Genomic DNA, 102,332 nt, shown 5'->3' with positions numbered 1-102,332 from the left:
CTATTAAATATTTTGTAAATATCCTATAACAATTACTATTAAATCCGATAAGCATATAGCTATTTCAGTTGCTGGCATGAACATATTACAAAAAGATGACAAACTTCAACTACATAAAGTTGCAGCGGTGATTTTGTCTGAAAAGTTATTCAATTTATCAATAAATGTTCAAAAATATAGGTATTAATTTAGTTTATATTTATGAGGAAATTTTAGTATTTGCTATAGAAAAATAATTGACAAAAAAATAAATGGGCAAAACAAAGACCAAATATTGGATAAGGACGAATTTTAGAATTTTGGAAAAAGATGTCACATTCTGGATATACACTAGAAAGTTATAACAAAAATGAATGTAAATATGTAATACTAGATTTCATACTCATTACATAATCACAAAGTTTGGTAATTAGTAACATATATAGCTAGGATCCATTTGCATTATACATACGTGCGAGATCATAAGGTTAAACACTTGATAGGACAAACTATGTTCTCCGAAAAAAATTGCACGACTTACTAAGTCTTGAGTTACATGGATGTGAATTTGGTTAAGGCAACTATACTCAAAATGTTTGCTACATCAGGGATCCAACGATACGCTTTTATTACATGGCTAGGAATTCATAACTGGATCAGCATCATTATAGCGTGTCTTCTTTGTAGTGAAACGAATGAGATTCAAGATCACATACTCTTATTTTTTGCCTTTACTCCTACATAGTTTAGACGAATGTGATGTACTTCTCGACAATAGCATTAGCATCACACGACTGGTGGGACACTTTCCGCAGCCTAACAACTACAAATTTGGTACTCTTTCAAAGATTATTACCAAAGCATGGTCATTTACACCATTGATTGATTAGTTTTGTGTTTTAGTTTTCTTTTTTTGGTCTTCTTGAAAGTACCTAATTTGAAATAAAGAAAGGTAGCTGATCAACAATAATAGAATACTCTTAAGGTTGATGTTCCTTTACTTTTGGGGGAAAATAGCAAATTGATTGATTTGACGTTATTTTGAAGTAAGACCGAAAAATGTTACAAACTCATAAGACTAACTTTTGACTAATCTTACACCAACTTTGTTCACATTTTTTTGTTACTGTCCATTATTCATTCAGTTCCACATTGCTTTCTCTTTGTAATAGATACATTTAAAAATATATCTTAGACCCTTATTATTAGACTTTTTGTCTCTTTAATTGCGTCGTGCCGGTACTTTGTTGAAAGTTGCGGTTGTCTTGTGGTAGTAATTGCATTATATCCACACGAAATTGTAAAGTAGAAATGTCCATTTAGAAAGGAAAAGTGGAAAAAATAGTTAACGTTAATTTAGTTGTATAATTTGAGTGTTGACAAGAAAAAATATATATATCATGTACGAGCTAAGTTTCATCGTCTCTAACCATGTAAAGGATTTTGTTTTATCTTTTTCTTTTGTTTTTGTTTTACAAAAAAACGTAATGCAAAGCACATATACCATGTAAATTTTCTTATTATTTAATAGAGCAATATTAATGGATACCACAATTTTGGGTAACAATTAAGAAACTACCACATTGTCAGTAATTACCACTTTTCTTAGAAAAAACTTTACATGATTGTCCTTAACAGGTAAGAAATTTGCAAGGTTTGTATAGGTAGGGAACAAATCCAGAAATTTGTAAGGCTTGTATAGGTAGGGAACAAATCCATGAGTAGACATGATGGAGTCGTAATTTCATACAATAACATGTAAATTGCATTGCTTAAGATTTGACAAAATTGTAGAAAGAAATATTATGTTTCATTGGATGAAGTTTGTTATGAAAAATAACAGTTGGTGAATTGTAATATAGATGTGTTTTGGCAAAACATACGCTGTAAATGACAGCTTTATGTTAGTTGATATATGAAATAATAATCATTAGTTATATGGTTTTTAACCATACAACATGTTGTTTAGTAATAAAACATAGACAGGGTGATACCTATCTACTATACAGTAAAACCTCTATAAATTAATAATGTTGGGGCAATGAAATTTTATTAATTTATAGAGGTTTTAATTTCTCGATAAATTAATAACTATTAATTTATTAAGAGATTTTCCTAATTTGGTAAAAAAGGTTTAAAAATAAAATTTAATAGTTATAATTGATATTTTTATAAAATCAATTAAAATGAAAATAACAATTATCATGTTTTAAAAATAGTACTCAAAGTTTTTTATATAGTAAAAATATTAAAAGTGAACTCTAATAAAACTTAATATGTATATATATACATATATTTAGATAATTTTATATAATTATTCATTTATATTATTATTGGGACCATATATTTACAAAGAATTTTCAAAAAAATTATTATCTTATTATATTATCGAATTATGTCTAAAATTACACTAGTCCCAACTTGAGAGCAAATAAATTTATCAAGTATTAGAAGGGGGTATTAAACTTGTATTTTAGAAGATTTTAGAATATTCTGAAAATCACTTGTTATTCAATTGATGATTTTTAATAATCTTCTAAGAATCCTATGTTATTCAACTTGGAATATATGTAAAATCATTTAAAATATTTTACAATCTCTTGTTATTCAATTAATGATTTACAAAACTTATTTAAAATCTACAGTTATTCAAAATATCACAAATTTTTTTAAAAAATGTTCTTTTGAATGATTCTACAAGACTTTTGTTTGTTTTTTAGTTATAAAATATGAGTATAAATCATAGCTATAAGGTGGAATTGTTGAGGATTTTTTTTTAAACCAGTTATCACAACAAAACCAAAAACTGATGTATCGTCTCTTTCTCTCTCTCAAAACCGTAATCGATCGAATCATCGTAACTTCTCCTCCTGCAATCGATCGAATCTAATGGTCAATAGTTCCTTGAAGAATCATCAAGGTACGTTTTCCTGATGCTCCGTACAATCCTCCGATTCGTTAGATTTGTGGATTTTAAATGTGGTTGGATCACTTAGCTCAATGGTGGTTGGTGAGTTCGGTGTTAGGTGAATGAAGAAGCTCTGTTTCTTCCTCTTCTACTTCTAATTTGCACTTGAAGCAATCAAATTAGGGATAACTTTTTTTTTTAAACAAAGATTGGGGTTTGGGGATAACAATGTTGTCTTCTACTTCTTTCTCCTTCGAGCAACCTCGAGTAATAACCTGTAAAGGTAAACAAAAAAGGGTCTTTTGTTTTTGTCGTAATTTATGAAAGATTATATTTTTTGATTGGGTAGTTCTTGTAGCGGCGGTGGCATGGTGTCTTGGTGAGCCATTAGTTATGGAGGAAGTTGTAGTGAGTCCACCTTAACCTCTTGAGATCAGGATTAAGTGGTTTGTACATCTCTATGTCGTAGTGACCTCTCTGCTTGGGAGTCTCAGGTTTATGTTTCTTTGCTAATAACATCTTTTCAATTTGGCTTAAGAGTCTTTGATGAAGTCTTCATTTTTTGGTACAGTCTCTTTTGCCACGAATTTTTGGTCATGAAGCTGCAGGGTAAGTTGCTTTTGTTCATAATATCATTTTTAAAAAGATTATGTAAACATAGGAGCATTGGACATCTTTCTTTCCTACTTATTAAGCTGCATTGGACATCTTTGTTTCCTCCCATCTACGTTTCTGCATGTTAGTCAAACCCTACGAAGGTTCTGTTTGATATTTTATTGTCCATCTACTGTTTTATTTTTATGTCAAAAGTAGAAGTTAACTGCTACGATATGCTGTCGCAGAAACTAACGTTGATCAAAAAAATGATGAAGAAGAAGAACAGCTTCATGGTACTCACGAACAACAAAGAGTGCTCGCTAATACATGGAGAGCAAATATAGCTCCAAGCATGTGGACTGATGCTATGAATATGGGGTCATGATGCATTACTATGACTATGCTTTATTTTTAGATTGTTTCATTTCCTTTGTTGGGTAATTTTTTTTTTTTTCTCCTTTTTGGTTCTTGTCTAGAAACGTAAAAGTCTTGTTTTCTTTTCTTTGTTTTGAAAACGACTTGCAACCTAGTGGTTCAGTGTCTTTTTTTGTTCAATGAAACGTAAAATTACGAGAGGTCAACTATTAGAGCAATCTGAGAAAGAACAAGCTTCCAACAATGGGACAATTAACTACTACATGCGGTCTATTAGGAACAAGCGTTGCAACATACTCCTCCATGTTTTCAAGGTAATCTAAACTTTTGCGCAAACTAGTTTCAACGGTTATCATATATTTCTCCTCCAAGTTGTATTCGCATAGTTTTATTTCACTTTCACGTGTCCTCACCTTTATAAGCAACAATCCTGCCTGGTTTACCACAGCTCCTAGCCACATAGTAGATTCACGAGTACGCAACGACCAGAAGAAATTTTCACCCACCAGGATTCTTTCAGGGTTCACACGGCTCAAGCCAAAAAAATTCCTTCATGGGAAATCAATCACGTGGCCAACAAACCACCAATAGAAATAACGTACTTAGGGCAAATTCTGTGTTACGTAATAGTTATATTATGGTATAGAGTTTTTTTTTGGTGTTATTAAATATTTTTAAAATCATTCAAAGTTTACTAAAATCTCATAGAATCTAATAGAATATCATATAATCACATTTTATTTTCTTTTTTTAATAGAATAACTCTAAAACACAATCAAATTTCCTAAAATCTTTCAGAATTCTAAAATTTTAAAATCTTACCAAATTCTAAGAATATCAAATTTAATACCCTCTCTTAATTTATAGATATTCTACTGCTATATGATGTTAGTTTACCTAAAACCAATAATGTAATTGTAATATCTCTTGGGACAGCTACGATACCAAATGTGATATTTTCTTAATTATGTCTATTTTTATGGTAACTACATATTCTCTATTTAATAAAATAAGAATTTGTAAATAAATTCAAGGTTTGAAGCTCATTGAAATGTGTGCGGCGGATTTTAGTGGACAAAAATAAACAAGGGTAAGATACAACTTTCCGTGTTGCAAAGTAATGATAAGAAACTAAGAAAAAAAAAGTATATAGTTTACTGTTACTCTTTATTTGAGTAATAATAGGGTACGGAATGAGGAACAAATCAATATGAAAGTAAGTGGGGGCAGACAAATTGGTTAACACCACCATTAAAATGAAAAAGAGTTTGTGTTTTGGACCGACCCTATCCGAAGTTAGATTCATGTAATCTCATGATTGTAGGAAAAAGAATGTATCACTCCTCTTCTAAAATTAATTGTTTTTATTTAAAAGAATTTTCAGTTTTCATCAAAGGAATAGATGGGTAGAAAGTTTACATCATCAACACCTCCCGCCTTCAAAAATAACTAAGTTAAAAATCCATATTATCCAATACGAAAAAATGTTAAGTTCATAGTAACTATTAAGCCCTAAAACCTCTATGATCTCTTATATATTAATACAGAAGCACACTCTTCAAAAAAACAGATGTGCTACCAAATAGCTATGTGTACCTTTTAACAAAATATTCTTACATTTTCTACTTAATTACATTAACATGCTATTATATTTTTTTTTAAAACAATTAACTGAATAATTATTTCTGCACAAATTAAAATATCACATATTAAAACTGATTAAATAATTACATACTATTTTTCAGGCAAAATTTCACTAAAAATTATTTATCAATATAAGTAAAATATTCCAAAAAGACTATAAAAACATATCAATTAATATAAAATTAATAAAATAAAGAACATATAACTTATTAACATAATCATATAAACACAAAATGTTATTTTTTTATGTTCTTATTATTACCGTAGTAATTTAAATAATAAACTTTCAATAGTTATTATAATTGATAATAAAAAAAAGTATATTACTTTAGAATTATCTCCAACTCATTGAAAGAAACTTAATTCCTAATAAATGAGTTGGAGATAATTCAGGGGTAATATGGGATATCATGATGTGTGATTATTTATATATCTAAGTATGTAAACTAATTAATCTCAACATTTAGTGTGATTATTCATTTTAAAAATGGAAATATTGATAATTGAATAGGAATATACGTTCTAATTGTATATTCATGTATTATTAAAAAGGAATGGGACAATAACCCTTATCATTGTAAATAAACTTAGTATCCAAAAAATATTATAATATATTTAAAATGAGTGATTATTAGATTATGGAAAAAATTTATAGTTACTGGATGAACCATAAATATATATTTGATTTTTAAAACACACAAAATATATATGACCATAAATTGTAACATTTTATAAATATTTAATATATTTTTTTACCACGTTCACATATTTCACAGGTGAAATGTATTCTTACACAAATACGTTTATTTTGGAATTTCATTAATTTTTTCAAAAAAATTTTGGGTAATAATCCATCATTTATAGAAAATATTAACCTAACTCAAAAAAATTAAATAGCCTAATAAAAAATATTAAATCAATAAATTAGATTATCTTCAGAAAAATTAGTTTAGAATCCGATTGTTATTAACATATAATATAATTAAATAATTAAACTACCAAGTAATTTAGTATGTAACAAAATAAAACATAAGAAGATATGAATTTTATTTTTAAACCATACAAAAGACATGTTGCAATAAATAGTAACATTTTATCAATATTTTCTCTACCATCAAAATTCTTACACATTCAAAGATTTCAGGGTAAACGTATTTTTTACAGGAAAAACATAGTTTTGAATAAATAAATAAAAAACTTTAGTTATATATTATGTTTGACACAAACTGATATTGGTTTTAATGTTTTAGGACAATAATTTCACTTATAGTGATTTTATTTAAATTTGATTTATCCTACACATAGTGCAGATTGTTACCTACTATTGGTTATAGACACAGTCAAAACAAAGTTCGTAACCTCTTACGCTACATCTTAGGAGGATACCTCTAAATCTTCTCGCACTCTTTTAAAAAACGCTTTACAATAAACAAAACAACTCAAACAAGAATGCAGAAGCAGTGGCTCGAGATCTTACTCTTTCACACTCTCATTGATTCATCATCTTTATCACCACAAAGACTCAGAGTGATGAACATACTCATATCAAAGCAAAGATCAGACTTGATCCAACACAAACTCTCTCAACACACGTCCTTCTTCGGCATCAAGCTCTGGATCCTCATCACAGCTTCTGCCTCTATAGCCTTCTTCTTAGTTCTGATCATTTCTATCTTCCTCTGTTACATCTTTCACAGGAGAAAATGTAGACAAGAACCATTCAGACTAAGATCAAAGCTTTGCCTCCCTTTGTCACACATTCCCTTAAATAACAAACGTCAGATTCCATACAACCGTTGCGGCGACGATGTAGAGAGCCAGAGAATCTCTCAGGCTGGTTGGTCCTCTGCTCGTCTTTCCTACTACATCCACAGCTTCTCCTCTACCGGAAGCTTTGGAAGCTTCAATGTGTTTACGTTCATGGAGATCAAGAATGTGACAGATGGTTTTGCAGAATACAATCTGATTGCTAGAGGAGATTCTTCAACAGTGTATCGTGGAGTCTTGATGGGGACAGTCACTGTTGCTGTCAAACGTTTCTTCCCCATCCATCAAAGGTTTCTAGATTTTTTACTTGATCCCTTCATATATATTTATCTTAGAATCTTAATGTTTTGATCTGAGACAAAAGATGCAATCAGGTACGAAGATAAAGATTTCATAACAAGAGCTGAGATGATTGCAAATGTTAGACACAAGAATGTGGTGAGACTCCTTGGGTACTGCATTGAAGGAGATGAGAGGTATATATATATATTTATACTATATTACCTCACCTGTGTGACTTAATATGTGAGACTTTGTACTAAAGTCCGAATGAATTTTAGGGTTCTTGTTTACGAATACGCTGAGAAAGGTGATTTGCACCAATGGCTTCATGGATCTGCTGGGAGAAATCGGCCTCTTACCTGGAGAAAGAGAATGAAGATCATTCAAGGAGTAGCAAAAGGGTGTGTGATGATCTAATCTATATTTAAACTATATTAACCAAAAATATTATTTAGCATGAATGATCGTGATGGTTGATTATGTTTGTGTTCTGATGATCAGGCTCGCGTATGTTCACGAGGACATCGAACCAAAGATCACTCATCAAGACATAAGACCAAGCAAGATTCTTCTTGATTATCAATGGAACCCTAAGATACTTGATGTTGGATTCATCGGTCACAGTGAGATTCCAACTTTTGTTCCTTCACCTGGTAATCTTGATGAGAAAATCGATGTCCATTGCTTCGGGACTTTGATAATGGAGCTTGTCTCTGGGAGAGTCTCTGTAGACCAAAGCTTACCACATGTAAGAATTCATATACATAGAACATATTTTCTCATGCACAAACCCAATGTTAGCTTACCGGAAACATTGCTTTTTCTTGGCAGGTTTATCTAGTGGACTGGATCAAAGAGATGGTGGCAAATCATATGATAGTAGATGTTCTTGATCCTACCCTGCCTGAATTTCCTACAATGAAAGAACTCAAACGGATTGTGTTGATTGCCTTGCGTTGTGTTGATCCTGAGATAGAAGAAAGACCGAAAATGGGAGATGTGATTCACATGCTCCAACCACATGACTTGCTACTGAGTAACAATGTAATCGAACTTTTGACATTTTAGTTCCTTGTTCCTCAAGATATATCGATCGATTTGTTTGTTTCTTATCCTTACTTTCTTGTCTATGGTGCAGGCAATACAGACACCTCATAAGATCATCAGGTCACACGAGGTTTCCGCGATCAGTATCAGACAATGAATCAATAAAGTAAAAAACATGACGGCTACTTCAGGATCTTATGCTGTGCATTTTTTACAGACTGGTTTCTTTTAGTTTATCTCACAGCAGTCTCAGCTGTATTGATTTTTTATCTTTGCATCTGGTGTGAATGTGTTCCACAACATTCACTAAATGAAACAGTAGAACATAATAAGAAAAAAAAAAATGAGAGACAGCTTTAGATATGAGTAAGCCCCTAGACACTACCACAAGGTCCACAACTAATATTAGCTACAACATTTATGCTTTTCATAGTTTGAACTTTGAACTGTCAGATATTGACTCCAAAGCCTCTCCAGCAAGCTAATAGGGTAAGTTATGCTCAACTATATTTTGTAATCGCTATCAATAAAACCATAAACATCGATTTAACTAAATTGGGTCTATTATGCTCCCAGAGACCTTCTTCACATCTCTGTACCAGGATTTCATATTGCTCATATACTTGATACACAGTGAGGATATTTTTAGTGTTAAAAAGAGAACAAATCAAAAGATTTCGGTTGATACAAATGTTACATATACCAAACACAACATCTTCTCTTTGTGTATATATCCTAGATAGATAGCTTCAGGACTTTGTAATTATTGAAGTCAAAACCACTGGTTAGCTAAACGTATGTGTGTTTAAGTCATCTCTTAACCAAACAGAATAGGTTTCGTTAAATCTGATTGTGATTACTTACTGCATGAAAAAAAACCCCAGAAGATAGCCAAGTAAGAACTTTAATTTTGTATAAAGGCTAAAACAAGATATGGCCTACGCATCTGTACAAACACAGCTTAAGAAAACTACTCAAGACTAATATTGTAAGAGTATTCACACTCTGCACAAAGATAAGAAGAACATGAGTTACTCTTCAAGGTGTCAGATAAAACAGCTTCTGCACCACTTTCGCTTCATATTTGCTTTCATATTAACCAAGCCTGCTTACAAACAGTAGATGTAATAAAAGATACGTACTTCACCTGCAAGTTAATGAAAACCCTAATTAAGACCTTAACGCTCCAGAAAATGTCATATAATAATTAATAATATCATCATCAATAGTTCATGCACATCAAAGATTAAACATACCTTCAACTGCAAGGAACCATCCCACGAACCATCAAAACGTAGAGCGACAAAGATCAATGGAACCTAAGTCGACGGATTTAAGCACAAGCGATCTTGATACGACCTTCCCCTGAATCTCACCCCCTTCAAGTCTTTTTAAGACGATCTCTACGCACCAAACATCTTGACGACCTTGTCGGTCTTTAGTAGGGCCTATAACCATCAAATTCCCACAAATATTCGCCAATTTACACTCGTAATAGTTGAGGTTAGGCGAAAAAAATTCACCCACCACAGGTCTCCAACAAAATCATTGGGATCGCATGCCACTATCGGAGATTCAGAAAGACACAGTGGATCAATGCTATACAGCAAATCCTCAACCACACAACACCCATTGTGACACATCTGATGACATTCAAATTCCCGGACGTGGTGCAATATACCTTGTCTTTGTTCATAAGCGAAACAATCCATAAGATCCATGATGTAAATCCTCTCTTGCATCACAATATATGCCATAAATGCTCCATTCTGATTAAAGATCGGGAATGGACCAGGGAATGGACCAGGCACTGGGACACTACTCCAAGTCTGAGTCTCTGTATCGAACACCTCGACCCAATTATCATCTCTCTGCTCGCAACCTCCGATCACGTAAATCTTTCCGTCAATTACTCCGGCAGCTGCACTGTAGCGACTCCTCTGCATTCTCGGGAGCGAGCGACGTGTGTGGAATCTGCAATCGATGAGCAACACATCCGATGTGGATCGATATCGTCCGTTGTCTCCACCAATCACATACATCTCGTATCCGATTGTGACCACAGCAGATCCAAGATTCATAGGAGGAAGTGATCTGACTTCGGTCAATCGTAAAGAGATATTTCTTGGAACGTTACGGTTGAGAATGTACCAGCACGGTAACCTATTACGAGGGAATCGGAACCGGATCAAAGCGTAAAGAACCGGTTCGGTGAGGCCGAGTTGCGAGCGCCTTTGGTAGAGTTCCGGCGAAGAGATGACGTGATGAAAGGATCTTGAGAAGAGAGATAGCTTCGGGTAATTACATCTCTCGACGAGTAAGAGGATGCTTTCGACGAGTCCTTCTGGGATGTATAGAGTAACCGGAGCAAGCTTCTCTACTTCTTGATCTTCTTCTTTAGGATTCTCGTTTTGATTCTCTACTTCTTCTTGCGGGTTCTTCCTTGGATCGCCGCCGTTAGAGGCGTCGTCGGAAATTTCAGAGATTAAAGCCATCGCGCGCCAGAGTGTGAAGTCTTCAGCAGCAAGCCAGCAACGAATTTAACTGAAAGGGAGAAGACGAAGTAGACTTTTGAAAGAAGCTGTTACGTCCGTTGTGTATTTAACTATTTATAATGAAACCATAATGAGTAGTAACAGAAACTTCGTTTAGTGAAAGCGATTCTTTTGTATTATTTCATTTTTTTCATTTTAAGTTTTGGGTAAATATACATTATCATCTAATTTTTATTATGGGGTTTTTTTTTTTTTTTCCTTCAGTCTCAAAAACAAATCACCTTTTTTATAAACGTCTCTCAACGTGGCTGAAAAGCTACTCTGTTCTCTCTACTTAATAATAACTCTAGTTTGTGTTTCAAATGGCGTACTCAAATGTTGAATTCAAATGCTTTGTATTCTTAGGTAATTTAAATGGAGATCCTCTTAAACATATTTGTATTCGTCGTAAACTAGTATTATTTTTATGTGCCTTGTAGAAGAAGTTAAAAATAAAGGTAATTTTGTTTTTAATTACAAGGTAAAGAATGAGGGTAAAATTTTTATTCTAAGCTCAGACCTTTTAATTTTTTTCATTGTACAAAGTTGTAGTTACACCTAAAGACACTTATTAATTCACTTTTTTTTTTGCTTCATCTCTAAACCATAACTTCATAATATTGCTCATATAGTCATATGTATGATAGCAGAGTACTTACAGCAGAAGAATGTTAGTGCAACTGCACAAAAACGTAAAAAATATAGTTAAATTTGTATTAAGGATAAAACCAGTGGCCGACTCTACCCATTGTGCACAAAGATTAAAGATTAAGAAGGAAGGACGAGTCACTCTCTAATGTGTCAGATAACAGGTTCCTGAGTGACTGTTTCATACTTGCTCTCTTGTAAACAAGCTACTTCACCTGCAAGCTTATGAAAGCTAAATAAGACTTGAGGCTCAAGAAAGTAGAAGTTCATAATTTATCATCAATAATACGACATACTTAACAAAGATCAACATACTTGCAACTGTAAACGAATCATCAAACCGTAACAGTTCGAGAAATCTAATGGTGATTTTTGGTTATTACTTTTTAAGGTGGTTCGTTGTTTTTTCCTTTAAGACGGTGTGAGGGTAGAGACGGGAATCTAGCAAATGGTGCTATTGCAAATCTTGTTGGCGAAGTTGTACAAGTCGTACGCTTAACGCTGTGTGTTTTGGTGGACATGCCTATTGGATTCCTTTCTAAAGCTAAGCTCGGAGTAATAGTCTTTCAATCTTGTTCTGATTTGCTGAAAAGTCAGAGAGATGATTTTTAAATGGAGATGACTTCAATCTTGTTCTGACATAGAGATTGTTAGGTGAGAGAGGAGGTCATAAAAGAACAATCGTCGTAGTGAGAAACAAGATGACTGGAAAGATTATCGCAGAAGGTCGACATTCTGAACCAACTGAGGAAAAATACAGTAGAAACCATGGGAACAATTCAGGAGAAGCAATAGGTGAGACGTTATCCTTTTTCAAAGTTACAATATAATGCTCTGTATTTATTTAACCAAAAGTGTATAATTGGTCTTGTGCTTAACATTGAACATGAAACTATCAGGGATCTCAGAGATAATTGATGAATAGGTAAGCTAAGACTAAGCTTGAGATAATTGCCTTAGATGAAATCAAATTGTTATCTCTTGTTATAAGTGTTTAATTTATATACAGAAGTGAGCTGGATTTGATAATTGTATTTGAAGTTTTGTCCAGCAAAAACAAAAGCTAGAGCTCTTGCCTTTTTCCTTTAACTATTTTTTTTTTTTTTTTTTTTTCAGATTCTTTTGGTGATTATCTTGATGTGGTTTATTTTTGTATAATGGATCTCGCTTTTTTTTTTTCAGAGCTATGCAAGAGGTAAACTTGAATGTTATTTATGTGCTTCGATTGCTTTATGCTTGTGCTTTGTCATCGAATCAATTGTTTTATCCGGTAAACCAGTAATATGGTAACTTGAAATCATAGACCGACACCACTTTAACGGGTAGAAAGTAGAAGCCGTTAATCTTAAACCTTTCTAGATATGACTCTCTCTAACCCCGGTAACCGGTGATTAATAATTTGAAATCTAAAAGTTAAGGGTATTTTAGTAATTCAGATTTTAACGGGTATAATGTAGCCGCATTTTTGAAATTTCAGAAGGTTCACTTTTTTAATCATCTCTCTCTCTCTCTCTCTCGTACATGAGAAAGCTCTCATCTTCTTCACCGACTGAAACCAAACGTCTCAAATCTCTTCGCTCTCTGGGTACAAAAATCCTTCTTCTAATTCGTATCGATTCCTCCCGGATTCTTCAATTTCAACAGCGTAATACGGCTTTATCGGATTGGGGAATCAACAGAACAGGTAACCTCTCAAATCTCTTCTCTAGGTTAAAAAACCCTTTGTTTAAAATATTCTCATGAATTTATCCAATTTTAAATACGTGATTTGATTTGATCCGCTTCGAAATATTGAATCATATATGTAACAAGAGGTTTGAAACCGAAGAAGAACGTAAACAAATCCTTCTCTCTGTTATCTCTCGCTTTTTTTTTTTTTTTTTTTTTTTTTTTTTTTTTTTTTGAAAACCCTAAATCTCCTTTTCGCAAAATTTTCTGTAGAAATTGGCTACCGTAGATCAATGGGGGAGTTCTCTTAATTAGGCTAAGGCGATCAATTCTAAGGTCAGTTACTTAATTTATCCCAAATCGGTATGTTAATCTTCTTGATTTTATGATCCCATGGGTCGATCGAGTTTTGTTATTTCATCGATACCATCTCTATGATGGGTTTGCGATTTGTTTGACTTGGTTTGACAGGAATACCAAGGGGATTCTGATTCTTCATATATTCAAGGACAATAAATTCTCCATTGGATGATGATCGGGAAAGAGTTTGATGGCCGTGGTGGCGGCTGGTGATCGAAGATAAAATTAATGGTTTTCTGCTACTCTGTTTTCGGTTTAGATTTGTTCTGCATCAGCATCACTGTGTCTCCGGTTCGATTCTTGCTCTTGTTCTTACGGTTTTCCTTTTTCTGATGTTACGGTCTTCCTTGAAATACTGCTAATCAAGGAAGCGGCTCTTAGGTATGTTAATAAACACTAAGTACGCTGTCTCTCTACTCTGAGTGTTTATTTTTTTTCCAAATATTTGGTCTTTGAACAGTTTTCTGCTTGGCCTTTTCACTATGCTGATACATACATGCATTTATTCATACACATGCATTCATACATTCATACATCATACATTCATACATCATACATTCATACATGCATTCATTCATACATCATACATTCATACATTCATACATACATACATACATACATGTAAACATTGATACTTGTATACTTGCTTTCCTTGCACGTTCGTAATTGCTTCTCACTTGGGAAATCATGAGATGATGAGAAGGATCAGCTACGTGTGGAAAACCCCATGGTTTAAGTGGTAATTTTTCACTTTCCTTTTGTTTTTATCGACTGAGGCCCATCTCACATAAGCTCTTTTTTCTCTCAAGCATATTTCAGTTTGGTGCGCATTTTATTTTTGTCATATTGTGCAGCAACTTTGGCTTTGAAAGAAGGAACAGAACCATATAAGTTAGTGGAAATCTTGGACCGGTTATTGTGTGCAGTTTTTTGGTTGCAATGAGAAAATGGTGCAGGTATGCTTATTGTTCCATCTAAAATCTTCTTATATGTATATTTTTAGAATTATTTCCCCTATATAAGTACATGAGTATATTACTTGGAAATGCAGGTTCAGAAACAGGTCATGAATCATCACTCACATGTCTTGAGTGCGGAAAACTTCCTAAGAAATGTGGTATGGCGTCAGTTAATTCATTTTTACTTATAGAATTAGTTCTAGCTTATTTGCCTGAGTTTTTGCCTTAATTCGCTGGCACTAGTGAACGAGTTGAGAGCCTTCTTGTATACAGACTCGAGCCTCTGCTATGGAGTGCCATACTGCTTCTTGTGAAGCAGTGATTTATTTTTGAGCGGGTATGGTATGTGCTGGTTTGATAAGTTTACTTACACATTCATTTTAATCTGATCACAATGATGATTCATGGCTTTTGTTTGTAGCTGTGAAAAATCATGAAGGAGCACATGAATCCCAAGATTCTTAGCGAATGCTTTGAAAAAATACTGCAATGATGGTGACTTATCTAAAAATTTATACTGCCTCATCAGTTTTAACAGTTATTAGGTCTGTTTGTGACTATAGTTTTTTTAATGGATTTTTCCAGGTTCATATCAGCGGATGTTTGAAAAACAGGTGAAGGATTCATTTACGAGAGTGTACACACAAATTTTTTGATTTTGAATGTTAGTTTGCTCCATCCATTACGAGTTTTATGTTGTTGTGTGCAGTTTCTGGTTGGAATGAAAAAAGGGGCAGGTATGCTTGTTGTTCCATCTAAAACCTTCCTATATGTATTTTTAGAATTATTCCTCCATACAAGTACTTGAGCATATTACTTAGAAATGCAGGTTCAGAAACAAGTCACTGAAATCATCACTCACATGTCTTCGAGGGCGGAAAATTTCCTAAAAAATGTGGCGTACTTTGCATCACAGGTTAGTATTGTATGAATAAAAAGCTACCTTCAGTTGATGAATGCTGTATTATGACGTTAGTTCATTTTTCCTTGCAGAATTAGTTCTAGCGCTCATTTGCCTAAGTTTTTGCATTAATTCGCAGGCATTAGTGAACGATTTAAGAGCCTTCTTTGTATACAGACTCGAGCCTGTGCTATGGAGTGCCCTACTGCTTTCTGCGAAGTAATGATTTGTTTTCGAATTGGTTTGTGCTGGTTCGGTAAGTGTACTTTCACATTCATTTTAATCTGATCAAAATGATGATTCATGGCTGTTTTGGATGGTTTTAGCTGTTAATGACTTTGGTGCCTCACTTTTGAAACATAATTTTGTGGAAGATTTTTCGACTTAGATATTGGTGGCGGCTATAGATAGTTTTAAGCTGCTTATGCTTTTGTTTGTTGAAGAGTATTTATCAATAATTGTACCAAACTGTGTTTTTTATCTTTGCAGAATGCAGACATCAAAAGGGATTCTTAAGCCTGCACTTGACACAATATGAGACAAACCGTTTTGAGGTACTTATATTTGCGGATTGTCTTAATTTTTGGATTTCTTGTTTTTCTTTTTGTACTTATATTCTGTTCATCAAGGGATTGCGGCTCTAAAGAGAGTTGTTAATACCTAGAGAAGTAAGCTTTAGAGATAATACTGAGTCTTTTGTACTTTTGTAGATGCGTTTGGAGTCGATTGAGCTATAAATAAAATTCTGGAAGATTGCACCTTGGCTGCTCTCAATTCGTGGCTTGGTTTTGGTTTTGCCCATCTTGAGAAAATGGTTGGGTGATAATCTTCCTTAGGCATGTCTTTTTTATTTTATTAATGCAGATTCCTTATAAGTCCTAACACAGATGGGAAAATGGGAGCAGAAGGGCGTCATTGGATGACAAACAGCTTTCTGGATAAAGTGACTTTGTGGATGCTATACATTTAATGAACCCTGCAAGCAACCGCAATGATGGTGACTTATCTAAAAATCGATACTGCCTCATCAGTTTAAACTGTTATTGGGTATGGTTGTGACTTCAGTTTTCTTATGCTTTAATGATTTTTTCCAGGTTCAAATCAGCAGATATGCTAAAAACAGATGAAGGATTTATTTCCGAAAGCTTGAGAATCGGTGGGCAATAAACGGTATATATTCGTGGATAAGCTTTGTTCTATTTGTAGCTAGAGGCCTAGAAACCAGTATCTGAATGGTCGTATGTTTCGCAGGTTGAAAAGAATATCAAAAGATACCCAAGGGACAGCACTACTAGTTCTTATGCTTAAAAAGATAAGACTAGTATTTTTCTTCTCATGCATATGCATGCACATGAGTCAGGTGGTAATTCTCTTTGTCTCTCTTCTCAAAGTAAAAAATTTAATAAACATCAAACCCACAAACACACAAAAATAAAATCTCCACAAACACTCAACAACACAAAAACAACAAACTCAAGACAAAAGAAAAACACTAAAAACTCCACACTTAAACTAAAAGCTTGCATGACCACGAGACACACAACAAACTCACATGCCATGAAACACAACACAACAAAAACAACAAACTCAAGATAAAATAAAATCTCCACACACAAACTAAACTTGGCATTCCCACAAAACACAGCACAAACGAAAACGACAAAAATGTGAAGATACGATTATGGTTTTATACATGATGGTTTGGAGTTGCACAATGGGCCGATATGCATTGTTTTATGCCCAGTCCAAAGCAGCTTGTGTTTGGTATAAAAGAAAATTAGAGACGACACAAGAAGGGTTGAGTCGTCGTCTCCTTCATGCGGCTCCAACGAGAGAAAGATATAGAAAGAGAGAGCTTGGTGAGAGAGTTCTTCGTGGTGTTTGTTCTCTTCTCTTGTTTTTCCTTTAGTGTTAATGTATTTCTAGGGTTATGTTTATAATAGAGAGATGTGAGCATATTACCTTGTGAAAGAAACACTTGTAATCTAATCATAATGGATTGGCTGAGGGACCGTCTTCCCTCTCCTGAGACGTAGGCTTCTCATACCGAGGGCTGAACTCAGGGTGAACAAATTGCTTGTGTCTTCTTTCTTTATGCTTATTGTTTGATGCACGTTCTTGCTTCAATGTTCGGTTTAATGTGAAATCGAGATTTATAATATAAAAAAAAAAAGAAACACACAATCACCTGAGACAAGAGTTCTCATTATAGAGTTAATGCTGTCCATTTACAATGTCAATAACAACAACTCATAGACATCCCACCAAAAAAAAATAACAACTCATAGACAATTTTGGTTATGTTTTCCTGTTCAAGGTATTTCAATTTTCATCTCGTGTTCTAATATACAAAGTATCTTGTCACAATTCATTATTTTTTTCACCATTCTTAATTTCCCGCATTGTATCTTGTAAATGAGATTATTGTTTTCTTTCTCTCGATATGGTTCAGGGATTGTAACTATGTATATTTTTTACTTTTGTTCTTGGTTATTTAGTTTAAGTAACCTTCTTTATATAAGTAAAAATCAATTTTTTTGTTACTTGTTATTTTTGTTACTTGTTATTGTTGTAATGAGATTTTAATTAAACAACTAAAACTCTTTAAGACAAATTAAAAAGAGAACTTGCTGTTTTTTCTTACCAAGTAGCAGTCGAAAGCCAAACCGGGACGAACGAAAACACACTTTTAAGCTTAACCGGGACTAACATTATGTTAAACCAACCTAAACCATACTTTATTCCAATTCTCTAATCTGATAAGCGGCGGCTAGTGACGATTGATACTGGTTAAGTAAACCAATTTTAATTTAATTTGGTTTGGATACCAGTTTTGGTTAGATTCGGTTTAACTAAATAAACCACTATAGGAAGGACACGTAAGTTATTCACGAACCACATCTGTTCCCTTCAAAAAAAAAATCTTCCAAGTCCTTTTCACTCTTCTCCCCTCCTCTCTCTCTATCCTCCATATCTACAGAGCTCGAGACGAGATTCTCCTTGTTCAACAACTCTCATCTGTAATCGATACAGGTTCTTTATTCTACTTATTCTCTTTTGTTAGATTCTGTGTATAATCTCGGTCGTTTGCATGACTCTGACTAGGTTTTGTTCAACAAACTCTGATTACGTCGCTTTTGTGCTAGTTTAGTCCCTTGATTCCCTAATTCTAGAAAATTCAGTGAAGTAAGAACCCAGAAGTATGATAGATTTATGGGTTAGTCGTATATCTGAGGAATAGGTTCTTCTATTTCTAAGATTTTGAATTGCATGTTCAGTCTGATTTTGCTATAAATCTAATTACTTTTGTTTTCTCTGTGATGGGTTTCAGATGGCAGCTTCATCTACTTGTCTTGTGGGAAATGGATTGACACTGCACACAGCAACCAAACAGAGGCTAAGTAAAAACTTCTCCAGCAGACAGATTGGGCTTTCCTCATCGTATTCTTCAGTGATTAGGACGTCTAGGTTTAACGTTGTGAAGGCTTCTTTGGATTCGAAGAAACATGAAGGAAGGAGAGATTTTCTGAAAATCCTGTTAGGGAATGCTGGAGTTGGTTTGGTTGGAAGTGGCAAAGCAAATGCAGAAGAACAAGCGGTTTCCTCGTCTCGGATGTCTTATTCTAGGTTTCTTGAGTATTTGGATAAGGATAGGGTGAATAAAGTGGATTTGTATGAGAATGGGACAATAGCTATTGTGGAAGCTGTTTCTCCTGAGTTGGGTAACCGTGTTGAGCGTGTACGTGTTCAGCTACCGGGGTTAAGTCAGGAGCTTCTCCAGAAGCTTAGGGCCAAGAATATTGATTTTGCAGCTCATAATGCGCAGGAAGACCAAGGTTCCGTGTTGTTCAACTTGATCGGTAATCTTGCTTTCCCGTTGCTTTTGATTGGTGGGTTGTTCCTTCTTTCGAGACGTTCTGGTGGTGGAATGGGTGGACCTGGTGGTCCTGGTAACCCTCTTCAGTTTGGTCAGTCCAAAGCGAAGTTCCAAATGGAGCCAAACACTGGTGTGACTTTTGATGATGTTGCTGGAGTTGATGAAGCAAAGCAAGATTTCATGGAAGTGGTGGAGTTTCTGAAGAAACCCGAGAGGTTCACTGCGGTTGGTGCCAAGATCCCGAAAGGTGTTCTCCTTATTGGTCCTCCTGGTACCGGGAAAACCCTTTTGGCAAAAGCCATTGCTGGTGAAGCTGGTGTGCCTTTCTTCTCCATCTCTGGTTCTGAGTTTGTTGAGATGTTTGTCGGTGTTGGTGCCTCAAGAGTCCGTGATCTTTTCAAGAAAGCCAAGGAGAACGCTCCTTGCATTGTCTTTGTTGATGAAATAGATGCTGTCGGTAGGCAAAGAGGAACTGGAATTGGTGGAGGTAATGATGAAAGAGAACAGACCCTCAATCAGCTCCTAACTGAGATGGATGGTTTTGAAGGTAACACTGGTGTTATCGTTGTTGCTGCAACCAATAGAGCTGACATTCTTGATTCTGCTTTGTTGAGGCCAGGACGGTTTGATAGACAGGTACTATCTGATTAATACACATTGGTATTTTTTGTAATCCTATATTACTCCTTGGTGGTGCTTACTTATAAGTTTCTGATGCAGGTAAGTGTTGATGTTCCAGACGTTAAGGGAAGAACAGATATTCTCAAGGTTCATGCCGGTAATAAGAAGTTTGACAATGATGTCTCACTTGAAATAATAGCAATGAGAACACCCGGATTTAGTGGAGCAGATCTCGCTAACCTCTTGAATGAGGCTGCTATATTGGCGGGAAGGCGAGCGCGGACATCAATATCATCTAAAGAGATTGATGACTCCATTGATAGAATCGTTGCTGGCATGGAAGGAACAGTGATGACGGATGGGAAGAGCAAAAGCTTGGTTGCTTACCATGAAGTTGGTCATGCAGTGTGTGGGTAAGTGAGAATCAGATCAAAAGCCTGTCTATTACTATCAAGAACTTACTTTGAAGTTATAAACTTTGTCCTTTTGCAGAACATTGACTCCAGGACATGATGCGGTGCAAAAGGTAACGTTGATACCAAGAGGCCAAGCGAGAGGTCTGACATGGTTCATTCCATCAGATGACCCGACACTCATCTCCAAGCAACAACTCTTTGCAAGAATTGTTGGTGGACTCGGTGGTAGAGCAGCTGAAGAAGTCATCTTCGGTGATTCCGAGGTGACCACTGGCGCAGTTGGTGACTTGCAACAGATCACCGGTTTGGCTAGACAGGTACGCACAACCTTCACATCTCTCATTCACGGGGCTTTTAATAAGTTTGATATTTTACTAGTTGATGATATTGAGAGCTTGAGACTGTTGAACTTTGTAGATGGTTACAACATTTGGAATGTCTGATATTGGACCATGGTCGTTGATGGATTCATCTGCTCAAAGTGATGTTATCATGAGGATGATGGCAAGAAACTCCATGTCTGAGAAGCTTGCAGAAGACATTGACTCTGCGGTGAAGAAACTATCAGACAGTGCATATGAGATAGCTCTAAGCCACATAAAGAACAACCGTGAAGCAATGGATAAGCTTGTCGAAGTGCTTCTGGAGAAAGAAACCATTGGCGGTGACGAGTTCAGGGCAATCCTCTCTGAGTTTACCGAGATCCCACCGGAAAACAGGGTTCCCTCCTCAACAACAACAACTCCAACAACAACAACAACAACAGCGCCAACACCAGCTTCCGTCTGAGTAATGGATTTGTATACTTGTATTACTTAATTTTTCTGTAAATTTTATCTGCCAAACTTGAACTACAGACATGTGATACTATCTCAAAAACTTAGTAACAAGTAAATGGTATATCCACCAAAGGTGTGTCTGTGTGTGTTATTAATTAATGTGTTCTTGATTATTCAAATTTTAAGAAATTTCTTTAAAGAATTTGCTGTCAAGATTTTGCAATATTATAAGAGAGAATGAAAAAGTAATTTGAAGCTTTAATAACACCAAATCGGTCTGGTAATTCATACTTCTGTACATTTTGGATACAATTATTACCTCAAACTTTAAGAGCCCCTAAACGCTTTACAAAAGACATAAAATTTGTACACCATGAGCTCTCTCTGCTTGATCAACCAACAACATCAAAGAATATTACCAAATTGATACTGTCACGCTTTGTTCAACTTCCAGGAGCTAACCTGAAACCACAGAGTAAACCCACAAAAATCAATGCTCAAAAATTCCAAATTAGTAAATATATAAAAACACAAAAGAAGAAGCAACATTTAATCAAAACCTTGAAAGCAAACGTTACGCATTTAATGGCTTCAGGCCACTTGCAATTCCATCATCACTAGCTCTCTCTTTCTTCACCCATACCATTGTTGAAGCAGAAGCAGCTCCTATAGGCTTTTTAAAACGCTGATACGCCAAATCAATCCCTTGCTTTGCCCGATTACGGTTACTCGGTTTGGTTTGTGCCTTGAGAGTTTTGGTGGTTTCATCTCTTTTGATAGAGAGATCCTCAAATTGGGTTTCTACGGCCGTCGCTGCTTTTTCACTTTTCTTCCTGTAAACTCGAATCACATCTTTCGCCGGTGTAACATTCTCCGTCGCGATTGAACCACAACCACCAGAATCGACAACAACAACATCATCTACCAAAGCCACATCTTGATGTGTGTTCTTCTTCTTACTATTAGACCGTTTCCTCCTAAATCCCCTATCCTTCTTCGGTAACATCTCCGCCGTATATTCACCTCCACCGCTCCCAACCTCCGCCGTGACTTCCGGTATCTCCTTCTCGACAAATCTTGCTCCTCCGCCGCTCGTAGATTTCTTTTTTCTTCCTTGATTGCTTCGATCCAAACGCTTATCCTCCTCCTCTGCTTTCTTCAGATCTTCTTCCTCCAATTGTTGTTGTTTCCATCGTGTCTCTTCTTCTTCCTTACGCTTCTTCTCTTTCTCATTGATCCAACGCTCCTGTAGCTGTAGGATGCTGATGTAGTTAGCTGGAATCGAAGCAGTAGTCTTCTTCTTTTTGCCGTCAGTGTTATCCTCCGCCATTGAAATCTTCTTTCTCCACAAACCTCCCTCGGTTAAGCTGTGTGTAAATGGAGAAAAGCAAAAACAGCTGAAAGGGAAGATAATAACTCAAGTTGTTTACTGCGCATTAACTTTATACCGCACTAGGAAAAAAGTTAGAAACCCCTTGATCTTATAGGCCCATTTGGCTGGCCCGTAACCTTTCACTTTTTGTTGAAAACGTTAAATTAATATTATTCCGAGGTTTCAAGAGAGTGGATTTAATCAGTTGAATTAATACGATCGTTTATTTTATAACGGCTACAAACATACACCGATGCTCTAACTATTTTATCTCTTAATAGAAACAAATAAAATTTTTGCTTTACCAAATTTAAAGATGATATTTTAATATTTTATCAAAAGAATGTAAACAAATCAAGGATGAAAATCATAATTCTAAAATCTAAGTTTCTATTATTTTAAAATCAACTTTTTTCTTTACCTTTATATTTTTAGTTTTTTGTTGGTGAATACTGAATAGTGAATAGTAAAGAATGTTTATATATTGTCCAATCATTTAATATATTGTTGTTAAATGTTAATTAAAAAAAAAGTCAAAAATATACATATACTGATTTACCATAACATGTTAGATTCTAAAATAAATACAATTAGATGGTGTTGTTTTGTAGATTTTCAGGTGTCGGAAAGATTGAAAAAAGAGCAAACCAATCTGACATAGGAATAAAGAAGACACATAGAGCCAAGCAAACATTTATTACCTTTTTATTTTATTTTGATTAAAATATTTATTACCTTTTCAATTATTTATTTTATTACCCTTTAAATTTATTAATAAATAAAAACCTTATCTCTCACACAACAACACACAGTCCAAGACTATTTTCTAAGCAACTTGCATCGCTCATTTGTCTCATCTCCCAAACTTCGAACGAGTCGCTGCTTCTCCTACGCTCTCTCTCTCTCTCTCTCTATATATATATATATAAAACCCGTCGACGATTCTTTTCTCTGTGTCTGACGTTAGAAGATAGGGGAGACAAAGAGTTATGGCTATGGCGATGATGATCCGAAACGCAGCAGCTTCACGTCGAGCAATGACTCCGATCTCAGGCGATTTCGGTGGTGGTTTGAGATCTATGTCGTCATGGTGGAAGAGCGTTGAGCCTGCTCCTAAAGATCCGATCCTCGGAGTTACCGAAGCTTTTCTCGCTGATCCTAGTCCTGACAAAGTTAATGTTGGTGTGGTGAGTCTCTCTGTTCTGTTTTCCCCTGTTACTTACGGATTTTGTTTCTTCTTTTTTCTTTTGGAGGATGTTATCAAAATTGAGGTCTTGTGGACAAAACAGGAATTGAGATTTGGTTTGGTGTTTTTGATCCTTTTAAGATGATCGAGGAGTCTTTGTATGCTGGCTTTACTTTTTTGGTTGATGAAGCTAATATGTGTTAAATTTGCTTAAATCATTTAGGGAGCGTATCGTGATGATAATGGCAAGCCTGTTGTCTTGGATTGTGTCAGAGAAGCTGAGCGAAGGCTCGCTGGGAGCACCTTCATGTAAGACTTTCTCTTTTCTCCTCCCTAAATGAGCTAACTTTAAGGCAATATATGTAAATGTGCTCATGGTTTCTTGATAAGTGCTTGTGGTGATATGTTGGGCACTTGTTTATATCGCATGCTTGTGAAAACTATCTAGTGGAGGGTGAACTCAAATCCTAATTCTGTATCATCGTTTTTGGCGTATTAAAAATATGTGATACTTCTTCATATGCATGCCTCATAGTAAGAACTCAGAAAGATCAACGTCATCAGTTATCTTATTTCTCTTATTTCACTAGACTGATCTGATCTGTCTCTATTGTCTTAATCGACTAAAGGGAGTACCTTCCTATGGGAGGAAGTGCCAAAATGGTGGACCTAACATTGAAGCTTGCCTACGGGGATGATAGTGAATTTATTAAAGATAAAAGGATAGCTGCAATTCAGACTCTTTCTGGCACTGGAGCCTGCCGGCTGTTTGCAGACTTCCAGAAACGTTTTTGTCCTGGTTCTCAGATCTACATCCCTGTACCAACCTGGTCCAAGTGAGTTTTATACAGTTTAATTTTATCATTTCCTGTAAGTTTGGCCAAGGTTTCTATTGCTTCCCCAAAATAGCATAGCTTATGTTTTCTTCTATCAACAGCCACCACAATATCTGGAGAGATGCAGAAGTCCCTCAAAAGACATATCATTACTATCATCCAGAAACCAAGGGCTTGGATTTCTCAGCATTGATGGATGATGTGAAGGTTGGCAAAGAACGTCTTCTTCAACAAGCAACTTTTCTTCATGTTCTTGTCAATCATATCCTAATTCTGTTAAGCCTTTTTTATATAGAATGCTCCGGATGGCTCGTTCTTCCTTCTTCATGCGTGTGCTCATAATCCTACTGGAGTAGACCCTACAGAAGAACAATGGAGAGAGATATCACAGCTATTCAAGGTGATAGATAACTTATCAATTGTTTATAATGACTTTTCTTCTCCCTGATCAGTCCGCTGCAAACTAACAGTGAGTTCTCGTTTCAGGCTAAAAGTCATTTTGCATTCTTCGATATGGCCTACCAAGGTTTTGCTAGTGGAGATCCAGCGAGAGATGCCAAGTCCATCAGGATCTTTCTTGAAGATGGTCATCATATTGGAATTTCTCAGTCTTATGCAAAAAACATGGGACTCTACGGCCAGAGGGTGGGATGTCTCAGGTATTCATTTTTCTCAGCAAATAACACCAATTCTTCTTCTTACAACCAGGAAAAATATGGAAATTAGAAATATATTTCAGCACTTTAAGTTTCGAATGTATGCGTCATCAAATTGTAAAGTCCATAGAGGTTCATTTAGTGATGAGGTAGAACTGAATATGAACATGACGAAATTGTCTTCTGCTGCAGCGTGCTTTGCGAAGATGCAAAACAAGCCGTGTCTGTGAAAAGTCAATTGCAGCAGCTAGCTAGACCAATGTACAGCAACCCACCTTTACATGGTGCTCAACTGGTCTCAACCATTCTTGAAGACCCGGAGTTAAAGAGTCTGTGGCTAAAGGAAGTTAAGGTACCATTCCATCATATTGTTACCTCCTTAACTACGTAGCTTCCTTCTTTATGCAATTTATCCCATTTTCCATGTTTCATGTGCACACATTATGAAAAAAATGCTAATTCTTTCATTCGTTACCTTATATCCATGTTCACTCTTTTGTGTTTAAAAATGAACTATGAAATTAAAATCTGATAAGCCATATGTATTATCTGTATCATAACAGGTCATGGCTGATCGGATCATCGGCATGAGGACTACTTTAAGAGAAAGCCTTGAGAAGTTAGGATCGCCTTTATCATGGGAGCACGTTACCAAGCAGGTAATTACAAATAAACTGTGTTTCTTTTGAAATTTGAACTCGTTGTCATTTCTCACCTTTCACTCACACAATCACATAATCCTATCTTTGTGGGGATACAGATTGGCATGTTCTGCTACAGTGGTCTAACACCAGAACAGGTTGACCGCTTAACAAGCGAATATCACATCTATATGACCCGTAACGGCCGTATCAGGTACATCCAAATTCCCCCATTTTTCTAACATCAACATGCAATGTCAATGCAATCTATTTCTAAATCATTGAGGATCTTGATGTTTTGGTTGCAGTATGGCTGGTGTTACGACAGGAAATGTAGGATACCTTGCAAATGCTATACATGAAGTCACCAAGTCTTCTTAAGTCATTTACTTGCATGTTTCAGCCAAAACATAAAAATTTTGTTTGAAGAGTCAATAAAACAGGAAGTCTTCGATTGTTTTCGTGGGAACTGAAAAGTTTACCCATAAGTCCATTCATAAACTGTTAGCTGGGCAATAAAAAAAGGCCTGAACCATGGATTCTTGAATATACAAAATTCAGATTGTTTTCTTCTCATTTGCTTTTTTTTTGTTACTTGTTTCCTTTCACTGTTTATGATTTTAAGATCTGTCTTATGAAACACGTCTATGCTATTTTTGCAACTTTGTCTATTATATGAGTTAGAGACTGCTCTGTTGTAGGCTTTAACTTTAGATTATCATGATTTCATTCCATCATTTCGGTTCTTTGTCTTGCAGATCTTTGGGACCGGATTTGTTTCTTTTCTTTACGGACAAAAACATATACAAATACTGATACACGAGAAAAAGTATCTCTACAAGTCAGTGAACAAAAAGAATATAATAGACACAATCATCACCTCTTGATTTCTCAAAAAGCTGAATTGGCCACGTCTAAAGGAGGAGACATCATCTCTTCTCACAAGCTGAGACTTAGTTAATCAGAAAGAAGTAAAATTTCCCCCTCCTCCTTTCCATAAAGCAGTTTGCTCTCCAAAAGCATCTCAGTCACGAGGTCATTTTCTAGGGACCAGCTTGAAACGGAAAGCCTCCATTCATCTGTCGCCTCACATGCTCTGGTATTAGCCTGTTGATAAGTTCCGGCGAAGCCCCAGCCAACTGAGAGATAGAGAGGTAACAGATTAAGTAACTGAATGTTTGGTTCTAGGCGAAGTTTGATTTTGTAGCGGTTTACAGTTAACACATACCTCTTGTTTGAAGTTGAACAAAGGTGGTAGAGGTCGGCCATTTGGAAGACGAGCATTTGGCTCGCGGAGTTCATTGAAAAATGGATGCGCACATGCTTCGAGCTTCAGACAGCAAACAAACATATGTCAATTAAAACAAGATCTCGCAGCCTCATTGAACAATAGGGGTCCAAAGAAGCCATAGAGAAACCAGTCTAACAATCAAGAGTACTTGTTAGTTTAGAAATACTAACCGCAGTGCAACGTAGACTGGGTGAGTATTGAAGAAGCCGAGATGCGAGGTCAATGGCTTCTGGAGGCATCCGCTTGTGGAAAACCTGAAGGTTACAAAGCAGTATGTGTATTCTGTTTAGTATATTTTTTTGTGAATATTGTTTAAGTAGCGAGTTAAGCAATTGTATGATCAGAAAGAAGTTAGAAAGTGCCATGCTTATAGATATATACCTTATGCCAGGGGTGAGCTTTGATTTGTGGGAATCTGAAGTCTGTGTAGTTTGGGTTCATGCATCGGATTTCTTCTCGAGTTGGAGTACCAAGAACCTATACCAACGCAGTAGCACATATTAAGACAAATCTATTAGATTATAGCAAGTTTATATACCAGGCATGACTTGACGGCAAGGTATGATGTAATAAAAAGAGGCTTCACCTTTATGATCTCCACTAGCTGGTCCACCGAGTTTTCTCCTGGAAATAACGGCTGTGAAAATAAATAGCATCAAAATGATTACAGAAGATTGCTTTAGTTCTCTTAGATATATAGAAGATAGATACACTAACCTGGCCAAGAAGGAGCTCTGCCAGAACACAACCAGCAGACCATATATCTATGGATGATGTATACTCTGTGGCCCCAAAGATGAGTTCTGGGGCTCGGTAATACCGGGAGCAGATGTATGATATGTTTGCTTCACCTTTCACCTAATATAAATAGCCAAATGTTGCAAATGTCAGGACAACAGAGAAATCTGTGATGGAGTTTTCACGGTACAGAACATGTGGACCATAGACCGCTGTAGACCGCTGCATCCAATACGTTTGTAAATTATTTTCATAACATTCACTTAAATGGAGGTTTTAACTACTGCATGTACAGACACATAAAAAAGATGAATATTAAAAGAGGCATAAATAAAGTTATAAACCTCTTACCAATACTTTAGCACTTCCAAAATCACAAAGCTTACACTGATGAGTGAGAGGGTCAACCTGTGGAACACACCAGAAAACTAAATTACAATATAGTCAAGTTTATCCAAAAAAAAAACACACCGTAGATCAACGTACCAAAAGATTTTGTGGTTTCACATCTCGGTGACAGACACCAGGTGCAGTATGGATATAAGCCAAGCCTCTGAAGATCTTCACAACATATTATTCAACCCGTTTCAGCATAAACACAACAGAGTAAGTATATTTGTTAGGGGAAACAGTAGATAACAATGCATACTTGGTAAGTGTAAAGCTTGACATAGAAAATAGGCATCCTCTGGTTTGAATTAGTATAGTGCTTCAATACTCGGTACAACGTTTCAGGTACATACTCCATAACGAGATTGAGGAAAAGCTCATCTCTACTCGTTGTAGAGAAGAAACAGTGCTTCAAGGAAACCACATTTGGATGGTCGATTAGTCGCATTAATTGCAACTCTCGGTTTTTATAGCGGCGATCTTGCAAAACCTTCTTAATAGCTACCGATTCTCCAGTTTCCAAGCATTTTGCCTAGAATGGTAAGTTAACAATCTGATTAGAAAGGACAGAAAAAACCATTGCCTACCGAGAGGCTTAAGTGACAAGCACAACGGTACCTGGAATACAATTCCGAATGATCCTGTTCCAACAACCCGCTCGGCCATGTAACTAATCACCTGTAAAGCCCAGAAGTAAAAAACTACTTCAAGTTGGATTAAATGAATCATAAACAAGTCAAAATCATAAATTCATTTGTTGAAGTTATATATGGGAAAAACAACATAATAAATGATTAATCTAAACCCTTAGATAAGGTAACCTTCCATTTAAAAGATTTAACAAACAACAGAATCAAACCTGTTTAGGTTCACCATTTTTGCCTCCAATTGTAGTTGAAATGATATGACCAGTAACAGCATAATTTCCTTCTATGACAGCAGCAGACATATCCTGCAATCAAAACCTGAACATATTATTACCAGCATTAAACTACCCTTGTCCACAAATAATTAAGGAAAGTAGTAACAAAAATGTAAATCTGAACGATGTTGCATGTTCCTATAAACCAGAGGCTAAGTTGATATCAAGAGAAGATATGCATACTAGTGGTTAAAGATAAGTAAATGGTAAGTGGGGGTTCAAAGGTAAAGCAACATTAGGAATGTCAACTATTTCCTGGACATATAAAAAAAATTGTACAAAATCAAAAGACACAATCATAGACACCATGGAACAAAAACACTGTCAGGTGAAGAAACAAAGCAAAAGAACACAAAACAAAACAAAAGAGTTCAGAATCAAATACAGATTGCAAAAAAAAAAGAAGAGAGACAGAAAGAATGGGCCAAGAATCATACAAGTAAGTACACTAATACTCCAAAACCTGTCAGAAAACTAAAAAGACTCAAAGATCCACAAGTACTTTTGTGAAGCCAAATAAAGCAAGCTGACGAATCTTTCATAACATGAGAGAGCAAAACAAAATAGTAAGAGATTTACATCGTCGTCTTGCTCTTAAATTAACTCAGAGACAAGAAATTTTACTGTTTCTTTAACCTTTATTTCTTAATTAGGGTTCAAAGGTTTATCACTACTAGTAATCAAAAATAGCTCAAGAAATCAAATCTTCACTAGAAAATTTAAGCTGAAGAAAAGTATAACTAGCTACTAAGAAGTCAAAAAACGAACAATCTTCTTCGATGAGCTCTATGGTGAGAGGAACGCTGAATAAAAAAAGAACACAGATCGATTCACTAACACATCTAAGCTGCTAGATCTAGCCGAGATCTAGAAAACCCACAAATCGAAAAATTAAAAACGCATTCTTTACGAAACACCAAACGTAAAGGATCAAACATAGAGAGAAAGAGAGATACACACTCAAACGTGAAGTTGAAAGAAAGAAAAAGAAAAAAAAAAACCAAACCTTGTCTGAATCCATATCGGGACGACGTTTCAAAGCATCTCCGCCGTGAAGATGCGGTGGCTGTGAAGCTAGAGACGGAGGCTGAGGCCCCAATGGTATTGAAGTCATGTGCTTTTTACAGCTTTCTTCTCTCTCTCTCTCCCCCACACTCAAAGAGTAAAAGACTATTCGTTCTTTTTTCTCTCTCACCTGTGGTTTGTGTTGTGTCTAAACTTGAGAAATCGTTTCAAAGATCAAACGAGAACCCACGCTCGAGTTCAGCGCGTGTGTAAGACGAACCAAAGAGAACGCTTATCTGTTGTTGTTAATTAAAGTAGTACTGTACTAATTAATTAAGTGAAGTGATTAGTGAACCTGGTGAATCCATAACCCCCTTAATGCAACTAATTTTTGGATGTTAATGTCAACATGTTTACACAATCAGATAATAAAACAATATAGTGCCTGATGATGATAACATGTTTTATTAGTTTTGGTAACACCTACTTTTTCTCTTGTTGATTAAATGTTGTTTGGAGTTTCCAACACAATTTCAAAAACTTCGCTCTTTAATATGTTTATCTATGTGTACTTTTTTTTTTCTCTAAAGGATTCTTCTTCATTGATAAAAACTGGAGTTTTACACACTAAAACCCCAAAAGATAAGGGAAACTTGTAAACAAACAACTTCTAATACAATACCAAACCCAACACTGCAAAGCTAATAAAGATTCAACTCTGAAAATCAGTTCTTTGAAGCTTGGAATGGACTCCAAGAACAGGAAGACAACGACGCTTGGAAAGGATAAAGATGCAGCCAAACAGATTAGCAAAGGACTTGTAGAACCAAGATGAAGAGAAGCACCAACCATGGATTGAAATTACCACCCCTTCTAGACCGCTACATCTTCAATTGAAACTCAACCCAGTACCTCTTGAAGTGCTTCAACCAAACCAGGCGAAGACACGAGACTACAACTGTTGAAATGTCCCGGTTGAAAAACTTTATTTAATAAGCGGGGAGGAAAGAAACTTCATCTATTGGGCGAAATGAAAGGGCCTCGAGAACATCTTCTTCATAGAGGAATGATAACCTTTTCTGTTTTCCAAAACGGGATGACTTCACACCGAAACTGAACCAACGAAAGCAAAACCAGAATCACCTAAACAGAGATAGATGGAGATTGGACCGAACCTAATTCCATTGCACCACCTCAAGAGAATTGATTTGATTGATAGATGAACAGACCAACCAAATCAACTCCATCTGAAGCAAAGAAATGAAACTGAAAACAAGATTTATTTCTAGATCTGGATTCGAAATCAAAACTTTGTTGTGGACAGAACCAAAGCAAAAGAGAACAAATAAGAAATTATTGAAACCTAAACAAACATGGGGCCACCGTCATAAGGACGGCGGCCACCGTTAACAGAGCGATTAGATCTGAACTTTTGAGGCGGCTATTAGGTTTTTGAGAGAGAAGTAGGTTTTTTCCCGTGGTTGTTTTTAGAGAACCGCGTCTATGCCTATCTATCTGTACTATTAATACAAATTTTTAATAGTATTAATTTCTGTTTTTTATTATTTATTATTCATTCATTGGTCAAATCTCTTACTACTATTCATGGAACCTCTTTTAAGTAAAGTCATATTTTATTTTAGACGTTTATTAAAGTTTCATAGAATGTATTCTATTTTAGACATTTATTAAAGTTTCATAGAATAGTCGCACACTTGTTTCCAAGTGAATATTTTGAGATTACTATCATCCTACTTTCAATTGGATTCAATTACAGTTAAAACTTCAGAGAAGTAGGTGAAGATATTAATCTATTCCATAGAGGATTTTAGCTAAATATAACATGATTTTATGATAAACTTTTCATTAAAAATGCAATTAGTTATAGCTCCAGTCCAGCGTATGTTGTGTGTTTCTTCTTATCTTTTGTGATAGAGGTCATAGAAGCAAACTAATACGGCCATGGATAAAGGTGGCTGCAACCGACAACATCCCCCCAAGCTAAACCGAAGCCACCAGTTCGGCCGTCACTCAAAAAGATTAGCATTATACTTTCTTGTGTTATATTTTGGTTAAGTTTGAGAATTTTTTTTTTCCGTTTTGGGCAGTGCTGGAAGAAGGTGTTCCTAACAAACCGACGCAACCCGAAGAGACACCTGAAGTGGTGCGACTGATAAATTAGTGGAAGGAAACATCAATGAAGGACATGATGGCACTGCAACTTCGGCAAACGATGGTGACGGACTCCATATTCCCTCGTGTAGCAACAGCAGTCACTTCCAAGGATGCATGGGATGCATTGGAGTCAGAATTTCAAGGAACTTTGCAAGCTCGATTGATAAAACTTCAATCGTTGAGAAGAGAGTATAAAAATCAGAAAATGAATGAAGGTGAAAACATCAAAGTTTTCACAGGAAGGTTAATTTATTTGGGAAATCAATTAAGGGTTAATTGAGAAGAGAAGACTGACTACAAAATTGTCCAAAAAATTCTCATATCTCCCCCTCAAAGATTTGACAGTATTGTCGTTGTGATGGAGCAAACGAAGGATGTAACGTTGTTGCCAGTGACATACTTGATAGGAAGTAGGAACGTTGAAAGCACACGAGCAGCATGTATTAATTCGAGAAGAACGATCAACGGAAAGAGCGTTCTATGGAGAAAACAAATCTGAAGTCAAGCGTCAAAAGAATGCCAAGAAGTGGTGTGGCGTTTGCAAACGTAACAATCACAATGAGAGTGATTGTTGTATGAAGAAGAACACCAAAGGTGTTCTTTTGCAACAAGTGGCTAACAGTGAGAGAAAATGTTTTGTGTTTAACAAACCGGGATATTTAGTCAAAAATTGCAAACTAAAAAGAATCGAGGGAGCGGATCTAAGTCTAAAAGAGACAGATGATGAGGATCACATGTTGTTCAGTATGGTTGAAGAAGGAGTATCATCAAAAGTAAAAGATGAGACATGGTTAGTTGACAGGGGATGCACTAACCATATGACCAAGGAAGTTAAATACTTCATCACTCTTGATCAGAGTATAAAGGCGCCGATCAGAGTGGAGAATGGTCAATGTGTAATGACGGCAGGGAAAAGAAATATCCAAATGATGACAAGCCAAGGAGAGAAGATCATTAAAGAGGTGTCTCAGCATCATCCCGTTTCATGTAATATTAACGTCTCTCTTTTTTTTTAATTTGCTTTTGCAACTTTGGATTTGCTTTTTCCGGTTTTGTGGTTATCTTTTGTTTTCGGATGTTTTCTATCTAAGTTTCTATGTTTATGTTATGATGTCAATGAATGTGGTTTACAGACAATGACAATGTCTATATATAGATTGAGAAAAGACACAACATGAAACAACACAAACTAGGAGTTGTAACTCTTCACACATGTAAAAGACATGTCATTTAATGTATGAAATCAATTAAACTGAAACATTACTAAGAAACTCAATTATATTCTAACAGTCCCTCTTAATTGAGTTTCTGTTTCACTCCAAGCTTCCTCTTGCATTAATGTCGAACTCTTCATCATCTGATATGTTTAAACAACCTTCTCCTTCCCTTGCAAGTAAGGCACTTGCGTCTGAGTTATTCCATTTAAATGGAAAACTCTTATGCTTCATCTCAATGTTCAATATCCTTCTCCCTTGAGGATTGTTGATGAGACATCTCTTGTCTTCAAATAAGACTTTGTATCCTTTTGATATCATTTGAGAAACTCAATAGATTTCTCGCTAAACCGGCCACTAGAAACACCTCTTTGTTGATCTTCCTCCTTGACTTGTCATCATTTAGATATTTCCTTTCCCTGCCGTCATTACATATTGACCATTCCCCACTTTGATCGACACCTTTATACTCTAATCAAGAGTGATGAAGTATTTAACTTCCTTGGTCATATGGTTAGTGCATCCGCTGTCAACTAACCATGTCTCATCTTTTATTTTTGATGATACTTCTTCTTCAACCATACTGAACAGCATGTGATCCTCATCATCTGTCTCTACTAGACTTAGATCCGCTCCCTCAGTTCTTCTTAGTTTGCAATTTTTGCTAAATGTCCCGATTTGTTACACAGGAAACATTTTCTCTCACTGTTAGCCACTTGTTGCGAAAGAACACCTTTGTTGTTCTTCTTCATCTAACAATCTGTGATTGTTACGTTTGCAAACGCCACACCACTTCTCAGCATTTTTTTGACGCTTGACTTCAGATTTGTATTCTCCTTAGAACGCTCATTCAGTTGATCATTCTTCTCGAATTGATACACGCTGCTCATATGCTTTCAACTATTCTATCAACTTTGTCACCAACAACGACGTTAGATCTTTCGTTTGCTCCATCAATACGAGAATACTGTCAAATCTTTGAGGGAGAGATATGAGAATTTTGGACGATTTGGTAGTCAATCTTCTCTTCTCCATTAACCTTTAATTGATTTGGGAAATCAATTAACTTTCTTGTGAAAACTTTGATGTTTTCACCTTCATCCATTTTCATGCTCTCTTCTTAACGATTGAAGTTTTATCAATCGAACTTGCAGAGTTCCTTGAAATTCTGACTCCAATGCATCCCATGCATTTTTGGAAGTGACTGCTGGTGCTACACGAGGGAATATGAAGTCAGGCATTGTTGTTTGCAGAAGTTGCAGTGCCATCATATCCTTCATTAATGCTTTCTTCCACTGATTTATCAGGTGTCTTTTCGAGTTGCGTCGGTTTGTTAGGAGCATATTCTTTCACCACTGCCCACAATTCACGTGTCTTTAAGATAGGCTACATTTTTAACGTTTTCTAACATTTGGTCCAATTTGAACTTTGAAGGATGTTTAAAAGTCTTAGGATAAGGTCTGTGGACTAAGCACATGGGCGATCGTAATCCATTTATTATCATATCCTTTTGTTTAATAACTCGTTCTTTGGATTCCAACCGTCTATGAATTAAGTTCTTAAAATATGAACTTGTAGTTTACAAAAAAAATTGTATATCTCAGATTCTGAATTTTACTTGATATTTCTTATGTATATGTTTTTTTTGGGTATACTAAATAATTTTATCGTGTGGAGGTTGATATATACTTGATATAATTGTCAGATTAGCAGCATACATATTCTATACGTAAATATATCAAAATGTTGCTAAAATAAATCAGTCACAATCTAAGAATTAAGGTCGATCCCATTTCTCAAACCAAACCCATTGATTGCAAATTTGTGATAAGTCATATTTCATATTTGGTGAAGTGTGTGGGTGGCTCGTACAGTAGTCAAGTGATGTTTGTTTACACATATAAAAGTCGTCGATCGGCGATATATCTATCTTTTAAGGTTAGAAACAAATCGGTCATATTGGTCGGAAAACAGGCCCAACCTTAAGTTTAGAATGTCTAAAGCACACATCAAAACATTTGGGTTTCTACGATAATACTAACGGCACAGATAACATACAACAATATTTTGATACATTAAATAACATGATCTGGTGACAAATTATTCATGAAAATGATTCCATGCACGGGAAAAAAAAAAACCAAACAAAGAACTATTAAAGTATATGATTCCACGGGAAAGAAAAAAACCAAACAAAGAACTATTAAAGTAACATTAAACTGATAATAGGACGTTGCAAGAATAAGATAGATATTAAGATTATGAGTGCTTAGGTATGCTTACATGTTCTAAGAATATCGGTTACACATCTAAATATACGTTCTAAGAAAAGTACCCAAAGATATATCTAGCAACCTCCTCCACCACCGCAACCTCCTCCTCCTCCTCCGCAACCGCAACCGCCACCACCACCACCGCCACGCCAACAGCTACCTGAATCCTTCTTCTTTTCAAGGCAAGCAAAAACCGCCACTGTTACAAGTGATAAAGACAGAAGAAACATGAAGATCAAGAACAAAACATCACCAAATGCATTAGCTTCTTTCATATCTCAAACTAGCTGATGAAGACACCTCTCTCTCTCTCTCTAACTTTTGTTTTTACTTTCTCTAGACTTTGTTTGAGATATTTACACATTTGATCTTCCATGCATGCCACTATAAAGAGATGAAATTTGAATATTTTCACACCAATATTAATTGTCTCAAAAATTTCTCTAGCTAGTGTCTAATTAAGTCAATGTATTCAATTCAGTTCTGCAGTTTTCAGGTTTCCTTTCTAGTGGGGATATTAAAGACAAATTACAAAAGAACAAAACAAAGTCTAGTAGTAGAGAATAAAGAAGCAGTGTCACGTTATGGAGTATTATTGCCATAAAATCTCTGTTAACATGAGCTGTACATCACTTCAACAAGAAACCTCCCCCCCCCCCCCCCCCCCCCCCCAACAAGTGACAGACAATTATATCTCCAAAGCTTTTCTCTTTATCATTGAACCTTTTGATTCAGATTTACACAAATAATTATAAGAAAGAAAAAAAACAAACTTTATTGGCCATTCCCCTTCTTTATTAATGTTGAGATTTACATGTAATTTTGTGTGAAAATTTTACAGTTTCTTCATTACCTCCACTGGGAATGTCTTGCTATGCCTCTGGTATAGTGTTGAGTGTTTCCTGAAAGATCAAAACATATTTAGTAAGTCTTAACTTCAAAAAAAATTAGACACATTTGTAAAAGTGAAGGGTTAAGTTTCTTGTTTATTTAATTACCTTGGAGAAGCACACAAAACCTTGTTGTGTATTGGACGTTTTGACCATAGTTTCCCACTTTGGATTTGTTTGAACCTTGGTGAAGTGATTCTCATCGCCAAGAGACTGTAACCATGTGAATGAGTTGTTCTTTGATGGTATTGTTGGTAGTGTACGCTTTAACCAAGAATCTGAAGGAGCTTTTGGTAATGGTGGTGGAGGAACAGTGTGATAAGATGACCGATGATGAATCCTTGGACTTTTTTCAAGATTTTTTGTGATTCCCTGCAACTGGTCTTCAAGATTAATCTTCTTCTCCTTTGTAATCTCTACCACATTGGATTCTGGCACTGCAACAATAGCTTGATCAGGACACTCTTCAACTTTTTCACTTGAGAATTTAGTGAAATCCTCATCTTTGTTCTCATTCATTTCCTCGGTGCTTTTAGGCTGTGGGATAACAGCTTCTTCATCGACTTCAGTCAAGTTCTGAACATCTTTAACAGGAACAATCTCTAGTGAATATTGTTTCTTGGACTCTTCTTGTACCTTCTTATCTACTGAATGCACAGTGTCTACATACAGAGTTTTCTCTGCCACAGGAGTCTCAGAGGAAGGTTCCCATGTATTATCATCGCTAGCCAACAATTCACCAAAGTTTTTGCTGACTTTTGCGCGTGAAGCAGTGCCAAAGTTCTCAAGTTTTTCCTTTCCTTGTGGAATAGAAGATACTGATAAGGACTCACCTTGAGAAGACCCTTGTGCAACTAGCTTCAACTTACTCTTATCTTCATTGGTTTGTACCTTGTTCTGACTTTCATTAGTAGGTGCAGGATCTTGATACTTAGAACGCATACGACGAACAGAAACAGCTCTTGGCGCCTGCATTCTCACAGATGGAACCGGATTCAATAGTCCTAAAGAGCTTCTCAAGCAGATTTGAGGGACTAATCCACAAACACCAGAAGCCATGCTGCTTGTATTCTCATCTTCCTCTTCTTCTTGATCAAGCGAATGATGGAATCGATAAGGATTTTGCTCGACTTTGTTCTGTTTCTCCTTTACAAACACGACCTTCTTGTTCAACTGCTTCACCGGTTCTTCTGGTTTAGGCGGTTTCCTAACAAGATGTGGAGGTGTTTCTGAAGTCAAGGCTTTAGCTGCAGGCAAGAATCTCCCCATCATTAGATCCTGAGTTTGTCGATCACTAGATAAAGTCCCAAATGGCTCTACTACTATCCCTGAACCATCCAAACCATTCACACCACTAACATTACTACAGTTGAAGAAGAATGACTCAGATCTTGAAAGTGTATCAGTTGCATCAAGATAGGTACCATCACTATCATAATCATCAAACCGTGAACTATTATGACTCTTTGCATCCTCCACATGATATGATGATACATTATTACTAACAGTTTTGGTCTGGTGATCAGCTCTGGCTTCTGGTTTCCTCACTAACTCTACTCGCTCTCTACCAGGAGGAAGCTTTGGCACAAAATGTGGCTCAACGTTACTTTGTAAAACCGGTTTCCTTTCGTCTTTTGGCTTTCCGGGTTGATGTTCCCATTGAAAAGGAACAGTTCCTGGATTTCTCACAGGACCTGACTTAATATCAGACTTGTAAACAGGTGGAGAAGGAAGAACCTTGTTTGTTACTGAATCAAAAGATCTTGTTTTGCTCTCAGATTCTGAAGTTTGCGTAGGACGTCTGATGGATATAAGCGGGCGGTTGAAATCTAATTGCTTCTCTTCCATCATTAAGCTCCCCATTAACATGAATTGCTTCTGCATAATCAAAATCAATCATTAGAAGACTTGCAATACTTCAAACATCATGTAATTTGCAGAAATAAACTCAATTGTGATAAGTCTTGATGGAACTTTTTCACAGCTTCTTGAAAGCATATCAAGATTTAATCTTTCTTCGTTAGTATGAAAACCCAACAAGAGTATGAAGCAAACAAATACATACTCAAAGGTGAAGTCATTATATATGAATCCAAAAGCAATTTTAGAAATTAGTAAAAACAAACAAAGAAAAATATTTGATCTTTAGTTTCTTTTTTTTTTTTTTTTTTTTCTAATCGAAATCTAAAATACACAGGAGTATACGCAGATACGTATTCGTACTTATTCTGTAAAAGAATCAGAAGCAGGAAAACAGAGAAGGTGTTAAAAAAGAGCTCAAGATTGTGTTTCTTTTAGAAGAAACAGAGTACAGAGTAATGATTAATAGCACTGCAGGAAGGAGAAGACGAAACAGAGACATAAAGATACATATAGAGATGAGGTGAGAAAGTGAAATAACGTACCAGTTAGAAAACGCGGAGTTGAAGATAGAGAGAGATGGAGAAGAAAGAGATCAGAGAAGAGAAGACAAGTGAATGAAAATATTAATGAAGAGAGGAGGTGAGGTGAAACGAGAATATATGAGGTTGTCATATTCTTCCTACTTCTTTCTCTTTAGGCTGCCTCCGTCACTTTTGATTTGTCCCTTTCTTTGAATAATAACATAAGTTTTTATTTAATTTTGTATAAAGAATATACAGAATTATAGTTATATAATGCATGTTGATTAATTTAGTAATGCTAAAAATGGAATTTTATTTTTTCTTCTTTTTTTGTTCACACTAGTTGTTGCATTTTTCCTTATGTCTTTCTGTCTCTGTCATCATTTTTCTTTTTACGTTCATCTCATGTGCTTGGTATGATAATTAATAGGGAGAATTTAGTAGGCATGCAAATATATTATACCAGAGATGTTTTGTTTTGTTCCTCGAAAACAGATCGTTTTCAAGTATGCTAATTAGTTGGAGATTTCCTATGATTAATTATGTATAGTTGGGAGATAACAATGAATTAAATCAGATAACTAGTTAACTACCACATGGTGATTAATTTTTTAAATATGATACAAGATGGGACGATAAGTATGTATATATACTAATCTCTAAAGGTAAGGTATTGGCAACGAGATCTATACATTTCTTAAGATTTGAATTTTCAAAAAGTAAAATGATACTGTTATTTATATGTTGAACAATAATACAAGTATTTCTATTAAAAGAATTTAATAGTTTTCAGAAAACATGTTTCATATTGTGAATACATGTTCAGAATAACATTAGTATCGATAAATCCAACATTCACAAATCAAATATGTGAATGATAGATATATGGGAACAAATCCAGTATACTAGTATAAAACAAATAACGAAAATGTATATACTACTATCGAGTAGTGGGGAACAAAAAAAAAAAAAAAAGAAGAATAAATCTGGTGCTAGGTTGTCAGATATTTATATATAAACAAATAGAGAGTAGTGACCAAAACAAGAAAGAAAAGAACCTTTTTCTAACATACGTTACTTATATTTCCAACTAATCATACGTTACTTTACACTTCTTCTTTTTGGGAAATGAGGTATATGTACGAGTCTAAGGTTTGCGAAAAGTTAACAAAATTCATTTTTTTTTCTTCGCTATAACTCTTTTTTTAGTAATTAGTAGAGATCGAAATTACACTATATTTACTAGCCATACTCTTTTGTTAGATAAAGAAAACTAAATTCTGTAAAACAAAGCATCTTGGTTTTGTTCTATATGATGATTTTTTTATAAATAAAAATCGTAAAGACTTGGGGGGTGGTTTAGTTAATAGAGTCATCAGATCTCAATTCTTTCGTCAGTGAATCATGTGAGGAGGAGTGGTGTGGTCATCGGTTACTTTACATTTTGTATTTTTTGGTATTTATTGACGTGCGTAATCCGTGATGGTGAAATTGCACTAATTTACGAATAAATTAATCCTTTTCGAATATGACCGACGTATCTGGTCTGGTGGTCCACTTATTACAGCCAAATTATTTCGTAGTCCGAGCCTTTAAAATACTACATTTATGTGGAATGTTTCTCTTAATACTAGTTTAGAAAGGTTATACGATGTGTTTACACTTTTAACCCAAAAAAATTGGTATAAGATGTTCAAAATGGCTGGTAAGTATAGTGCTACACTGTGACTTCACGTTGAATTCATAAAACCTTTCTATAACATTGTTATAAAAAATCCAGCATTTTAGCACTTGAATTCTTGAAAATTTCACTGAAGCATCCACGGATAAGCAGTTAATACACAAAGAAATAAATGAGCTGAAGACAGTGATGTACGTCACGTCCTTTTGGCTTCTCTTTCTTACCTTTTAAAAGCTTCATCTCATCTCATTTTAGATTTTGATTTTTTCCCAATGATTTTTTCAGTGCAATTACTATTATGCAGTTTGACTTAAGCAGGTGAAGTGGAAAATGAATAAATTGTTAACAGGTCTCTTATCTTTTAGATTTGGATGGAATAATAAATACATCCGTGTAAGTCTATATTACAGGATACCACACCACCACATCATATAGTACCTCCCCAAAATTCAAAATAAAAATGTTCTCCTACACGGAGTTGACATGTTTGAAATAATAACAGATCTAATATGTGAATGTACGTCTATATGCTACTGTAGTTGTCATAATTAAGTTTACGCTGAAATAAAATAAAGAGTTGAAAAGAACGAACAACCATATAAAAAGATAGTTATATTTGCTGCGAAGAATAAGGTTGTTGTGTATATATATTGTTCATTGAGAATTTATGAGTCGAAATGACCTTACAAATGGGCCATAGGCTTTAGAACTGAAGCTCTCATGGCCAAACCAAGCTAATTTTTACTTTATTTGCCATACCTACAATTTATATTTAAAACAAAAAACTTTCAAAACCTTGTGATATTTTTCGGCAATCTATGGCAGTGGATCGAAGTTCAAAGATATTAGATGTGCATGGTTATCCGAAATGCTATTCTACAAGTCGTCGGCTATGGGCGTTTTTTGGTCTGTTCAAGTATCTCAGTCAACTCGAATACTCGATGCATTTTTTGAAGTCCTTAATCTTTTTATTTGTTGTCAACAAGTGCTTAATTAATTTATTATACGTGTTATTTGTCAATTAGGGAGTAGCGCTCGTATTATTAAGATGAACAGAAAATATATTTATTGTAAAAGAGGGGGAGAGACGCGTGAGGAGGTCTCATCTGGCACGTGCGTCAATTTTGTTTTTAACGTCCTTTTGCCGACAGTTTCACTCTGTGATTCGTCCTAGTCGTACACACTCGTACCCAGAGAGACAGACCTGTACCTTTTTTTTTTTTTTTTCACTTTTCTCTTATAGTATTTTTTCATTAGGAATCTCAAACTCCTAGTGAATTTTGTACTAGAAATATGTATATATATATTTCTGTATATATGGTAATTTCCCCACATAATTTAAAAAATTTCCTGATATTTTAATTTTTTTTTATAATATATAGTATAAAAATGTCACTAGTAAGATATTAAGTTATATAAATATAGAAAAGAGTAACGTATGAATAAATAAAGTAGGGTCCAATAAGAGGAAGCATTGACTTGGAAGCATATGAGACAGTCGATAGGCCCAACAGCCCATCGCCAGCTGGATTCCCCCAAATGTCACGTGACCTCCCTCCCCCATCTCTCTTCACTATCTCCTTCCTTCCCACGTGATCCTTCCTCCTTCTTCTTCTTCCTCAGACAAGGAACGAAGCCTTCTCCGATTATGCTCTGTGTCCCCATTGTTATCTCCGGTATTATCGATTCTCCTCCTCTCCGATCCCATTTATCTTTTCACATTTTTTTTCTTTCTATTTTGATCTTTTTATTATAAGATTGCTTTTTTTTTTTTTTTTTTTGATTGAATCATACGGATGCGTTTTTCTCGGTCATTGAATTTGTTATCTGTAATGTGGGTTTGATGAATATGAGGGTTTCGTTAGTGCTCTCTCGTTTGTTATAGAGTTAAGCGTTTTCAAGAGAAAATTTTTGGAGTGTCCTTTGTAATTTGGCATTTGTGTTGTCGTTGGCTCTTTGATGTGAAATGAATGTGTCATACAGCTAGAATTAGGTTTAAATTTTTGTACCTTTTTGTGCGGGTTTGAGGTAAATGTCGAATCTTTTATTTGATATTTAAGTCTTGTGGGCCAATTTTAAACGAATTGATGACATAAAGTTTTTGCTTTTATGACTACAGTGTGTTCTGAGAGTCTTGGTTTTGCTTGCTCGTTTTAACCAATCTTAGTTGAGGCAAAATTACAAACCTCGTTTTACCCATGTTCTTTGCTGTCTTAACAGATTTCACATTTTCAGCTAATTTCTCTGTCTAACAAAAGGTTACATGTCTTTTTCTCATTTAGTGCAGAAAACAAGAGCAGATGGGTCAGATTCTACACCAATCAAAGTATTGTTCTCGATTTAGAAAGCCTCTTATGGGGTAAGAGATGGTGAAGGAAGAAAACTTTGATACCAAAACAAAATAAAATAATATACCGAATTATCTGAGAGAGAGATGGAAGAGAGACGAGATGAATCATCAAGTCCTACACAGCAGGGATCTTCTTCAAGTGCTGCTGCTACATGTTGGCCTTCAGAACTTGCTGAAAAGGTTAAGTCGCTTTCTTTTGAACCTCAAGGTGAAGCTTTGAGTAAGGGTTCCCCCAGAAGTGTTGAGCAGGATTGCTCTCCTGGTCAGAGAGCATCACAGCATCTTTGGGATACCGGAATGCTCTCTGAACCTATTCCTAATGGCTTCTACTCAGTTGTTCCGGTGAGCGATATTTTCGTTTTCAGATTTTTTTTTTCTTCTTTTCTTCGCTTGTGTTCTTGTCTTATGGAACGCTGGCTTTCCTACCTTTGGGGATCTCTCTTAGTAGGAAGATACAGTTTCTGATGTAAATTTTTGCTCCAGGATAAGAGAGTAAAGGAACTATATAATAGACTACCTACTCCGAGTGAGCTTCATGCTTTGGGAGAGGAAGGTGTCAGAATTGAAGTTATTCTTGTTGATTTTCAAAAAGATAAGAAGCTCGCAATGCTAAAACAATTGATCACTACACTTGTCAGCGGCTCAAATCCTGCTTTGGTGATCAAGAAAATAGCTGGAACGGTAGGAATTCTGTAATGAATCTTCCCTCTTTGTCACAGTTCCGCATTGCATACTCTCGTAGTTGGGCATTTATTTCTTAAACTGTGTCCATTGTTATGTTTTATTGCACTCTCTGCCAGTGATTTTCTCTAAATTTATTTCTTGCTCTGGATATACTGTTACCTCAATTTCTGTTTTTATTAATAAGGAAAGGGGAGTTGATGCCATCATGCAATTGTTTTAGCAACAGTGAGATATATTCATTTGTGGCTCTGGTTGGAAGTTGATGGAAAGTTCTATGTTTGTTAGTGCCCTTTTACCTATAAAATTCATTCTCCTCAAACAGGTATCTGACTTTTACAAACGTCCAACACTGGAAAGCCCTTCAAAACTTGCTCTAGAGGAAAATGCGTTCTTGTTTGAAAACCATGGTGCTCAGTTGCTTGGCCAAATTAAGCGTGGTTGTTGTCGAGCTCGAGCAATTTTGTTCAAAGTTTTAGCTGATACTGTAGGACTCGAAAGTCGGCTGGTGGTGGTAAGCCTTAGTTTCTGATAATTTATTTTTTTTGCTTTCTTTAGCTGCTTGTTTGAATATGTTGCAAAAAGAAAATTTGCAGATGATTGGATATAATGCTATATGTCTTTTACAACTCAACTCAGTTTCCCTTTTGATTCACATGAGCAGGGTCTGCCTAGTGATGGGACTGTGGATTGCATGGACTCTAGCAAACACATGTCTGTTATAGTTGTGCTGAATTCCGTTGAACTACTTGTTGATCTAATTCGGTTTCCTGGTCAGTTGGTACCACGATCAGCCAAGGCAATTTTCATGTCACATATCTCACCTGCTGGAGAGAGTGATTCTGCAGAAAACGACTCTTGTGACTCACCTCTGGAGCCAAATAGTCCTTTATATGAGAGAAGAGATCCTGAGAGGTCGGCTTCCGTTGTGTGATTTTCTTTCTAAAACATATTACAGTAAGATCATTCTAGAATGTCTCTTGTGATAAGCTTTCCCTGGAGTGATAAATCGTTTCCTATGCTACAGTACAGAAAAGGATGAAAATCTTCAATTTCACCGGAAGTTAGAAGGATATCCAAATGCATCCGGTTCATCACTGCGTAATTTGATGCTCAGACCTGCTATTGAAAGGAAATTGAGGTAACTATTATGACAAGTTGTATAATGGAATCAGTACAATGATTGATATAATAGAAATGTGCTTTTCTTCCTTCAGCAACACCTCACACAGTGAACCAAATATTGCCACTGTATTCTGGAGACGTAGCCGCAGAAAAGTGATTGCTGAACAGAGAACAGCTAGCTCAAGGTATTTTCCGGCATTTTAGTTGCTTTTATATTTAAATCTCCTTATAAAAATGTCTCCGAGCCTTTGTGATTAGCGATTCTGTATGAGTTTTATTAAGTGTGTCTTTAGAGAGATTACCCAACTGATTGTTTTCTCTATACCCAACTGATGAAAGTTGGCCATTTGTTACATTTGCAGCCCAGAACACCCATCTATGCGATCACGTGGACGATCAATATTGAGTGCTGGCAGAAATTCATATAGGGATTACGCTGGTGATGCATCTCCTTCAAGGTAGCTCATTCTTATGGTAGTACATGCCGATTTTTTTACAGAATCGATCAATCTTTGCTGGATTTTTCATATCTTATATGTTAAAATCAGCTAAAGGATCAGTATTAGTCTGTCTTTCACTCCAATGCTGTGATATTAATATTTACAAATCTTGCATTGTTTGTCAGTATTCTGATCTGATTCTCACTAGATGCCTACACAATATGTATATTTCATTGGCTATGTAAGCAATTTTTAATATTATCTAGCTTTCAAACAGTTCATCCACATCAGAAATTCGTAAAACTAGACGGCGAAGTTTTAGGATCACACCAGAGATTGGGGATGACATTGCAAGGTTGGTATTATTATCCATGTGCATTGTTTCTTTTTTCATCGTTTAGCAGCATTTGTGTCAGTACCAGCTTGCATATTGAAGGCTCTATATTGAAGTTTATTTTTGTCAATCTAAGTTGGTCAAGTATTATGGAAATTTTGGCATGAGTTATTTAAAATGCAAAACTGCAATCACCAAAGTCTAAAATGCTTAGGTTTACAGATGGTTATATGATGGCCATGGATCTATATACTTACCCTCATAGTCATAAAAGCTTTGTGATAATGGTACTGAGAATCGTGAGAAAGAACTCATAAGGAATTAGCTGTGATTTTATGATTTGCTTGTGTATTGACTCTGATGTTTCAAATTATTGAAGCGCTGTACGAGAAATGTATGAGAAATCAAAGCAAAACCGTCTCTTGCATGGCCGAGAGGATGAAAACAGTTCAGGTATCGATAACAATGTAAGTTTGGGCTCTGATATCCATAAATTTTTCCCATTGTTTAACCGGTCTAAAGTTCTGAGTTGCTCCAGAGGGTCTCGGCACAAGATATTGAATCTATGAGCTCGTACCTCTAAATTTCTTGTGATTCTGGTTTGTGTTTTCTCAGGTGTCCGGTCTACATCTTGATGATGAGTTAAATTCTAAGAAGACAATGTCATTGCCGTCATCTCCCCATGCTTACAGGTGTCAAACATTTGGACGAAGAGGGCCTTCAGAATTTGCGGTCAAGGATACATGGAATAAAGTGGTTGAGTCTTCCACATTGCAGAATCAGCCTTTATTACCCTATCAAGAATGGGACATTGACTTCTCAGAGTTGACTGTTGGAACTCGGGTGGGAATAGGTAAGCTACTCCAAATTTACTACTACCTTTAGAAAATGTAGTTAAGCAAGTGTAAGTCTTTTTGACTAGCCAATTAGTGTTAATCACGGATCCCTAAAATTTGATGTTTATGTCATAAAGAAATAGCATAAGAAAAGACAATTTTCTGACCAAAGAAAATAACAGAAAGACGGTTTATCTAGATAAAAAAACAATTTCTTAGTTGTAGCAAAAAACTTGTAGTATCTAAACAGTTGATCTTTATAATCTAATATATACTGTAAAGGTCACAGGGAATTATTGTGCCATATTTAAAAAAAATCTGTAATCTTTTGAGATATCCAATAGGTAATACAGCAAAAGATGCCTGTATTCTTGCCTTCACACAAGAGTGTTGTGTGCAAATATTCTTTTAATCACGGACACATGATTCTTCTGTAAACTAACTATAGATAAATGAGGTATGAGGCTTATCTTGTATGCCATGTCCAACATTTTTTGCAAATCCACATCTCTGTTATATTGATTCTCTGTTTGTCCATATTAACTAAACCTCATGTAAAGAAACATTGTCTTATATTTTGTATCTAGGATTTTTTGGTGAAGTTTTTCGCGGAGTATGGAATGGGACAGATGTTGCAATAAAATTGTTTCTGGAGCAAGATCTTACTGCCGAAAACATGGAAGATTTCTGCAATGAGATATCAATTCTCAGGTATCTTGTTACCAAATCCTTGTTCATTCTTGGATCAATCCCTTTGTACATCTACTAATAATTTTGCATGTTTTCCCTGGCAACTGCCGTTCTCTCTATAGCCGTGTTCGCCACCCAAATGGTGATTTTCTTTTCCTTACGCCCCCTCGCTTTTTCTCTTGTCATCGTTATCAAGTAATTATCAAATAAGTTGACTCGTGATCTATGTTACTGCAGTTGTATTATTTCTGGGTGCATGCACAAAACCACCACGCTTATCCATGATCACGGAATACATGGAGCTGGGATCTTTGTATTATTTGATCCATATGAGTGGTCAAAAGAAGAAACTTAGCTGGCACAGAAGGCTCAGGATGTTAAGAGACATCTGCAGGTACATAGCTTGCATCAATTTGCTTTGTTCCTTGTTTGCCTTTGATGTTCATGAAAGTGTGGATCATGGTATGTCAGTCTCTGAGGATTAACAGAATTTGCATACAGAACGCATGAACTATGATATATTTTAGGGTGCACAACTTACTACTTGTGGCTTCTGTCATCTTTCTTTTAGTTATCAGTTCCTTATTAAGTATTATTATATCTTAGTGGAGTGAGCAAACATGAATGACTTCCACTGAAGAAAGACAGGCTCAGTGACACTCTTTTACATGAGAAACAGGGATCAAGTCACATAATTTTTTTTGTTCTGTGATTCCTTGCATAACTCCCTTGATTATCTCATGTTGTTTTGTATTTCTTATGGGATGCTTAAAGGGGTTTGATGTGCATACACCGGATGAAGATAGTACACCGTGACCTAAAAAGTGCCAACTGTCTAGTGGACAAACATTGGACAGTCAAGATATGTGATTTTGGGCTCTCAAGAATAATGACTGATGAAAACATGAAGGACACTTCATCTGCTGGCACACCAGAGTGGATGGCTCCAGAACTCATTCGCAACAAACCTTTTACAGAGAAATGTGATATCTTTAGTCTTGGGGTCATAATGTGGGAACTTTCTACTTTACGTAAACCATGGGAAGGAGTTCCACCTGAGAAGGTATAATATGCTGTACCATATGTCTATTCTCTCATTCACCACTTTGTTCAGGGTAAATAATTTCATTTGTTTGAAATGTGAATTTGATTACTGATAGAATGTTGTCTCTTAGGTTGTCTTTGCTGTTGCGCATGAAGGGTCACGTTTGGAGATTCCGGAAGGTCCACTCAGCAAATTAATTGCAGGTTTAATGTTGTTGAAGACCATGTTTCTGAACTTTAATCGATCTTTTTGTTTATTCTCTCATGTTTCTCAACTGCTACAGTCTGAGTAAAGTTAACCACCATATATCTATTCTCTACAGATTGTTGGGCAGAGCCTGAAGAACGCCCAAACTGTGAAGAGATACTAAGAGGCTTGCTCGATTGTGAGTACACGCTGTGCTAACACCAATTCTTTTTCGGGGATAATGAACTGAAGATGTTTTGGCTCAAAAAGCAGCCCAGCTTCTTTATAAATCACTGCGCTTAAATTATCAACCGGAGTGGCATAACTCTAAAGATGAAGGGAACTTAGAGGATGCTAAAATGAGAGAAATTCATAGTTCAGTGTGGATAGCTGTGGAACAGGCAGAGGCACCAAATGTAGGACAGAAACAAGCATGTCTTTAAGCTGCCTCTGGTTTGATGCATGGTCTCACAGGCAGTGAGTTTTATTTTTGTTGGTTCTTGGAGAGCATTTTGGTCTATTTGTAAGAAAATATATACACTATTCTTTGTTTTGAAAAAATAAAGAGGTCTTGATTTGTATTGTCTACTCTTGTTTCACCGACTCTCGTGTTCAAGCATTCGATAATCCGTCTTTATGGACTCACATATGTACCACTAAATCTTTATATTACATATATAAGAGTTTACAAAACGTACAAATGAGTAAAATATACACATAACATAAGAGTTTACTTTGTTGCACAAAAATAACAACATAAGAGTTTACTTGTAGTTATTTTTAATTAAATGGAGTATTATTCTTTTCAAAAAAATATATATTATTAACAGTATCTATATTATGATGAAACTTTTGTTTTTATGTTGTTAACTTGTTATGCTTCAAACAAAATCTGAGATATGATCGGGTCAATTATCCAGTATAATGATAAAGATATTGGTCGGCAAGCACTATCAGCTCCAGTTTCAGTTTGTAAGTGTTGGAAGACGTGAACCCATGTCAAATGGAATATTTACGACTTAGACCAATTAATAAGAAATTAGCCTTCATCTTCATTATTTTTTTATTTAATTTATCTATACGTTGAATTTTTTTAATCTTAAAAATGTAATTACAATAAACTAGTAAATTGTACAGTATTTCTAATTTAATGAAAAAACTGTGGCAGCAGAGCTTTTTTTTTTTCTTGTTCTTGCAAATAGTAAAACCATGTTTTATGCTCGCTTCGAAGCTGTTTTTTTCTTTTGATAATTTCCAGGAAAGAGTTTAGATTTGTCCTTTATGTTTTCAGTCAAACGATTTTTAAAAAAAAGAAGATTAGAATAGAGGACTCATTTTTTTCCTGTAGGATAAACATAAAAAAGGCAATATCAAAGTGAAATCAAATCTTAATGGGATCCACGTTAATTTGATTGCTAGTTAATTCCAATGCACTCATTCTTAATCATTAGGGCCGATAGGGGTGTAAACGTACAGTTTGATTCTTTGGTTTATTATACAGTACTTAATAATCTCTTGGTGTTTAAGGTCATAAATATACATATTTAATATTTTAGATGATTGGATCCTTTAATTCTTTACTTGACATAAAGTTATATCAAACCAAATTCAAATGACTTACGTTTAAAAGTGTGAGCATGTTAAACCATTGATCTCAAAGACAAGATCCAACACCAACACCAACGCATCGCAAAGTAATTAATTATATTTGTATATATTATAGTATTCGTAATAACAGGGCATTTTACTCGATTAAATTTTGATTTAAAATTTAAATTATTGGAATACTTTATAGTTGTATCTGATTACATCATGATAAGCACTTTATATAATTAGGCCTTACAGTTGTTACATTAGTAAACAACGAAATGATTAACTTATTTTATATTGGATAAAATATAAAGTTCATAGATACCGTTGACCATTAGTTTAAGTCCTAAAATTATACTATCCTAAAATAATTAAGAGAAAACAAAAATCATAAATTCAAACTTGGCTTCTCCGGTTAAGTTCTACTCCTCCTCCTCTGTTTCTACTTCTTCTTCTCTCTCTCTATAACTTCCTCCTCCGCCCTAACTGTTTACTTGTTGAAGAAGATTGTTATTCACATGCATCCTTTTTGTTGTGTCTCTACTGTCTCTGACCACTCCCCTTCCACGCAGTTGCCGGAGCAACCTTCCTTCTCTATGTACGCCGAGACTCCTTTCGGTTCCGCGAGATCTCAACCGGTTATAACCCGGTCTGCCTCGCAACGTTATAATAACCATCCAAGTCAATCTAACCACCATCATCATCTCCTCCACAGTCTCTCTTTTAACCACCAAAACGTCTTTGTCTCCGATCACCAGGTACTACTTGCCTTACCTCCAGCGGCAAGGGAAGCACCGGTTGATGTTAAGATCAACGATATCGCCGGGAACTCAATATCCGGGATATTGTACAAATGGGTGAACTATGGGAAAGGATGGAGACCACGATGGTTTGTTTTACAAGATGGAGTGCTATCATATTATAAGATCCATGGACCTGATAAGATCGTTGTTGTTCGTGAGACTGAGAAAGGTTCAAGAGTGATCGGAGACGAGTCCACCCGTATGATCTCCAGAAATAACCGTCATGCCGGCTCTAGCGCCAACCACCAACTCCGACGCAAGCCATTCGGCGAAGTCCATCTTAAGGTATGACTACACCATCTATGCAGTTTTAATGATATATAAATAGTGCCACAATTTGATTATGTACTCTGTATAGGTTTCATCAATACGGGAGAGTAGATCAGATGATAAGAGGTTTTCAATATTTACCGGAACCAAGAGGCTTCACTTACGTGCAGAGACGAGAGAAGACAGAACAGCTTGGATGGAGGCGTTGCAAGCTGTCAAAAATATGTTTCCAAGAATGTCTAACTGCGAGTTGATGGCACCGACCAACAGCTTAGACATCTCTATAGAGAAGCTTAGATTGCGATTGGTTGAGGAAGGAGTGAGTGAGTCAGCCATTCAAGACTGCGAGCAAATCACGAGGTCTGAGTTCTCAGCAGTTCAGAGCCAGCTTTTGCTTCTTAAACAAAAGCAATGGCTTCTCATTGATACACTCAGGCAACTAGAGGTATTTATAACGTTTCCAAACATTCCTATATATGTGTCTTAAAACTCTTTTAAGAAATTGATGTCTCTCTGTATCATTGTCTAGACAGAAAAAGTAGATCTCGAGAACACGGTTGTAGATGAGACTCAACGACAAGGTGACAACGGAGACTCAGGTGACTTAAGACACAAGAAGCCTTTTCTTTACTACAACATGTTTCTATCTTGAGCTGATGTTTACTTTATTCCTTCTATTTTGAAAGGAACTATTAGTGAATCCGAAGATGATAATGCACAATTTGATGAGGCTGAGGAAGAAATTGATACGTGTGACTCTCTTTCTTCAAGTTCATTCAAAAGTATTGGATCCGCTTTCCGTACATCATTCTCCTCAGATGATGATGGACTCAAACTCAATAATGGTTTTGAGTCAGAAGATGATGATCTTGATCCTTCTATCAAGTCTATTGGATTTAACTATCCCCACGTCAAACGACGAAAGAGATTACCTGATCCGGTTGAAAAAGAGAAGAGTGTTAGCCTTTGGTCAATGATCAAAGACAACATTGGCAAGGATCTCACAAAAGTTTGTCTTCCTGTTTACTTCAACGAGCCACTATCTTCTCTACAGAAATGCTTTGAGGATTTGGAGTATTCATATCTTCTTGATCAAGCATCTGAATGGGGGAAAAAGGTATAATAAGAATCTGTAGATGAGCAAATATTACTTGGATTCATTCTTTTATGGTAGTCTCATGGTTTTACCAACATCAAATGAACCTTCTCAGGGCGATAACCTGATGAGGATTCTGAATGCAGCTGCCTTTGCTGTATCTGGTTATGCATCAACGGAAGGAAGAATTTGCAAACCTTTTAATCCAATGTTAGGGGAAACATACGAGGCTGACTATCCTGATAAAGGCCTTCGATTTTTCTCTGAAAAGGTTTTGTTTCTTTTATATGAACAGCTTCACTTATTAAATTTTGGTGAAGATAAAAATATACATAACATTTCTCTTGTTAATTTTGTTCTTAGTTGAGTCATCATCCTATGATTGTGGCATGCCATTTATACATAACACTCTCTTGTGAAATTTGTTGTTAGGTGAGTCATCATCCTATGATTGTGGCATGCCATTGTGATGGAACCGGATGGAAATTTTGGGGAGATAGCAACTTGAAAAGCAAGTTTTGGGGTCGATCAATTCAGCTAGATCCTATTGGTTTGTTGACTTTGAAATTTGATGATGGTGAAACTCTCCAGTGGAGTAAGGTATGAATCTTTATAGATAGAAAAAAAAATATATGTGCATGATATGTAATGCTTATACACTTATGCTCAAAATATAGGTGACTACATCAATATACAATCTCATACTCGGTAAACTGTATTGTGATCACTACGGAACAATGCGGATAGAAGGTAACGGTGAATACTCATGTAAACTTAAATTCAAGGAACAGTCCATGATCGATAGAAATCCACATCAAGTTCAAGGTGTAGTAGAAGACAAAAATGGGAAAACAGTGGCTAAGTTGTTTGGGAAATGGGATGAGAGTATGCACTATGTGTTGGTGAATCAAGGAAAGGTGAGTGAATCTCATCTTCTGTGGAAACGAAACAAACCTTCCGAAAACCCGACAAAGTATAATCTAACAAGGTTTGGGATCACGTTGAACGAGCTCACGCCTGGTTTAAAGGAGAAGTTGCCACCAACAGATTCAAGACTTAGACCGGACCAGAGGTATTTGGAGAAGGGAGAGTTTGAAATGGGAAACGCGGAGAAGTTGAGGTTGGAACAGAGACAAAGACAAGCGAGAGAGATGCAAGAGAGAGGTTGGAAACCAAAGTGGTTTAGAAAAGAGAAAGGAAGTGAGACTTACAAATACAATGGAGGTTATTGGGAAGCTCGAGATTCTGGTCGTTGGGATGATTGTCCTGACATCTTTGGTCAAGTTCACCAATCCATTAAGTAAACGAGACCTACAAAACTCCATTTATCTTCATCACGAAATATATATTTCCATTTTTGTATGTTTGTTGTTTTTGTTGTTTCTAGCGTTCTTCATGGGTATAATTCTTTACATACCATTTTTTTCCTTCTGTCAAGGAGTTTGTGATGGAAAACAACTAATTTCTCCTTAGATTTTCTTGATGTCCCTTGACAAAAAAACAAAAGGGCTGTTATTGGAGAGGTGATTTCTAAATCCATATGGAATTGTAAATTTTAAAAATCTGAACAGATGGATTTTGAAATAACATGTTTTATCCTTGGATTTGAATCTTTCTATTTTACATTTTCAAATCCATTCAAATCCAAATAAAACATAATGTGGATTTTGAAATCCAAAAACAAATCATTAAATAAATAACATGAGATTTTAACAAGTATTTGTAAATCATAGAACCAATAACACATAATTTTGATAAGTATTTTAAAAGGGATTATCACGTTTTAAACCTTCAAATTGCTACTGAGTAGCACTTTAAACCTCGAGAGAATTTCACTAACCTTATAAACTTTTAAAATGAATTTACTAACACTTTAAACCTTTAAAATAATTTTACTAACACTTTAAACCTTAAAACTAACTTTCATTTTTGTACCGACATAAAAAATAAGGAATAATAATATTCGTCAACGCGAAATAGTTAAACTATGTTGGTTTAATTTAAATTTTAATTAGTTTTAGTTTTTATAAATAAATAAAAAGATAAAATAATAAATTTGTGTTCATCTTCATTGTAGTCAAAACGTTTACGACGTTACTCTTCACATTATTAATCCTTTTAATAAATGCCTCTCTACTGGATTCTGATTCAAATCGATTGACTTCTCATTGGAAACCAATGAATCTTCTAAATATATTGTCGTCTTCAATTTTACATTGTCAAATGTTTTAACCTTACCTCTGATTCTTAATGTTTTTTTGATTTGATGTATTTTTAATTTTTTTTTTTATCAATCGTCATAAATAATTAAATTAAATTAAATTAATTAAACAAGTATTTAAATCAAACCAGCATAGTTTAACTATTTCACGTTGACATATATTACTGTTCTGTCATCTTTCGTGGCGGTATAAACATGAAAGTTAGTTTTAAGGTTTAAAGTGTTAGTGAAATCATTTTAAAGGTTTATAGTGTTAGTGAAAATATCTCAAGGTTCAAAGTGCTACTCAATGACACTTTGAAAGTTTAAAACGTGATTTTTCCTATTTTAAAATCAATGATTGAATAACACATGATTTTTGTTTGGATTTCCAAATCCATTAAAATCATATATCCAATAAGCCCTTCAAAAAGAAAGATTCTTGTTAAATGAAATAAATAGTCTAAAGAATGTGTATGTGCTTAGGCTTATTCAAAGTGTGCATAAAGTGAACAGTCAAATTGATTATTCACAAAATAACCTTCCACTTTTTTTATTTTTTATTTGCTAATAATTAACCTGAAGTGTGACGGGTGTCTAATATCATCATATTTCATGTTCAATTTTCAGAAAATGCTGTATTAAATAATATCATTTTTTCTTAAGCATAATAAAGCGCACTTTAATCAGAAAGTACTGGCCAGAATTTTATAAATGGCTGCCTACCTAATAAATTAGATATTGGTGCTGTTCGTTTCATTGTCGCAAGCGGCAGCGGCAGCGGTAGCGTCTGCGGCTGCGGTAAACATTATCGCAGGTTGTTGTTCGTTTTGTTGCCGCTACCGCTGCCGCTGCCGCTGCCGCTACCGCATGAAATATGTTCGTTTTGCTATTGTTACCGCTACCGCAGCCGCTATCGCTTGTTTTGTGTTCGTTTTATAGACGCTGCGGCAATTTTATATTTAATTCTTGTTTTATTTTTATAAATTTGTATAATTATATTTTGAATCAACAAAATATAATTTAAATATATTTACAACCATAAGAATGTTTATTTAGCTAGTAATAATTTTTTAATTAAATCAATAATTATAACAACATATTTTGTGATAAATTATAAGCTAAATTAAAAATATAAGTAAATTTTTTTAATAAGGTAAACGGCCTTGACCATATTCATTCGTGATGTTGTCACGCAAAGCTTCCATAGCTCTATCACCCGTCGGCTCATATGCAATATGTTCTTCTTCTTCTTCTTCTTCTTCTCCCTCTTCCTCTTCTTCTCCCTCTTCTCCTTCTTCTCCTTCTCTTTCTTCTTCTCCTTCATCACCATGATATCCTTCTGTACTTTGCCAATGTACAAAATCATGATCTTCCCTATGTGAATCTCGTATGAAGTTGTGTAGTGTCATCGTTGCTGTTACGAGTTTAATCCACTTAGTGACACCATATTTTGGATGCTTACGATCCAAAATCCTCCATTTTGCTTTCCACACTCCAAATGTCCTCTCAATCACAGATCGCAGACCTGAATGCTTTCTGTTGAACAATTCTCTTGCACTTACTGGTGGTCCTCCTCTAGCAAATTGACCAAGATGATATCGCAAACCACGATGTGGACCAAGATACCCTCTCCTTGTGGGATATCCAGAGTCAACAAGATAATACTTCCCACTAGGCGGATGTGGGAAAAAAGGTTCATACCTCGCACAATGAGTCAAGACCTTTGTATCATGTGCTCTACCAGGTACACCGACATATGCGTATATGAACTTCATATCAAAGTTACATATAGCAAGAACATTTATTGTTGGTTCTTGCTTTCTACCTTTATATGCTTCTGCAGATCGACTTGGAGGGCGAACCGGGATATGAGTTCCATCAAGTGCTCCAACACAATCTTTAAAAAATGGCCAATATCGATCATCATTCCTCAAAACAGGGTTTACTCTTGTAAATTCACCTTCTTGTGGCTTTAGTGTATCTGCTGCAAACTTGATGAGAGCACTCAAAACATCATCAACCTTCCTTTTCACTGTATCCAATGAACGTTGATATCTTGCAGCTATATCTCGGATAGTTTTATCCTGACCAACGACCTCAAGAAACATGGCAACAGATTCCTCAATGTAGACATTTTCAGACTCTTGTAATCCATATCGTGTAGTTAGCATCTTACATAAAGCCTCAAAAGTTCTTTGGTTCATTCGGAGAATGTCATAACATTGTGTATCTGATCCATGCATAAGTTGTTGGACATGACGCCATCCTGCTCCTCGATCTGTTCTATGACTTAATCTCTCTGCAGTAAGTGAATCAATCAAACCAAATTCATCATCATCATCACCATCATCATCACCTAACATCCATCTTCTAATCATCTGCAAAACCATATAAGAGTTGCCATAAATAAAGTGTGACCATATAAAAGTTTCCATAAATTTTGCATTAAAAACCATTTTAATCGTTCATAACACAACACATCAATGAAACCATTTAATCGTTCATAACACAACAAATCAATGCAAAATAAAGTGTGACCAAAAACCATTTTAATCGTTCATAATCGTTCATAACATGCAAGTCATGATCTGCTTCATAAACACTACAAATCATCTAGGTTCCTTCTAGTCATAAGCTCCAAAAAACTGATCTTATCTTCAGCACTAGTATAGGCTATAAAACCCCGCCTGGTTGCTTCATCTGCTAGAAGATGCTGAACTGCTGCTTTGTAAAATGAAGACCACATCCTAATTCCAGGCAATCCATTGAGTGTCTCTACTACACTCTCAACACTAGATGCATGCTCACGCTCCAACATCTGTTCTGCTATTCTATTCTTCTTCTCAAGAGCTTCAGTCCGTTTTACAACTGCTTCAATAGCCATATCTTTCTCCCTACGCCTTTTTTTTGCTCTTGAACTTCCAACTTGAGTTTGTGTCTGGGTTTGTGTTTGATTCTGTGTCTCTACCCTTGGCACTGACATATCTATGTCAACAGAATCAACTTCATCATCTTCATCTCCATCCACTGTAGAATTTAAACTAGCTTCTCCAGTTTGAGCGCTCCATCCTTCAGCTCCAGTTACTACTACCAAACGGAATTCGTTTTCATACATATCCATATTAGCAACCAGTTTGCTTCTATATTTTCTTGATGCAGGCCATTCCTATATAGCAAAAACAAAGGCGTGTAAGATACTGATCACATACAAAAAAATATGAAAACAAGAAACAGCCGTATATGTGAAAGGGATTTATAAAACCAGAGTTTATATAGAAGAATATACAAGTACCTCTATGCGTTGCTTCCACCAATCATCTGGCATATCCAACCTTCCCATATCATCAAACCGAACCTCAGGCCTATTATGAGTTAACGTTCTAAAGGTAGTGTATTTTTTCTTACATGAATCATACTTATTCTTAAAAGGGTTCCATTTCTTATATCCCCTCTTAAATGTCTCTTCGAACTTCATCATGATGTTATCTTTCCCCGTTTGATTCATTCCTGCACTTGTTCTATTTCCATTTTTTCTCTCATCCGCATAAAGTTTAAAGAATAACCGAGTTTCCTCATCGGTCCAAATCTAAAAAGATGCATAAAAAAAATCTGAAACCACAACCACTAAGATAAAAACTAAACACTAAGATAAAAACCAAAACACTTACTTCTTTAGACATCTTCTTTCTCAAAACACTTGAGCTGTAACCTGAAAAATCATCAAAAACCAAACAAACAAGTGTTAAACAAGTGTAAATACAACACGTTATACTGTTACTCCAGTAGGCAAGAGAATTATTAGAAGAATATACAAGTAATCATAAACACATGAAAATAAAAATTAAACAACAGATCATTGCATAGAAGAAACGGGTTCGTATAAAAGCAAATCATTAACAAGGGACTGAAAGTGTTTGTTTATTCAAAAAGCCAGAACCATTTACGTACACATCAGCCATTGCCAATAACATTAACAAAGGACTTAAGTTAAGGTACAACATTTCACAATCTAAACTAAAGCCACAAAAGTAAAGCTTTATGCTGAGGGACACACAACACAAGACTCGTTTACATCAAAACCAAACACTCGTTTATATAACAAAGAAGAGAGATCGAGACTTGAGCACTTGTATTTGAACCTATAAACCAAAGCAACCATCAATTTGATAACCTTTCATCTGAATAATTCTACTGTTAAAGTGCTAAGAATTCAAAAAGAAAAAAACAAATTTGCTCACAAACAAACACTGAGAGATCAAGACAAGACCAAAATAAACGAATTATTCAAATGTTCAAAAACCCATAATTCCAAAACCAGTTTTGTAACGAGTGAGCCGAGAGATTGGGAGATGGGGATAGAGAGAGAGAGAGTGAAGATAGAAATTGTACCTTTGGACTGAAATAGAGAAGAGAGAAGAGGATGAAATAGAGAAGCTGTTCACCAAGCTTTGGATTTGTATAGTAATTACCCAGAGAGATGGAGATGACGAAGCTTAGAGAAGAAGAAGAACCATGGTGGCGACGGAGAAGACGAGATAAGAGAGTTAATTTAGGGTTAGTTGTTTTGTAATTTTTTGAAGAAAACAAGGGTATATTTGTTATTTACTTCATATAACGCAACTTTTCAGTCTATGACGTTGAATTCAATCCGCGTCCAAAAAAATTAATCGCAGAACGCTGCGTCTGCCGCTGCGTCATGCCGCAACTATCGGCGGCGACCAAACGAACAGCTAAACTTGCGTCTGCCGCAGCCGCAACTACTTGCGGCGATCAAACGAACAGCCCCATTGATAAGACTAATCCTCTGTTTTTTTTTTTTCATTTTGTCCTCATGAGTATTTACATATTTATAGCTTAAACTTAAATATTATCTAGTTCATGAATATATAACATATACATATTTATAGCTTAAAATTTGATATCATTTACCAAATACAACATGGTTAACTAGATGATGATGGCAGTTGATAAAAACAGTTAACAAGATAAGTTTTATCGAAATTTTGTTTATCATCATTATCAATATTATATTATATTATACACGATATCTGAAGAAAATCACAATGTAATTGACACAAAACATGTGTAGCTCAAATCTAATCATGTATGTACTAACGATCAGGTTGTAAATGTACTTATGGCTGAATTTACACAGATGCTTATATAGATAATCACTGCTCTAGTAATGCTTCATCTTGTTTGCTTTGTTGTAATCTCTATCTAGGCTAGTGTAGCTCAAACCTGATCATGTACTAAATTGGCTATAATGTACTACAATTAGGTTGTAAATGTATTGATGGCTGAATTTTTCCTTTCATGTTTTTTACAAGTCCATAATGGCTGCTGTTAACCTTCAGGAAGTGAATTTCGAGGATCCTATGCTGCCTTCATCTTGACATCGACACAAAGACAGCTCACTCAGGATGAAGTGTTGTACATCTTTGAGGTGATTCTTTTCAGCCATGCACCTGATGTTAAGTTTCCTATCACGCCTCCAACTGCCATTCCTGAGAACCAGACTGGCTTCTACCAGTTTAATGTTGTAATCACCGTGGCAACAATATGTGGGATGTGTTGCTAGACGATCCACGTGGTGCTAGACGCAGTGTTGTGTCCTCTACCTGGGGTAAGCAAATTTGTTCATGAAAATTTGATACTTTCTTTTTTGATTGCTTATGTAAAAGGATGTTAAAATGGGTAAACCCACCACATTTAAACCCATCACATTTAAACCCACACCATTTAAGTATAAACCCATTTAAACTCATACATATTTGAAACCCATTTAAACATACATTGCCCCATTTAACCTATTAAACCCATTTAAGTATATAATTTTGGTGATAATGTGTAATTTTGTGGTTTTGTAATTTTGGCGGTAAAACATTTAGATAACAAAAGACAATTTTGCATTTTTGGTGGGAAAACAAGGTTTTGAGAAAAAATATTTTGATAAAAAAAGAACATTTGTTTTTCTTGGCGGGAAAACATGTTTTTACGGTTTTGGCGGAAAAACACATTTTAATAAAAATATCAACACAAATATGTCTAGATGGGTACCCATATATTTATAATAAAACCCATATAATTAATGGGACTAAATGGGGAAACCTATTTAACCCCATTTAATTTTCCCATAATTGGATATAAATGGGCTCATTTTAATTTAACATACCCATTTCATAAATGGGTTTGCTGACCCATATTAACATCCCTACTTCTGTTCATGAAATTTTTTTGAAACATTGTACTGTTATTTGATGCTTATATCATTGCATTGCAGCAACACTCCGTCGTAGAGCAACTTGCTGCCATTTCTTGCACTACTTGCAAGCGACGCTTGGCCAACGGCACGTACCTTCAGCGCGAAGTGTACCGTCGCAACACTGAGGAGGAGTGTGCAGGTATAGTTCTCGCGCACTATCTTATTGTCCCAGAGACACTCAAGCAGTTGGTATACACTCAGGCTTACTTCAGGATTTGTTGATAGGAGGAATTATTGAATTACATAATTAACATAGTTAAATATTTCATCATATTTTCAAACAAAATTATCACATATATATATATATGTATATATCATATTTTACATATATATGTATCATAAACACATGTTGAACTTCTTATAAACATAATAGCATATGCTACACATATGTTGAATTCGTACATAAAGTCTATAGGAATTACAAAAATGCAATAATTAAATATTAATATTTTTTATTATTTATTCTATCTTTAATTGTCGTTAATCATTCATTAGAATGCTATAAATACTATGGAGGTGAAAAACATAACATAAACACAAATAAATAGTTGCAATTAATTAAAATTTAGTGCCTTAAAATATGAATATGATTATAAATATGAAAGTTATAAAATATTTGATAGAATATATAAGTTAATAAAATATGTGAAAAAATTCATAAAAATAAATTTATTGTGAATAAAGAACTGATTTTTTTTGGTTTGAATATAAAAATTTGAAATTACTATACATATAAATATATGACAGGAACTTCAAACTAATCAGATTGTAATTTTAAATATACATTTTGTTCTCTCTTAAAACGAAATATGTAATCAGTTATTTCTCTATAAATATTAATAAAGTCTATGTATTAAAATATATTTTAGTTTATTATAATAAGAGTGAAATTACAAAACAAATTAATAATCATATTATGTGAATTATTTTAATTAGAGTGAAGAAATAAAACAGAAAATTATTATTAGAATTATGGTTAAAAAATATTGAACATCTTATAATATATTACTTTAGATGACCGGTGTCAAGTTCTAAAAGAAAATTTTAGAATAAACTATATATTAAAATATACTTTAATTTATTATAATTAGAATGAAATTACAAAATAAATTAATAATCATATTATATGAATTATATCTATTAAAGTGAAGAAATAAAACAGAAAATTATTATTGGAAATTATGATTAAAAAGTAGAAGAAAAATTGAATATTTTATAATATATTATTTTGATTCAAGTTGTTTTTGTAGATAAAAACTCTTTAGGTGGCAGGTGTCAAATTGTGGAGTAAAATTTTAGAATGAACTCTTCTTTATTATATTAAAAATCCAATCGATTAATAATGCAAGTAGCAATCCATAAATCAAAGTTATGTTATGATTATATTTAAACACGTCTAACTTTATACAATATAATCTAGTTTTAATAAGTTTTTACATTTTAAGCTATAAATATGTATACACTCATCAGAACAGATAAATGATCCATACAAAAAGTTTGATTTTATATTCTTTTCTCTAGTTGCCTAAGGTAAAATATATACTTGACATTATTCTGTTGTGGTATTGGCTTTATAGACAGATAAGTAAACATAAGTCATGCAAAATGAAGCAGTTTCTTGGATTCAACTTTATTATTCAAACAAAGACCAAATCTGGTGGTCCATTTACAGTTTCTACATGCATACATGTTTCGTGGTTCTACCATTAACATTCACATGATTGTTCTCTATATAAGTCATCTTAACCTCTTTCTTGTTCATATACTAAAACAGAGTAATAAACCGACAGAAAAAAAAAACCAAGAAAATGGAAGCTAGAGTAATTTCTTGCACTACTTCTGGAGACGACAAGGTCGTGAAGATTGCTGTTCCGAATCATCATGCCATCGCCAAATACAAAGCGGGAGAAAACGAAACGACCATTGTTGTTTCCGATGATGCATGTTCCGAGAATGCTGTCAAAGAGATTAAGAAGTGTTGCGAGAAGCTAGGTTACGTTTACGAAGGCAGACTCAACGAAGAATACACTCGAACCAACACCGGATCCGGTTTGGTCTGAAATTTTCATAATTACAATTTAACTATCTATATGTTTTACTCTTTCTGCATTTGCTTTCTATGTACTATGTTCTTAATTATCTCTTGGTGAATTGCTGCTATGAATGAGTTTTTAAAGTTATTAGTTTTTATTACATTAAATACCTTTTTGCGTCTAGATTACATTTCTTACAACGCTGACTTTAACCTTACATATCACTGGCCTCTGTGTCTGGAGAGATTGGTTCGGTTTTCTGAGTAGTAATGGAGATGGCTTCTTCTATAGCTTGAAAGAACGTAGCAATTTTGTAAGTAAAGAACCCAACCAACATTGGGATCAACTCCAAATGCATGAATCCATACTCGGGAACAAGTATTCTGCATATATATGAAATAGCACGTTAATTCGATTTGATGTAATGAAGTTGATCTTGATGAAAGACATACTACAAATGCACAAGAGATAGACACTTACGCGTTCCATCTATTGAATATCATAACCAACACAACGGGGACTAGTAACCGTGGCTGGTTAGCTGCACCTCTATCAAATCAATTCAGTGAAAAGAACAGAGATAAGTGAGTGAGTGGCCTCAATATAGATAACCAAAAGGAATTTGAATATAAACAAGTAGTCGTAGTACTTGACAACTCCTCTGGCTCCATCTGCCATGGCATCTACAGAGTTACCAAGCATCCTCATATACGCAAGTGAACCCATCAAACCAGCACCAAAACTGTAACAGAATTTAAAAACAAGAAACCAAAAAAATGCAATCAGCTGATTTTACAATTCTTGACAGAGGTTTTGATGTTCTTTGCCGGAGAAGACAAACCTAAGTGCTATCTCTGGGGTGTATGAGATGTAAGCTGAGACTAAACCTACACCACCAATACCCAATGTGAGAACCTGTATCTTCTTTTTAAGCTGCAGAAAACAATCCAAAAGTCAAGAGACTAGTAAGAACTGAACGCCACAAAAGGTAATGCCTTTCATGAGATCACAAACCGTAAAATGATTAGCTAGCGTCAGCTAATAAAAGAAGGTACCTTGAAATATTGTTCCCTGTCTTTAGCAGCCTGTACTTCCGGGTCACCACGTGGCCGCCTCAACTCCCTAAACATCACATCCTGTCGCACAAAACAGAATTTGAAAGAAAGGAATCAAGAACCAAGGTCTATGTTTCTCAATTCTGATTCAATGTTCCTAATGAAAAATGATCAATCATTCAGTTGGTCGGAAACTAATCAAGTCAATGAACAAAAGTGATCAAACATCTGCAAAGATAAACTTACACTGCCACCAGTTGCAGCCTTAGTTGCTCTATCCCATTTTTCTTGCTCGCGACGTGTTGGTGCCAGCTTCCATTTAGGAGACGCAATAGCCTTACTCTAACGACAATGAAACAAAGAGTAGAGACATCAACAACTAAACAATGCGGCTTCATCAAATTAGCAAATGATAATAATAAATAAATCTCACCATCTGTTTTTTAGCTTCTGAATTGGAAGTCTCACGACGATCTTTCAGAGAGGATTTAGAAGACGATGCAAGCTCTTTGCTTAAATCAACATCCATACTGTTTTTTTCACAGATAACAACAACAACAAAGCAACCATTTTTAATCAAATTCAAACTACAAGAAAATAAAGTTCAGATTTTTATGAGTTTGAAAGAAGAGAGAACCTGTCAAGATTCATAACTCTGCTAAAGCTCAGAAACCCAGAAGAATCTTCCTGTTGCATATCACACCACAAAATTAAGTCTTTGATTCACATTTTTAAGCAAAACCATAAAAATCGAACCTTTGAGGGAGATGGGTCGAGAGAAGAATCATCAGGGTTATCGAACAGTTTCTTCATCTGATCCATAAAATCTCTGTTCCAGATTAAGTCAGTGGAAGTAATGGGATCTTCTTTTTCTCCTCCCCAGTACTTGCGGAGCTTGGTGGTAGTCGGAGGACCACCGTACTCTCCGGGAGAAACGCCGGTGGACCATTTCTCGGGTTTCTTATTGGGTAGAATGATTTTGGTTGGTAGACGAGGATTGGTTGACTGATCTTGAGGAACCGGTGGTGTAGTTGATGTCGCTGAGATGTAACTAAGAATCGCCATGGATGAGTTTCTTGTGGAGAGATACGAGTTTTTCCAAAATATCTCAGTTTGTGGTAATTTTGGGGTTGTTCTTTTTTTTTTTCTTTTTTTTTGGTATGATATTTTTTAATTTCAAATATTGAAAAATGTAAAAAATAAAAATAAAATCTGATTAGTTTTTTTTTTTTTTTTTTTTTTTGAAACAAAAATAAAAACTGATTAGTCTTTGGCTTTTTTGCCAATTATTCTGAAGAATAATGGATAATGTGAAAAAAAAAATCTTTATTTAAAATAAAAAGAAACTTTAAATTAAAAAAAGGAAAAATAATCTCTTTTATAAAAAAGAACGAAACCTAAACAAAGATGATTTTTTTTTTATTGAAAACAATCTTAACCTAATTGCATTCTGTTTAACATATACAGCTCTAGTTGTCGTAGGTTTCTTCACTGAGACAAAGATATTAGGACACAAATCAATACACACAAGTGCCCAAGGATCCATAGACAGATGATTAAAGAAGACAGGATTAGCGAATTACCTGACGATGTGCTAGCAGAGATACTGTCGCTTCTTGAGATAAACGAAGCAGTGCCTACTATGGTTTTGTCGAAACGATGGCGGTCTCTTTGGCCGGCCCTATCACAACGCATGTATTCACAACTCATGTATGTCAAGTTGAAGTTACTTTTCAAGGCTGAACCGGTACGTACTACTGATATTATTGTTATGCTAAAAAAAAAAAAAACAAAAAAATCAACGTTTTTATTATATATGTTCATTGCAGGTTACTTCTCCGGTTTTGGGCTTGAAGATTGTAATTTGTACCGCACCATATAAAGTTGATTGGTTGCAACCATTTATGTGGTTTCTTCAAAAAACTCTTAAACTACGAATTGCTAGCATCGTCGACAAGGTTTAATTACCCCACTGATTTCTTTTTTAATTAATGGACTAATAAACATCTAAACTGGACTAGTTAAACGTGATGTATAGTACATATTATATATCTTTTGTTGTTGTTTCACAGACAAACTCTGATTTCCCACTTTCATTCAACCCACCGGTTTCTGTTCCAGGATGTTTGTCAACCCATCTCGAGATCTTTCGGTGGCAAGGCTATGGAGGACAAAACGCAGAGAAAGAAATTCTGAAATACATACTTGCCAGCTCTAAGTGTTTACAAATAGCTTCCATCTCCATTAAACCCCGTGGTCGTCGTAAAGATATAAGAAAGAACAAGATGATGAGAGAGATAGAATCTATGCCTAGGGCTTCGCTATCTATGCTTCACTGTTATTAGACGTCAAAACTGATCTTTTTTTTTTTTTTATTAGAATTCTATTTGATTTTCAAGATTTATGGACTACGTATTTGTTTTATAATTAAAAAAGGTGTTATTAATTTCTCGTATGAAATCCTTATTGCCCATACATAGCCGGTTTATGACTTCTGATTCGCACGTACGTACCAAGTTTCTCACAAGCCAAGAAGGAAACGAAAACGGCTTTTCAGTAACCAAACGTGAATTTCACAAGCGAAAATATGATCAGATGACACAAGCATCATGCTGCAGGTGTTGCAGTCATTCAAGATACAAAATCTAAAATATCTCAAAAAGTTCTATAAGTTGTTTCCAGAACTATGAAGATGTGTTATTAATTTTTTGTGTTACCCTTCTTGATTAAACTGACGATTACAAAAAGCTTTTATTTTTCTTTACATAGTTAAGTACATTTTCTTTACTCTTTCCAAAAATGCTCCACCAAAAATTCAACTTGCTAAATTTTTGGGATAAGAAGCATGGAAGATTTAGGAACAAGAAACAAAAAAAAGGATTCTTAACTTAAAAAAATGAAAGGCTAGAGAGTTTATATAAAACTCGAACCCTAAAAACTTTAGTTTGCTTTATTGAGAAGAAACAGATGTTGTTAGGTCGTCGACTTTTGCTTATACTCGGCTCGATATGGCTGGGAATTTAGCAATACACAGTGCAAGAGCATTCGTAAAGAGTGAGAAAGGGAGAATTGAAGACAGGATCAGTTCGTTACCCGACGATTTGCTCGTTAGTATATTGTTGTTTCTCCCTACGAAAGAGGCCGTGTCTACAATGATTTTGTCAAAACGATGGCGGTCTATCTGGACGATGCTACCAGAACTGGAGTACATAGATAGTGACTATAAACAACTCCCTGGGAAAAAGAAAGAAAGCATTTGGTGGTTTCTTGACGAGTCATTGCAACTCCATAAGGCCCCTTTATTACAAAGATTAATTATAGAACTAGGTCCAGGATGTCCCGTTGATGTTGATGCTGATATCATAAAGTGGATTGCTTATTCAGTTGAGCTCAAGGTGAACCAGCTATACTTCAAGCTCAGCTGGTTGTCAGTGCCTATCATCTTGCCTGAGAGCCTTTACGTATGTGATACACTTGTTGACCTTACAATTTCCGACAAGATTCTCTTGGATGTTCCTTCTCCGGTTTGCCTCCCAGCCTTAAAATATATTTGTCTTCACTATATAGTCTACAAAGACGAAGATTCTCTTGTTAGGTTTTTATCAGGTTGTCATGCTCTTGAGTACTTATATGTGGAACGACATGACAATGACGCCCTGAAAAATTTCAGGGTTGAAGTGCCTTCTCTAAAGACCTTAGAGTATACTTACGTAAAACTAGGAACAAACAATGTAGGAAACATGGGGGGATCTTTGGTTATAGATGCTGAAACTTTAGGAGAATTCTACCTGACAGATTATTCGGGAAACTCTTGCTTGATTGAGAACAAGCCTCGGCTTGACAGGGCAACTATAAGCGTTTTATGTTATCCTAATGACAACTTTATGAAATCTCTTTCCTCGGTCATATATCTCTACATACTTTTGAGCACTGAAACGGTATACGCATGCTTTTTCAACCTCACTTTTATTGAATTTAAGACCACATTTTCAACGTTGACTTATTTGTTGGTATATATGTTCATTGCAGGTTGTGTGTTGTCACGCTATTAACTTCTCCCAACTTATAGAGTGCACAATAATTTCATTACAGTTTGACTGGTTGCAACCATTTATGTGTTTTCTTCAAAATTCTCCTCAACTAAAAGTTCTTCTCATCGACCAGGTTCATGTATATATAGTTTTAGTTGACTAATTAACAAATTCAAATTGAAGTAAATTTGTTAGTTACATATATATCTTGTTGTTGCTTCACACAGTTAGATGGAGATTTTCCACTCTCGTTCACCCCACCGAGTTCTGTACCAGGATGTTTGTCAACCCATCTCGAGATGTTTGAGTGGAAAGGATATAGAGGACGAAACGGAGAGAAAGAAGTTGTAAAGTACATACTTGCCAACTCCAAGTATTTAAAAAGAGCTGCAATCATCATTAAACCTTGCAGTCTTGAAAATAAAAAGAAGATGATCAAAGAGTTGAAATCTGTGTCAAGGGTTTCACCATTATCTCGGCTTCTCTTTTCTCCACTCAATTGGATTCCGTGGTATATATAGTATTTATTAATATGAATTGAGTGACTGACTGATCTAATATCAGGGATCATGTATGCTTTTCGACTTCAACTTAATATTTTATAGGCTTTCTACTTATTTGACTTTCAAAATCATGAAATGCTTGTTTGATAATAGAAACATGTTTTCTTATAATGTGGTGAAACATCGAAGTGAATGTAAATGGCTCTTTTGGAGATACTGTCATATATATAGCTCACTCCCACTACTTCCGTGGTCCTCTGATATGATTGTTCTTATATTTGGTACAACTAGTGCAACAGTTCGTTTATGAGTTTAAAATATAGTATACCTGCGTGGTCCTCGCTTCTATCAGCACACGTTTACGCAGAATTGATATACATTTAAGATATACAGAACTCTGAACAAGCGGTGCTAGAAAAAGAAAAAAAAAAAAAGAGAAAAAAATAAATATAAGAACAATCATATCAGAGGAAAGAATAATAAGCTTAAGAGCATAAGAAAGAAACTGATCATGTAGAAGCACTCATATGCAAGCCTTGAACAAATTTTTTTTGTAAGAATGTGGCCAAGTCAGAGTCTCAGAAGTTTCTTTGTAGATATGTCCAAACATTTCCTATATATTTTATAATATTATCAAAGTCTAATAAACTCTGTGACAATGATTTGCTAGGCGTATGAAAGTCTCTCAAACTGCACGGACTAGTTAGATTTATCAAGTCTGCTTCAACCATCATCGACTGGTTAGGAACGAGCTGCTTAAATTAAGCACCGTTTAAGATATAATCTGCAAAAGAAAAGGACTTTGTATGGACCAACACCTTAGATATGCAGCTAAGGTGTGGGAACAAAATGAACATAATAATTCAAGAAAAGACATAAGAAAATGCTATGATTTTAACACAATAATCAAGAAAAAAACAATGACCACAGATACACATGCATTGCATCTTCAAAACAAGTATAGATGAATATAGTGCGTAACAGAGTATGCCACACTTATCATAACAAAAGCTCTACATGTAAGTGGCGCAGTATTAACGGAGAATTAATAGAGTCTAGTTTTCGAGAAAACTCCTGTTTTATAAATTTCGAAGGTGCTAAATAATGAAAGCTGAAACAGAACCTATAAAAATAGGGATCCAAATCGACGTAGAAGGAAACAAAAACCAATGGATATACTTCGGTTACTACTTAAAATGTTTATCTATGAGACTATGACGAGTCTATCGCCCCATTATGCATATTGCCCACACAAATGCAATAACCTTTGATGTATCCCACCAAAAAGTTTCCTTAGCTTGAGCTTCCAAGGTGAGTGCTTTTTGAAGTGCTTCAGAAATAGTGAGAGGGTTGAACAAGCTAAGAGTGTGTCGCATCTTCTGTTTCCACAAGCCGCCAATGAAACGTGCCACCATTTGTTGGTCTGAATCCTGCAGATTAAGATGCCTCAAAAGCGAAAAAAACTCAGTGGAATATTCTTCTACTGGTCTCCATCCTTGTCGCAAGTCATGCAAGCAGGGGCGGAGCCAGTAAGGTGGAAGGGGGGTCAGTTGACCCCATTAAAAAAAATTATTGTATATTTTTACTTATAAATAACAAAATGACCCCTCAAATTTTGTATTTTGACCCATTAAATTTAAAACTTTCATCTTAGCCCTAACAAATTTTACATTTTGATCCTATTAAAATAAAATTTATACTTTGATCCTTCAAAAAATTTGGATTTTTACCCTCTAAAAAAAAGAAAATTTTATTTTACATTTTTATCATATTAAAAAAAAAAAAAAATTCTTCTGACCCCTCTCAACTTTTGGTCTGGCTCCGCCAACGCATGCAAGCGGAACATCACTTGATCAGAGATGACTGGTAAGAACATTTTACGCATCCTCTTCTTCAAACTTTCCCACGACAAGATTTTAGGTTTACCCGAACGTGCGCGCGACGTTTGTAGTTCCTTCCACCAAGCTGCCGCTTTGCCGCGAAATAGCCTTGTAATCATAGGAACACATCGGTCCAAAGGTACGCCTTTGGACTTAAGAGTCTCTTCGACCAAGAAGATCCAGTCAACAAGTTCTTTACCTGATTGTCGCCCATGAAACTCCGGAAGTCCAAGCTTTAATCCTTGCTCCCACTGCAAATCGTCCTGCTGGTCAAAGATAGCCAACGGATGTCTCCAATATCAGTTTCTTCTTGTGGCTGGACATTGACTTACGCAGGAAGATTATGTTCATGCTCACGTTGCAGGGCGAGAGCTTCCACCGCCTTTGCCAACTGCTGGATCTGTTCTTGTAGACGCGTGATTTCAGTGTCTGTCGTCGCAGGTCTGGCCATGGCGTAGTGTTCCAAAGATGCTGAATATCGAAACTTTTTTACTTATAGGTTCCAAATGTAGGGTTTTAGTCGACCTAATTAGATTTTGGACACAAGTTTAGTCGCCACCAAATTATACTAAAGAACTTGGTAAAATTATACTAAAGTTCATAAAAATATTTTAGTTGCCACGATTTTTTATAGTGACTATACAATTTTCCTAAATTGCAGTACATATATTTCGTTTCCTTGAAAAAACTCTGTTTTCTGTATTTTTTGGTAAAACAGGACGTTTCTTTTTTATTTATAAAAATCGAGTTTCTAGTTTTATCTAGAAGCTATTAATATTTCTAATCTCTCATTAAATACAAAATTTGATCAAATTAAAATTTCATTTTTATATAAAGTTTTATATGATACACATGGCTTCTAATAATGTTTTACGTTTAGGTGTTTTAAAGTCATAAGGCCTAAAAATTATTATAATATTGTAATATTGGATTTGAGAATTTTATTTAGATAATATACTAACTTTTGAATATTTTCATTACTTTTTATATAGATATATATATATATATATATATTATTAATTATGTATAAAATATATATATTTTGATCACGGCAAAAAAGATCTGGAGACCTCGACCAAGCCTTTGATAAGTAAGGATCGATAACAATATTTTGGTTTTGTTTGGATCTCATTTTTTTTTTGTTCTTTTTTGGATTATGGTTCGGACTTGGGACGAATAATAAAACTTACATCATTTTTAGTTTATCCTTTTAATCACAAAAATATAGATTATATCTGTTTTAGCTTTTCATTAAGAACAGTAAGTTATGATTAAATAAAGCTGTGCAAATCAGTTAAATATATTGTACTGTATCTATCTTTTTATATGGAAAAGGGAAATTAAAAAGACCTTAACAAAAACATCATCACTAGGAATTATCAAAATATAATATATTTTTTTGGGTAAGAAAAGCATATTAAAAGTGTCAAATTCCTAAAGAGAAAAGGATAAGGATTGTTTTAAACGAGAGCTCGGGTCTATATAAACAACATAGTGCTCTCTTAACTTCTCACCAACACAAAACTCAAAACTTCATAAAAAGTTGTTTTCTTTCATTGCTGCTTAATTCTCTTGTTTCAAACAACAATCCATCATGGCTTTGATCCAAAGTAACGTCTTCTTTACTTATTTGCTGATTCTTGCCGCACTTTGTGGAGTTTCCATTGGAGCAACGGTTCACAAAGTCGGTGACTCCACGGGGTGGACGATTATGAGCGTCAATTACGATGCATGGGCATCTTCAAGAACTTTCCAAGTTGGAGACTCTTTGGTGTTCAACTACAACAAAGAGTTCCACGATGTCACTGAAGTCACTCACAATGATTTCAAGCTGTGCGAATCTACTAAACCGATAACGAGATACCAGACCGGCTCTGATACCATCATTCTAACCAAACCGGGACTCCAACACTTCATATGCGGATCTCCTAGTCACTGCGACTTGGGACAAAAGCTTCAAATCCATGTCTTACCGGCCTCATTAGGACCCGTCGCTGTTCCTGTTCCTGGACCGGTCCGATCACCAAGCTCTTCTTCGTCACCTTCACCGTTAGCTGATTCACCGGTTAACAGTGCTCCACATCAGTCTCAGATGGGACCGTCACCAGCTCCACTTAGCGCAGCTTCAAAGTCTAGTCTTTGGATTGGACTCTGCGTCCTTCCTGTACTTTCTCGTTTCATATTAGTTTGATAGATTCAAAGCCGTTTGTCTTTTGGTTCTACTTCTTACTTTTATCAGTTCGGTACGTACGTTTGAGATTATGACTTTAAGTTTTTTTTTGTTCCTTGAGTGGTTTTGTTTACTTCAACATAAAAAGTGATACAATTCCCTTTTAACTTCCTTATGCTGACATAAATTACTATTTTTTGGTACACAGTTTTGATATTGCAGTTGCAAACTCGGTAAACAATTATATATCATGCGTTATAAAGAAAACAAAGTATTTATGAATGATGAAAGAAATGGGAAATATAGATATTAGTCCGTAACAGTCTAACAAGCATGCCATACATTGCAACAAACTACATACTTCTTATACTTAAGCACGCAAAAAAATTATTAGTTGATGTGAAGTCTATAGAATGAGGCAAGGGTAAAGTGTTTATCAATGTAATTGGTCTACTTAAAAGTCTTTATTCATTTCTAAGAATATAAACAATTAAGATAGTGAATTATCTATATCACTTGGGCTTGATTGGTTCTCCCGCAAACCACTTAGCTTTTCTATCACCCAAGGTACTAAGATTGATGATTATAATTCCAAATTAGATTAGAAGTTATTTTCCAAGTAGATAATAATTTATAAAAACTAATTAATAAGATAATATAATATTTTATTAAAATCCCAAAATTGCCTTGCAATGATAGGAACACGTCTCTCCAAAGGTACGCATTTGGACTTCAGAGTCTCTTCGACCGAGAAGATCCAGTCAACAAGTTCTTTAGCTGATTGTCGGCCATGAAACTCTGGAAGTCTAAGCTTTGACCTCTGCTCCCACTGCAAATCGTCATGCTGGTCAACGATAGCGAAAGGATTGTCTCCAATATCAGATTCTTCTTGTGGCTGGACATTGACGTGCACAGGAAGATTACGTTGCAGGGCGAGAGCTTCCACCGCCTTTGCCAACTGCTGGATCTGTTCTTGTAGACGCGTGATTTCAGTGTCTGTCGCCACAGGTCAGGCCATGGCGTAGTGTTCCAAAGATGCTGAATATCGAAACATTTTTACTTATAGGGTTCCAAATGTAGGGTTTTAGCCGACCTAATTAGACTTTGGAAACAAGTTTAGTTGCCACGAAGTTATACTAAACAATTAATCTCAATAAAAATACGTTTGGTTGCAACAAGAATTTTTAGTGACTATACCAAATTTCCAAAATTGGAGTAAATATATTTCTTTTGCTTGAAAGAACTCTGTTTTCTGTATTTTGGATAAGAACATAATTTATTTTATTATAACTAATATTGATTTCTTATAAGTGATGATAATTAAACTATAGATGTAATAGGAAAGAGAGAGAATTTTTTTTAGAAAACACATGGTTGGCTTATTCTTCTTCTTCTTCATTTTGGGTTTTAAGGTTTCCATATTTGACATGCATTGGCCAGTGCCATCATTATATTTTTGAGAATAGATTGATTTTTGAGAATATTTTTTTCAGGGACAATAGATAATATATATATATTTTTTTTATCTTAGTTTTATAGTAAAGTGTGAGTTAAATTTATATGATTAAATGGATTTTATTTGTGGTTTAATTGGAAATAATTTTTTCAGTTTTATATTAAAGTATGAGTTAAACTTATATGATTGAGTGTGTTTTAGTTGTGGTTTAATTGATTTTTTTTCAATTTTATATTAAATTGTGAGTTAAATGTATATGACAAAATGTGTTTTATTTATTGTTCAATTGGAAATATTTTTTTTGTTTAAAAACAGAAAAAAACGAATATGAACAAATATGAAGTCAACATTTTAATGCATGACAATAATTTTGAATGTTTTGTTTGTTAACCTAAAATACAATCTAAAATTTGTTAAAGGGTAATATTTAATGTATATATATTTGTGGTTTACCTAGAGTTAAGATGTTTTAAAATTTTTGGTTATAGCCATTTGTAACCTATACACAAAATTTAATGCAAATTATAGGAAATTGAATATATAATTTTAAATTATTATTTTTTGTTTAATGAAATTAGATTATATTTAAAATTATAAAAATAATGATGTGTGGACAAATGTCAATTATGTAGAATGCCAAATGCCACATTCTCATACAAAGTTTTAGGAAAACCTTACTGGCTTTAATTGGTGACCACCGTTTAGGAAAAAAATGAGGAGGAATGTGATATTCCTCTTTATTCCACAATTTTTTTTTACAATTTGATAGTAACATTTTTTCCTTTACATTCCTCTACATTCTTAAAAAAAACAAAAACAATAGAACAAAAGTGTTCCTTCCCAAAATTGATCAGGAACAAATGGAACAGGAAAAAAACAAATTTTAAAATTCGTTTTTATATTTTAAAATAAATAAAAAATAAGTTTAATTAATAATATTCAATTTTCTAATATAATATTTTTCATATTTTTATAATGTATTGACAGAAAAAAATAATTTTAATATGAATTTCATGCTAAACTAATCTTAAGGCTATTTGAAAACTATATATGAAGAGTAAAATAAATTTAAGAGACTCATGTTTATATCGTAAATAAAAACTAAAAATTTTAAATTACCTTTAAAATTGTATTGTAGGTTAATATTAAATATTAATATTTAATATGACATATCTACAATTTAATTTACAAATTTTTTTTTTAAAAAAATGTAAAATTCATTCTATATACATTAGAAGTAGTATAGAATTATTATTAAATTTAATTTATTTCATATTTAATATATTTAAAAAGATATTTTTATTGTTTGGTTACCATTTACTATTTAGTTTATTCTCTGCGGATTTTCTTTTCATTCATCAAAAACTGTTTATTCCAACATATTACTTTTTTTTTTCATTTTCTTTTTGTTCTTCTAATGGTTACCAGTAGGAGTTATTATATAAGATAGGAAATTGAATATATAATTTTAAATTATTAATTTTTGTTTAATGAAATTAGATTATATTCAAAATTATAAAAATAAGGATGACTGGACACAAATCAATTATGTAGAATGCCAAATATCACATTCTCATGCAAAGTTTTAGGAAAACCTTACTTTATTATATAATATATATTGTATATATCTTTTTATATGGAAAACAGCAATTAGAAAAGACCTTAACAATTACATCACTAGGAAATAGGAATTATCAAAATATATTATATTTTTGGTTAAGAAAACATATCAAAATTGTCAACCCAATTCATAAAGAGAAAATGATTGTTTTAGGGACTGTTATTGGAGAGGTGATTTATAAATCTATATGGAATTGTAAGTTTTAAAAATCAAAACACATGGATTTTAAAATAATATGTTTTATTCTTTGATTTGAATTATTCTATTTTACACTTTCAAATCCATTCAATTCCATTTAAAACATAATATGGATTTTGAAATCCAAAAACAAATCATTAAGTGAATAACATAGGATCTTAACAATTATTTGTAAATCATAGAACCAATAACACATAATTTTGATAATTATTTTAAAATCAATGATTGAATAACACAAGATTTTTGTTTGGATTTCCAAATCCATTAAAACCATAGAACTAATAACCCCTCTTAAACTCTATATAAACAACATAGGGCTCTCTTAACTTCTCACCAACCCAAACTCAAAAACTTCATAAAATCTCTTACAAAGTTGTTTTCTTTAATTGCTGGTTAATTCTCTTGTTTCAAACAACAATTCATCATGGCTTTGATCAAAAGTAACGCCTTCTTTACTTCTTTGCTGATTCTTGTTGCACGTTTTGGAGGTGCCATTGGAGAGACCGTTCACAAAGTGGGTGACTCCAAAGGATGGACGATTAGCGTTGATTACGATGCATGGGCATCTTCAAAAACTTTTCATGTGGGAGACTCTTTGGTCTTCGAATACACTAAAGGTTCCCATGACGTCACTGAAGTCACTCACAATGATTTTCAGCTGTGTGAAACGTCTAACCCGCTAACAAGATATGAGACCGGGTCTGATACCATCGTTCTAACCAAGCCAGGACTCCAACAATTCCTATGCGGAATTCCTAGTCACTGCGACTTGGGACAGAAGCTTCAAATCCATGTCTTACCGGCCTCATTAGGACCCATCGCTGCTCCGGTACCTGGACCGGTCCGATCACCAAGCTCTTCTTCGTCACGTTCACCGTTGGCTGATTCACCGGTTAAGAGTCCTCCACAGTATCAGATGGGACCGTCACCAGCTCCACTTAGCGCAGCTTCAAAGTCTAGTGTTTGGATCGGACTCTGCGTCCTTCCTTTACTTTCTCTAATTTTTATATTAGTGTGATAGATTCACAGACGTTTTGTCTTTTGGCTTTTGGTTCTACTTCTCAGTTTTATCAGTTCCGTACGTACGTTTGAGAGTTAAGACTATGAGTTTTAAGTTTTTTTTTTGTTCCTTGAGTGGTTTTGTTTACTTCAACATAACAAGCGACACATTTTCTTTTTAGCTTCCGTATGTGCACATAAATTTTTCTATATTTTTGGTAAATAATTTTGATATTACGTACAATTGCAAACTCGGCAAACAATTAGGCAATTATATATCATGCGTTATAAAGGAAACAAAGTATTTATGAATTAAGAAAAAATGAGAAATATAGATATTCGTACGTAACCGAGCATGCCATACATTGCAACAAACTACGTACTCCTGATCATCAATTTTATGGATTAGAGATCTTGTGATGTGTAAAATTAAACTGGAATCGAGATGGTTACTCGAATACTCAAAGCTATTTAATATTATTAGAATTTTTTTCAACCCAAAAAATATAATTTATTTAATTTTTATAAATAATTTAATTTTGTGTAAGTAAAATTCAGAGTAGAAAACTATATGAATGTGAAAAAAGAAAAGCAAAAATAAAATTCACTATTGGATATATCGATGACTTAGCTTGTGTCATAATATTCAAGTCGGAGCGAGAGGGACGTGGACAAATCAAAACACTATTTATTAAAATCACAATCCTGAAAGAAAATGATTTATGTGAAGCCTCTATGACTCTATCTAGTAGTATCTCTCTATATATTAGACGCACAAATCTAAACAGTTTCCTCACAATAGAAAATATTTGTACTTCATCTCATTTTCATTTTTTTACCACGTCTCCATCAAGGAAAGAAGAAGAATCATGAAGAACACAATTATGGGTTTGTTAATCGTTGCATTGTCATTAATTGGGTTAGTTCGTGCTACATCGTTTTACGAAGTTGGAAACTCCAACGGATGGACAACAACGATGGGCATTGATTACTGCAAGAGCTGGTCCACTTCTAAAACTTTCTATGCCGGAGATTCACTCATCTTTCAATATAACAAGGCTCTCCACAATGTGATGGAAGTGAGTTCCCAAGATTTCGAGTCGTGTAACCCTAATTCACCTCTGACCACATACCAATCCCAGCATGAACCGGTTTTGCTTAATAGAACCGGTCACTTCTATTTCATATGCGGTGTGCCTGGTCACTGTGAATCTGGTCAAAAGCTTGACGTCCTAGTCATGCCTGCGTCTCTTGAGAATATTACTCCCAGTCCCATTAATCAACCAGACAACGGATCTTCTTCTAATCCTAAACCTAATCTTAGTCCTACGCCTATAGAGGATCCTCTTGAGGTTCTTCTGGTAGATGATGCAACGATCGCAACGCTTCCTGACAATGCAGCCTCAAGTCCTTGTGTCTGGAGTGGCTTAAGCATGCTCTCCTTCTTTCTCCTAAAAACCCTAGTATTTGTTTGAGGACTTTTTTTTGTTTGTTTCAAGTATTATTTTGGCTTTTTTAGGATTTACTATGTGTTCAATTAGTTTGTTATTTTCCTATGGCTTGACAAATGTTTACTATGTGTTTAATTTTGTTACTTCTTCAAAGATTGATTATCTCCCTATATAGAGAAATAAACGATCTGCCTTATTTCTTCTTCAATACATCTTCATTACCAATAAAAGCATCACCTGCTTTTTACCCGCACTTACTTAATTTATTCTTATGTACAAATACACTTTGCACTTTGATGTTCACAGTGGTGTATGGTGTTTGTTAATTGTCATCACTATTTTTCATATTCTTTTTGTTTTGGTAGAAAAAGCAAGCGTTCCATTATTTATTAATAACAAAAAATGTCAGCACAAATTCGCCGTGGTCCCCCGGTTAAAGCTGCCAAATTCACCTCCTATGCTTCAAATCAAACCACAAAAATGTCTTGCAAGATCTATCACGTGAATAGCCCATCGTGGTTTCCACATCTCCCTAAGTTTCCTACTTAGGATTGAGATTGAGATATTCTTCCTAAAACCTTTACAATCATGCATTGCTTGCATAAACCATTCATACATCTAATATCTCTTTCCCTATTGTAATCATTGGTTAACTATCCTCCCCAACTGGGAACTCAGAACTCAACCCTGCTTCCACAAACTCATGATCCAAAATATTGTCTCTGATGACACCCAACTATAGGTTTACCGTAAAATCACACTTTATTTCAATGTTTTAATTTATTAACAAAGCAAATGATAATTGATTAGGAAATTTACAAATCATGTTACTGTAGATCCAGAGATAAGTATATAGCATATAAATGTCACGATCAACCCGTTCTAACGAGCGAAAGAATAATGATAACAAATCGAGGTGAGCTCACATAGAGGTACTCTCCTACGATTTTTGCATACCTTTCAAAACGTTCGTCCATTACATTCTCCCCAAACATAGGTTCTAGCATCGGCTCGGCCACAGCTCTGATGGTATTAGAAAATCTTCGTCCACTAGCTAGGGATTCGGGTTTGGACCGTACTACTAGGTCATAACTCTCCTCATTGATACTCTTACCTTCCCAATCAATTCGACTTATCTCAAGCCGATCGATTGAAAATGACCCTTCTTTCTCTATCACCATTGTCAGTTCTTCGGAGCTTGCAGCATAGTAAGGAATATTAAAAGCATTGATCTTCTCTTCTTCGATAATACCCTTAGATAAAAGAAAATACCTTTTAGTTATATGGCTTATTAAGTATTAAACTTATATATCCTTATCATCAAATAAAAAGAAATTAAACTTGGTTGAGATATATCATCTATTGGTCCGATACTATTATGATTGGGGCATTGGGATAACAATCGATCTAATAAATTAATTAAGGACAATTCTAGGGGTGAACATTTCTTATTTATCCATCTTAGTTAAGTAAACAAATTATTGATTAAGAAAATATATTTTATATATCAATTAATTTTAAAATTATTAATTCTAAACATTATATCTATCTTAACATTTTTGAAATACATTTTTGTGTCATCCTCTCTTATCTTTGTATCCAAACAAGTCTTAACTAAATTCTCTACAATCATTACAACCAAACATAATCATTTCCTTATTTGATAATATTAATTTTCTAAAAACTATCTACCTAACTCAAATCAATATCTTAGATTAAAATATAATTCTCCTTGCACTTTTATTTAATCTTATATTTAATTATTTTAATTACTATTTAATACATAAAGTTAATAAAATTTTAAATTTTTTTAAGCATATGATGTGATTTGAATTTTTCTAAACGGAGATATATTTTAAAATTTTTCTTAGGATATTTATAACCAAACAAGTATATCCACATATAGAGCTCGAAATACATTTTAAAAGTACAATAGGGTGCCATCACTTTTTGGTTTTTTGCCAACTTCGGGTCAGATTTTTAACTAAAATTATAACCGATTCAATTATCCGAATCCTCCTTAAGATTACCGAATATTTTGGACCGATTTTTAATCTATAGTGTACTTATTTACATCTAATTAATGCCAATTAAAGCACATTGTATCTTAGGAAATATATAATTTACATGCCGAATTTTTAGGGCTAATTTAGACAAAAACAATTGATAACACAAATTCTGTAATCACATCCCTATAATATAGCAACTAATTCAAGATGAATACATCTTAGAAAATATCTAATTTGCGTTTAATAAACGATTACATATTTGCTAAGTTTTTATTAGCTTTAAATGTACACTATTAATCTAATAATATCAATTGAGAATCAAAATAAGAATATGTCCTATCACTCATTCCTAAATCATAACTAACAAAATCATAAAATGTATATTCTCAACTTGGGAATAAAGAGTTTATACAAAACCTATCTACAACTGTTAACAATATATATAGATGCAATTCACCATCTGACTACAAGCACCACTAAACTATTACAGTATCATATCAACAAAATAATAGACTCGTGGTGTACCACGGGGTAAAACTTAGTTATAGTTTTAAATTATAACATCTAAATCCAAATCACTCTTTTTATAAACCCAAATTAAAATGTAATTTTCTTTAATTGTAAAATCTAAACTCTAACACTATTTTATAAACTCAAACCGACATATATTTTTGCTTAATTTTAAAATCTAAACCGTAACCACTATTTTGTAAACCCAAACCGACATATAATTTTGTTTAATTGTAAAATCTAAACCCTAAACTCTAACCACTCTTTTGTAAACCCAAACCGGCATATAATTTCATTTAATTGTAAAATCTAAATCCTAAACTCTAACCACTCTTTTGTAAACCCAAACCGACATATAATTTTGTTTAATTGTAAAAACTAAACCCTAACCACATTTTTGTAAACCCAAACCGACATATGATTTTGTTTAATTTTAAAATCTAAACTCTAATTATTATTTTATAAACCTAAACCAACATAATTTCCTTAATAAAAAATCTACAGAATTGGTTTCCTTAAATTGTTTTGTCTTTTTATTTTAATTATGATTTATTTTATAAATATGATATGACATAGCAATTTGTTGTATTTTGATTGGTTAATTAAGAGGGGGTGAATAAGAGTGGTTCACTCCTAGGGGTGAAAATTGTAATATAATATTAGAATTAACAATTTTAAAATTGGATGGTCTACAGAATTTATTTACTTAGTTAAGATTTGTTTCCTTAATTTAAAGGGGTGAACCCAAGAATTGTCCTTTTATAAATACCTTGATATTTTGATACATAAATCAAGAAATTATATTATAATTTGTGGCAAATAAATTATAATTAGTATCACATATTAACAAATAAAATAATACCCAATAGAATTAGGTTAATAATTTAATGAACTAAAAATATTTTCAATAAAATGATTTTTTAATATAGAAACAAATTTATATTTTAGGGGGTTTGGGGAAAGGGAGATTTTGACATATACATATTTTACATGATAAGCTTACAATTTTTTTTTTTGTGAAGTAACTTTAGTGTAGTGGCCAATGGTAAGTTCTTGCACAAGACACCTTCACACCGTGGATCAAGTCCCGCTCCCTATGAATGTAGGGATTTGGCTAATGGTTCGGCATGTTGTGGCCCAATAGTTGACAAAAAAAACTTGAGAATTTTTATATTTTTCATTTTTAAATATTTTAATAATTAAATTTGAGATTGACATGTATCAATATCTATTTGATACAATTAACCTTTGTTAATATCTAATTAATACAATTGATGAGATAGTATATATTAAAGCTATTTATAGATTGTATTTATCAATTTTCTCTATATAAATTGACTAATTTCGATACTTTGAAAAAAAATTGACTAAAAAAATAAATAAATCTCAACAAATTTGGGAAGAACACATGGGCCACATTACTAGTCCTTTATTGGTCATGTAACGTGCCAGGGTCAGATCCTTATAGATTAATATGGGCTATTTATAACCCTATGGCTATGAGACTATTTACATGTTGGTTCTAATCTTCTTATGATTAAAAGAGAAGTACATTTTTAAAAATGTCTAAAATGTTGGCTTTATTTACAGCAATTGCCACTCAATAGAACATTAAGGAGAATGTTAATTGAAATTAAAAAGGGTAAAGTTGAGATTAAAAATTTTCATTAAAAATCCAATCCGTTTAGAGAAGATCCGCGAAAAAAATGAAGTTAAATGTGTGATAGCTGTGCTGTGTTCGAACTCAACACCTACGACTATCAAAACAACCATTGAACCAGTGGACTATGATAAATTATTGGATTTATTGTCAATATCTTTCTATATATTTCGAGTTAAGCTATATTATTTTTCTTTAAAAATGATGAGTTTATAATTTTTCTTAAATCGATTAATCTAAAGCTTATTCCTTAGACCGATTAATCAATATTAATTAAAATAGTATTATTCAAAGTATATTTCCAAAATTAGGTTAACCAAATCATTAATTCGATTGTTTGAATTTGGAAATTTGGCACCTTGATTTTGTAGTTACTATGTAGTTAGTATCTTGATTTTGTGTAGGTGGAGACACGAGACCTCCAAAACATTGTGACTCTATATATATCGGATAAATGATGACCATTTGTTTATAATGTATATATTTGTAAATCGGATAGACTACATAAATATGGATCTACTATTACATTAATAAGGTAGGTTTATAAACGGGTCAAGTATGAATAACATGTATTACTATATGGTGTTACTACACCACACTCTATAATATGAAAAAATTGATTATGTACAAATTAGTAACTATAGCTTTTAAAACTTAATAATTTGAATTTTTTATTTTAAATATAATAAATAACTGCAAACTAAATTTTACTTAATAATTAACATAAAAGATTAAAACTCTAAAAATTATAAAACATTTGATCCGCGGTGTACCGCGGGTTCGAACCTAGCTAAAGGTAAAAATATATACACCACCATACCTCTTTGGCCATGGAGATAAGAGCTTGAGCTAGGAGTTCCCATTGATAGCAACTCTCGTCGGTTGTAGGATCCTGTGTGCTTCTACCGAGTAATGATAAAAACATTCGGCCTCCAGGGACCAACTCTTTGGACCGTGATTCCAGAAAGGCCGAGAAATCAGTTTGGAATTGAAGAGCATAAGCTTTATGTGCACTCTTAGGACTTGTCTTTGATATGTATATTTTCCCTACGTTGTATAACTGAGCTGAATTAACGCCGTCTTCCTTCTCAGCCTCACCACATGGAGCCTTAATATATGATAATGCATCTTGTAAGCATTTTCTATTTACCGTATAATGAGTGATATTTTGATAAAATTATGTGGACCACATTCGTAATTTCTTGTGTGTGTGTATATGAACCACTTGGTTTCTGATTTTTTTTTTTTCTTTTTTTGTTGTATTATTGTATGTTTTTTGGTTTTATTATTGTATGATTTCATAAATGAGAAAAATTGCCACGCACTGAAATTCGGTTAATAAAAGGATAATTAAAAGGCATTGATTTTAGGCTCTTTAGGCCCGAAACCAGATATGTATATTTTAACTGTGAATTAAAAATTGTCACAACGATGATATTCCGGCCACAACTAAAAATAGTTGACAATTCATTTTTCCAGAGTGCTAGTTTGCATTTTCAAAAACACTAATTTTTATAATAAAAAAATATTGTATGTTCGTAACTATACTATTAAGTGAAATTCCGCATATAGAAACAGTACACACCTGAGACAACCAGTGTAAACTAGAAGACGAATGAACAAAATGAAGGCTCCGGCGAGGAAACAAACGTCCGTGAAAGGTGCCAGGGACCACCGACACAAAACACGATTCTCCTCCTCCACAACCGAGCCCTAAACCCTCCTTTTTACTATTAAGCCGGTTATAAAACTCCGCCAAAAAAGCAAAGAGGTGGTTGAAGTCATTACTAGGGAGATCGTTGAGAGAGACTCTGAACTCAGGGACCGGACGGTCGAGGTCAGAACACAAGTTTTGGATTGTGTCGATAATATTGGAGATGGAGAAGAGACTGTTCGGACCGGTGGAGCAGCCTAAGTCGGCGATCCCAATGCTTGAAATTTCCGCATTGCTTATCATTAGCTTCTTCAAGGCCTCGTCCATTACCCTTCTGCCTAGAGATATTATGTTGCGCTGCGTAATAACAAAATCACTATATGTTTGTTACTATTATTTTTGTTCGAGAACCAACATGTTTAAGATATAGCATTTCTCACTCGTATATATGTGTACACATGAAAACAAAACATATTATTTATCTTTTTGATAAAACAAAATCGACCTGAGCGGTGGAGTTCTTGGCATAACTGTTTTCACCGTTTCCTTTGTTCATGTGAAGAACTCGCATTACTTCCATCTCTCTCTTTCTCTCTTTGTGATGTCTCTTTCCTTTTGATGAACCAGAAGGTTAATGAATATAGTAAGTAATGTTGGGTGGATATATGTAAGGAAAGAAGTGTGGCACGACAGTAGTGTTTTGATAGCCACATCCCACATGCATCTTTTTTTTCTTTCTTTTTGCGTATAGCTTTTTTGAAATGTCCCTTTACGATTTTGCGTAACCAGTACCACATGCATCTTATGGACCTACGTTGATTACATTTCTCTTTCTACACATTTATACAACGGTCCCTTTACGATTTTTTCCTCTAGATTTTCAACTAAGTGAAACGGTATCCACAGGCATTTATAACTTATTCAATCTGGTTGATGAAAAATTGAGTAATTTCTAATACGTATGAAGGTAAAATTTTATAAACACAGCTGGTTTCAACGGATTCCATGAACTAAGTCCGTTCATATTCTACTACTCGAAGTCTCGAATTGTTGCTTCTTAATATTAACGAAGACGCATGCTTTTGATGAGACAAAACTAGAAATTAAAACACAAAGAAACACTTTTTTAACTGGGTCGTGAAATAGACCCAAGGCCACCGACAATACTTTCTTTATAACGATAAATCCGGTGGTCCACAATGATAATACAACATCGGGGGCTCGATCTATTTTCTTATTGTTATCAATAGAAGAATGCATCTTCTTGTGTATAAGTTACGAATCTATAAATTTGAATGTTCGTACATATAGAATAACTTTCTTTTTCTACGATTGTGAAAAGAACTAAACACAGCCTCTAGTAAAAATTGAACCGGAGACTCAAGTGTGGAAGATAACTTTACTCTTTGGCTCGTTTGCTCAGGGATTTACGCTTGTTAACGTCTAGACATCTTTTCCTCAACCGAATCGTCTTTGGTGTAACCTGACCACGTTAAACCAATAACAGTAAATGCATATTAAGGCGGAAACAAAATCTTCCTCATGGATCATACGATTAGCTAGATTTTGAATCGTTGATGAACAATGTACCTCAATAAGTTCATCTGAGGCAACGTATCCTATAGCTTCCTCAAGTGTCATCTGAATCAAAAAGAGTTAAAACCACAAAAGGGTACGAAATTTTACTGATCAAGAAAACAGTTTTCTCATGTCTTTCTATATTTTGAAAAGAGAAAAAGGACACATACAAGGCGAGGTGGAGATAGCTTCACATTTTCGTCTTTTCCAGCAGAGCGAATGTTTGTAAGTTCTTTGGCCCTAACTGGGTTAACCTGTAGTGCAAGGGCAAGTGAGCTCATGGCATTTAAACAATTCAGTATGAAGCGGAGAAAGTCAAACCAACTTACATCAAGATCTGTATCTCGTGAATGCTCACCGATAATCATACCATCATATGACTGTTAAAGACAGAAAAAAAAAAAAAAAAAAGAAGATACAGCATTAGCATGGATCAAATACAGAAAGACCACATATACATTTCTTTATCATATATACATGGTTCTCACATCCAGCCCTTGAGACACAAAGAGAATTCCACGAGCTTCCAAACTCATCAGTGAATGAGCTGTAATAGTACCAAATCCCATGGAGACCTGTTTCATCAAGATAAATTATTACAGTTAAAACTTGAGAGTGCACACAAATTTTTATGAAGGAAAAATATCAAGCGAAATTATTGAAATAAGCGCAACAAGCTATAGACATACCAATACTCCTTTCCTAACATTTCCAAGCGGACCTCGGTACTTTTCATAAGCTGCAAGAACGCAATACACAAACGCTTATCAATAAAAGAAGAAAGTAATAAATTTTGGATACTAATATGCTTCTCTGACTATCAGACAGATATAGTCATCGCAAAGGTAGCAATATGTTTGCATCTATGATAGATCCTCTTGACAAGAAAACTAACAATATCTAAAGCTGAAAACATGCTTAGCAGATATATGCAAGAAATATTGTTGACGTAGATCATTGCTTTAGAAGAGGAGTCAACTGAATTGATGCTTAGGAAAGAAGAAACACTGAGAACAGAGAGGGACAAATAGGGGACTGGAGTTGCAGAAAATGCAAGTAGAAAAGTTGCATACTTAGGAAAGCACGATGCATGAATCCAGTTCCACGGGTGTCGCTGCTAAACACACATCTGTACCCAACCAAACCTCTGTAGAACACAAGTACATTGGTCACATTTCTTCAAGGGGAATGATCGAATGAGCAACGTGTAAAATTTTATGAAAGTAATTAAAATTAGTAAGCTAACCTTGAAGGACAGGTTAGTGACAATCTCGTCCTACCATCATTTCCAGGGACAGGGCCCATGTCAATAACTTCCGCCCGCCTGTGGGAGAGAGCTTCCATCACTAATCCTACGTGCTCTTCATTAATTTCAATGGTCACCTCTTCAATTGGTTCAAGCTTTTGTCCCTTTTCAGTTTTATACCTGAATCATAAAAGGAAAAACGCTCAGAAGTCAGAAGAAGATAAACACCATAGTGTTTAATTTCTAGGCTAAAAAGTAATCCATAGACCCTAGTAGAACATAATAGACCAACTAATGTATTAGTGTAGTAGTATCAGCAGAAAAATCAGGTAACTTAGTAAAAATTAAGAGAATGCTTCTATTGCTTTATGAAACAAATTGGCAACACCATTTTCCTCAAAAGCCCACAAAAGAAACATTAGCACTATCTTAATTAAGGGTAACATGACAGTAACAAGTTAACCCTCCCACAATACCACCATATAATAACCTCTACAACTAACTCCGCTTATACGACGAATATAGTCTGCAGTGTACTTCTGTAAAACAAACAAAGAGATGAGACTAACATGACTTTAGGTGGTGAGACTGAGAGCTCAAAACCTTCCCGCCTCATATTCTCAATCAAGATACCTGTTAGACACGATAGAGATTAACACTGAACACAAACTGGAAAAACATTTTATATCCATCTATACAGGTGAGAAACACTGAACAAAAACTGGAAAATCACAAACCAAGTTGAAGCTCTCCTCTTCCTTGGACTTCATATGACTCTGACAAGCCTGGAATAACGTTTATGGCAAGATTTGTTTCAGCTTCTGCCAGTAACCGGTCCCCAATTCTCCCTCCAGTTAACTGCATTCAGATTAGTAAAGGCCTATCAACATGTGCCACATAGAGTGGTCTAATGGCAGCAAATATTTACGTGAACTAACATGAAAAAGAAATTCAGTGACCCCAAGATAAATCTGAGGTAGTAAAAGTTTAAAGCAGAGTACGATGACTAAAGCTACATCTTGTCACTATAACTAAACATACGTGTGTTCCATCCCGACCAGCCAGCGGAGAGTCGTTGACACCAAAAGTCATAGAAATTGTTGGTGGATCTAGCTCAACAGTAGGGAGTGCAGTTGTGACCTGATAGACAAATTTAAAGTTAAGTATTTATTCAAGCTTTTTATATTCAAATAGGGATCAACGGAACTGAGAAGTTATGTTAAAAGCATTCATTTTTATCTTTTCTAAATAGGGACGTAGTCCATTAGGATATTACCTCTACACTAGCCACCGTGTGACCTATTGATGGAGCTGTCAAACCAGCCATACAGATAATATCACCAGCCCCTGCAGCGTCAATTGAAACTATGGTTGTACCTTTCTTTTTCATTAGCTTCACAACCTATGAGAAAAGTTTATGTCTGCTTAGATGAGAATATCAACACTTTGCAAACACGGCTGACCAAGTACAAAGCAATATATTCACAAACCTTTGCTTCTTCTATTTTCTCAGAGCCGGAATCAGTTTTGCGTAGTCCATTGACTTTGTCGCCAACACGGACAACTCCAGAAGTTACTCTTCCAGTTAATATTCGTCCGAGATAGAAGTCCTTCTCCATCATTGATACCTGGAAGTCAGAAGCAAAACGCTAGTTAATTATCATCACCAGGGCTTAAGCAGTTCAGACATTTTTTGCCATCAAAATAGTAGTTACATACATATGAATCTCTTCAAATCTCGGTACATTATCTACATACCAAGAATATATTCAAACTAGGAAAGCTGAAGGTTATAAACTGAATATTATCTCATGAACCAACCAATGTCTTCCTTTCCCAAGGATATTAGTTTGAAAAAAATCACTTCTAGTTGCATGTAACTACAAAGATGCTTCTAGACTCACACAACAAGTCTACTTACTTTAAAAAAAAACATTCAGAGTTACAGTAGGAATTTATCTAAGGCTAATGTTGAATGCCAAACAGAAATCAATGGGAACTGCGTTAGTCTATCTCGCACAATTCAAAGATCAGCTACTTGATATTGGACAATCAGACACAATATTGGCTAAGCAAGTTAAGAATCTCATTAGCTGGAGTTTTATATTACCAGCATCAGAAATGGCTCCTCAAGGTTTGCTTTTGGTGGCTGAACATGTCTTACTACGGCATCAAGCAACTCCGACATATTCTTACCATCTACAGGAGGTTCTTTGGTATAGGTAGAAGATGCCCATCCTTCTTTCGCAGAGGCATAGAGCACCGGAAACTCTAGTTGTTCCTCTAAATAATGGTGAAAGCAGAAATGTTGATTTAGTAATGATTTCGTAAATTAACTAGAATACATCTATTATACTTTGGTAAATTAATTACCTGTAGCACCAAGATTTGCAAAAAGATCAAACACCAAACTCTCCACTTCATCACACCTCTCTTCTGTGACTGTCAACCGAAAAAGATAGAGGAAGCATTTCAAATAAATCGAAAAAAAGAAATAAACTAAACAAGAGAAACTAACTAAATAAATGAGTGAATGCAAAATGCATACCTGAAGGTCGATCTACCTTGTTTAAGAGAAGAATAGGTCGTAGGCCATACTTCAAAGCCTTGGCAAGTACAAACTTAGTCTGTGCAAGAGGGCCTTCTCCAGCATCAACAACTAATATAGCTCCTTCAACCATACCAACAACTCGTTCAACCTATAATTCAAATGCATAAAATAGTATCAAAGATATCACCTATGTTCAACAGCAAGGAATGCCCTAATCTCGAACAAACAACTCATGCTTAATTTCCAAGATAACAAATTCGTTAGAAATTTTCACCAAAACATGTATAGGTATTGACAACTTCTAATTTCTTTATATCATGTTCACTTAGCACAAATAAGCGAGTAACTCTCCAAAACTAATCAACTATTGTGATATGAAACTCTACTGAAATCGAGCATGACAATCAATAATACGCTAACAGTAACCATTTCATGAGGGATCAGTCTCATACCTCACCACCAAAATCAGCGTGACCAGGTGTGTCAACCATGTTAAGTTCGTTGTCTTTCCAAAAAATGGATGTCACCTGTCAGAAAATTCGACAGAAACTTCAAATAATGTTGCTACGTGGGTAATAATAAACAAGTATCTCACGGAATCAATAAAAGAACACATCAATTTACAGACAGAACTGAACAATATGATTCAAAATCATCAGACAGAACAGAACCGAAAAAAGAAGAAGACAGAAAGTCTTTTGCTTAGTTAGAATCTCAAATTCTCACTGAGAATTCAAATTCAAAACTTCAGAAAAGTAATGATCTACAACATTTTCAAGAACCTAAATCATCATCAGACAGGACCTAGTACTTGATATCATCACTCTAATACAGAACCAAAATTCACAAGCATGAAGTAACAATTAGCTCTAATTTCAATCCAAAACAGAAGAAATGAGATACCTTTGAAGAAATAGTGATCCCTCGCTCACGCTCGAGATTAATAGAATCCATAGCACGCTCGTGAGGGATATCAGCACCACACTGACGGAGAAGCCGGTCCATAAGCGTTGTCTTACCGTGATCGACATGAGCTATAACAGCTACGTTCCTTAGTCGATCAGGATCGAGCGACGAGCTACCAGGAGCTCCGGCTACAGCCGAGGAAGCGGTGGCTGCTGAGAAGGAGCGAAAGGACGAAAGCGAGTATCCGAATTTGGAAGATAATGATGATGGAGAAGAGAAGGATCTTCGAGTGGTGTTAGACCAAAGAGATCGAAGCAGAGGCCCCGCCATATCTCTCACTCTCTGTTCACGCGAAATGGTCTCCTCTGATAGGGTTTTAGATCTGGCGACGACGATGGTCTAAGGGTTTTTGGTCTAAAACTGTTTCGTATTTATTTTATCGTTATTGCAAACACGGATACAAACTCAATCAAAATTACATATTCTCCCTTAGATTAAGATATAGCCAAAACCTTTTTAATTAGAGGAGATTAGAACCTCTCATTTTTTTCTATTTTAAACAAAATTTATGTGTGGAAATTTGTGAAAATGTTTGGATTCCTTATATTATGCAAAAATATTAGAGTGATTGACTCTCTTGAGTCTTGATACCTAACTCTTCATAATGCTCAGGTCTTATTTTCATGGGAAAACAAAACTAAACACATGGACATCTGTATTCATATTGTTTTTGGTGTATCAATTACAGTTTTTCGAAACTTATCAACAAAGTTACTTTTATGATGGGAGTATGCAGTATGCAACATCTATGAAACTCTATCTCGAATGGTACTTGTTTGTTCTATTTATATATGTATATTTTGGTTACACGTTCTTAAAAAGAATTTAACTATGATTTGGAATTTTTATAGTTCAATTTTACTTCTTTTCGTAACAAAAGTATATGAAGCTTATCAACAAGTTACTTTTAAGATGGGAGTATGCAACATCTATGAAACTCAATCTTGAAGGGTGTTATGTTATATTTTGATTGTACTTGTTTGTTGGTATATTTTTATTGGGTTACACTTTTGTATATAAACCAAAATCAATGAAATTTAAACCGCTATTCACTACAAGAAAACAGCCTAATTTTCTACCACCATTTCCCACCAATCCGGTGGTCAGAAAAAATGCAACTATTTTCTGACTAATTTATGACAAATTTCCAACAAAAATATATTAGTCTGAAATTAGTCAGAACTTTTTCAAAATTTCCGACCCAATAAAAATAGTAGGAAATTAGTCATAAAATTTGCTCGGAAAATTTGACCAAGTTGTCGGAATTTTGTCGAAAAAAAAAATTCTTTAATTTTTGGATCTAAAAAAACAAAAACAAAAAAAAAATTGGTAGGAAGTTAGTCGGAATTTTCCTACCAATTTCCGACTAACATTTTAATTATTTAATTATCTTTTTTCTTTTTATTTTTAAATAATATTTGGTAGGAAATTAGTCGAAATTTTCTACCAACTTCCGATTTAATTAGATTTTTAAATAATATTTGGTCGGAAATTAGTCAGAATTTTATGTTCTTAAGAAATATTTATATATGTTCTTAATAAGAATTTAACCATGATTTGGAATTTTTATAGTTTAATTAAGCCTTCAAGGTTACTTCTTTTTGTAACAAAAATTTTATGTAGATTTTCAGTTTTCCTTCAAAAACATCAAAGTGCCATCTATCACATTCACAAAACTCTTGATTGTAAGGTTGTAATCCTTTTGTTGACCTCTTCCAATAAACCAAGCACACAATTCATTATCAAAAAGGCCAAACTAGTCATTCTCACCTTAGATAGCTTTTAAATTGTTTCGAGTATGCAAACTTTTTTAAAGTACGAAACATTCTTAGCTTTTAACGTCTTGTATAAAAATGATGATCATCGTTGGGAAAAATTAATGATCATCGTTGGGAAAAAATTAATGATCATCATGTGACGACAAAGTACAAACCCCCTTTAACCTATATATATTTAAGTAATTTCACCAAACCAAAGATATTCATTATACACAAGTGCCAAAATAGTGATAAATCATAAATGTCAATCTCTATACCCCCTAACTATACGACTATAAATAATGATTTCAATGATGATTTGTAGGAGAAAAACAAAAACTTCTTTCAAATTAAACCCAATAAGAGTCATAAGATCAAGTAAAGCAGACTAACATATCGAGATCCTTTGGTATCACTGTCACAAAGCATTGAATACTCAATAGCAACTTTTGGCATAAAAATCCCAAGTTTGTAATAATGTTGACTTTTCTATTAAATAGTCGTAACTTTTTAGCAGCTAAGCTAAAGAGAGAGTCATCAGAACTCAGAAGCTATGTTAAAAGGAAAAAATTGGTGTCTGTAAAGATGACAATGAGCACCTCTTCTACATTACTCATTAATACGACCTAAGCTTTCAACGTCCTTCAATTACTCTACTTAACCGAAGAAAACTAAAAACCAGGGAAAATCAAAACTCACTCGGAGAGCAAAAAATGAGATTACAATTTATCCCAGCCTAAGGCCATATTCAAGCCAAAATACACATAGAGTGAACTCATCGCGTTCAATATCGTAATCTTGATGATCAATGCAGAGATCATACATAGAAGCAAATAAGCAAAATTGAATAATAACAATAATAATACCAAAAGAGTAATAATAATCTTAAATCATAAATATATGGATAGAGATGGTAGTAATAATAATTAATATATGGCGTACTCTCCTTTCATCACATTAATTCCTCCTTTTTTGTTCAATGTCATGATGAATCAAAACCTCCATTGTTGTCTGCAAGAAATACATGTGGGTTAATTATGAAAGATTTATACATATGTAATTATTTTGTGGTTTCTTGATACACTAAAAAGAAGAAGCAAACCTGAGCCGGTTTAGACTTTTAGAGGTGTGAGTTTTGAGAAGAAGAAGAGTTTGGTTGAGTAGCTTCTTCTCCATGGAGTAGTCTTGTAGTGTTGGGGAAACTAAGGCCTTGCATCATCATCATCCCATGAGAACCAAACTGTGAAGGAGATGCAAACATCACAGGAGAAGCTTGGTTTTGATGATGATGGTGATCTGGCGTGGTTTGATGATCCCAAGAACGAAACGAGTGAGGGAATAAACTGGACTGAAGGGTACCCCTTTGTTGTTGTTGTTGTTGTTGTACACCAAGAAACACTTGCTGCTGCTGGCTATTAAGCAATGTCATCATCGACGGTTGATGTTGATGATTCACCATGAAACCACCATTACTCCTTTCATCTTCTTGTTGCTCGGATGAGGAGGATGACGTCATCGTCAAGTCGTGATGATTCCATCCAGATATTCTCCCGAATGGTTCGAAGTGAGTCGTGGTGAAACTGTTGGTCTCGGGTACTACGACTGCGTTGTTGTTTCCTTGAAACGGGTGAAGAGAGAGTCCAAGATCTTGGCTAAGGTTCGGTGGTGTTGTTGTTGTTCTTCTTGAGACTATGTTGTCGTCATCATGATGAGGGTAGTTCTGGAAATTCATGTTTGTACCACCACCACCACCGCTTGTTGTCGTCGTCGCCGGGAAGAACGTTTTCATTGCGTCTTCAGGATCAAGATTGGCCGCCACGAACTGCGTTTGGTTATTGTTTTCTCTTTGGAAAACCAAATTGGGAGATCCCGCCTTAGTAGTTACCGGTTCTTGATGAGTACTAGTAGTAGACTCCGCGATTTCGAGCTTATCTATGGCCGTTTTGGCTTTCTTGATGAGCCAATCAACGGCTTTGCTAGGCCGGTCATACCCTAACCGGTCTTGAACATCGTAGAACTGAATCGCGGTGTGAGCTGAGAGTCTCACGCGCCGGTCACGTGGACCCTTCGATGTGAAAACTTTGCTATGACGGTCTTTTCGGCCCGTGGCTCGGATTATGTGGCCGCCTTGAACCTCAACTATCTCTCCTCCTCCTTCTCCGACGCTATAACCCTTAAGTCCCATTTTTTTTTTGTTACCTCTCAAAATGACATTCCAAGAGTAGTTTTTTTTTTCTTGTAAACCAACTTGGAGTGAAAACTTGCGTGCCGTTTTTGTTTGCCCACTTGCTTTGTTTGGCTCTTCAAAGTGCTTGCCGTTTTTTTGTTCCTATGTTTGGTGTCTAGTGAGTAAATAACATCTGATGCAGGCTGGCTACAGCTACCTGAAAGCTGCTACAAGGAGTAACTCTTCTATGCAGATCCCAAAAAGATCTGTCATGGCAGTCACAAGATTCAATGACACAATATACCCAAATCTATAAATATGATGAACAATTTAAGAGAAAAGAGATTGGAATCTTTGGTCTAGGGTTTTTCCAAAGAGATGAAATTTGGACAATAGAAAAAGAGAGAAAGAGAGATAGAGAGAGAGAGAGGGAGACTTTGTTGATATGTTTAGTTGGTCTAAAATCAAAGGACAAGAGAAGAAGAGGAAGAAAAAAAGAAAGAGAGAATAAGTATTGTTGGTGGAAAGGATAGCAGAAGTTAAGGGTTCAGAATAGGAAAGTAAACTAAATAAATACCCTTTTGCTTTCAACCTTTTGTTCCTTATTTATAAGATTCCTATTTCACATATCATCAACATGTGTCCTTCTTAACATCTTAGCCACATATTTATCATGTATTTCAATATTTTTGGTTACAGAAAAAAGTCATCAATTATTATTCTTCAATCATGCGTGACATATCAAATTCTAGCAAATACATAACCATGTGAAAAAACCACACTGTTACACACTCTGACATATAATCTTAACCACACCATGACACCAAACTGTAAATTCTCATTCAGAAAATAATTTAAACTTGAAAAGCATTTTTTTCTTCCAAACAAAAATAGACACATTTGTTTGGTCGGTTAAGAGTTACATTACAATCAGAGTCGGCAATGGAATAATTTGACTCTAGTATGATTGATGTTGAGTCCCATTTATTTTTTATTGTTTATTTCGTTAAGGTCACGTTTATTTTTATGTATACGTAGAGTCGAGGGAGAAGAGTATGTGTTTCATTCATGTGGATAACTATGATTTAGGCCTAACGTTGAATGAGATTCGAATTTCGAGGAGCATAAAGTGTTAGGAACTTATGATTAAGGTCATCGTCTGAGAAATCTACCTTTCATTTTAATTACAAGTCTACCACCTATAAAGAAGACGAAGATTTTTTATTTTATTTTTCCTTTTATGATAATTTTATTAAAAACATTTTTCCGTATTATTTAAGCCGTTGATAATGATACTCAACAGCTTTTTCTCGTTCCACTAAAAAGAGAGGGCAATGAAATAGACTTACGTTTCAGACTCTTTTTTCTTCTTACCACAACCATACGTTATACATTTGAATATTTAGTTTGGAGTTTTGGAATAAGGTCTAGATATTTCTGTGCATATTCCTTGGTTTGTAGCTTTTTTTGTTTCCATGAAAATATATAAAACGAAAATTAATTTTTAACTTATTTTGTTACTCGTTTTCATTTTAAGAAAGTGTCTTATACAGATAACTCATGTTCCATAGTTTTAAGATTGTTTTTCTCCTTCTAATTTCTTGCTTTTCTGTATTTTATTTATTTAATCTACTACAGAGTGATTTTTTAGTTAATATTGGTTGAAGTAAGAAGACGATAATCTTGTATATATGCCAACGCTTTATGTTACAATGATTATGTATTCATGTTTTCAAGTTAGTCATGAACATAGTTTAGAAAATCTCTTTGAAATGTTTTCCAAATAGCTCGTGTCTTACAGCCGAACTTTTATTCTTTAACAATCATACATTAGAACCTAGCTAAGTAATTATTCACAATAAAATGTAATCTCTAATATTTCTTTTAATTTAAATCATCGTTATAAACTATTCATTTAACATATGTCTGCGTGTATTGAAACATTCACTTGATCTAGATTTGTGTGTCTTTGTTTGTGTTGATCATAGACTACAATAACAATATAATTCGAGGAAAAATAGAAATTAAAGCAAAAGTGTGACATGTCGTCAACTTGAAGACTCCCAAAAGTTAAAGATTATATAAAATGCAGGATTTTTAGTTTGATGTCTTTAGAAAAAGCATACGCGCATGCAATCTGCCTTCATCCCAAAAGATTCCACATTATACTTCTTCCAAGTCGTGAAACTTAAGATAACCCTACACACTCTCTATATCTTATCCATCATAGCCACTTTTTCTTTAAAAAATCACAGCCAATTTTAATTCATGTCTTTACTTATAATTAAGACTTATTTGGTTAAACATTTCGAATTTAAATGATATAGATATTCAAAGAATTTCTCGTACGTAACTCTTCCCACATTTTCACTACTATTATTTATCAAACAAATCATAAACTTATACACTTAACCACCAGTCAGGACGTCAACATAGGAAATCAAAATATTTTGTGAAAAAAACTCAACAATATAATCTTACTTAAAATTTTAAATGTGAAAACAAATGTCTCTTTAATTTGCTGCTGAAACAGTTCCCGTCTATAAGTGATCGATTTTCATATTAAACCTATTTGGTCTAAAGAAATACCCTTGCATTTATTTGTTCAAAGGCTTCAAAGTCTGAATCAAGAATTTTATATAACTGGTTCTTACATAAATACTACTATACTATTTAATTGAAGGCATTAACTGAAAATTGATACTTTGAGTCCTTTTTCCAACTGGAAAGTACGTAGGCTATATATCTAGAAAGATGAAGGAAGCGTCGAGAATAATGTAATACAAATGTGTATAATAATTTAAGTGTTGGACATCAGGGAACCTAGCTGAATAATTCTACCTAGGCTCCTTAGCTTTTTCGTTGCTCACATTAACCTTTTTCGTAGACTTAGCTCACTACTTGATAATTTTGTATTAAAAAAAAAAATTGTATATAGCATTAAAAAAAAATAGTTGTATACAATAATACTGTACATCTTATTATCTCAACCTTTTTCCAGATGATAACATTTCTAACTCTGTGCGTTCATAAATTAAACTGAACTGAACATAAATAAAATCTAGGTTCTTATTCTAGCATGTTTCTCAAAACATGAAATTGCCCGAACAAAACTGGAAAAACGGAACGGATGTCCAAGCCTAACTACACATATTAAAATATTTTTATTTATTCACGTTTTAAAATATTTTTATTATGATGTATCTAAGTTTTGTCATTCCATTAGTTTCTCTTGCGGTCATAAATCTTTATCTAAGTAGTCCATAAATCGATCCCTTGAACCATATAAAATAGACCGTACAGGAAAGAACTCGCATAGTCAGAGACCGCAGCATATAATATTTCTAGTCAATTAATTAATTGCACCCTGCAAAAAAGATTTTATAGTTGCACGGATTGAATAAGGGTAGATTAGCTCGCATTGATAACTTGCTACAATATTCGTAACTTTGTATATGGAGACTTTGTCTATGGAGAAGATCATGTTTTTTTTTTGGTTACGTATTGTGGAACAACGTAATATAAATGTAAGGCCAAGATGCTACCAATATTGGGAGTATGAAAAGCTAAAGACGGAAGATGGCGTAAACATTCAGAACGTTGATCTTTTCGTGGACATAAATTTGGCAAAAAAAATCGACGTTATTTGATCTAAGAAACACTTAGTAAATTTCAAAATATTATTTTAATTTCTTTTGTCAATTAGATGGATTTACTTATTATCATTTATATAAGACAATATTTTTTTCTAACTTTGCTTATGGATGCGGCATTTAGCGTTCTATTTTTGCGACACGTGTATTTTACATTAATTTTAAATTTGATCCTCTAAATATAAATTTATTTACTTAGAAAAGTGTTCATTTCTTTTATCTTCTACTAAATCTTTAATTCTTTTGGTTTTGTATTATTTAGTATTATTTCATAGCAATACTCTATATAATTTACTTTGGTAAAAAAAAGTAATCCATCTTACAAGAATATATCTATTTTAATTTAAATAATTTGTAAATTATTCACTAATTTTCCTTTAAATTTCTTTACTCTTTGTTTACCAAATCTTTAATTATTTTTGGTTTTTTTATTTAGTATTATTTCATAAAGATCTTAATAGTTTACTTTTGTTAAAGAAAAAGTAATCTACTTTACAAGAATGTATTTATTCTATTTTGTTTTTACGATTTATAAATTCTTCACTAATTTTTAAATTACAACCGTAACTTTATTAATTAACTATTTTTATCGGTTTCACATGTCAATATATACTCTATATTAAACTATAATAAAGTAGAGTTCTGAGAAATTGTCATTTGGCACCACTCTATTTTATTAACATGTGTCATTTTTTTCAATTTTAATGAAATAAAAGACACATTATTGCTAATCTAAAATTAAATTGTCAACACTCTTTTTTTAATTTGAGACATTTTATTTATTCAGTTTCTTTAGGTTACATTTACTTCGCTCAATCAATAACCTTTAAGACATTATAGGTGGACGATTTCTTTTGTTCAAACTATTCATGTTGCAATAATGCATATGACAGAATTAATTACAATTATTATACTTTATAACTGTATGTATTGTCATGAATGTATTTACTCAGAATAATGTGTCAATAGAATTTCTTACAAACTTCATAAAATGTTCAGTGTATTATATAAGATCTAATGCTCACATGAGTAATAACGAAGAAAACCATCATGCACTATATGTTTTTCTTTTCCCATCATTTTCAATGGTACTTTATTTTATTTTTTTCTTATGAAGTTTTTTAAAAAATAATGATGTCTTGCAGTATGATGATTAACAGATTAATATATCGATGACTATTTGAAGAAATCATTTACAAAAAAATGTCAATGTTTTTTTTTTTTTTGTATAAGAGTCTTGTCAATATTTATTAGCCTCTTTCATGATTTAGAGTTTTTGCATTGTTTTGTAATGTATTTTTTTAATTTTCAAACTATAGTTGGAAGTCTTCAGTGATGAAGATGAGCCCAATGCTAAAGCACAATCTCTTTGGCTTTGAACATTCACTCATAATATTATAGTTGTAAGTCCCTTAGATTCCTCTCTTAAGTCCTCTGATCTTCAACTACAATATATTTCTAAGTTTATGTTTCGTAAATTTGCTTTTTTTTTTCGTTTTTAAAAGTTTTTTTTATCCCCATTACAAAAAATATTTTACTTTGCCTAATTTTACCGTGTAATGCATATATACATGGTAAAAAATCACGTACTTCTGTATGCCTCTTTGAAATCACTTCCCAAACTTTACAACATCCTTTCGCATTACACGGAAAAACATTAGAGAGACCTATTGAAAATATTTAATATATATATATATATATATATATATATATATATATGTACATGTTGTAATCTCAATACTTTTATCATAGATATATGTCAATCGTTAAAAGTGGTATAAATTAACACATAGATTAACTTTTACAAAAACAAGACTACTTTTATATCGCACTGGTATTGTTTGAGTTACCAATCATACTTCATGTCTATTTTCCTGTAACCCTTGCTAATCCTTCATTATGCCAAAAAAAAGCTTACACCATTTCCAATGGTTATCTATATTTTTTTGGTTTGAATTTCTATTTTACATTTAGGGTATAATTTTGAAGAGATATGATTTATTATTTAGAGTATAAGATTAAAAGTAGCCCTGGGCATATTACCCGAACCCGACCCAAAGTGAGCAGTTCGGTTCGGGTTCGGATAGGGTAAAATATCCGATCGGATTTGATTTTTCATAAGATCGGATACCCGATAGGGTTCGGGTAATACCCGATATCCGAACCAAACCCAAAGATACCCAAAGATATAAACCCATAAATAAACCCTTTAATCCCTAACCCCTTTTTATTTTCTTTGTTTTTATCGATTTCAAACTTGTTATAGCCTGTTCGGCTACCCAGCTTCAAAATCGAAACTACTTTTTGCTTTTACCCAATAAAATCAGATATTAATATCATTTTTTCAAGCTGGAAATCCTAAATCATTTAGCCTCATCGCCTCCTTCTGCGACTTCATGACGGAAATCACAGGTTTGTTTTTGATCTCAAACTCATCGTCCTTTGGTTTTTTTTAATCGTCTTCTGAAACTGAAACCAAATCGAATAATCGATGTTTAGAAATTAGAATCTTAAGTCTACATGTGTCATTTACTTTCGTTAGTGATAATAATAAGATCATCTTCTATTTTAGAATCTGATACTGTTTTGATGTTATATGTTTCATCTTGTTTAATGTATAGACTTAGTTTGAATCTTAAAACTCCATTGTAATGATTATATTGTAGAATCTATTGAGCGATTGGTTTTTTTTTATTATGCTTGTCTTAATCTGAAGTTATCTACTATAGCTGACTTAGTAACTTTGCTATCTCTGTTAATATGATATGCAGATGGGTTCGTCATCACCAGTGAACTAAGGTTATACCGATGATGATTTAAACGATGAAGAAGAAATGCTGACACCGAGAGCAAGAGGAAAAAGGAAACAAACTCATGGAAGTGGTTTTGGTGGTGGCACTACTGCTGAGTAAAACAAGACACCAAGGATTCTCTGGTTATGGATGGAGATTTCATGCATCTTAGGTGTGCTGGTCATATTATAAACTTGATAGTGAAGGATGGATTGACTGAAATCGATGCTAGTGTGGCTGCAGTCCATAATGGTATCTCATATGTCTGGTCAGGACCAAATAGAAGAAAGGCGTTTCAGCAAAGAGTCGAAAATGGTAGGTTCTCAAGGGGTAGTATGCCACTAGATGTGCAAACAAGGTGGAATTCTACGTATTTGATGCTGACAAGGGCAATTAAGTTTAAAGGAGCATTTGATAAAATGGAGTTTGAGGATAAGCTTTACAATGATCACTTCTTGGAGTATGAGAATGGCGTAAAAAGGATTGGACCTCCTCAAACCGTAGATTGGCTTAAAATTGAGAGGTTAGTTAAGTTTCTTAATGTTTTCTATAAGGCTACATTGGTAGTATCCGCCTCCACTACTATGAATGCACATCAGTGTTATGGCGAGATAGTTAACATTGCTGTGAAGCTTCAGTTACTTTGTGCTAGTGGGGATAAGGATGTGAAATTGAATGCTGAGAAAATGTTTCAGAAATTTGATAAGTATTGGGATGGGTTGAATATCATTAATAGGATGTTGATTATTGTTAGTGTTTTTGATCCGAGAAAGAAGATGCAGTTTGCAAGTTTGTGTTTTGATGAGTTGTATGGGGTAGATACTATAGAAGCTTGGGCAATGAAAGATTCAGTTAAGGCTATCATGCGTGATATGTATAAAGAGTACATTGAAAGATATGCTGAAGCAACAACATCTACGGAACAAACTCAGTCTCACTGCTCATCTCAGAGTATTCGAGAGATACATCAAGACTTATTTGACTCGGTCGATGATGAGTTTGATGGATACAACCCGATGGAGCAGAAGTATGATACATTGCTCAGAACTATTGGAGTTAGAGATACTAATGAACTAGATATGTATCTGAGAAAAGAATTTGAGAATCCAAATTTGATGATATTGGTGGAAGGTCAATAGTGCAAGGTACCCTGTTTTATCTCAGATGGCTAAAGATTTATTTGCAATGCAAGTGTCATCTGTTGCTTCTGAAAGTGCTTTTAGCAATAGTGGAAGGATAATAGATCCCTACAGAAGTTGTCTTACACACTACATGGTGGAGGTTCTAATGTGTACTGAACAGTGGTTAAAACAAGACATAAAGTTTGAAGAGAAGGTGCTTACAAATGCTCAAATTCTTGCAGAAGTTGAGTTTGAAGATGAGCTTCAAAGAGGTCACTTTCTTATCTATATGCCATGTTAAGTACTTACTTACAAGTAACAGTTTGTAATGTTGGTTTGTT

The 102,332-nt window shown here is 34.5% G+C and overlaps 15 protein-coding genes, 2 long non-coding RNA genes and 6 pseudogenes across 78 annotated transcripts; 14 read left to right on the top strand and 9 right to left on the bottom strand.

Annotated features, from left to right (window-relative positions):
• The first annotated feature begins 2,588 nt into the window (after nt 1–2,588).
• LOC104749781 (uncharacterized) lies at nt 2,589–4,559 on the top strand. Of its 25 annotated transcripts, none has more exons than XR_015584354.1 (6): nt 2,729–3,170; nt 3,246–3,333; nt 3,459–3,496; nt 3,631–3,645; nt 3,730–4,173; nt 4,308–4,559. It is a non-coding gene; the product is annotated as an uncharacterized LOC104749781 (long non-coding RNA). The 25 variants fall into 25 exon arrangements; XR_015584353.1 differs by having other exon boundaries at nt 3,583–3,645; XR_015584348.1 differs by having other exon boundaries at nt 3,246–3,381.
• A 2,391-nt stretch (nt 4,560–6,950) lies between these two features.
• Nucleotides 6,951–9,131, top strand: LOC104753373 (putative receptor-like protein kinase At2g30940). Its single transcript, XM_010475638.2, has 6 exons — nt 6,951–7,560; nt 7,645–7,746; nt 7,831–7,953; nt 8,054–8,300; nt 8,384–8,596; nt 8,691–9,131. Exons 1-6 carry the CDS (start codon nt 6,953–6,955, stop codon nt 8,754–8,756), a joined length of 1,359 nt encoding a protein of 452 aa, XP_010473940.2. The 5' UTR covers nt 6,951–6,952; the 3' UTR covers nt 8,757–9,131.
• Nucleotides 9,132–9,871: 740 nt separating this feature from the next.
• Nucleotides 9,872–11,125, bottom strand: LOC104753372 (F-box/LRR-repeat/kelch-repeat protein At2g29770 pseudogene; annotated as a pseudogene).
• Nucleotides 11,126–13,256: 2,131 nt separating this feature from the next.
• On the top strand, nt 13,257–17,782 carry LOC147925108 (uncharacterized). 24 transcript variants are annotated; one of them, XR_015584330.1, is made up of 18 exons: nt 13,257–13,465; nt 13,723–13,785; nt 13,921–14,040; nt 14,177–14,190; nt 14,502–14,548; nt 14,664–14,765; nt 14,861–14,926; nt 15,042–15,110; nt 15,190–15,263; nt 15,354–15,382; nt 15,478–15,505; nt 15,590–15,684; nt 15,762–15,925; nt 16,159–16,223; nt 16,380–16,483; nt 16,557–16,666; nt 16,764–16,839; nt 16,921–17,782. It is a non-coding gene; the product is annotated as an uncharacterized LOC147925108 (long non-coding RNA). The 24 variants fall into 24 exon arrangements; XR_015584312.1 differs by having other exon boundaries at nt 15,012–15,110; nt 15,598–15,684; nt 15,809–15,925; XR_015584326.1 differs by having other exon boundaries at nt 15,012–15,110.
• A 757-nt stretch (nt 17,783–18,539) lies between these two features.
• Nucleotides 18,540–21,494, top strand: LOC104749780 (ATP-dependent zinc metalloprotease FTSH 2, chloroplastic). The gene is made up of 5 exons (XM_010471478.2): nt 18,540–18,702; nt 19,001–20,182; nt 20,267–20,580; nt 20,660–20,900; nt 21,001–21,494. Exons 2-5 carry the CDS (start codon nt 19,001–19,003, stop codon nt 21,370–21,372), a joined length of 2,109 nt encoding a protein of 702 aa, XP_010469780.1. The 5' UTR covers nt 18,540–18,702; the 3' UTR covers nt 21,373–21,494.
• Nucleotides 21,495–21,600: 106 nt separating this feature from the next.
• Nucleotides 21,601–22,816, bottom strand: LOC104749779 (uncharacterized). Its single transcript, XM_010471477.3, has 2 exons — nt 21,923–22,816; nt 21,601–21,824 (listed from the first exon to the last, which is right to left on the bottom strand). Exon 1 carries the CDS (start codon nt 22,690–22,692, stop codon nt 21,937–21,939), a length of 756 nt encoding a protein of 251 aa, XP_010469779.1. The 5' UTR covers nt 22,693–22,816; the 3' UTR covers nt 21,601–21,824; nt 21,923–21,936.
• A 148-nt stretch (nt 22,817–22,964) lies between these two features.
• On the top strand, nt 22,965–26,629 carry LOC104749778 (aspartate aminotransferase, mitochondrial). Its single transcript, XM_010471476.3, has 10 exons — nt 22,965–23,921; nt 24,144–24,229; nt 24,550–24,756; nt 24,858–24,963; nt 25,052–25,156; nt 25,243–25,415; nt 25,605–25,764; nt 25,976–26,071; nt 26,173–26,267; nt 26,362–26,629. Exons 1-10 carry the CDS (start codon nt 23,724–23,726, stop codon nt 26,432–26,434), a joined length of 1,299 nt encoding a protein of 432 aa, XP_010469778.1. The 5' UTR covers nt 22,965–23,723; the 3' UTR covers nt 26,435–26,629.
• A 185-nt stretch (nt 26,630–26,814) lies between these two features.
• Nucleotides 26,815–33,696, bottom strand: LOC104749777 (shaggy-related protein kinase zeta). 2 transcript variants are annotated; one of them, XM_010471475.3, is made up of 12 exons: nt 30,401–33,696; nt 29,332–29,424; nt 29,091–29,150; nt 28,732–29,004; nt 28,569–28,643; nt 28,434–28,490; nt 28,062–28,202; nt 27,931–27,981; nt 27,726–27,821; nt 27,515–27,598; nt 27,282–27,383; nt 26,815–27,192 (listed from the first exon to the last, which is right to left on the bottom strand). In XM_010471475.3, the coding sequence occupies exons 1-12, from the start codon at nt 30,506–30,508 to the stop codon at nt 27,097–27,099; spliced, it is 1,236 nt and encodes a 411-aa protein (XP_010469777.1). In that variant the 5' UTR covers nt 30,509–33,696; the 3' UTR covers nt 26,815–27,096. The 2 variants fall into 2 exon arrangements, with proteins under 2 accessions (XP_010469777.1, XP_087347370.1); XM_087491244.1 differs by having other exon boundaries at nt 29,332–29,437; nt 30,401–30,593.
• Nucleotides 33,697–35,974: 2,278 nt separating this feature from the next.
• Nucleotides 35,975–39,534, bottom strand: LOC104749776 (uncharacterized). Of its 3 annotated transcripts, XM_010471473.3 has the most exons (4): nt 39,357–39,534; nt 37,060–38,829; nt 36,915–36,963; nt 35,975–36,260 (listed from the first exon to the last, which is right to left on the bottom strand). In XM_010471473.3, exons 2-3 carry the CDS (start codon nt 38,818–38,820, stop codon nt 36,934–36,936), a joined length of 1,791 nt encoding a protein of 596 aa, XP_010469775.2. In that variant the 5' UTR covers nt 38,821–38,829; nt 39,357–39,534; the 3' UTR covers nt 35,975–36,260; nt 36,915–36,933. The 3 variants fall into 3 exon arrangements, with proteins under 3 accessions (XP_010469775.2, XP_010469774.2, XP_010469776.2); XM_010471472.3 differs by lacking the exon at nt 35,975–36,260 and having other exon boundaries at nt 36,619–36,963; XM_010471474.3 differs by lacking the exons at nt 35,975–36,260; nt 39,357–39,534 and adding an exon at nt 39,175–39,300 and having other exon boundaries at nt 36,619–36,963.
• A 2,915-nt stretch (nt 39,535–42,449) lies between these two features.
• On the top strand, nt 42,450–49,289 carry LOC104749775 (serine/threonine-protein kinase CTR1). Of its 6 annotated transcripts, none has more exons than XM_087491241.1 (17): nt 42,450–42,692; nt 43,299–43,708; nt 43,850–44,047; nt 44,373–44,561; nt 44,712–44,962; nt 45,075–45,188; nt 45,265–45,357; nt 45,535–45,630; nt 45,890–45,967; nt 46,326–46,413; nt 46,562–46,799; nt 47,370–47,493; nt 47,595–47,614; nt 47,710–47,866; nt 48,247–48,535; nt 48,648–48,720; nt 48,840–49,289. In XM_087491241.1, the coding sequence occupies exons 2-17, from the start codon at nt 43,451–43,453 to the stop codon at nt 48,920–48,922; spliced, it is 2,349 nt and encodes a 782-aa protein (XP_087347367.1). In that variant the 5' UTR covers nt 42,450–42,692; nt 43,299–43,450; the 3' UTR covers nt 48,923–49,289. The 6 variants fall into 6 exon arrangements, 4 of the variants coding, with proteins under 4 accessions (XP_087347367.1, XP_010469773.2, XP_087347368.1 ...); XM_010471471.3 differs by having other exon boundaries at nt 42,498–42,692; nt 43,304–43,708; XR_015584308.1 differs by having other exon boundaries at nt 42,557–42,692; nt 43,304–43,708; nt 46,326–46,399.
• Nucleotides 49,290–50,662: 1,373 nt separating this feature from the next.
• On the top strand, nt 50,663–54,066 carry LOC104749774 (oxysterol-binding protein-related protein 1A-like). The gene is made up of 7 exons (XM_010471469.2): nt 50,663–51,381; nt 51,455–51,811; nt 51,896–51,965; nt 52,053–52,483; nt 52,578–52,733; nt 52,895–53,062; nt 53,140–54,066. The coding sequence occupies exons 1-7, from the start codon at nt 50,812–50,814 to the stop codon at nt 53,764–53,766; spliced, it is 2,379 nt and encodes a 792-aa protein (XP_010469771.2). The 5' UTR covers nt 50,663–50,811; the 3' UTR covers nt 53,767–54,066.
• Nucleotides 54,067–55,681: 1,615 nt separating this feature from the next.
• Nucleotides 55,682–59,236, bottom strand: LOC104753371 (uncharacterized). 2 transcript variants are annotated; one of them, XM_019238040.2, is made up of 4 exons: nt 59,055–59,236; nt 58,334–58,374; nt 57,958–58,251; nt 57,086–57,831 (listed from the first exon to the last, which is right to left on the bottom strand). In XM_019238040.2, exons 2-4 carry the CDS (start codon nt 58,343–58,345, stop codon nt 57,268–57,270), a joined length of 870 nt encoding a protein of 289 aa, XP_019093585.2. In that variant the 5' UTR covers nt 58,346–58,374; nt 59,055–59,236; the 3' UTR covers nt 57,086–57,267. The 2 variants fall into 2 exon arrangements, with proteins under 2 accessions (XP_087347366.1, XP_019093585.2); XM_087491240.1 differs by lacking the exons at nt 57,086–57,831; nt 57,958–58,251 and adding an exon at nt 55,682–57,043 and having other exon boundaries at nt 59,055–59,222.
• A 3,308-nt stretch (nt 59,237–62,544) lies between these two features.
• Nucleotides 62,545–65,325, bottom strand: LOC104749773 (protein CONSERVED ONLY IN THE GREEN LINEAGE 160, chloroplastic). 2 transcript variants are annotated; one of them, XM_010471468.3, is made up of 10 exons: nt 64,775–65,241; nt 64,656–64,705; nt 64,452–64,548; nt 64,265–64,360; nt 64,019–64,099; nt 63,805–63,896; nt 63,613–63,705; nt 63,444–63,512; nt 63,134–63,346; nt 62,545–62,886 (listed from the first exon to the last, which is right to left on the bottom strand). In XM_010471468.3, exons 1-9 carry the CDS (start codon nt 65,081–65,083, stop codon nt 63,178–63,180), a joined length of 1,056 nt encoding a protein of 351 aa, XP_010469770.2. In that variant the 5' UTR covers nt 65,084–65,241; the 3' UTR covers nt 62,545–62,886; nt 63,134–63,177. The 2 variants fall into 2 exon arrangements, with proteins under 2 accessions (XP_010469770.2, XP_010469769.2); XM_010471467.3 differs by lacking the exon at nt 62,545–62,886 and having other exon boundaries at nt 63,095–63,346; nt 64,775–65,325.
• LOC109129402 (oxysterol-binding protein-related protein 1B pseudogene) lies at nt 62,739–63,134 on the top strand (annotated as a pseudogene). The gene has a single exon (XR_015584307.1). The product of XR_015584307.1 is annotated as an oxysterol-binding protein-related protein 1B pseudogene (transcript).
• A 114-nt stretch (nt 65,326–65,439) lies between the features above and the next one.
• Nucleotides 65,440–66,461, top strand: LOC104753370 (putative F-box/FBD/LRR-repeat protein At1g22000). The gene is made up of 3 exons (XM_087490468.1): nt 65,440–65,765; nt 65,848–65,976; nt 66,091–66,461. Exons 1-3 carry the CDS (start codon nt 65,571–65,573, stop codon nt 66,361–66,363), a joined length of 597 nt encoding a protein of 198 aa, XP_087346594.1. The 5' UTR covers nt 65,440–65,570; the 3' UTR covers nt 66,364–66,461.
• A 565-nt stretch (nt 66,462–67,026) lies between these two features.
• On the top strand, nt 67,027–68,570 carry LOC104753368 (putative F-box/FBD/LRR-repeat protein At1g22000). Its single transcript, XM_087492489.1, has 4 exons — nt 67,027–67,624; nt 67,754–67,956; nt 68,048–68,182; nt 68,277–68,570. Exons 1-4 carry the CDS (start codon nt 67,027–67,029, stop codon nt 68,568–68,570), a joined length of 1,230 nt encoding a protein of 409 aa, XP_087348615.1.
• A 2,992-nt stretch (nt 68,571–71,562) lies between these two features.
• On the top strand, nt 71,563–72,772 carry LOC104753367 (mavicyanin pseudogene; annotated as a pseudogene). The gene has a single exon (XR_015585442.1). The product of XR_015585442.1 is annotated as a mavicyanin pseudogene (transcript).
• A 3,414-nt stretch (nt 72,773–76,186) lies between these two features.
• LOC104753366 (mavicyanin pseudogene) lies at nt 76,187–77,114 on the top strand (annotated as a pseudogene). Its single transcript, XR_015585360.1, has one exon. The product of XR_015585360.1 is annotated as a mavicyanin pseudogene (transcript).
• A 646-nt stretch (nt 77,115–77,760) lies between these two features.
• On the top strand, nt 77,761–78,351 carry LOC104753365 (mavicyanin pseudogene; annotated as a pseudogene).
• Nucleotides 78,352–79,088: 737 nt separating this feature from the next.
• LOC104749771 (jasmonate O-methyltransferase) lies at nt 79,089–84,930 on the bottom strand. Its single transcript, XM_010471465.3, has 4 exons — nt 84,666–84,930; nt 84,092–84,517; nt 83,327–83,614; nt 79,089–79,580 (listed from the first exon to the last, which is right to left on the bottom strand). The coding sequence occupies exons 1-4, from the start codon at nt 84,738–84,740 to the stop codon at nt 79,200–79,202; spliced, it is 1,170 nt and encodes a 389-aa protein (XP_010469767.2). The 5' UTR covers nt 84,741–84,930; the 3' UTR covers nt 79,089–79,199.
• Nucleotides 84,931–85,477: 547 nt separating this feature from the next.
• LOC104749772 (uncharacterized) lies at nt 85,478–91,015 on the bottom strand. The gene is made up of 18 exons (XM_010471466.3): nt 90,439–91,015; nt 89,988–90,062; nt 89,533–89,683; nt 89,358–89,426; nt 89,095–89,267; nt 88,475–88,612; nt 88,261–88,386; nt 88,026–88,124; nt 87,722–87,842; nt 87,554–87,617; nt 86,985–87,164; nt 86,812–86,885; nt 86,428–86,477; nt 86,227–86,313; nt 86,068–86,118; nt 85,909–85,992; nt 85,751–85,801; nt 85,478–85,643 (listed from the first exon to the last, which is right to left on the bottom strand). The coding sequence occupies exons 1-18, from the start codon at nt 90,769–90,771 to the stop codon at nt 85,560–85,562; spliced, it is 2,010 nt and encodes a 669-aa protein (XP_010469768.2). The 5' UTR covers nt 90,772–91,015; the 3' UTR covers nt 85,478–85,559.
• Nucleotides 91,016–92,962: 1,947 nt separating this feature from the next.
• LOC104749770 (transcription factor TCP10 pseudogene) lies at nt 92,963–95,062 on the bottom strand (annotated as a pseudogene). Its single transcript, XR_015584368.1, has 2 exons — nt 93,361–95,062; nt 92,963–93,269 (listed from the first exon to the last, which is right to left on the bottom strand). The product of XR_015584368.1 is annotated as a transcription factor TCP10 pseudogene (transcript).
• Nucleotides 95,063–101,016: 5,954 nt separating this feature from the next.
• On the top strand, nt 101,017–102,009 carry LOC109129438 (zinc finger BED domain-containing protein RICESLEEPER 2-like). The gene has a single exon (XM_019237689.2). It carries the CDS (start codon nt 101,017–101,019, stop codon nt 102,007–102,009), a length of 993 nt encoding a protein of 330 aa, XP_019093234.2.
• Nucleotides 102,010–102,332: the final 323 nt, after the last annotated feature.

This window comes from Camelina sativa, chromosome 16, assembly GCF_030686135.1.
Source record: "Camelina sativa cultivar CO46 ecotype springtype chromosome 16, ASM3068613v1".
In the NCBI taxonomy this organism is placed as follows: Eukaryota; Viridiplantae; Streptophyta; class Magnoliopsida; order Brassicales; family Brassicaceae; genus Camelina; species Camelina sativa.
Note: the sequence above shows the minus strand (reverse complement) of the source record. Positions and strands in the feature narration are given on the sequence as shown.

Excerpts from the sequence above, each read along its gene's own strand:
- LOC104749779 (XM_010471477.3), bottom strand. The coding sequence starts at position 22,692 with ATGGCGGAGGATAACACTGACGGCAAAAAGAAGAAGACTACTGCTTCG.
- LOC104749777 (XM_010471475.3), bottom strand. The coding sequence starts at position 30,508 with ATGACTTCAATACCATTGGGGCCTCAGCCTCCGTCTCTAGCTTCACAG. Across the intron at positions 29,151-29,331 it reads AAAATGGTGAACCTAAACAG|GTGATTAGTTACATGGCCGA; the intron begins GTTTGATTCTGT and ends TGGGCTTTACAG. Across the intron at positions 28,491-28,568 it reads TGAAACCACAAAATCTTTTG|GTTGACCCTCTCACTCATCA; the intron begins GTACGTTGATCT and ends TGTGTTCCACAG.
- LOC104749773 (XM_010471467.3), bottom strand. The coding sequence starts at position 65,083 with ATGGCGATTCTTAGTTACATCTCAGCGACATCAACTACACCACCGGTT. Across the intron at positions 64,100-64,264 it reads AGGCTGCAACTGGTGGCAGT|GATGTGATGTTTAGGGAGTT; the intron begins GTAAGTTTATCT and ends TTTGTGCGACAG. Across the intron at positions 63,513-63,612 it reads GGAGCCAGAGGAGTTGTCAA|AGGTGCAGCTAACCAGCCAC; the intron begins GTACTACGACTA and ends TTGATTTGATAG.
- LOC104753370 (XM_087490468.1), top strand. The coding sequence starts at position 65,571 with ATGATTAAAGAAGACAGGATTAGCGAATTACCTGACGATGTGCTAGCA. Across the intron at positions 65,766-65,847 it reads TACTTTTCAAGGCTGAACCG|GTTACTTCTCCGGTTTTGGG; the intron begins GTACGTACTACT and ends TGTTCATTGCAG. Across the intron at positions 65,977-66,090 it reads TTGCTAGCATCGTCGACAAG|ACAAACTCTGATTTCCCACT; the intron begins GTTTAATTACCC and ends GTTGTTTCACAG.
- LOC109129438 (XM_019237689.2), top strand. The coding sequence starts at position 101,017 with ATGGATGGAGATTTCATGCATCTTAGGTGTGCTGGTCATATTATAAAC.
- LOC104749774 (XM_010471469.2), top strand. The coding sequence starts at position 50,812 with ATGCATCCTTTTTGTTGTGTCTCTACTGTCTCTGACCACTCCCCTTCC. Across the intron at positions 51,966-52,052 it reads AGGTGACAACGGAGACTCAG|GAACTATTAGTGAATCCGAA; the intron begins GTGACTTAAGAC and ends CTATTTTGAAAG. Across the intron at positions 52,734-52,894 it reads TTCGATTTTTCTCTGAAAAG|GTGAGTCATCATCCTATGAT; the intron begins GTTTTGTTTCTT and ends ATTTGTTGTTAG.
- LOC104753368 (XM_087492489.1), top strand. The coding sequence starts at position 67,027 with ATGGCTGGGAATTTAGCAATACACAGTGCAAGAGCATTCGTAAAGAGT. Across the intron at positions 67,625-67,753 it reads TCTTGTTAGGTTTTTATCAG|GAAACATGGGGGGATCTTTG; the intron begins GTTGTCATGCTC and ends CAAACAATGTAG. Across the intron at positions 68,183-68,276 it reads AAGTTCTTCTCATCGACCAG|TTAGATGGAGATTTTCCACT; the intron begins GTTCATGTATAT and ends TGCTTCACACAG.
- LOC104749776 (XM_010471473.3), bottom strand. The coding sequence starts at position 38,820 with ATGTTAATGGGGAGCTTAATGATGGAAGAGAAGCAATTAGATTTCAAC. Across the intron at positions 36,964-37,059 it reads GTTTTGTGTGCTTCTCCAAG|GAAACACTCAACACTATACC; the intron begins GTAATTAAATAA and ends TTGATCTTTCAG.
- LOC104749778 (XM_010471476.3), top strand. The coding sequence starts at position 23,724 with ATGGCTATGGCGATGATGATCCGAAACGCAGCAGCTTCACGTCGAGCA. Across the intron at positions 24,757-24,857 it reads CCTGTACCAACCTGGTCCAA|CCACCACAATATCTGGAGAG; the intron begins GTGAGTTTTATA and ends TTCTATCAACAG. Across the intron at positions 25,157-25,242 it reads AGATATCACAGCTATTCAAG|GCTAAAAGTCATTTTGCATT; the intron begins GTGATAGATAAC and ends TTCTCGTTTCAG.
- LOC104753373 (XM_010475638.2), top strand. The coding sequence starts at position 6,953 with ATGCAGAAGCAGTGGCTCGAGATCTTACTCTTTCACACTCTCATTGAT. Across the intron at positions 7,747-7,830 it reads TGCATTGAAGGAGATGAGAG|GGTTCTTGTTTACGAATACG; the intron begins GTATATATATAT and ends AATGAATTTTAG. Across the intron at positions 7,954-8,053 it reads ATTCAAGGAGTAGCAAAAGG|GCTCGCGTATGTTCACGAGG; the intron begins GTGTGTGATGAT and ends TCTGATGATCAG.
- LOC104749780 (XM_010471478.2), top strand. The coding sequence starts at position 19,001 with ATGGCAGCTTCATCTACTTGTCTTGTGGGAAATGGATTGACACTGCAC. Across the intron at positions 20,183-20,266 it reads CAGGACGGTTTGATAGACAG|GTAAGTGTTGATGTTCCAGA; the intron begins GTACTATCTGAT and ends TTTCTGATGCAG. Across the intron at positions 20,901-21,000 it reads TCACCGGTTTGGCTAGACAG|ATGGTTACAACATTTGGAAT; the intron begins GTACGCACAACC and ends TGAACTTTGTAG.
- LOC104749772 (XM_010471466.3), bottom strand. The coding sequence starts at position 90,771 with ATGGCGGGGCCTCTGCTTCGATCTCTTTGGTCTAACACCACTCGAAGA. Across the intron at positions 87,618-87,721 it reads AAGAGGAGAGCTTCAACTTG|GTATCTTGATTGAGAATATG; the intron begins GTTTGTGATTTT and ends CGTGTCTAACAG. Across the intron at positions 86,119-86,226 it reads TTGTGTCTCAAGGGCTGGAT|TCATATGATGGTATGATTAT; the intron begins GTGAGAACCATG and ends TGTCTTTAACAG.
- LOC104749775 (XM_087491241.1), top strand. The coding sequence starts at position 43,451 with ATGGAAGAGAGACGAGATGAATCATCAAGTCCTACACAGCAGGGATCT. Across the intron at positions 47,615-47,709 it reads CCGTGTTCGCCACCCAAATG|TTGTATTATTTCTGGGTGCA; the intron begins GTGATTTTCTTT and ends ATGTTACTGCAG. Across the intron at positions 48,536-48,647 it reads AAGGAGTTCCACCTGAGAAG|GTTGTCTTTGCTGTTGCGCA; the intron begins GTATAATATGCT and ends GTTGTCTCTTAG.
- LOC104749771 (XM_010471465.3), bottom strand. The coding sequence starts at position 84,740 with ATGGAAGTAATGCGAGTTCTTCACATGAACAAAGGAAACGGTGAAAAC. Across the intron at positions 83,615-84,091 it reads GTTTACACTGGTTGTCTCAG|GCTCCATGTGGTGAGGCTGA; the intron begins GTGTGTACTGTT and ends TCATATATTAAG. Across the intron at positions 79,581-83,326 it reads TTATCTCCATGGCCAAAGAG|GGTATTATCGAAGAAGAGAA; the intron begins GTATGGTGGTGT and ends CTTTTATCTAAG.